Source organism: Peromyscus eremicus, chromosome 17 (genome assembly GCF_949786415.1).
Source record: "Peromyscus eremicus chromosome 17, PerEre_H2_v1, whole genome shotgun sequence".
NCBI lineage: Eukaryota > Metazoa > Chordata > Mammalia > Rodentia > Cricetidae > Peromyscus > Peromyscus eremicus.
The window spans coordinates 40,671,212-40,815,390 of NC_081433.1; the positions used below are offsets into that span (position 1 = coordinate 40,671,212).

Below are 144,179 nucleotides of genomic sequence, written 5' to 3' on the forward strand. Positions count from 1 at the left end.
TTTAAGCATTGTATTAGTTATTTAAATATCTTATATATGTTTTACTGAACTGCATTAAAGCTTAAGAGATTTTTTTTGTGAAAGCACATACCATATGCAGCTAACATAGTATTTTGGGAACAAAATTCTTTCGATCAGTATTGTAGTTAGTGCCTACCAAAGGCAAGGAGATAACTTCCTGGGGCCAGAAGGTAACAGTGGTTGTGGAACTTCTTTTAATTGTGCTTTATTTCGTACAGCATGTGAATTGTTATCTCAGAAGGGGGAAATTATGAACTGCAATTCCCCCAGGAACACTACTTGTTTGTATAAACAAAATTATACACAGGCATGATTTTCCACTATGTTCATCACTGTTGCTGGCATAGATGCTCACCTAGTTTGAATTTGTTAATATATATGTTTATATATATTACATATATAAATATATATATATATGTGTATACATATATTTGTGTGTGTATACATGTATACATTTGTTTTATCTTGAGTATAAGTAAGATCCAAACCCTCAGAAGAGGGAAGTCTTTTAGATACTAATTTGTAAACAGGGGAAGTTCTGGTGGGAAACTCATCTGAGTTCACTTGAGTGTTAAATTGTGAGGACAGCAAAATTGCTTCTCAATCTCACCTTAGATTGACTGGCTAATAAGATTGAGAAAAGGAGGGGCGCTCCGGTGAGCTGGCAAGGCCACCTGGCAGGTCTACTCCCCATGGACTCTGCTGCTGGACAGAGCTTTCCCTGCAAGGGCCCCTGAGCAGGCTCATTAGTTTTTCCTGTGTTACTCTCAGTCTTTGCTGTCCCAGAAGCATTTAAGGATAGCATTGGTTAAGACTCAATATAACAATTAATGCAAATGTTTGCCTGTCTGTAGAGATGACTTCTATACACTTCTGCTTTGATATGAATATACATAATTAGAGCAACACAGAATGACTCTTCCGGGTTTAACATTGATAATTCCTCGGAAAAAAATGAATTTGCTTAACAAACCTAAACAATAACTTAGCTGCATCTGTTTATCCTGTCGTTGTGAATTTTCCATAATATCTAATTATGATGTCACTTTAGCAGGATAAGAGGTTTCCTCAGATTTCTTCCTCTTCATGTGGCTACCCCAGCTCTAATCTCTCTGTAGACATCAGCATATAGTTTTCTCTTGGTAAGAAGCACACATAAGTAGCCCCAATCCTATCTCTGTGTTCATCATGATGTGGATGTGTAAAGGCTTGATATCATCCCATCCTTTGCTGTTTAGCATTCACAGCCATGACAATTCTCCAGTTTAGCTGCACTCCTTATAGTGTGGAGACACTGGCCTTTCTTTTCTGCCTAAATGTAGCTTCCCTCTTTTCAGTGTCCAGCCTAGGAGAGCATTAAATAAATATGAAGTATAAATGTAAAAGCTCCTTTTTTTCTATTAAACTCATTTTCTCATTTGCATTCATTCCTTACAAAAGTGATGGGTTTCACATTGCTATTTTCATACACGTTCATCATGCACTTGGGTTATATGGCTCCCCTGCTTCCCAGATAGGTTCCCTTATTGTTTTACATATTTTCTGCACATAGGAGGAAAACATGTGGTCTTCTCTCTCTCTCTCTCTCTCTCTCTCTCTCTCTCTCTCTCTCTCTCTCTCTCTCTCCCTCTCTCTCTCTCCATCTCCCTCCCTCCCTCCCTCCCTCTCTCTCTCCCTCCCTCCCTCCCTCTCTCTTTCTTTCCCTCTCTCTCTCTTTCTCTCCTTCCATCCTCCATCACTTTCCTCTCTCTTCCTCTATCCCTTCACAAAAATCAATTCAAAATGGGTCAAAAGCCTGAATATAAAACCTGAAACAAACTTTTGAACCACTATCAGGATTTCAAATGTCCCTCCCCTTAAATCCTCAGCTGGGCCCTTCTACAATGTAGTCATAATCATTTGCTCAATTTTCTTTCTCTAGCACTGGGGGGGATGTTGTGGTCCCATATTAGTTTCACAGTTGACAGGGAAAGCATGAAATTTCCTCTCCATAGCAAGAAAGCTTTGAGATGTAAAGAAGCAAGTAGGCAGACAGGATATCAACAATTAAATCGATCAAGAACTGGTCTGAGGAAACTAGTTCATTACTTAACCACACTTTGGAGATACATTATCTTTTACGTTTAAGAACAACATAGTCACAGCTGAGGAGATTTCTCTAAACACATCCAAATAAAATTAGAGCAACACACAATACACTTAAGAAGGTGTAAACAGGTAGACTGTAGTGTAAACCAATGGCACCAAGCAAATGACACCTTAGTTCTTTTTTTTCTGGGCAAGCCTGTGTTGATATTTCTCAGCTTCTTGTCAACAACTCTGTCATCAGCAATACTTCCACCTTTATGAGCTGCTTCTAAGCTAAATTTTGCAGTAGCTAACATTTAACAGCGTAGCAACATGCACTGCGGATGATGCAGACCTGAGGACAGAAGACAAGGCACAGATGAGGACTGGATGTCAGAATACAACAGAAGGAGACGTTCAGAAACTAAAATTCCTTTACCTCCTTGGCAATGAGACCAACAAAAAGTCCCGGAGGAAAATTTTAATGTCAGGCATGAACAGCAAGGGTGAACAATCACAGGCTGTTTTTCAAATGTTCAGTCTCCAAATGAACAAGCTGCAGATGGGTCGTGAAGCAAGAGCTCTGTATGGACCCCAGAGCCCTTAATTTATACACCATTCCTTTTCCATGTTTGATGCTCTGCTTGGATTCCTTTCTCTTTGTAATGTGTGTCAGTGTGCATGACACACGTGTTATTGTTTGTGTAAGGTAAATCACCCTTTTTATTGTTTGTGGGTGAAAAAAAAAAACATAGTTGACAATAAGTAGGAATAGGCCAAAGACACAGAGAAATCTGACTGTCTAGACTTTTGCCAAGTAGATATTTTTGAGCGTATTGCTAGAAGCCCTTGAAGAAAGACAGGAAGTCAAAGTTGCAGGTCCAGATAATTAATGTTTCAAAATGTTGTAAATATTTGAGACTGAAAGGAAATAGAGGATCATTTTAGTGGAAGAACAAATTCATGATTTTCAAAGTCGTGTGAGAAATATATAGCATGGAAACAGTAGACAAATCAGGTCTATGAAGGCATATGAGCACAAGTCAGTAACATAAATGGTGAGATTTTTAACTGCCACTATACAAATGAGATATGGAAAAAGGAGAGTTCTAAGGGAGTAAGGGGTATAATTGACATATTTATCTAAGAACAGAGGTTTATAGAATATATTTCTGAATATAAGTCTGACTTCTGGCCTAAATGACTAATGCACCATTTACCAAATGAAGGATTATAATAGAAATAAGTAGGGTAAAAGCAAAGCTTGAAAAATAAGTTTGTGCTCAGATTTCTAAAGTATTAGAATCTTAATTTTCAACACATATCTCAATAGCTGCATCAACACACTGATATATATTGCAATATGTGTTGAAATATATATATATATATATATATATATATATATATATGAAAGAGAGAGAGGTAGATAGATGTACAAATGATAGGTGATACACAGATGGTGATGACATATTTCCCTTAATTTCTAATACTAATAGAGGGAATTAATGTAAAGAAATCATGCTTGTTTGAAGATACAATAATGACTATGTGATAGAGGAAGAATTTACTCCATTTCCTTCCCTCTGCGTGCCATTCCTCACAGAACAGACTCCATAACTTAGAATACTTGTAGCTACATACCTCAGTTTCTTATTCTGAGACCATCTATTGTTCCGATTACCTAAAATAGCTATGCATATTAGTAAAGACGACAGAAAAACCCACCAATGAACATTTTAGTTCCCCTTGGTGGAAAACTTCTGAAAATTAATCATGAGTTGGTAAATAACTCATTACAAAGCAAAATGTAAATGGTTACGTAGCCCTGCCCTCCAAGTCCATACTGATTTACTTAATTAGGGAACTGAAAACCATGTCCATGTCTATTTAGATAGAGGACAGTGACATGAAGCATGAAAAAGAGCCAGGTGGCTCTTATAGTCAATTTGGATACCTAGAAAGACATTTATTTTCAAATTTGTATTTTCAGTTCTCTTTCTTTCTGTTTGGTTTCTGATGTGCTTTTAATGTAGATTTTTATTTGTGCAGCTAATGGCTGTTATGTGAATCCGTTGTAGCAGAATCTGGGGAATCTTAAGACTTTTGTGAAAATGACCATGGTTCTTTGAGTTTATAAACAGCAAGTGTACTCCCTGTGATAGAAAGGACAATTAAAAGGCCTTTGTGATCTTTTTAGTCTCAAATGTTGTTTATATGGGTCTAGTTGGATGTAAATCATCACCAAACTTAAAAGATTATCTGAAATCAGAGCATGTCATGTGATGTCTATTATGCTTGCTGCTGGAAATGGACCATTACACCGCCAAAACTCATTCTTCGAGTAATTGACTTTCCTGGTTTTCATCCTTCCCAACTCTAATATGCAGAGATATGTTAGTGTATTCATCTAAAGTCTTGCATTCTCATAAAGGATAAAAAGAGGGTTCATCATGCGTAGCCCAAAGCAGAAATATTACTTATCACTGAAGTTAGTGAAGGGTTCAGACATGGTTAATTGTGTAAAGTACATGGCAGTGAGACAGTCTGTAGAATTCTAACACATTGCACAAGATTTCAATGGTTTGTCCTTTGAAAAAATGCAAATTTATTTAAAAAAATCAACTGTGTTATGTGTATCTAAAGTGATTGTATTACAAATGCCGACCTGAGAACTACATTGTTTGAACCTACAGCCCATCTTAATACTTATTCCACTTTCATTTGTTAAGCTACTTTTCTCTGTGGGTTTAGATGTGTTTAAGCTTTACAAAGAGAAAATCATACTCACTCTGTTATAAAGCTGTTATAAAGAAGCCATGAGTAGGTATTGGTGAAGTTCTTAGAATACTGACATATAAGACATATAATCAGCCTCCCATGTGCGTCAGCTTCTATAATATTTAGAGCCGGTCTCCTTGTCTTTTTTAGCTATAGAAATTATCAAACAATTATTATAATGCAACCTCAGAATTTTCTAAATAAGAAGTGGCCACAAGAACTCAATTTTATATAAAGAAGCAGAAAATCAGATAGGATGTAAAATATGAAGAGCAGATCATTATCCCAAATTCTATGCAAAAGAACAGAGACACACTGTCTAGAAAGAGCATTCTAGGGTCACTTAGATAAAAACATAAAACATTGTTCCTTTGCATAGAAAATTACTTTGGCTTATCTTTCTTTCTCTTCCTTCCTTCCTTCCTTTCTTCCTTCCCTCTCTCCCTCCCTCCTTCTCTCCTTCCTTCCTTCCTCTCTCCCTCCCTCCCTCACTCCCTTCTTTCTTTCTGCCTTTATTTTATTTTATTTTATTTTTTTTTGAGACAGGGCTGTCCTGGAACTTGCTCTGTAGACCAGACTGTCCTCCATTCACAGAGATCTGCCTGCCTCTGCCTCCAGTGCTGTGATTAAAGGTGTGTGCTACCACTGCTGAGCCAGTGGCCCTTTTAAAGGGTCATGATGACATTTTCATTCAGTGTGGATTTCCCAAAACAAAATGAGCTGCCTGTGGTAACACTGTTCGTTAAAAAAAAAGTGTGTGGTCAAATGTATTTGGAAAATTATTTTGTTGCAGAAGGCTTTTACAAATATTTCATATGTTTAGTACAGCCCAAGATGAGGAAATACATTTGTAATTCTTTGCAAATGAATGAACTTTTGTATTTCCCTTAGCACTACCATCACCCCACTGCAAGTCCCTCAGTGATAGAAGCAGTCTTCTATTCTATTACAAATTCCTGCACAGACTCATAGAATCAATAAAAGGTCTGAGCTGAGATGGCACAAGCCAGAAGTACTTAGAAGTAGTGAGGTTAAAAGACCCTAAGTGTGAGGTTGTGGATACTTGTGTATTTCCATGAAGATTATAAAAAGGAGTCACTCTCTCCACTCAAGACTATATGAAATGACAAGTGCAGAGAGATAAGAACTTAATATGTTCTGACAAGCCATTAGTAAGTATAACTAAAGCAGACTACATTGTAAAATTTTGTTAGTAAGACCATTGCCTAGTTATTGTGGACTTTAACCTTCCTTTGAACTTCTAAACAAAGTCTTTATTTGTATTAATTTATGTGTCTTAACATTTTAGGATATATTCTCAGTTTCTATTTTTAAATACTCTCAAATCAATTTTGTATCTCTGCCCATCTGTATTTATACATAAGCACGTATGAAGAAGTAAAATTATAAGGGACCCAATGTGGTTGAGAGAATTATCCTAAATCACCTATATTGACATATTTGCCCATTGTCCCACTTAATTAGCAGTTACTATTGATACAATCTAAGTGAAAGATGGATAATTACTCCCTTCTGTGTTCCTAGCTGTCCATTTTACCCATGGTTTTCAGTAATTACTGGTCCTTCTCTGTTCAGTATGTAGGAACATCCCTTCTAAAGAACAGGATTGTGCATTGCCTATTAAAGTTATTGCCAGCCTCTCAAAACTGAAGTAAATGCTTTCACAGATAGCGTTTCCAATGAATAATGCTGAAATCAGACTTTTTTTTTTCATTGCAAGTGCCTCAAGTAGTTGGCTCCCTTCCCATCAGCTGCTTTGTAACTGTGAATATGACAACATGACGGTGATTCACAGATGCCAAACTATGACGAGCAGAGAAAAATCTGTGTTCCAGATGTGATAAGGTGAGGACAGCAGAACTCGCAGCCCCAGGTGATTTCCATGAAGGCACCTACATACAGCGGGTTCACTATCTATACCATGCAGCCGCCAACTCTAATAACCTGGTTGGGCGAGCAGCTCAGGAAGAAATGCAAATGGATGAAAAAAAAAAAAAAACTAGGTTGCGCAGTAACATCTTAAGCTGATGTGAGAGATGTATGCTTGAAAAGCGTACGCCGCAGCATTGGAGAATGCCTTTTGTTGCATTCAACGCACCGTGGGCTAGAACTAAGAAAAATACATAGAAATTATGAATGCCTTTGCAAATTTCCTTCACCAATCCTGCAACCCTATAAGCTGTGCAAGAGCAAGTAAAATAACAGCTTGTTTCTTGTTTTTATCGTAACATTTAGAAACTTATTTCAGATGTACATATGTTTCATAGATTAGGGGTTATAGTTACACATCTATGGAACAGGAAATAATAGACTGTGAACATGTATCATAGAAACAGCTGCCATACATTCATATAAAACACTTCTCAAGCTTTGCATTGCCGTCCTCCGAAATAATAGAATCACAAATCATACAAGGTTGTCATTACTGGTTCTACACATGTATCCATGTGCATTTGACTCATAAATTCTGACTTTCGTCAAGCTTGATAGTCAGTTTAATTCAGGGGAACCCATTTATGGCCCCAATTTATACTTAAAAGTCAGCCTTTCTATGTTAAATCTAGGAAAATGTGTTATAAGACATAAAATAATAAAGATGAATATTAGAACAATATTAAGGGTATTTTCATGTCAAACTATGACTCTAAACACAGTAATTAAAATCAATTTTGTAAATAAAAGCAGAAGTACCAATGTTTCCTCTAATTTAAAATGTAATGTGCTTACTTGGATGTACCTACACACTTTGACCACACTGACACATTTTTTGAGAGTGAATGTTTTTTATTTTTAAAATCTGTTTCACAAAAACATGGAAATATCTGTGGGGATTTGGAAAATATATTTTTACAAACTATTTAGTGCAGATATAAAATGAATGTTAATATAAATCATTTCCTACTTATTTTTAAATATATCCTTGTCTTTTTGATGGCAAGTCATAAATAAATACCACAGTTGTTTGCAGATGGGAAGCGGTCTGTGGAAAGGAGCCTTGCCTTTTATGATTATTTTTCAAGAATCAAGGGCAATAATAATCACTTAGATTTTTCAGAAGTTTTGGAGAATCAATTAGTGAATCCTAAATGATTTGATGAGAATTGAAAATTTGAGAATGATTCAATACATTTTACAAGTTAAGCTACGCAGACGTAGTAACTCATGAAATATAAACTACCAGAGGTTGAGGAAATGACTAAATGATTAAGGGTTTGTCCAGCAACAAGTAGGTCTATGAGGAGTGAGTTCAGCAGTCAACCCACAGGAATGCCTGGTACGTGCAGCGTCTTGTCTGTAATTTCAGATTCAGAAATCAAAGACCGGATATCTCCAGAACAAGCTCTCTAACTAGATTATACTGGTGAGCTCTAGGTTTGGTAGAGAGATTCCAACTCAATGAATAAAGTAGTAGAACCATGAAAGAGTATGATTCTTTTCATTAACACTAGACCTCTGTTTGCATGTGCACACATGTTCAAATGTACCATTACCTAAGTTCTCACATAGACACAAAAACTTGCATACACACAGACACACACACACACACACACACACACACACACACACACACACACCCCAAAACAGAAAAAACAGAATTATAAAATACAGAAAAAAAATCTATAAATTATTACATATGCTTCATTACATAAGTTAAACAAAATGAGTTCACTTTGAGTATTTTTGTATAGCGTCGATTTACAGGTAAGGCACAAACCATTTGGTGAGAGTTACAGCGTGATGGCAATATTTTCAGTCTCTGTATTACTGAAGACAAGATATGGAAAATAAAAATTGTGAAAGGAAAGGGGAAGGGTATACTGTCATTTTACAAAGTGGTATTACTAGAATCAGACTATGCTCTTCCCAAAGAAGCAGGAAAGGAAGAAAACTGCAGTCTGCTACTCTAGTTTACACAGTAATTGCTGAGCACAGAAACACACTGGGAGGAGTAAGGTCATCTTTTCCTGACCTCATCACGTGAATAACTGCCAACACTTGGACAAACAAAGACAAAGTGAGGAGAGAAAATCATAATGGATTAAATTAATGAAAGTTGTATGTGACATGGGACTCTTCAGCAAAGAAGACTCCAAAAACTCAGGGAGAGCTTTCTGTTTCCATGCTCACATTGATTGAAGTAACAGACTGTCATGCAGACATGTAAGTACATAAGAGCTTTGGACCAAATGGTGACGGAGCACCTGGGAAAACCTAGCACAGATTACTCAGACTCCTTTTGACTTGTGCATAGCATTCCTCTCTCTGTGTCAGGTGACAATGCTTCTCTGGAATGGGGGTTTTCAGAGGAAATTTGAAAAGTTACTTTCTGCATGGAATTTCGCACACAATTAAAAGACTTGACAACTTGGCACTACTCAATGGTAATTCACTGAGTTGTTTTGGGGTAATAAGGCTGATTACTTGACTTATTGCAGTGTAAATTTTTCTATGTTATTTGGATATGAACTACTAGCTATTTGACTTTTAACTCATCCTTTAGCATATTACTATATTATTTTATATTGAAAATACAGACAAAGAAGATGTAAATGAAACTTAAAATGAAAGCCATTATGTATATATATATATATATATATATATATATATGTATATCTGTGTATATATATATTTAAAACAGGGTCTCACTTTGTACATTGTACCTCTGACTAACCTAGGACTTAATGTGTAGACCAGGCTAGCCTCAAATTCATAGAGACATACCCTGCCTCTACTTCCAAAGTGCTAGAATTAAAGGTGTGCACCACCATGCTAGGCTCATGTATTTTCTATGATCCTTCCCGTGCCTGTCTCTTTAAGTCTCTTTTTGCTGCTTTTTCTGGTTTCCTGGAATCTGCCCACATACTTTCTCTCATAACTACACACACATATGCATTAGAAGTTCATATCCACATAAGAGGAAGGGAAGGAGGAAGATACACACACACACACACACACACACACACACACACACACACACACACCATGTGGCACTTTGTCTTTTGATACAGGGTTACTTCACATAATGTAGTATTTTCAGTTCCATCCAATTTCATGTTTCATAATTTCATTCCTTCTATACAGATGAATAAAAATTCCACTGTGTTATAATGTACCACATTTTCATTATCCATTCATCTATTGATGTGCTTCTAGGCTGAATCCATTTCCTTGCTTTGTGAATACAGCAGCAGTAAACATGAACATACAAGTAGCTCTGTGGTAGGAAATAGTCTTTTGGGTCTATGCTTAGGAGTGGAACTGCTGGGTCATGGGATAAACGTAATATGAAAGTAGAGGTGGGAATCATGGGGTAGACAGGTACAAGTATGGATGAATGGATATGCAGATGGTTGGGAGAGGTATTGGGGGAAGGTCAATTCCAACTAAGAATGTATGAAAATGCCATAAGGAAATCTACTACTTCATAAGCTAATTGACAGTAAAATAAAGTGAAGAGTATTGTAAAAAAAAAAAAAGATTACTTAAAATATCTACTTATCATCTTATGTCATTTACCTCAATGAAGGAGTAAATAATCCATTATTGTGTTCAAACCACACACTTGAGAATAATTTCAAAAATGGTCGAACTGTATAATTTTAGTTATTCGTAGCAATTCTATTAAAAAAAAACTATCACACAAATATGTTTTCCATACCGTGGTGTCGTTAGCCAAGATGAATTTTGTGAGACATATATCTGTGTGATACCTTTAGCATATTGTTCACTAATACATCGATCCATATACTCATTTCTAAGGAACATGCTATTATTCTTACTAAATATTTTCTACATGTTAAACACAATAAGTTCTGTTTATGTACAATCTCACTTAAACAGGATCATGTTACACCTATTTTAAAGGAAAGAACCTGTGTTCAAATAAGTAATTACTTTGCCTAAATTAATATATCAATGAGATGGGAGAAAGTAACTTTTTTTAAGCAGCTAGAGAAAAAAGCCTGATGCTTCTGATCTGAACAATAGAAGAATCATGAACAATAGTTGTACTAGAAGACAAACAAGAAGCTAAGTTTAGAAATATACCATGCTGATATGAACTTGATAATGTTTATTTTTTTCTTCTGAATTAGGAATAAAAATTCAAAAAAATATTTGAAGACAGTACTCTTTCCCTTGACCTTCCCCCAACTTGATCCTTCCTGTTCCCATCCCTCCCCCCCATGAGGCCCCTTCCCCTGTTCACTGATAATGTCCATTCTATGTCCTCACCACAGTGAGATTCATGCATCCCTAAGGGCATCTCTGGGATGAGCTAAAAGCACAGTGCAATGGAAACTCACAGGAATCCAAGAGGATGACCCTAGCTAAGAATCCTAGCAATAGGAGATAAGGAGCCCGAAGCAGCCATCCCCTGTAACTAGGCAAGACTTCCTGTGGAGGGAATGGGACTCTAACCCAACACACAACATTCAACCTACAATGTGTTTTTACTGCAAGATGTGCTGGGTGGGGTAAAGATGGTGTAGAAATCATGACTTTGGTAGGATCAACACTTTGGTCTATTGAGACACCCCTATCTCTGGTATTGGACACTGACAAAAGCACTAACATTGTATTTTTTTATATCCCAGTGGTAATGTTTTTGAGAGATTGTCCTAGGGATTTCAAAATCTATCAGCAGGACAGGTGAATTCTTCTTTAATCATCATGATCTCCATGTTCTCAGACCATATTTGAGAAAGACCTAAGCCAGTGGGTGGGTAGGAAAGGCTTTCATAAATGAGAATCAGAGTTTAATACTGAAGTTGGATTTTAATACTTCAATAAACATGCACACAGATCTCAGGGCATGCTTATATATATTCACATAGCCCTTAATTTACAGGAACTGAATGTGCCTTAGGTTGAAAATGCATTTGAGAAAATTAGTCTGCTAAATATTGTAAAACTTAAAAAGTCAGAATAGGGCAGTGAATGAGGTATGTACCTCATGGTCACATGGATGAATTGGCTTTCCTTGCCACTGCCTGCCATAGTTGAAAAGTATGGCATGGCACCTCAATAATCTAGGAAAGGAGCACAACTGAAAAGCATATTGTTTCTACTGAATGTGTATAATTTGGTGTCAACACTTGAAAACTCAGTATGGAATATTTTAATGAATATCTATACGCATACAGATTATTGGCTTTATAAACATTGGTCCCTTAGAAAACATTATAAATTATTTGAGACCATAATCTTTACATAATGAGAAGGTTGGAAAAAATAATCATGGCAAATGTTTCTTCAGTTTGATTGACTGTAGACATTGGTATATAACATGCTTTGTTTTTCAAATTTTAAAATTTGAGATCTATTACTTATCATATACCATATGTTGTCATTATATTTTTGCAGTGCTGAACATTGAATCCTGTGCCTCTGTTCATGCCAAGCAAGCGCTCTTTCTCTAAATTATTGTTTTTGATTGCCATAAATGTTAAGACAAGTGAAATCTACATATATTAGAGTCTATGTTTAACCATATAGGTAAACACTAATATATTTATTTCTTATGACATGTTTGAGATAGTTTATATGATTATTGCTATGATACAGATAAGTAAGCTAAAGCAAAGTATGCTAATAACTTGCCTGCTGGACCAACTAAAGAACTGAGCAACACAAATATTACAGATAACACTAAAATTACTTAGTCACAAAAGCACAAGTATAATGGAAAACAATTAAATATTTTACCACACTTCTTGTAAGGAAATGTAACACAGACGTTTGTGAATAAATGAAATAAGTCTTATTAAATATCCAAATACAAGAAATAGTTGCAAAAAGTCTTAGGCCCAATTCTGAACACAAACTCATGAAAAGTCTGTGTTAATCTCTCTAGCTCGCATCGAAAGAAGAATCATATTAAAGGCGACAGTGGAATGGCAGTGTGGATTCTGCTGGGCCTGAGGCTGAATTTGCTTTTATTTTATTTTGTTTTTCTTCTTGTAAGGCATTGGTGGATAGTATGATATACATCACCTCATAATATACAGATTTCAGGCATTAATATAACAGATTTAGTAACATATCCAAAGTATATCACTGATATGTGAAATTATTAATATTTAATACCCCAATAGACTGTTATTCTAAAGTGCCACAATGGAAAAGAACAATGTACAATTATGAATTAAACTTATGGCACTGAAAGCCTCCTTACAGAATTTGATTTTCAGCATAATTATGCAAGTAAAAAGAGATAAATTTCTCTCTCTCTTTCTCTTTCTTCTCTTTCATCCTCCCTCTAAGCCCCTCTCTCCTTCTTTCTTTGTTTCTGTCTTTCTTTCTTCCTACCTCTTACTCTCTTTTTAGAGCCATGTACACCTTAGTGAAGCAAGAAAAAAAATCCCGATCTAAGCAGAAAAGCTTGAACCTTAAAAACATTATATGCTCTGTAAAGTTTCAAGCTGCTCTTGGGGAAAACGTGTGTTTCACCCAAGTTTACTGTGCTCTGAACATCAAATATTAAGGTCATCACAATAACCAATAATTGTCCAGAGAAGGAAGCTAGCGTATTAGGTAAAGAGAATATTTAGCAACTGTATACTGGGATGGAGCAAGCATATCCTTGAATTGCAGCCTAGGAAACTTCTACTTTATTCAAAAGGCAGTAGAAATCCATTGCAGTTTGTGAGCTGGCTGACATGGCCAATGTCAGTGTTTGAATGAAAACCTGACAGCAGCACTTGGATCCTTTAGAGAGGAGGAAAAGCAGAAGCTGAGAGATTATTTAGGATCCCATTAAGTTGTGCAGAAAATAGTATGTGGAGTCTATCGTTGCTGATTAAAATTAAATTTGCTGTTTTTGTATTGTTTCGAAAGTCAATTATTATAGAATTATGAAAAAGAATTATTTCTTTATCATAGTTACTACATGACTATGTGAACTAAGAAAAGTATCTTAAGAAATAATGGAGTTGAAGCATGCTTAGAACAAAAAAAATGTGCCTCAGATGTTGAGAGAGAGTGTGTGTGTGTGTGTCAGAATCCTGTGAAAACTTGCCTACTGCCCTGAAAAATTGTCCTCCAGTGAACTGCCTTCAGGCTGCATTTTCAGGAATTATATTCTTGTAGTGATCAATTTTTCAACCCAAAGGGTGATATTTCTCTCCATAAATTTAATCCCCAGTCAATATTTCTTACCCGTGATACGAACGAGGTTTTTCACAGTTAAAAATAACCAAGGTTAAAAGGCCTCGTAAATATGTAGCATCATTAAACGTCGGACACATGAGGTGAGGGCTGGTGTTCTGATGTGCTGAAGCCAAGGATATTATAGGTCTACGTGTCACTCTTTTTTCTTAGACAACCATGATCAATAAATAGCAAAGCCCCTTATTTACAGCACTACCGCTAGAACCTGCCATTCATTTCCCTATCCTAAAAAGTGATTTTGGTTATTATTTCAGTAAGACGTGGCTACATCTTATATCTCTAAACCTACACTAATGACCATGAAGTTGATTTAATACTTCAGATGCTAAAGAAATGGATGATTAAATTTTGCTTCATTTCAAATACATGCCTGTTGCTGGAGAGCAAGGCTGTGAGTATTCAACAAATCAGTACACACTTTATTCCCCATATATGACAGGTGAAATCTTCTCAGTCTAGATTGCAGCACAGAGTTCTGCAGCTCAGGGATGCATTGCAATTGCACGGCAAAGTGATAGCAGCTAATTGACAGAAAATGGGTAGCTGGTAGCAGTCCACTCACATCTTTCTAATTCACTCATTCATCTCAGGGCAGTCACTCATACAAATGAATTTAATCTTTGCCACTCTATACAGGAGACTGCATTTAGGGCTTAACACATGGTCCTCATTTACATCAACTGAAAAAAACTTTTTTATTAAGAATTTTTTTATTCATTTTACATACCAACCACAGATCCCCCTCTCTTCCCTCCTCCCACTGAAAAACTTTTAATTTCCTGATATTGCTTTGAACTGAGACCTTTACTCATCCTCTCCTGGCCCACAAGGCTCACTAATGCTCCTTTCTCACAGCTTACCAACCAGTAGACTCATTGGTACTTTCTAGTGCTTTTGAATTATATTCACATCACTATGATTGGCATTGCACAAACAGAGTAACAGTAATTTTTATTAATGTTATTTTTGAGATTACAATAAAATTGCATTCTATCTCCTTTTCCTTCCTACTCCCAAACCTCCCATTCACTCTTTGTTTTCTTTCAATTCATGTCCTCTGATTTCATTAATTGTCGTTACATGCATATATGCATATGCATATCCATACATATTTCTAAATATAACCTACTCCATCTGGCAACTAAGGAATGCTGAGAGGGGAAGAATTTTGGTTTTATCTTTTTTTTTTTTTTTGCAGATTCCCTTTCAATTTCTTCTCCCTCCTTAAAATTAAAATTTTGTCATATACCTTGACCTAATCAACTCAGTGGCCTTTCATCTGTCTCCCTCATCTCTACTCTCCCTGTTTGTGTACACACTTGCTGAGTTTTTATAAGATCCTAGGTTTTATTTTGACTTCTTCAGTATAGATTAATAGAAATGGGCTAAATATAAGAGTAAGAGCTAGACAATGATAGGCCTGAGCTAATGGCCAAGTAGTTTAAATAATGTAAGAGTCTGTGTGTTTATTTTATAAGTGGACTCTGGGACTGGCGGGACTTGGCGGGAGCTGGAGAGAAATTCTCCAGCTACAATCTTCTTTCTCATTGCCTTATAGATGTCAATTTTCAAAGAAAGGCTTATTCTTCTTAATATGTAGTTTCTGCACCTCTGCCTAACAGTTATCTGGTAACCAGTCAATACATCCTGTTGAAATGATGAAAAAATTTTCTTTGGTACATAATACTTTCTTTTAATAAGGATACAATGTCCCATTTGCACAATACTATTGGTTAAATGAATATTAATGGCTTATGAAAGTTGAATTCAGATGTGATTATCACATATTAAAAATAGCACTTTGGTAAGAGCTGAGCATCACTTGTGGTCAGAGAGGCAGAAGGTGAAGGACAGTCTCTAAGGTTCAGCTGCTTTTACTAGCTGGGTGATCTTGCAATAATAATGACAATTATTTCATGGCTCATTTTCTTCATGGTAAGAATAAAATGTTTCCACTGATTTCAGAAGAGAATGTATCAATTAAAATATACTTATTCAGGGTCAGACTTTACATTCAACAAATATTAAGTGGCATTATTACTTACAGATAACATATATACTTTCATAGACATTTGGGTCTCTTGGGTTTTATTATGATATTCACCTTCTTGGAGTTGCTGACACCTACAATGAATTCTTATTTTTGTCCATTTTTGTCTGTTTTATCTACTGAATTAGTAAAGTAAAATGATATCATTTAAACATTTGTAAACAGTATTACCATTCCTTTATTCATTGTCATAAATGTTTAGGAGAATATATATTTCAAACAAAAAATAGTGAGGAGAGTAGAATTAGTTTATAATTTTTCAAGTCATAGTCTACATTGTGGGGTCTGATTGTAGATTCTGGCAAACTCATCATGCATTGGTGCACTGTCTGTGGATTTAGTCTTGAACTTCTAGTCCAGACCCTTGAGGTAGGAAGACCTTTAATCTGGGCCACACCTTCTTCTGAAAGCCTATACAAGGACTTAGAAGAAGTAAATGGTTGCTCTTTGCCTGCTGGCTAGTATGTCTATTCATTCAACGGTATTATAGCCTTTTTCTTTAAAATTCTAGCCTCTCCTGAAGGCCAGCTGAGACATCCAGGCTTATGGATGGAGCAACGTATGTATTTTTGGGCATCCCCTTCATAGCCTGCCATTGTTGGATTAGATTGATGATAACCTGTAAGTGATTCTAATAAGTCCCCTTTATATGTGTGTGTGTGTGTGTGTGTGTGTGTGTGTGTGTGTAGACAAATTTCTAAATGGTCTTCATAAATAAAAAACATGGAGCTAGAAATTTGGGTTAAAACTCAGGATAAAGATCAGAGGAATAGGACAAACCACGAGCTAACCTCACCTCACCAACTACACAGCTTCCCAAGAGAAGTTCTTCCTGTATACTCATGTTTATATGCCTTTTCTGTTCTGTTCTCTCATTGGCTCTCTTAGCCCAGACACATCACTTCCTCTTCTTACACAGCTCTGTCACTTTCTGTCTGTCTGTACAGACCACCAGACCTCTATGGTTGGTACTGGGATTAAAGGCGTGTGTTACCACACTTGGCTCTATTCCCTAGCGTGGCCTTGAACACACTGAGATCCTTCCTGCTAAGTGATAGGATTAAGGGCGTGTGCTACCACTGCCTGACTTCTTTGTTTACTTAAAATGGCTTGTTATTCCCTCTGATCTCCAGGCAAACTTTATGTATTAAAGCACAAATAAAATATCACCACGTACAAATGTATATACACACACGTGTGTGTGTGTGTGTGTGTGTGTGTGTTTGTGTGTGTGTGTGTGTGTGTGTGTGTGTGAAGAGATTCATTCTATAACTTCTGCTAGTCTATAAAACCTAACTAATACAACAATCTTACACATATGTGAATGCTAGGAACGAAGATATAAGACTAACATGTTTACAAGACTTATAAACTAGTACCCTAACTGTTGCATAGGTAACCAACCAGTAAACTAGTGCCATAACTGTTATGGAGGTAACAAGCTAGTCTACAATTTAATTTGTGACCTATTTCATTGGAAAGAATCTGTAATAAATGCTGTAAGTCTGGTCAACAGTTCACAGTGGAGAATGTCATAGGCCCTTGGATGGGTATTTCCAATGTCAGCTAAATCGACACAGTATCAAACCACCTTACAAATATGTATATTTATACCCATATACTTTTCTCTTTATAGAGAAATGTGATAAAAGCAAAGACTTATTGCACCTGTTTCTGACACTTGAATGCTTAACCTTAAAGAAGACATTGATAGCATCCGCTCCAACGCTCGAGGCATGCTGTTTTTGAGGGACATGAGCTGAAACTGACATCTGATGGGAAATACACAGCTGTCGAAATCACAAAATCTCAACAGCTGTGGATGGCTGTACTGGTTCTGCATCAGAGCGGGTGCATCAAAAGCTGGCCAAGGATAGAGGAGAGAATCAGATGGCTCCGCTACTCTCTCTTAAACTGTTTCCCACATTAGATTCCTGGACATGGAAACCACAGCGGGCATCAGTGTACTCACGAATGACCACACTGGCTTCAGCGGATAGGGCCAACCTGATGGTCACAAAGACAGGCCTAGTTAAACACCATGTGTCACACAACAAAGCCAAAAATGATGACTCTGGAAAAGGAATATGTAGGGAAGGGAGTTGATGGGAGTTGGGGAGAGATAAGAGAAAGTGGGGGAAAGGTAGGAAGTGGAGTGGATAGTTGTGGGGAGGAGATGAGGAAGGGGGTGGCAGGGTAAACAGAATTCCTTATGAACACAAATGAAACCATGAAAGATTTAACTCAGTAAAAGAATGATGTTGCAATGCCAACTAGACCGAGTATTTTTTAAAGAGCAAATAGATTGCTTCAGGGAATTATTCAAAATTTTTATTTAAAAAATGACAACTAATCTCCAGAACTTAGGATCAATTTGTTCACTTTCCAATTCTTTTCCATTAAATTTTGGTTTTCAATGGATTTTTTAATTTTGAAAATTTGCATATGAATAATTATTAATTTTCTTTCAGTTTATAAAGAAGAGTGGAGACATGAACTCTCTTAAATCTGAACACATTTGACTAGTGCATCAAAATAAGAGCAGTCGTTTTCAAATGCGTCTCCATAGTAATTGTGCTCAAAGTTCCAAAAACATGATTTGGTGCCATAATGTAGCAATAGAAATGGCAATGATGTCTATGTAGTATTTACTGTGATCTTCTCAAAATACTGCTCTATGTACCTTAAACACACTTATCAGCATGTAAATTTATCTTTTGTGCTTGTTGCTGTTAGCTTCATTTCATAAATGCATTGATTAAATCTTAGAGATTTAAATAAATCATTAAAGGTCACAGAAATTTTACATTGAGAGTAAAGATCGTGTCTCAGTCATCCTACAGTTTGTAACTTAGTCACTTTCCACCATCATGAAATACTTCAATATCCAACAAATATTTACTGCAAGAGTGACTATACAAAGACTGGATTAAACCATGCAATTCTTCGTAAAATTTTGAGTTAAACTCATTATGTTTTGAACTTCATCAATAAAATGTTTAGTTTATCAGCAGAAAAATAACTAGACCAAAAATAAAACAAAAATGAAATCCTAATGACAGCTAAAGGACAGCTAATTGCACACACACAAAAAAACAAAACACAGGAAATAGTGCTCCCTTCTGTTTCAGACCTTTAAATTGATTATATACTTGGAACACTTTTACATACAATTTCATTGTAAAATCTCTCAGATTTTCTCCTCATTTCCTCATATTATTCAATGCATGGGCTAAATGCAAAAGCTAGTCTAGTTGAGTTTATCAGTAGCTTAATAAGACTTTCTATTCCTTACAACCATTTAGGCAGTTTTGAATTCAGATCTCAGGAGCAAAGAGTGTTTTTAATGGCCACTAAATAATTGCACTTGAATTTTTTGCTGGAAGCTTGCTTCTTCAACACCCCCATAGCCAAAGTAATCATTATGATCACCACTTTGCTTCTCCTACTTTATGCCAGTCTTCAAAGGAACACTGTGAACTTCAAAAGACATGGTCCTGCCAGTTACTTGAGAGTTTTCTGAGACATGTGTCTACCTCTTCACTTTCCCAACCAGTTAGCTGCCAAGACTTCAGTTCTACTTGCTACATGCACATCATCCCTGCTCTGTTCTCACTGCCTTGATCTTGGCTCTAGCACCCATCATTTCCTTGTGTTCCATATGCAGCCCTTAGCTTGTGTCTGTTTCTTAGGCTGGCTTCCCTCCAACATTTCTCCAAGCTGCGGCTGTCTATCAAGAGAGATTGTCTTTCCAAATTAGAAATCAGATCATGTCCTGCCCTGTTTAAAATCTTCAGTGACTTTCCATTTTCACAAGATAAAATTAAAGCTGCTTAACATCATGTATACTGCCATATACAATCTGTCACAGGATACCTGTTTTGACCATCTCCCCCTCCTCTCTAAAACTTTTAGTCTTATGAAAGTACTCTGCAGACTGTGGATAGCACAGTGGCAGCACTGTGAGTCTCTTTGCATGCTGGAAATTTTGTCACTCATTTCCTCCACCCAACTGCCACTTAATTTTTGTGGAAAACATCCCTTCTAAAAGTTTCTCTAAACTTGCTACCCCATGAACTTTTTTCTTCCTCTATGTTGCCATTGGCTACTATTAACATAACAGAAGACTGTGTTTACTGTAATGCAAGAATTGCTCCATTCATTTATTTTTCCCTTTAGTTGGGGTGAGTTTGTAAACTCATCCTTTTGACCTCAGTGCCTAGGAGATGCTAGGCAGGTATTGAGTTCATGTTTAATGAGAGCCAACACTATGAAACAAATTAAAATAGCATTGATTTTCTTTCCCCTTGATATACATTATGAAAGAAAAATGAACATCAACGTGGACATCCAATAATATATTTACAAATCCTAATAGTTTTACTCTTTCAAATTCTTAAGTGAATTGGAATCATGGTTGTCTTAATACAAATCAATTTATGTTTATTCAATTATATGATAAAGTAAAAAAATAATAATATTTGGTTTCTTATGGTTCCTAGTAAACAGCTACTAAAATCTTGGAATATTGAGAGTGATGGATGAATACTCTTTATTTTATTAAAGAATAAGTGCTGGTTGTAGGCTTCTGGACAGAGTCAAATTGCACACTAGTCAAATGTTGACCAGGAAAACCTCAACACGATTAAGATTGGAAGATTCAGCCTTCCTGCCCTTTTTTCCTCATGGACTGGTGAACAGGGTGGAGAAAATGGCATAATCATTATTGACAAATAATTTGATCCTGCCTAAGTAAGAAACACACACACACACACACACACACACACACACACACACACACACACACTCTATGAGTGATAAATAAGATTTAGAGAAATTTTCAGTTAGTGAGCTGTGTGCTAAAAGAGAGGTGTAGCTAAATAGGACTAGAGTGACCCAGGCATCCTATTCTGAAAAAAAAAAGGAAAAAAAAAAAACCCTTTCATCCCCGCTCTTTCATTCTATAAGTTGCACACTTTACACTATGCAAAGCACGTTCCTAGGCTCTTTAAGTCAGTCTTTTAACTTAATGACCTGAGTTAGAGATTATGGGAGTCCTTCTCCCTGGAAAAAGAGAATCATAGCTGATCTTTCAGAAATATTGGTGACTTGAATTTGCAGGTGACATCTAAAATAGAGGCAGTGTTGTAGAACCCTTAATCCCTGAAGTCTGTATTAATGTCAGAAAGTGTCAAATTTGAATTAAATTGTAGGAAATGTAGCTAGTATTCAGAGACAGGAAATTGTTTGGTAGGGAAAGAAAATATGCACACATATTTAGAGTCATAATTATGAGTAAATTAGTACAGTTTAGTATTGTATAAACTAAAGTATGACTCAGAGAGAGTAGATCAGCTGAAATATTTTGAAAAAAATAATGATGTAGGAACTGATTTCTGAGTTCAAAGGGAGTCATTGGAATTGCTGATTTTATTTTAATATAGTACCCCCTTCTCCCTTAAGAGAATTTTCAAAGGATCCATTCCTCAATTAATCTTGAAAGAAAAGTCTTTGGAATGCTTTAAAAAGGTTTGACATGGCATTTATCCACATACTTTAAATCTGGCTTCAGTGACTAGAGGGTTCACAGCAATGTGACACAGGTTTAGATCCTTGAGTTCTGGAATTAGCCTTGTCTGGATCTAAATTTTAGTCCTGTCACTTCCTCACTGTGCAATTTGTGGAAAATCACTTAACCTCATGGAGCCTGGGTTTCTTCAGCTGGAAAATAAGGTCAACATTCGTCTCAGCCTCACAGATTTTCATGAGACTAAAATAGGATAAAGCAGTAATATATCTAAATGCTATGTAAGATATAGTAAGATCCTGTAAGTTGTTATCTTTTTATAAGTTCAATATTTTATTGGAAATCAACACTCCTTCAGTGCACACCTCATTGAGTTCTGCTTTATTCATAACCCACATGTGGCTGGCAACCCTCCTGAGCTGCGGCATTATCAGCCATGCCTTGAGAGGCAGGGAAGTATTTTTGAGCATCTGGCTCTTCAAAACCAGCTGGCCTGCATCATAAACCCTACCTCCCGTTGTCCAAATTTCCAAAGTCAGCATGACACTGATAGGGAATTCAAGGAGAAGACAGTGCTGGCATCGAATAAGCAATAGCTCATGATTCTACAGGGTCACAAGTCATTGTCTTTCTCAAGATGCAAGACTCTGACTTAGCCACTGCTTTTGCCTAAATTACTCTACCAAGACTTCTACAGATGAGTTCCTTACTTAACGTGTATCTTAGAGCATATGGTTATTGATGCCCACACAAGGGATGACTTGCCTTATTTTAAGGATGAGGGCATACACATAGTCTGGCTGAAGGCCAGAATGGAATAATAATGAGCACACTCAGCCAGACATATTGTAACATGGTCACATGTGAGATTTTAGAATCCTTAGTATTAGAGCCAAAGACAAAACCCGAAAGAGCATTGAGTAAAGAGAAAATACATTATATTTTTTTAATACTTTGCACTTCACATGTGGTCCATATCAGGTTGTAGTTTTTATATTAAACTATTTGTGAGAATTGTGTTATCCTAGACACTTAACTGTGAACTCTGTAGAGCAGGCTTTCTGTTTAATGATGCTGTATAAATGAGGAATGAAAAACATGCAGCCAAGTTAATCAATTCCAAATATTAATCAATTATAATAACTTCATTTACATATAGTTTTAAAATAGAGTTTTTTAGAGATAAAAAATAATTATCATTGTTGTATACAATAATGGGCACTAAATCAAATATACAATAAATTCAACTGGGCAGTCACAATAGGTAAAGCTATCTCAACAATAAGAGAAGTTGCCATGATTTATCTTTTCATATTTAAGTAAAATAAAGAAAAGATAAAAATGATATTATAGGGTAATAGATTCTAATATTCAGTATTTTTAAATAGTGGGGACAAATTGTCTTCTGTGAATGTGCTTCTAAGAGTGTAATAAAGACAATGGAGTGAATTGTGCAGTATTGGGACAAAGTGAAGATGGTATTATAAGTGGAGTAAAATAGGGAAGGTACAAACTCATTTGCAGGTAACATTATAGAAAGAAGAGCATGTGTGAATAGCCAAGTGGATAAAATAGTCAGAGTCCATTGTCTTAAAGCATTGATGAATTAGGTGTATCTAGGGAAGAAGGAGAAGATGACTAAAATGTGTGAAAGAATATAATGAAGTCTATAAAATCCCTGAAGACCAACCAGGTTTATATACTAAATTAGATTAGAAAAGTCTATGCTCGATAGAGGATTCAATTAGGTAAGATCAATTATAACAACTGTACATGTTCACCAAGTTAAAATAGAAGCACAGGTATATTCCAGCCAAGTAAAATTAATTTATTTTTCATTACAAAGTTCTTGAAGACAGTATAAATTTGACAGTAGAAAAGAATTAATTTGGGATTCCATTCGCTGTTTTTTATTTGTAATGACATCTATCCACACAGAAATATACTGGTAAATTATAAGTAATTTGTTCGGCTCAGGACAGTTAGATAAGGGAGATGCCTGATTGTTTTGGTTGGTTAATCATTTTTATATACTTTACTGAACGGTATTAATGGAAATTACATTATTTTTATAGGCATAAAATTGCCTTTCAGTTTTTTTCTTATTCTCTCTAAGAGTGGTATTATTTAAAAAAAATACTTGATGTCTTTGGTTCTTTTTAAAATTCATAGAATGCATACTCAATCACATTCATAATTTTATTTAAATGTATTCTCCAGTGAGTAAGATTTGAATGAGCTGTTCAATAATTACCACAGTTTGTCAATTTGTTAAAAAGCAATCCATTGAAGGTAGAGAAAAAGAGAAAAGGAGACAGAGAGAGAGAGAGACAGAGAGAGAGAGTAATCAATCAAGGAAGAGAAGAAAGGAAGAGGTGAGGGAAAAGAAAGCAAGGAGTGAAGGAAATGAAAAGGAAAAGAAACTACAATAGATGATGTTTTAAAATCAAATCTAGTCAATTAATATATACTTTAGATAGAAAGTAAAGGATATTATTGTATTAGCTAAAACATTGGAAATGTATAGAAATATAGATTTTTGTTTGTTTTGTGTCTCTATTTTAATAAACAGGTATAACACTGGCCTGTAAATAGAGGCCGTTTGTCCACCGAATTTAAGCCATGGGGTACCCTGAAATCAATAAACTCAAGGAATATTACAAAGAATATCCAACTCATGTCTCTGTAAAGCCTCAGAATTCTAGACATTGTACAGGCTATGAATACAGAAAGGAAACATTATAGATTTAACATTGATGCTTATAGGTGGTTCGCTGACCCAGATGTATGACGTTAACCTCATTGCTGAGTGAATAGAGCTCTGACAACATCAGTTGACATAGTTGTTATCATCTACTAATTTCAGAGGTTGGAGTAGTTAATGGGGCAGAGGAAGTTTGAGTGTAAAGCATTACACTGTAATCTGTTCTAAGTTATCTCCTGTTGATTTCATTTGGACTAACTTGTATTGAGGGGTTATGACAAAATATGTTCCAAGAGCCCAGTAATAAATTGGTATATAGAGAAACAATCATCCATAGTATCCAATGATACATTTGTTTTACTAATTTTATTGTAAGCATTGCTGTTGGCTTTGCTTCTATGCCCCAAAGCAAGACTGTAGTGGAGCTAATGTCTAGGTAAAGGTTAAGTTGCCCTGGAATTAACATTTAGGGTTGACTGTCAGTAGAACTGGCTACAGTGTTTATACTTTGCCGTGGTTAACTTAAACTTCTCAGTTGAAGAGATATTTAAAGGTGTAGCTAGAGTTTTCCTGCCTGGTCCACAGTCAGGACAATTCTCTCTCACCCGCCACTCCCACAGCTGCTCAGACCCGACCAAGTAAACACAGAGACTTATATTGCTTACAAACTGTATGGCCGTGCCAGGCTTCTTGCTAACTGTTCTTATATTTTAAATTAATCCATTAATCTATACCTTGCCACGTGGCTCGTGGCTTACCGGGATCTTCACATGCTGTTTGTCATCATGGCGGCTGGCAGTGTCTCTCTGACTCAGCCTTCCACTTCCCAGAATTCTTCTCCTCCTTGTCCTGCCTATACTTCCTCCTGCCTGACTACTGGCCAATCAGTATGTTATTTACTAACCAATCAGAGCAAAACATTTGCCATACAGAACATCCCACAGCATAAAGGATTGTTTCATATCATGTGTTTGGTTCCTTCTGCATATAAGAATTTTATTAAATATTTTTGGCAATGAATGATGGCACATATCATCTGATTTACACTGCTCAAGTAGATAGGAAAGGAAAAAAGCCTGATTTATTCAGTTAATAATATTGTTAATAGCATTTTCTTTTCTTACTTAAAAATAGATTAATACTCTCAGTCATATATTCCCAAAGACAGAAAAATTTGGCATTGATGTTTCCAAGGATGATAGCTCCAGTTATACTTATTTCATTTTGAATTCTTGCCTAATTTATAGTCTTCAAAACTTTGATGAGTATGGAAGAAGTGGTACCTTTAACTTAGATGCATGGGGTAAAACATAACAGACTTTTAAACCAAATTTTTTATTTCATTTATTTAATACTGAACCAAAGATTTGACCAAGAAAATTGCCCACATCTCTCTAAGCAGAAAAATAATAGAAATTAATCATCATGAAAAATGATCAATAACCTTGAAAATATAATTAAATATTCTTTAGATAATCATCATGAAATTGAATATAAATGATGTTCTGTGAACAGATTTGCAACAGATATATTAACAGGATTTTAACACCAACCATTCATAAAACCTTAGAGATTAACCAGAAAATTCCTAAGGCTTGGAACAAAAAATAAAAAGGACAAATAAAAGAAATAAACAGTTAATGTGCAAATTAAGCTGTAAGAAAATGAGTTTGACTCAACATATTCAATTAAATTATCAGTAAAAACACAAAACACCATTTGTAACCAACATGGTTTTTACTTTCTTTAACACAAATTATGAAAAATTTCTGAAATGTTGGAATGAGTATTTAAAAGACAAATGCATATCTTATTTCAATTATTGCTGCTACCACTTTTTCCCTGGTGTATTTTCTAAAATCTTTGGAAATTATTTCATGTAAATAATACACAGATTAATTATATTTATCCAAAGATAGGAGAAATGCTTCAAAATGAAGGTTTAGGGTTCAGGCAAGAACTTCTTACCAGATCTCCAATAATAGGACTAATTCTCAAGAATCAACAGGTGGGAGTAAAAGAAATTTTAAATTTTTCACACTACAAAAGATACTATCAATCAACAAAGATAACAGCCTGCAGAACAGGAAAATAGACCTACAGAGGTCTAATTTACAAAATTTCCAATGTCTTGAAAAAAAAGATAGACACTAGAAACATACAAGTATATAAGGAAGACAAAAATCCCAGTCAACCAATGGGCTAATGGAGTGCACAGAAATTCTCAAAAGAATAAACATAAAAAATGATCAATAAGTAGTTTTTAGTTTTTCCCCTAAATATTACATGCTAACTGGAATTTCCTCTCCCTCTCCTTGTCCTAGTCTCTCCCCCATCTCCCCTCCTCACTACATCCACCCCCTCCTCCATCTCCCCTTAAAAAGGAGCAGTCCTCCGAGGGACATCATCCAAACATGGCATAATAATCTACAATAAGATCAGACATATAAAATCACATCAAGGCTGGACCAGGCAACCCCGTAGGAGGAAAAGTGTCCCACAATCATGCAAAAGAGTCAGAAACAGCCCCCGGCTCCCATTGTTAGGAATCCCACAAGAACTACAAACTACTTAGCCATAACATATGTGCAGAGGATGAAGATCAGGCCGCTACAGGCTCCCTGACCTCTGTGAATGCCCATGAATCTTGGTCAGTTGGTTGTTTGGGCTGTGGTCTCATGGTGTCTTTGACCCCTCTGGATCCTTTCTCTTCCTCCTCCCCAGGACTCCATGAGCTCCTCCTAATGTTTGGCTATGGGAATTGTCATCAAAGAGACAAAGGAGACTTCATCAAGCAACTGATGGGAGCAGATGCCGAGTTAAGATTTTTAAAGTGTTGAACAGTCTCAATCATGGGAAAATGCAAATTAAAAGTATGTTGAGAAACCACTTCACTCCTGTTAAAATGGCTCTCCTCAGTAAACCTGACAACAAATGCTGGTGAATTTGTGGAGAAATGGGAGTATTTCCTCATCGATGATAGGAGTGTAAACTACAACAGCCGTTATGGAAATTAGTATAAAGGCTTCCTCCCAAGATAAGAAGTAGACTGTCATATGATCCAATTTTACTACTTCTGGGCATACAATCAAAGGACTCTGTCCCTAACATAGAAATAGTTACATGTCATGTTTATTGTAGCTCCATTTATGAAAGCAATACACACAGACAAGCTAGAACCTCATCAACCAAAGAATAGTGAAATTTTGGTGCATGTATAAAATATAACTTTATTTAACTGTAAAGCAAAATGAAATAATAAAATTAGCAGGACAATGGATGGATTTGGAAATTATAATATTCAGTGAGGTGACACAAACACATAAAGACAAAATTTATGTATTCATTCTCAATTGTGGTCTCTAGCTCCTAATGCAATATGTGTAAGTGGGTGTAAATGTTGATGCTTAAAAAAACCAGAAACGATGAAGAGGAAGTAAAAATGGGTAATAAGAAAAGATGAGAAGTAAACACAGGATAAATGTGATAGATCAGATAGAGACTGACCTCAGTCGAGAGAATTGGGAGAATTAGTGGTAGGAGAGACATGGAGGAGATGAGGGACAATAGAGTGTACTAAAACATACATTATTAGAAAAGGGCATCATGACATTTAATACCTTGTGTTCTAATTTTAAAAATTAAGTAAATCCTAAACCAGAGTGTTCATCTAGTATGAGAGTAGGTATTATACAATGGCATACTACTGTATTCAAGTGCACAGTGCATTGGAGACATTCTAGTTCCACACAGACATACCTTTACTAGAAGGCCTTCATGCCATAGTATAACCACGCTGAACAACAACTTACTTCATATATCAAAATTAGAAGAAGAACTGGAATTTTTACAACGCATAAAAGTGTTTAAATTGGTGGAATGGCCGATTACTATGAGCTTGTTGTCACATGTTATATAAACGTGATGAATTATCACTATATCTAGTGAAAGCATGCAAACATTATATACCAATGAAAAATGTAAGATGTGTGTATTTTTTTCTTTTGTTTGACCCTATATATTGACATAATTATTTAATTAATTGTACGACTTTTTTGTACTGAATAATTTAAGTATTTTTTTTTATTTTTATGTGATTTATCAGTTGATTTTGGAATGTCTTAACAATAAAAGCTTAACTCAATCTCACAGCATATGATTGAGACTCATAAGATTTTCAAATTTTTATGTAGGTATCAGCATTGCAACAGAGTCTGGCTACAGTCAATTTTATGTTTTTATTTGTTCTCATTTATATATGATATTCTTTCCTCACCATCGATTTAATTTGTGCTACATTGAATAATTCAGATTATTGCATGGTCTCCATTAAAGGCTATTATAACAAAGTACCATTAATTTACAACCATGTATTATTTAAAAGCCTTACCAAATCGGGGCAGTGGTGGTGCACGCCTTTAATCCCAGCACTTGGGAGGCAGAACCAGGTGGATCTCTGTGAGTTCAAGGCCAGCCTGGTCTACAAAGTGAGATCCAGGCAGACACCAAAACCCTGTCTCAAAAAAAAAAAATAGCCTTACCAAATGCATATTTTCACCTTTTTGTTATATTCAACAATCCTGTCATATTTTTGTGTTTCTCAGTTTGATGCAGATGAAAGAGCCAACAGGATATTTCTCCAATATTCTTCCAAAGCCCTTCCTAAACGTCATGGTATTCAGTGAAAGTTCATAGTCCTGGATTACACTATTACTCACTAGCCCTAACTTAGCAGCTAGTATATGTACTCTATCTGCTTAATTATTGTTTCAAATATAACAAATGCCTTAACAATTCTATTTCACTGCTATTTTTTTTTAACATTTTTACCATAACGCACGAACAATCTCAGATCTGGGTGTCTGTCTGACAATGTTTATGATGATAGCATTGTTTAATAGAGTGTTAATGGTAAATTATATTTCAGGAGTATTTCATATTAGACAATGTCATGGTATAAGCATGTAACTTGGTTAAAAGTAAAATGCAATGATTTTTAGAATTCTGCTTTAGGAAATATACATCTGAATATGGTTGACAGAAGTCTATCCTGTTTATTTTTCCCAGTGCTTATGGTTACTTGTTTGTGAGAAGTAGGAAGCAACTGGTTTGAAAAGAAAAGAAAAAAAAACCACTGAAGGGATTGTTGATGATTTTAATAATGAAGTCATTAAAAGATAAACACAAGTTAATTATACTTCTCAGTTAAAGGCATATGTCACTGACTCCTGTCTCCATACTTCTTGTATTGGCAATGTTTTCTACTATGTGTGGAGAAGCTACTAGTTTATTCAGTACAAAAGAATGACATGTCTCACACATGTGCACCGATTCCACACATATGGTCATAAATTCAAGGTTTTCATAGGTTTCATGTCCCAGTACAAACTGTAGCTCCCCCTAAGGTGTTTGAGAGGTTGTTTTGCTTTATCTAAGGCATCTAGGGTGATGGCTAGGAAGGCTGCTTGTATGGATTGAAAGGAATCTTTCGTAGTCTCAGGAAATCTTGTAGGTAATCTATTATCCTTAGTTAGAAGGTATAACTGATTTTGACCTAAGTAATGGCATCACATCATTATTCCGAGTAACAAAGGTCTTGGTTGTTCTTTTTTGGTGGGTGTCTTTTTATTATTTACTCATAGGTAAGTCTTGGTGAGACAACTAATGTCATAATTTTCTACAATATGTAATATTTGTTTTCCTTTTTATTAATGCTGTCTTCTTTATATTCAATTTATTTTAATTAGCATATAGTTTGTTAGATGCCATTATGACATTTTTGAACAAACTGGATTTTTTCGTTCCCCTTGCTCATTTCCCCCCACCCCTGTTACTTTTTCCCCCTCTTGAAGCCTTCTTCACACAATTCTTCCCTCTTTCTCTTCCCATGTTGTTTAGGAGTGCTTTTCTTTTCTTTTTTCTTGTTTTTTTGAGATAGGGTTTCTCTACGTATTTGGTGCCTGTCCTGGATCTCGCTCTGTAGACCAGGCTGGCCTGGAACTCACAGAGATCCGCCTAGCTCTGCCTCCCAAATGCTCAAATGCTGGGATTAAAGGCATGCACCACCACTGCCCGACTTAGGAGTGCTTTTCATATATATATATATATATATATATATATATATATATATATATATATACTTTTATTTTATAATTAACTAAATTTCACATATCAGCCACGATTCCCCCATCCTCCCTCCTCCCACCCTCATCCCTCCCACCCAATACACACCCCATTCCCTTCTAATGGAACTTTCTGATATGGTATTTTACTCATTAGAAAGTGAATTTAGGAAAAACACATAATAAAAATATCACAAAAAAACCCCACAATTAATAAAATAAACCTAGCTTCTACCCAGGTGCATCAGTGGCAACATGGAGCTGAGACTCAGATCAGTCTCTCTCTCTCAGCCATCATGAAAGAAGCTTCCTCCAGCAGTAGATGGGAACTAACACAGAGATCCACAATTGGACAATGTGAAGAGAGACAATATTTTTTGGAACATTCAATTCTAACTGAGATGTCTTCATCAAACCTCTCCCCTCAGGGATCAGGGAGCAATGCAGAAGAGAAGGGGGAAGGATGTAAGGGTCAGAGGAGATGGATGACACCAAAGAAACCGTATTCCAGACACAAAGGACATGATTGACATGTTGAACTCACAGAGACTGTCAGCACGCATGTGCAGAGCCTGCACAGGTTCAACTAGACAGGACCTCAGAACGAGAGGGGTAATGGACCCTTGATAAAGTCTCTAATCAAGAATCTATCTGCAATGGACTTCCATTTGCAAAGGAATAATTAGTTTTCTCCAATGGAGTTTCGCTGGATTTATTAACCACACTTAAGTGCAGGAGGCCTCATGCCCAGCACTAGATGCCAACAGAAAATGAACTCAATGGTATTTTTATTTTGTAGACTTTTTGTCTCGTATTCATTTGTTTGGGCATTTTTTTTCATTTTACTGTTCTTTTGCTTGTATTTTATGGTTTTCTGATTTTTTTGCTTTTATGTTATATGTTTGTGTGTGTGCACATGTTTGTTTCTTTTAATTTCTTTTTAAGAATTTTTTTATTCATTTTACATACCAACCATAGATCCCTCTCTCTCCCTTCCTCCAGCTCCCTCCCCAACTAACCTTACCTCCCTCAACCCAACCCTTATCCCCTCCTCTGAAAAGGTAAAGCCTCCCATAGGGAGTCAACAAAGCCTGGTATATTCAGTTGAGGCAGGTCGAAACCCCTCCCCATTGCATCCAAACTCTGCAAGGTGTCCCACCATTGAAAATAGGCTCCAAAAAGTCAGCTCATGCACCAGGCATAAATCCTGCTCCCACTGCCAGGGGCCCCTGAAACAGACTAAGCTACACAACTGTCATGCTTATACAGAGGGCCTAGGCCAGTCTCTTGCAGGCTCTACAGCTGTTAGTCTAAAATTTGTGAGTTTCCACTAGCTTGGTTCAGTTGTCTCTGTAGGTTTCCCCATCATGGTCTTGACACCCCTTGCTCATAGAACCCCTCTTCCCTCTCTTCGACTGGACTCCTAGAGCTCTGCCTGATGCTTAGCTGTGGATCTCTGCATCTGCTACCATCAGTTACTGGATGAAGGCTCTAGGATGACAGTCAGGGTATTCACCAATCTTATTACCAGGGTAGGCAATTTCAGCCACCTTCTCCACTATTTCTAGTAGTCTAAGCTGGGGTCATCCTTGTGGATTCCTGGGAATTTCCCTAGCACCACATTTCTCCCTATCCCCATGATGTCTCCCTCTATCAAGGTATCTCTTTCATTGCTCTTCCACTCTGTCTCTGTTCCAGCTTGACCATCCAATGCCCTTATGTTCTTATTCCCTATCCCCGCCCATCTATCCCCCCTCCCCCCAGCCTTCAGTTTACTCAGTAGATCTCATCTAATTTTCCTTCCCAGAGGGATCCATGTTTCTCTCTTAGGGTCTTCCTTGTTAGCTAGCATTTCTGGAGCTGTGGGTTGTAGTCTGGTTATCCTTTGCTTTACATGTTTCCTTTTTTAAAATTCTAATTTGTTTGTTTGCTGGTTTGGTTTCTAAAGAGAAAGAAAGGGAGTAGATTAGAGTGGGTGGGGATGTGAGAGGGCTTTGGGAGGAGTTGGGATAGGAAATCTTTATTAGAATGCATTATATGAAAAAATATTTTTGATAAAAGGAAATTAACCTTCATGCTGCAAACTTGTACACTTAGAAAAACTTATTTGTTTATTGATATGATTTCTTCATTTTATACTGAAATTCCCCCATTTCAGAAAAATTGTTCTATTTCAGGAAAATCAGAACTACTAATATCTGGATAATTGAACCATAAAAACATTGGGCACATCTGCCAATATTGAAAATGATGAGATATCGGTAAGAAGAAATCAACTTTTCCGGATGGCAAATGCTAGTGGGTTTTCAAAGGGCAAATGAAAAATCTCCATTCCTGAGATTCATGCATTGGATGTTCTGGATTAATGATCCTCATAGCAATCCAATAAGTTCCTATGGCTGTAGTATGGGCCACCACCACTCATATCCATCCAGAAAGCACAAAATACCAGACAATATAAGCTGGAACATGTCATTTTCTCTACAGTATAACTTCTATCGAGCGCTCTTATCCCCAAAGCATCATTGCACTTTGCATATTGTTCTGGAATCTCTCTCTGGGGTTATTTACTTTTAGATTATTTATTTAGTAATGTATTCAGACAGGTCTCTGCAGTAAGACTTAACTTTTACATATAATAACACCCAGCAGATGGTTGTAGGAAAAGTAGTGCGCAATGAGACTTTTGACTACAAATGTTTGTATGATATTCTGTGAACAACTATGAAAATATCCCTTCAAGTGCTGGAATAAATGATGACAAAATATGCAGTCTTTTAGGCAGTTATTTGAAGAAAGGAGCTGGGAATTTCATAGCTGCTCTAATCAAATGAACTGCATGTTACATATTTACTATCTATTTGAATTATTTGTGATTACTCAAAATTTTTCCTGGTTCATACACTAACACCCACCTGAAGTGAGTCTGTAGATTCTACTTAAATCGATAGTTTATGCAAATAAATTATGAGTCAGATAAATGTACAATCTGAAACTGTCAAAGGCTTGAAATGATGACAGATTACTATATCAATTAAAGTAAGCCTGGATAAATCTGACAGAATGAATATCAAATGGGAAACCATACTCTTGTCAAAACTGCAAAATATTCTATTGATACTCTAGATATTTTAGTAACATTCATATGCTCAAATGAACAGATGTTTAGATTCACTGTGTAGACAAAACATCATACCTGTTGGCTGGGTTGATCAACTTTATTCATCTCTTTCCAGTTGACTCACACTATTGGGCATTATAAATATTCCATAGTTCATCTCATGGTGTCATTATAAAACTTTAGTCTTAGAAGTGTTTCTTTAAAAACTAACACTTTCTGCCCTGAGAATCATCAAGTGTCTGACTATCTTTTCCTTGTCTCTCTTTTTACCTCCTATTCTCGTGTTTCATCTTTTCCATTTTTTCTTGTGGATTGATATAAATGGTTGGGAGCCTGCTACAGAATCATCAGTTATTCCAAGTTGTCTATATGAGATACGAGTGTATTATACCCTGCTTAAGTTTGAGGCAGGTAGTATAAAACCACGATCATAAGATCTGCACATGCTTTTAAATACTTAAATGCAATTTCCTCTTTCAAACTGTTTGAATGCTGTAAAAGGCAATCTTCTTATGTTCCTTACTAATTTTAACAATTATGGTCATAGTAAAACTCCTTCAAGTAAGTGCTATTCCAAGCCAGAATTTCAATTTGTTCTAGTCAGCAGGACCCTCAGTCACATGTGCTGCCATTCAGTCAATCCTCAGTATAGGGCATCATGGGAAGCAATTCCAGTAGTAACTAAAATAAGAATTTCAAGAACCAATATTTTGCAAGAGTTTTAAAATGCTCAATAGTGATGTATTAAATGCAAATGCAAAATAATTATATAAATATTCTCTATTATATATTATAAATACTATACTCTTGATTTTTTAAGTATAAAATGTAGTTTTACTTTAAAGGAAAAAACATGAGTACATGAACATATCTGAAATCTCCAGATCATTTGGTGGTAACCATATTATATAAGCTATGATTTTTATTTTGTAAAAGGAATATCTTTCTACCACAACTATATTAAGTTGTTAATCATCAAGTAATTTTTTATATATAAGATATTACAAACTTTGTTTGAAGGACACTGACAAGTCTATTTCAAAATGGCCATGATATGCTCACTTCAAGCTAGCTTTCATGGTGCTAGCCGGTGCTATGCTGACTCCTCAGGGCAGAAAATGCTTCATTGGTTTTACTCAGCACTGGAACTTGGACCCTACCTGCTACAATCCTGACCTTTAAGGTAAGATACATGTGTTGGTTCAATAGTGGTATGACTGAGGTTGCCTGCCTGTTCTCTTGATTGGAATTAAGACTTACTGTATAGGAGCCAATGTACACCTAGTATTTTAAACGTGGCCGAAAGATGTGGTGGGTGATGTCAGAGGACTTAGAGGAAAATCTGTTGATGTTTGTTTTCCTAATTGGTCACATAACCAAGTTGTCTTCATGATATTTATACTATTTATATTTATATCAGTAGACTAGTGCTGCCTCAACTTTGGTCAGAGTTTCTACTACAGTGGTTAATGGTTCACGAAAAAGTAAGTTACTGTTCTATGTTCTAAGACTAAACAACTGTGAGAACAGAGTTGCATATATGATATTTATATCAACACTCCCAACAAGGCTCAGAGGACACCATAGAAGAGGAGTTATAAACAGTATAAGTATTGGAAAATGTGGAGGAGGGCTGTGAAATGCTCTCATTGTCACATGACATGGTTGTTACATACATAAACACAAAACAGGCTTCCTTGCACAACACCCGCGTACAATCAAGCCAGTCAAAAACAGTCCAGCAAGGAGAAAGGAAAATCTCCTGAGGTTCCACTAATAGCTGAGAAGTTATTGGTAATCGACAACTGTGAGATGCAGTTTGTTCTACGAATATCATACTGCCAGTCTGTGCATAGCACAATGGATGACTCAATGCTCATGAGTGCATATTGAACTCAGTGCATTAAAATATAGGTAAATTAATGAATGAACAAATTTAAAAAGAAAGATATGACACAATGAGTGGTATGTGATGTGAGTTCCTCAGGGGAGGGTGGAAATTGGGGGTCATGGGTGGATATTTTCAAGTAAATTAAAGAAAACTATTATATCATTCTATATATACCAGAACATTATGTTTTCTTCATGTCATTCTTTGGAAATATCCACGTACCAATCTTTGTCTTCCGATGGGCTCAGCAACTCATATTTCCATAGTTATTCATATATATGTAAAAGTAATAGAAAAAAAGAGGCCATGGATTTGAGAAGGAATTGATGGAGGGATGTAGGAGGAGTAGGAGGGGGAAGGGGGAATGGTGAAACAAGTAAATATAGTAAATATACACAAATTTTAATAATTTAAATAGAAATATTTTAATGAATGTGTTTCAATATTCTTAAAATTTATTTTGATTACAAATATGTCCATTGTCAATACTGTTTACATTACTTTCACAAATTCAGTCATGTCACATGCTGTGTGTCCTGGCTAGTTTTATGTCAACTTGATATTATGCTAAGTTATCTGAAAGGAGAGAACCTTAACTGAGAAAATGACTCCATATGATCTGGCTCTAGGGTATTTTCGTAATTAGTGACTGATCAGGGAGAGCCCAACATATTCGGGGTGATGCCATCCTTAGGCTGTTAGCCCTAGGTTCCTCAATAAAGCAGGCTGAACCAGTAATGAAATCAGCACCCCCTATGGCCTCTGCATCAGTTCCTGTCTACAGATTCTAGTCGTGTTTGACTTCCTGTCCTGACTTCCTTCAGTGATAGACTACGGATGTGGAAACATAAGCCAAATTGACCCTTTCCTCCCCACTTTGGTCATGGTGTTTCATCACAGCAATAGAAATCCTAATGCAGACACCAGTAAATGAACTCAACTTTGTAATTGTTGCATCACTACTTGTCTTGCAGAATAAAATAGAAAATGGCACTGTCAGTAACAGATGTCCAAGGACACAATGACCATTGAGACTTGCCTAAAACCCAAATTATAAAACTGCTGCCTCTAACTTAAATACTGTTTTCTGCTTTATGAAATCAACATCAGCTTTTTGAATGTACATTTTTTTTCAAAATTTCAAAATGTAGTGGAAATCATGTTACTACTATCAGTATAAAATAATGATTATTATAATTAATTAAATGAAAGAGAGGAAAACGACAACAAGAAAGAAAAAAAAGATAAATGAAAAGAAAGTTATTTATCCAGGTGGAAAGTTCACTGCTAATCAATATATTATTAATATTATATGAATAAGTTTATGACAATGTGAGACAAAATAAAAGCAAACTAGTTATATAGTTAAATTTTCTTAAAAATCAAACTAAATGAGACTCTTGTACAGGGATTTTTGTTATCTACCAACTTTGAGCTCAGTGATGTTTTTATTTGTAGAAAAGCTTAGGCTTTTGAATTATAGTAAATAATAAACAATTTCACATAGGTAAAAAAATAAGATTAACTATATTTGTGTAACACTACAGAAAAAGACCCAAAATATTGTTTCTGTAGTGCTAACACATTTACATGCACAGATTAAAAGATTAAAAAAATACTGGATATTGTTTGCATAGAAAAAGCATTTAGTACAGTATTAGAATTTCTGTCTTAGTGTATAGCATTTAGTTAACCAGTTTTCCTCAAATGGAACCAGCTTATATTTTGTATGACCCATTGGAAAGCTAGGGAAGGCACGAATGTTGGTAAGCACCTTAGATATGAAGTCAGTAAATAAAGAAAAAACAGACTTGCAGAGCCAGATGGCTTCTGACCTGTCTCTAAAAAAATGGGCTCATAATGGAATAAAGTCACATCCTTATACCTTACTTTGGTTAATTAAATAAATATTAATTATAGTCATTAAATGGCATCTTGTTGAAGGTTTAGTATAAATGAAGAGACGACGGTATCATTCATTTCTCATTATCACCAGCATCAACATCACCACTAAATTCACCATCACCTTCATCATCATCTCTGTTATTTATACTATTATATGCATGTAAAAATTATGACTCAAGGAAGGTAGTGTCAGGAACAAAACAACTTCATCTGAAGCGTGGAGGAGAAGCATCCTGTGAAACACGCTTTGAGGAAGACAGCATATGGTATTTACTGCTGGGTAATGACAGCATCGTGGAGCAAGCAGTAATGTAAGAGGCCATCATTCAGTGACAACAAAGACAAAGTACAGCAACTACGGCAAGGAGACAGAAATATGAACATCACTTGCCCTGCAAACAACAGCCACAGCTGCTTACCCGAAAGACATACTACAAGTGTCTTCTCCATGAGAACTGTTGGGTGTTAAATCATGGAGCTAGTAACCAAGCCTTCTTCATGTTAGGAATCCCACTAAAATCAACCCTGTACTTGGGATTGTAAATGATAATTTCATCATGAAACATATTTTCTACAAGCTCAACGTCTTATTATATCCTATTCCTCATTTTACTGGAACTATTTTATGTTGTAATTATTAGTAAAAGAACAAACTTCCCATCTGAATAGTCTTATAATGGTTGCAAATATTCCATATATAACTTTACAGAGGATGCTAGCCTTGCTATAATATATAAAAGCCAACAACAAGATGTAATAATGATAATTCAAAATGAAGAGGTCATGAATTTGGGATGTGGTGAGGGGTTATGGGATTATCTGTGCCAGTGTACGGATGGTAGTTATACAGATATAGTACTCATGTAATAAAAACTCCCAACAAGAACAGAAAAGGAAAAACATGCAAGAGGTCAGAAAAGTAGAAAAAATTAAAACAAGCAAATATTTTATAAATTACATGAAGAATAAGTCAAACAAATGAAAAATGTGGGTCTGGACATATCACACGATCAATTAGAGAATGGGGAATCCTTATTCACCATTGGTGGGATTGCACACTGGTATAGTTACTAAAGAAATCCATATTTTGAATTATCAACAGACTAAAAACATCTACCATATGAGTCAGATATCCCATTCCTTGGCATATGCCTAAAGGACACGAAATCCAATTCCACAGCCACTTGCTCAGTCATATTCCTTGCCACTCCACTCATAATTGCTAGAAAATGGAAACAAGATAAATGCCCTTCACTTTATGTATTGATAAGGAGAATGTTGTACATATTCACTATGGGACAGTATTCATTTTTAAAAAAATAAAGATGACTTTTCAGGGAAATATGTGGACTAGAAAAATAATATACTGAGCGAGCAAAGGCAGAAACAAAAAGACAAATATCCTTTTTTCTTTCTCATTTGTGGATTCTAGACTCAAATCTTCACATATAAGTATATGACTTGGAGAAACCATAGAAACTAGAAAAATCAAAGGGGACCATGGAAATGAGGCAGAACTCTAGAGAGAGGAATGGAAGGATATAGGAGTTGGGAGTGGGGAAATCATGAAGGTAAGCCTTTACCTATTGAGGAGGGGGGGACAATATAGAAGAACAGGGAGGAAAGGTGGATAAACAATACTAAGGATGTTTGAAATAGCCATAGGGAATCATTATTTTACTATTATCTAAAAATACATATAACACTTACAAGTAGGTGTACATACATACATATTTTAAATGAAGTTATATCACTTGGGATGATACTGCCTTCTTTGGGAGCCATAGATTATATAACAACAATAACAACAAAACAGTACCAGACATGAGAAACTCCGTTTTGAGTTGGGGTCAGAAGAGTCTGAGAGAATTCCAAAACACAATAGGCTGCTGTTGTTTTCCAGAAGCTGAAGGTAAATCTCTATTGCTGAAGACATCATACTTTTGGACACAGGACTCAGAGAATTCTAGCTAGATTTGACCCTAGAGCTTCTTCCCAGAGGACTAGTTTTCATGGTACTGGAAGGTGCTGTGCAAGCTGCTAAGGGAGTAAAGAAATTACTAGTTCTCCCTGGCTTGTGAGGACTATGAACCACAACAATGACCATCAAAGCAAAATATCCCTAAAGGTTCAGTAATGACACATATCTTGGTAGGAAACATCATATGTTATTTGTATTAAAGGGACATCATATTTGGTACAATAAATCTTGTCAATAATCCATCACTAGTGAAGTCATGAATCATAGAGGAGAATGCACTAACATTAATTTTCTAAAGAATGGTGATCATTAAATGCCTTCTAAATAGGTGAATATGTACCTACAGATAAATGTAATTCCCAATGCTCATCAAAGAACTTTAGCAGCAGATGGAGACCATTAGAGAAATCCAGAAAATGAAGATAATATCTGACCATAGGTTGTCCATCCACACTTGATACATTTATAGCATGACCCCTTTACCACAGATGCAGGAAACATGGAGAAATATAAAGCAAAAATCAATCAGATTACAACCAACAGAACCAGGAAGGCTATACAGCAGGGGGACCCTAGAATGACTGTGGCTTATAATAAGTTTTGGTTTTATTCAATTACTGGGCAAGCCTCAATGAAACATTTCACAATTAGGATAAGAATTTATACTGTATCAAACTGATAATAGAAAAAATAAATAAATAAATAAAAATGAAAAAAAAAAGTGAAATATAAACCAGAATTGTTGTAAGAACCAGAGACAGAGGACTAGGAAATACATGATACTGTGGTTTCTAGGCAGGGAAAATACACCAACGGAACCTCAATAATATGATTGCTTAAGCAAGGACTAAACAATGAAAGCCTTCAACATGTCAACATGTGTGGAGGAAGTTTCCTGGGGCCCCAACTATAGATGAAAAGCTACAGGTAATTAAAGGCTACAGAGAGAGGAAAAATTAGTCTTTCCTGAGGATGAGACACTAAAAGGTTATCCAATCCCAAGTAGTCAACCTTAAAACCATCTATACGTAAACAACACCACACAAATGCATCAGGTTGTTTATATATATTTATATATATAATAAACATGATATTTTATTATGTATGAGATATATTGTATATATTATATAAAATATACATTTATCTGCATGTATATGCATACAATATTCATTAACAACAATAATTAGAGAAAAAGGGACCATGAATTTGAGAGGGAGTGAGGGGAAGAATGGGAGAGGTTGTGGGAATTGGATGGAGGTTGGGAAATAAGGTAATTATCTCTTCATTAAGTAACAAATAAAAAGATTTAAGAGCAGTTCTGGCTTTTCCAGAGTACCTGAGTCCCAGGCCCATCACTCATGCCAAATAACTCACAACCACCTGCAACTCCAGCTCCTGGGTATGTGGCACACACTTCTTGCCTCTACAAGTATCTACACACATATACCACATTCTTACACACATTAATATATTTGCATAAATAAAGATAAAATAATAATAATAACAAAAATAAATATGTAAAACCAAAAAATGTGATATAGTCTGCATATAATATTTCCAAATATATGATATTCATGAAATATGTCAAAAATATTGAAAGGAAGTAAGTCACACCCAGTCATTATAGACATACAATAGAAAATTTAAAAGCCTAGATAGAAATGGCCCTTATTTGTATATCCTAGGAAGTACTCATAGGTCCATGTAGCTGAATCATAGGGAGAAGAAAAGATGGGTACAAAACAAGGCTAGTCTAGCTAGGGGACAGGAAAATTGGCAGTGTGTCATGTTAGACTCAGCAGAGAGCTAGCAGAGTGATGTAGGCAGAGGGAAAGTATGATCTGACTTACTTGTTTATAAAGGTAATTCTAAAATATTAAGTGTTTAAAAGATAGTTTATTGTGGATGATAGGCACTTGAAGTATAATAGATTGACTTCTCTTTTATCCTTTTTATATAAAAACTGTAATGAACTATATTTTGATCATGTTTTCCCCTGACCCATCCCCTCCAAGATACTCTTCATACTCCTATGTATGCAACTTGTGACTTGATGGTTTCTCTCTAAAAGTAAACAAACAAAAAATACAACAAATAAAAACAATTTTTTTCACCAGAAAATAAAACTCAAATTAAGTCAGGGAAGAAAAATAATTATTGAAATATGAAGATTAGCTAGGAGAGCATGGTGTAGAGCACACATAAAATGATGACATGGGCATAGCCTGAGATGATAGAAAAGACACAGGGAAGTAGCTTGCTGTGAAGTGATGTGGAGGTAGAAATTATATACTTGAATTTGACTGGATATAAGTAGAATCAAAATATTATGTTGGTTGCTGATTTGTATTACTGTTAGAATGTGTGATTCAGTTTACTACAATGGAGGATAAACCATTTTGGGGACTAGAACTACTCAGATCATGAAATAATGTATTTGAAGTATCTTAGAATTTCAGAAGTATTTGTGAACATGTACAAAACAAAAAGGTAAACTGGTTGGTGATGTATGAAACCTCAGGTTAATGGTTTTAATTGCTGGCACCAAAGTAGAGAACCAAACAAATAAACAACCCCCAAACCAGTTTTTGATAGAGAGAAAACACCAGAAACAGCATAATTTAGCTTGATGAAGGGTAAATGGTACAAAGTCATATATACAATGAAAGATTATACATAATGGAACATGAATAAAAAGGTTGAATATAAATAATGCAAGCAGCCAGCAAAGCTGAAATTTGGTAAAGATCTATGCTAAGATTCCAGGAAGAAAGATGCAAATGTCTATGTTGAAACTTGTGGGGAAACCTAAGAAAAAACTATCAAGAGAAATAGGAGAACATAGAACCATTTTCAATCTTGATGAAAGACACTGATGAAAAATGTTCCAGTGCCTTGCTGGGGATATAACTCTATTTTCAATTGATAAAATTGATGATGAAATAATCCAGGATTATATCATGGAAAAAGACAGCATCTTCAATAAATGGTACTGGTCAAGCTTGAAGGCTGAATGAAGAAGAATGCAAATAGATCCACACTTATTACCCTGCACAAAACTCAACTTCAAATGGATCAAAGACCTCAGCAGAAGACCAGATACACTGAATGTGTTAGAAAAGAAAATGGGGAATAGCCTTGAACTCATTGAAACAGGGAAAGTCTTTCTGAATAGAACAATGTTAGCACAGTCACTAAGATCAATAAATAATAAGTGAGATGTCATGAAACTAAAAAAACCTTCTGTGCAGGTAATGACACTGTCTTTCAGACACAGTGGAAGGCTACAGAATAGGCAAAGATTTTTGCCACCTGCACATGTGATAGAGTGCTACTATTTAAAGTGTACAAAGAACTTGAAGAACTGTTTGTCAAGAAAACAAATAATACAACCTAAGGAACATGAGGCACAGATTTAAACAAAGAAACCTCAAAAGAGGATCCACAAATGGTTGAGAAAACTTAAAGAAATGTTCAACACTCTTAGCCATCTAGTAAGTGCAATTCAAAACTACTTCAAGCTTTTAGTTTTATATAAGTCAGAATGGCCAATATCAATTAAATGAGTGATTTCTCATGCTGTTGATGATGCAAAGTAAGGGGACCATCCACTGCTGTTTTGAGAATGAATTTGCACTTGGAAATCAGTGTGATGATTCCTCAAGAAGCTATGACTAGATTTACCTCAAGATCCAGCCCTTTCAGTCTTGGGTACAAATCCAAAAGATGCTTTATCTTGCTTCAGAAACACTTGTTCAACCATGTTTCTTGCTGCTCTATTCATAATAGCCAGAAATTTCCCAGTGAATCAGTAGTCAAAGAAAATGGCTAGGTGTGGTGGCACATGTGTTTAAAACCAGCACCCAGGATGTAAAGGCCATCCTGGTAAACAGAGTGAGTTTCATGATATCCAGGGCTACACAGGGAAACCCTGTCTCAAAAAAAAATTAAAGGAGGAAGGGAAGAAAGGAATGAATGAAAGAAGGAAGGAAGAAGAAAAGAAAATGTACCTTAATACAATGGAATATTACTCATCCATTAAAATGGAACAAATAAACTTGTAGATAAATGGATGTAGCCAAGAAAAAAATCATCCTGAGTGAGATAACTCAGACCAAGTAAGATAAATATCATCTGTATTTGGTTTTATGTGAGTGTTAGATGCTAAGTCTTCCATAATATGGCTATAATCCTTATAAGGAATTAAGTATAAAGTAAGCTGCTGGGGAAGGAGAGCTCTCCCTAGGAAGGAGAAATAGAATGTCAAGGTGGGGGAGCAGGAATAATAGGATCAAAGGGGGAATTAAGGGAAGAGAGGGGTAAGACTGAGAATATGGGGGAGAGAAGCTAAAACGAAGGGTCATTTGAGGGGCCCTATAGAAAACTAGGACAGTTGAAGCTTTTTGAAATATATACATGTATGAAGACGATCTAAATGGAATTTCCAAATACTGGGGAGATTGAGTCCCAATCTCTTATTAGCAAATGAAGCTTGCCATGGTGGGAAAGGGTCACATGTAACTGAGTTATCGGCCAAGGAGGCCCTTCAGAAGACCCCAAACCACCCAGGCTATAGCCAAATCTCCAAATCTTTTGGTAGCTCTCCATAAACTGACAGCAAGGCACTATTGCTGATGACAATTCCTACACAACTCATTGAACATGGAGATGTTAAGATGGTGCCTTCCTATAGCCTTCGCCATGGAAGACTAGTGTTCGCTGGTATTGGTAGGTATTCTGCGTACTACCTGCCTCAAAGCCTCTAATCCCCAATGATGACCTGACTACAAGATAGGCTGGTGCAGTAGTAACAAAACACGTGTGGAAGTAGGGAACCACTATCTGATTGGATTTAAAGCCCTCCCTATGAGATGAAGCCCATCTCAGCTATTGCCCAGGTGGCCAAAAACCTAAGACCAGTGGGAGATGTGGCCATAAAATGACTCCTAATGACACTCCACCTTTCTCCGTCATCATCAGAGAAGCTTTGGCTTTTAGTATATGAGAACAAATGCAGTGACCCACAGCTGATATGCAGAGACTGAGAGACCTTAGAACATCTTGTTCTAAATGGGACATGTCCATCACATACCTCCACTCAAGGCTGAACCCTGAACAAGTGTAGACAAAAAGACTGTAAGAGCCAGAGTGGATGAAGGGCACTAAGGAAACAAAGCCTTAAAACAGTGGGGCTGGCACATACATGAACTCAGAGAAACTGAGGCAGCATCACAGGGCCTGCATGGGTCAGCACCAGATAGGGTCCTAGCTCTGAGAAGTGGCCAGAAGCCAATATCCCTACGTCAGAAGCTCCCTCCAATTGACAGCTACTGACAAATGAAAAATTAATTTCTCCACAGGAATCTCACTGGGCATACCAACCACTCTTAAGGCCAGGCCCGATTCCCAGCAGAAGATAGTCAACACAAAACAAGCTGGACAGCATCTTGGGAATTCATCGTCTCTTAATGTTTTGTAATGGCATTTTCTTTTTAACCTTGCAGGCCCTTTGCTTATATAGTGTGGCTTCTGGTTTTGTGTTTTGAAGGGATTCCTATTTGTATGGATGTGTGTGCCTCTGTGTCTATATGTGTATATAGTGCTTCTTCTTTGATCTCTTTTTCCTCCTCCTTTTACATATTGTTTTGTTTCTGTTTTTATTGTATCTTCTTATTTTATTTTATTATTATTCTTTAGATTGCTGTTTGTTTTCAAAGAAGAGACATAAAGGGTGTTGATTTAGACAGAAGGGGATGTGGGGGCATCTCAGAGGAGTTAGGGGAAGGGAAACTGTAATTAGAATATATTGTATGAAAAGAGTTTTGCATTTACCACAAGCAAGAGGCAGATAACCAGGGAGAGGAATACTAGCGTTGAAGAATTCAGTCCTCTAGGCAGGACATGTCTTTTGCCTGCTAGAACTCTTAGAAGCTTTGACGACCTGCACTAGACCACACAAGAGTGAACAGGTTGAAGTCCATTATGAAAATAAGTTTAGAGCCTCGGCCACCCCCAAGGATGTAAACATAGTTAGCAGGTGCTGTGGGAAAGGTTTCTTCAGTGATGGAGCTGCTCTAAGTTGATAGTCCTGCCATAGGTAGTCTCTAGTATATGGCACTATAAGTAGCTACAATTAAATTTATTGGTTCATCAATTTAGGTTTAGGTGGGATGGTTTCTGTGGTCTGTCACTGAAGCCTTATCTGGGGTAGAGAAATGTGTTCTTATGTCTGTATTGAAAGTTAAATGTACTCTAGATACCTGAACAGGGATATTACAGAACCAAAATAAGTTTGGGAGGACCATCCCTATTGTATATTCATTGAGTGTTGAGATTTAGTGTAAGGGCAGGGTAACTGCAGAGAAAATACTGATGAGACCATTCTTCCTGATATGACATTGAACGACACGACATCAAGATCAGTACCAGTTACATTGTTCCTGTGATAGGTGAAAAGGTACACAACCACATGTATTCAATCTAAAGATGGGATATCCATGTGTATGTGAGACTGAAGTTACACAGTGGCCATCAGTTTCCTCTATGTGATATGAAGTGCCTCATCTTCTGGAAGAATATGACCCACCTTTTAGCAGAGTTCAAAATGGATAGGCAAGAGAGTGGAGAATATATTGCAATCCCTAAAAGTAGGGCATTTAGGATAGGATCATAAAGAAGATGTGCCACTGGTCACATGTCCCCCTCTCTGGGATGTAGACATAGAACGGAGGCTGAACTGTTTGCCCAGAAAGAACTTGCTATATTAAGAGATGCATTAAAAAGTAAAAAAAAAAAAAAAAAAATGTGAAAATGTTTCTCTCTACCCTAACCCTTAAATTCAAAGGTACATTTGAAGTTTGGTGAGATTGAGATGCTGATTTATCACTTCTTATGACTAGGTGATCATAAGGGAAATCAATTATACAAAACAGTGGTAATCAGGGACCACTCTGCCTTTTAATTACTGGAATTGGGAAAGATTTTAAAGCAAGGTTGGAAAAAAAACCCTCTCACAGGCTACTTTGTGAGGCTATGAGGCATGGTGGCTGCTGGGATCAACGTGCATGATTGCAACTGGTCTGAAAGCAGAGGAAAATCTATGATAAATGGTGGACATTCAGAAAAATATCTAATTTCACAGGTGATGTAATGTTAACCTTTGAATGTATTAGAGACTGAAAAAAGCCTCAGGAAAATGTGAAAGGACAATGAAGAATTGAGTATGGGAAAGCAGGTCCCCTGGCATACAGAGGTCGGGCATAACCCTGAAATTATTAGGATCTTACAGGTTGGGTACAGCATACATGACACTTGTTAACAAATAAAAAAAATGAAAATAAAAATCTTAAAAGTAGGATTAAAGGTCTGAGTGAGATCTATTGGTTACTAGCAAGTTATGCGTGCCCCTACTACAGTCTTTGAGTTGTCAGATCCTCCTCATCAATGTTGTGGCTCATAGGAATCATTGATAGGTAAGACTGTTGGTTGTTTTTCTGCTTTCCAAGCTTACATGGTACCTTACAGTACCATGAAAGCCACGCCTCAAGGAAGAGATTTTTTCAGGTCAGTTCCAATTCAAGAATTTCAGGTCCCTGCAACTCAAGTGCATGGTGTTTTCAGCAATAGCTCAACTGATGCATATGTACAATAAAAGTCTCACACATAAGACTCAAAGAACACTGTAGAGGAGGGGGAGGAGAGATTATAGGAGCTAGAGAATCAAGGAATTTGCTGTGACATCGTGTCTCCTAGTAATGTCAGAAGCTACAGCCTTATAATCTCACCAACCTGACTTCATACACACGAGTTGAGCAAGGGCAAAAACAACACATATGCTAAAGTGGACATGGGAAAGCCCTGATGCCTCAGCACCACACAAAGACCTACAGGCAACTGTGGAATGGGCAAAGTGAGAGAAATAAGGCTCCAGGGAAGAGAATACCACGTTGTTATCTAATACCAAATGGTCACCCCGGAAAGCAGAAACACAAGTACCATTATGCAGAATGAGAAGACTGAATTTATACATTTAGGAATATATACATATATGCATGGATGCATGTAACAACAATTATTAAAACAAGAGGCCATGAATCTGAAAGAATGCTAGGAAGGTTATATGGGAGGGTTTGAGGAAAGGAAATGGAAAGAGGAATGTAGTAATTATATTATAATATAAATTAATAAAAGAAATATTTTAATAAATATTAATTAAGTTAGCCAGGCAGTGCTGGCCCATGCCTTTAATCCCAGCACTCAGGAGGCAAAGGCAGTTGGATCTCGGTGAGTTTGAGGCCAGCCTGGTCTACAAAGCAAGTTCTAGGATAGCCAGAGTTTTAACACAAAGAAACCCTGTCTTGAAAAACCAAAAGAAAGAAAATTAAGTAAATTTTGAATCAATGTATTACCACACAGTATGTTTTAAGATAAGAACAAGTAACTTATTTTCATTTATCTATTTTGAGTCTTTTAGTTAATGAAATCACTTCACTAAAATAACTCATATAATTTACAAAACGTCTAGTGATTCAAGAAATATAAGCCATTAAGAAATTTGAAGGTTTTAGAATATATGTGATGGGGGAATATCTTTCTGTATGCTGTGAATATGTATTGCTCTGATTGGTTGATAAATAAAGTTGTTTGGCCTATGGCAAAGCAGCTTAGAGGCAGGCAGGAAATTCAAGAGAGGAAGAAGGTGGGGGGAGGGGGAGATGAGACAACCAGCCAGCCGTCCAAGAGCAACATGTAATGGGACACAGGTAAAGCCACGGAACATGTGGCAATACATAGATTAATAGTTACGGGCTAACTGAAGATATAAGAGCTATCTAGCCAAAAGTTTGAGCCAAGGCCATGCAGTTATAATTAATATAAGCCTCTGTGTGTTTACTTGGGGGATACGGGTGGGAGAAATTTGTCTCAACCGCTGGCAGACCGGGACACAGGGAATCTTCTGACTAGAGATATGAACAAGGAGAAAATGTAAGAAAAAAAAATACAAAGGGAGAACAAAAAGAAATATTTTTTAAAGAAAAAGTAGTTTGGATGAAGGTACTTTTATGGGTGGGGAAATCTCTCCTCAAAATCAAAAAATTCTACCACCAAGATAAGGTAATATCCATATCAGCCCTAAAACAATACAGGCTTCATTTACTGTTTTATATTTCCCACCTGAACTAGATGGTACAAGACTATCATTAAAGACACTGCAAGCTTTTATACCAGGACATGGAAAAATCAAAGTATCACCCCACTAGAAACTTACTGGTTTTTTGACTGCCTTTAATAGTGATAGAATGAGCAATTCAGGACCCAGGGAGTGGGAATGTTCACCAATGGTCCTACCTGATTGCACACCCAATGTACTATATTACCAACATTCAGGGAATCTATGCTTGCTCATGCAGTTGGGGACAACTGTTATTGCTGCAACCACCACTCTGTTTGAACTGCAGGGAATTCATGTTTGGAATTGTAAGCCTAGGCAAAATCCAATGGAAGTCCAAGGCCACAGTGGGTAATCTGCTGCTGTTGTTTCCCTCAGTGGTTATAATACTCATGCCAATTCCTTTCTAAATATTCTTGTTTGTATATGAAGTTTTCGTTGCTATTGGCCTTCTTATTGGAAGTTTATTTTTACAATAATGATTCGTGGTTACTCATTACTAGTCTAAGTGATAAAAATTAAGCAACTCCACTTGGGAGGCAGAGACAGGTGGATCTCTGTGAGTTCAAGGCCAGCCTGTTCTCCAGAGCTAGTCCAGGATAGGCTCCAAAGCTGCAGAGAAACCCTGTCTCGAAAAACCAAAAAAAAAAAAAAAAAAAAAAAGCAACTTTTAAATGCTCAGCCCTGAACAGAAAATTAATACTGTCTTCTCTAAGACATAGTGACTATCTCAGAAGAGCAAAGAAAAAGAAAGAGGAGTTGGAGGCATTTAACAGCAGAGTTTTGCAGAGTTTTATGTACTCTGTTCCAGTTGGGAACGACCATTGCCTTCTTGAATTCTCAGCAATTGTGATCATGTACACAGGACCTACATAGGATTCTGTCTCGATTGACGTGATGGTTCCTTGTGATGCTTCAATTCTTTTATCTGAAATATTTGCTTTGTGCTACAATATGTTGAAAACACATACTGTTTAATTTTATGGGAGCCCACAGTTAAGAGAATTTGGACTTTTAAAGTAGGGTTGTGTTTTATATTATGGAAATGGAATTATATTGGAGCCAAGGGGTTGAAGGATGATATAAAATAGATGTTTGTTTGTTTAGTTAAGAAAGGGTAAAATGTAATAGCTTTTTTGATTTGATACAATCTAGCATCATTAGGGAGACTCTCAAAAGGAACTGTCTACACTGATTTTACCACTGAAGTGAAATTAGACATATACTTAAACAATTTGTGTTTAGGCAGACAATAACTATTTTAGGATGATATATATAAATATGTATACAATATCTGCCATCTTCATGTTTCTAGTGACTTTTACAATTACATTTTTCCTAGTGTATGCTTATCTGCTCTACTCTAGATTTTTCATCTTCAACTCATTCTGTGCCTTGGTCTGTGAACTTTTATTTTTATTTTTTTGACAATTTTAAAGTTACACCAGTAAATTCAGAGCTCTGGTTAAAGTATAATATATATATATATATATATATATATATATATATATATATACACAAATACATAAAATGATTTGCAAATGATTCACAAATATATATTTTATACTAAGAAACAGTCATTAGACTTATCTCTCAAAATTTACAAGTATGTATTCTTATATATGTATGTGATATTACTCCTATTATATTATTGTTTATCTTTACACACTTTCTGTTTGCCCTCAGTAGGTTATACACTCAAACACTATTAATATAAACAAAAGGTGATAACTTTCTATACATTGTTCTGTTTCATTTTTTACATGATATTTACAATAACAAGAGTAGTAGTATTACTTTTAATCTAATCATCTTTATTAATTACTTCAAAATTATTTTTATTTCAAATGATTTTGTAATATACTGAAATATCTAAAATTCTATGTTTTCATTGAGACCTCAGCTATGTATTTTTTTAATATGACTGGACACTCTTAATACTTTCTTTAATGTCTGTTTGTACTTAACATCCATAAAATGATAATTATAAGATAACATAGCAAATTAGGTTCATAGATGTTGCTTCAAACCATTTGCATCTCTAATTGGTGTTGTTACAGATGTGCTTCAATACATTTAATTAACCTCTGAATATTTCTTAGGGATTGAATACGGTGGTTAAATGATAGGGATCTGGAACATACTAACTACCATTTAAGATATTATGCTAAACATCACTCCCTTCAGAAGTGTACAAGACAGTTCCCCACATTACAGAATTTCCATATCTTGTTAATATTATTTTTTAAACTTTGAAAAGAATAACTCATCTTAAATGTTATTCTAAGCTAAATGAGTTGTATACTGCTTATATATCTATGACAACATTTACCTGTTTCCTGGTTATAGAGCATCTGTTATTTTTTTTCTTTAGTGTTTGATTCTGTATACTTTGATTAAATTATTCAATAATTGTTTAATAATTACCCCAGTTAATGAACAAGTTTTTTCAGGATTTCAGTCCTATCTGTCAGTTCTTCCTCATAACATCACTTCCTGAGCCCATAGAAATCTCAAACTGCAGGTTTGGGATTTGTACATTACTATTTCATCATTCCGCACGCACACACATACCCAGGCTTACATTTTTCCAATATTCACTAGTTGATTCTCTTTCTTCCATATCTCTTACTGCAATTTAAATACAAATGTTACAATAATTGAATTATACCATATATTCTCTTCCCCATTTATTTGCCTAAAGGTCTCCCTCCTCTCAGTTATGTGAAAATGTCTCCAAGTTCCTTGGTTTTCATCTCACTTGCCCTTATTTCTGTGATTTTTTCTGACCCCCTACATGCTTTGATAGCTATCTTTGTAGCCCTTTATAGTTTATTATTATAGAATATTTATGTTGTGGCTACCCAGTTTCTGAAGAACCATTTTCCATTGGCCTTTATATGCTCAATTGGGGGCATAGCAATTAATAATATAAGTCTATTTATAGAAAGATTGCTTTAGGCATACCCACATCCTTATCCTATAACAAAACAACAACAGAAAGAATGGCCTTAATCTAAATGTTTTTAATGTAATGTATGATTATCAGTAATTTCTAACAGTAGCTACCATATCTCTGACTTTCTCCCTACGAAGCCTAGATAATCAAACATTAAGTTGAATTTTAGTTTTCATTAAGTACATACAAATTGAGTGCTTAGCTAGCTTACATCTGTCTATTTAACTGCAAGAGACAATTTAAGAGGAAAGGAAATGGATATAGTGCTAGAAGCTCTGAAATGTATTCCTCTCCTCTATCTACAAGGAGTAGAGAAAGATAATGGTGAAGCGCCTCTGCAGCATATTAATGTGTTTCCGTGAAAGGCAAAGGAGATTGTTAGGAGCAGTGGGCCGGGGGAACATATATTAACTATGGTTTCGTGGGAAAAGCCACCAGCCATTATTTGAGTTTGTTCAGGGGTCAACATTGTAACACAGGTGAGGTCATCCTTGAAGGATTTTTCTCACTTTCCATTATCTATTAGTGTACACATTTTAAAGCAGTAGTTTAAGATACTCAATAAATATTAATAATTCATTAAATTGCCTACATTAGAGAGGTGAGAATGCTGTTATTTTCATTTGATCAATAGAAGGATACAGAAAGATATTAATGACTTGATCATAAGAGTAAAATCAAAAGGAGGATTTATGCTAGATTAGACAACATTTAACAATAAGCTATTCTCTGGAATTTGTTATTGGCATTGAAACAATCTTCAGGGAAGTTGAAAACAGCAGACATTTTACATGCTTTGCAGCAGTATGATAAAATTGTAATAAATACAAAAATTTTGGTGGCAGGCATCTTGTAGATTGCCAATAACTCCCTCACACAGAACTCCCTATGTGGAAAATTCTCAGCGTACATCAGAATACTGTCAGAACAATGTGTCACTCACAACTTGCTCTTATAATTTCTTAGGTAACAAAAAATGCACAACTATATTTCACTATTTAAAATAATTCAGATATAGAAGCTTCAATGTTCTATTCTATAGAAAGGAAAAGGGTATGTATTAGGAGTTATGTCTGAGTTTACAATGGTTTGGCTCCTAATTATCTGTGGCACACTGGATAATAGTTTAAAGACATCATTACTACTATGCATGTCTGACCGTCTTGTTTTCCAAGTTAGGTGTTAAAAATCACAAGTTCTATAAAAACAGAAAGAAAGAGCCTCATGGAAATAAAAGAACATATACATCATTTTAATGCAACACCTACAGAAAAAATGTAGCTATTAAAATTTTTTCTGCCTATAACCTGAAGTCGTGATATTTTAGATGGGATATAATGTTCCTCAGACTAAGAAAGGGTGAATTGAACTAGATGATTGAAAAACTCAAATATGGCATAAAATATGTTTTTTTTTTCAGAATGTGTATTCATTGCCTTCCAGTGTCAGAAAATATAAAAACCAGAAGTGCGGAAAATTTGACATGTATAACTATGAAAGAACCAAGAAGCTTCTTAATTCTGAAAAAGAAATATTTGGAATTGCTTACAGGTAATGAAAAAATGTAAATGATGGAAATAGAAATGATGACATCATTCAGAGGTTAATAGTGAGAGTGGAATACTAATAGAAGCCAGCTTCTATGTGCCAAGTCAGGTCCCATTCACGATAACTGTAAATGTTAGTTCACAAATGGAACTTGAACAGAGTGGCACCATGACAATGTACTAGGCAAAGGGGAGTGCATTTAAATAAAATTACATTATATATATATATATATATATATATATATATATCCATTTGCATTGTAATTGAAATGCTAATCTCAGGGCTTAAATTATCCTACAGATAGAATATGTACTGAACAATTTATAGTCCCAGTTGTAATTTGACAGGATTGTATAAATGGTTTGTATAAATAGATGGATGTTTGAATTGTGAAAAAAAATATATACGGCATATAATTACATTTAGATCTAAAGTTAGTTTTGTAATTATTTTACCTCAAATATTAAGAATGATTAAAATTCCATTTCCACTTTAGAATATCATCTAAGTAAGATAAAGCCATTTTTAACTTTTAAATTGACCATGTATGTTTTTTCTTATATTCTAGAAATAACATTAAGCATATTTTAGCAATACAATTAAAATGAAGATTCTAGAATACACCAAAATAACTGACTGTCTTAGCAATGAAACTTCCTAGTACCTGGAGATGGGGGCACAGTAAACAAGATTTAAATATCAAGAGGAATATTCTTAGTTAACAAATTTCCTCATTAATTTCTTTCATCTGTTGACGGGTTATCAATAATAGTTGATGGTAAATATTTAATCATGGGATTTCAAGAGTAATGTATATGATGACTCAAGAAACCCATGACTTCTTTCTAAAAGTATAGCATTTAGGACTATGCAGTTGCAGGGGGAAATTGGATGTTTTCCTCCAGTGAATTGTAGTCAAATTTGGGTGCTGTGTTTTAGCATTACAAGCAGATAGAATAATTTGTATTACATTCATTTATTGACATTAAACAAAAGGATTATTTCTGATCTTTCTGCTAATAGCACAAGCATTTTGAACAAAAAGCTACATTATATTAAATATCTATTCTATCAGGCATTTTTATATATTATATTATGTATTATACAATCGAGTTGATGAGGCTGAGTGAGGTTCCTTGTGGTTTGTTAGAATCAGGTCACAATTTGTTCAATTCAGTATTGGCAGTAGAGCTCAAAGGGCATAGACCTCTGGTTCAGAAGCCTGCCTTTTCATAGCATCAATGCTTTCGAGTTAGTTCTTTTCAAATTCTGCTACTTAATGAAGATTCAGTAGTTTATGAGCAACAAAGTACTTGACACCATGCATCTTTATTCTCAGTGATTAAAGGGTGGAAACTTTTCTAAATTTCAATGTAACTGAAGGAATACATCATCATCAATCAAAGAGTCCAAATGAAATGCTAGCTAGTCATTGGAGTTTGAATCTGAGCATTTGGATAACAGATTTATTGTTTAGAATTTTCAGAAATTTCTTAAATGTCCCAAACATATTTTAACCACTATAATATTTATGAATTAATATTAGGTATGAATTATAAAATTACAAAATAAGCTCTTAGTTCTCAATATTGCTCACTCTTGAATTTTTTTTGTAGTAATGCAAAGCAATCATATCTTGTGATGCTTTATATCATGTTTTTATTCAACAATGATTACTTCACCAAGGAATACAGTCCTACTTTCAAATTTCTCTGCCTCCTGAATGATCAATAATAAATTCATTGCCCTTACAAATTATCCAATATCAGGTATTTACTTATAGAAACAGAAAACAGATTAATCTATTTAACATTTCTTGAATTCTTTGACTCTCTCCCCTTGTAGCCACAAGATACATGCATCTGTATTTCGCTGGCAGGTATTTCTTTCAACAACATCCAACAGAAAAGCTTTACCTGGATGAGGTTAATTTAGATGATATGCCCACTCAAGGTTTGATCACTTTTCATTACTTGGATTCATTCTGTAGTCCTACAGCTGGAGCCAGGAATAATCAACTTCTATTAAATGCAGAGTATATTGCTGAGCGAGACAAAGCGGAAAGTACAGCTACCAAAATAAAATGCCATATGTTTTCTATAATGACCGATCATGAATCTATGACCAAACTTCCATCATGTTGTCTACACTGCCTAGATAAGAAAGTCCAAATTTTACATATGCACACTTAGCACATGAGTTAAGTTTTAATAATTGTTAAGCTAAAATTAAAAGTGGAAACCAGACCAGAAAAGTTCTTGGTTAAAAAGAAACAAGCTAGCCATAGAAACAACCTTAATCCCGTTTAAACTTTAAATAGGTGGGAAACACAATGTTGGTTGGTCATTTCCAGTAAATGTGTGAAAGAAAGGCAGAACGTAACCTTTGTCCATCAAACCTGTCAATTAACCTTCAGCCACAAGAAAACAAGATAGATCAAAAAGGCAACTGTGTAACTAAACAACCAAGTTTGTTTCACTTCTACATTTCCTTTGTAACATTTGCTTTTAAAGCCATCCCAGCAATCAACTATTCTCGTTTGATGTTTCTCAGTTCACAAAAAAGTTTCATGCAGATAAACTACCTAGAGTTTTATCTTATCTGGTTTTTATTTTTGGTCTCTATCTTAAATAATTATTTTTATTCAAAGTTAACAAAATTTAAAAATTTTAAAATTTTATAACTGTTTAATTGTGTGCTTTAACTGACGTACACATTCACACATTATCTTCTAGTTTGTCTAAGTTGCAATGGGGTAAATTCATTTTATTACAATATATTTGTATTTTAGAGTAATAACTTTCATTTGTAATTAAAGCTAATTTTAGGGTTTGCAATATGGCTCAACACATTTGCTGCAAGTCTGACATCCTTAGTTCAATCAACAGATATCACCTACTGACAGAAAATATGCACTCCTAAATATTGTCCTTTGGCCTCTCCATGCATCAGTTGGCATAAATGCTGTCCACACACCAGTGAACACATCGCCCACTTAGTAAGCAAAATTAAAGAAATATGTAAAAATCTAGTTCCATTGGAAACAAAAAGGTCACCATACATTGTCTTCTGTCTCCTAGGTGGAATGGGATTTGCCTTCAGTGGTGAGTACTCATCAGAATCAACGCAAACATTTATTAAAAATTCTATGCATAACAAGGCAACAGCTTTTTTCCATGTGTCAGGATGGTGAAATTCATCACCTTCAATCCCATACTCAAAAGCCATTGAGCAATTCGTCAAGATATGGTGAATACAATAGACGACAACAAAGCAAACAATTCTGAGCCTAATTGTCTTCCTTACACAATTTGATTTTTCTGCAAAGCCTATTTCATCATCGAGCATGCGACAGATTCATTTATTTCTCACTGGAATATGAGGTTTGTTATCACAGAGACTTAGTTGTTTATTTCTAAACATTGATATATGACCATGAATATGTTTCAATCTGGTACTTGGTTGACTTTCCACTTATTCATGCATCCTACACACATATCTATTTATAAAGTTCCCTGTATTTTATTACTGCATAGTGATGTTATGATTGACCATTTGCAAATGCTAATTACCAAAGTTCAATCTCATTGAGGAATTATTAGACCTTTATAAGAATACTAAAACAGGCTACATGTGAGTTACTTTAACACACTTCTTCAAAGTTAGATTGTAATGTCACTTATTAAGTACAAGGGGTTTTGTAAATATGTAGTGTTCTAGAATCAAGGTATTGATATTTCTTCAACATGGTTTCAGCTTATATATAAAAGCCTTGTATGGTAGGAAAAAATGTTTACATTTTTTTTTTGCAATACAACTAAAAAACAAGACAGAAAAAAATAAAGGAGAATAACCTAAAAAGAAAATACCCCCGATGCATACAATCTAAAAATGAGAACCATAGAGGAAATAGGTTTATTTATATATTGATCAATAGTTTTCCATTGAAGACAAATTTCCATGCCACTTGGAGACAGAGGGAAATACTTTTCCATAACTGAAGTAAGTTGCACTGGGTTTCGAATATCTGGTAGGTATGTTTCAAGGATTTAATAATGCTCAGAACAGTCCAACCCATAGCAAAGAATCACACAATCAAAATCTTAATGGTGTCACAGTCTAAAAATCTAGATCCTATGTACTTGATAAACTCAAGCTAAACCATATATATATATATATGGTTTTTCAAGACAGGCTTTCTCTGTGCATCCCTGGTTGTCTTACAACATACTCTGTAGACTAGGTTTTCCTTGAACTCACAGTGATCCTCCTGGTTCTTCCCTCTAGCATTGAGTGATATGAAAGGTGTGCGTCACCAGTGCCTGGCTCTCTTATATCTTAAGTACTGAAATTACACTGTTAACACTGATCAAAACTTTTCAATATTTATTTTCAGAAACCTGTTTTATACTTATAATTTTGAGTGAAAGAAATATTGGTCAGAATATTAGCGTAGCTGATATGAAATAACTATTTTATAACTCTCAATATTTGATCTCACAAAAATACAACAGCAAAAATACTTCAAAGGTATTATCTTCTAGAAATAAAAGGAAAAATTAAAATTCACATGAAAAATCAGGTCTATTGATTATATATGTATGTGTTTGTTGTTTGTATATGTGTTTATGTGTATAGTTTATTCATTTGCTTATTATATGTAGAGGGATGTGTGTATATATATATCCCATGGCACAATATATGGGGTTTACAGTTAGAGTACAATAGTTGAACTACATTCTCTTCTTTCATCCTGTGTATCCCAGGGATTACATTTAGGTCATGAGTTTGGGCTCCGAGTGCCTTTAACCACTGAGCAATCTTCTCACTGCCATCAATTATATATTACCACAATTTGTTTCAAAATTAAAAATAGCATTTCTTGACATTTAAGATTATGCTTGGTTTTATTGTATACACTTGGTTTTGAAAACCTAGAGCACATACAAGTAAAGTAAAATACTACTTTACATGAAGCTTACAATGAACAGACTGACCACTGACTAGCTAAGTCTTAGAAGTCAACAGACTTTGTTTATGTTCTCCACACAAAAGTAAATTAATTGTCTAAGAGAGAAGTTCATGGTTGTGCATATCTACATTAACTATAAGATTGATTAACAGAAATATACTAATCATTCACTTAATGGAAAACTAGAAATGCAAAATAAGGATCAAGTTAGATATACTTAAAGACTAAGCAGAGAATACAAGGAGAGGCACAACAAAGTTGATCCTGGACCAAATCAGATGGCTTGGCAGTAACACTATCTGAGGCCCAGTCTAATTATATGCCTTTGATCCCCAGGACACACATAAGAGAGAGCCTCCTCCAGCAAGATGTACATGAAGATGTACAGGACAGTTTTGGAATATATTTGCTGCCCCCCTCACCTTAAAAACCAGTTAATAAATATACAAATAACTAAAAAACCACATAGTTGATAGTATATATATATATATATATATATATATATATATATATATATATATATATATAATTGATAAATTAATTCTGATACAAACTAAAAGAAAAAGAGAAAATATCCAAATTAATAAAACATGAGATAAAACCAGACCTTTGGGGAATCGTGACCACAGATGATGGAGAGATGGCTCAGCTCTATAGGAACACTGGCTGCTTTTCCACAGAACACCCAAGCTGTGTTCCCAGCTCCCACATGGAGGCTCATAGTCATCTGTAATACCAGGTCCATGATAATCGGATGCCCTCTTCTGACCTCTGCAGGCCCCAGGCCTGTGTAGGGTATGTAGCCATACATGCAAACACCCATACACTTCAAAACAAAAAAGGAAAAGAATGAATACAAATTATCCGCAAACTTTCTATTAAGTAGAAAGAGAAGTACTGATGGTAGTTGTTGAATTTAGGACTGTAGTAGACAGGCAACGACTTTCTGAGATAAGTACAATTTCTTAAAGACAAAAAAAATTACCAACACTGAAGGAATGAGAAAAAATCGTGCATAATTACATTTAGGAATCGCATTCTTATATATTAGCTCAATTTTGTAGTAGCCACAATAGGTTAAAATAATGTATGGATAGGAAAAATGACAGTTACGAATTACATAGTATCATAGGCAGCTTAAGAAACCATTGCTGACGAATCAATATAAATGATCACACAAGAAATACAAAACAAATATTTATACAACAAAACGTTCAGACAACACATTTTGATGAACATATACATGTTTATTAAACCATACAAAATTAAACTCATAGTTATTACAAACTTTAATGCTTCTTAGATGAGAGACTTAGAAGAGTGAGTTCTTCCAGAACAGAGCAGTCACACACACACACATACACACACACACATACACACACACACAAATGAAATGTACTGTAAATCAGTCATCATATGTCATACATGTTCCTTCTCCTTTGACATTTAATCTTATAAAAGGATGCCTAACATGAATTTTTTAGCATAGATTTCTGTGAGAGAATTCCAAACTAAGAAGCCCAGGGATAATGTCAGACAGGTAAGAAAAAAAAATTAGATAACATTGTGGCATACTTATTTTAGTAAACTATTCTACATCCCTCTAAAATATATTTCTCCACACTTGATGTGCAGGCTATACTGCAGAAGTTTACAATGTGGTCCTCCTACATTAGTGTAGTCTATTATTTAAAAGATGCAACTATCATAGTCCATAGCAACATAGATCTAAATTGCCAAGGATGAAAATGTAAGTGTGTCTTGGAAAAAAATCAGTGCTGTATATTACAGTAGTGTGGCTGTAACTCCTGCTTTCACAGTGCTTCTGTAAATGATTCTTCAGCAGGTGCATGCTGAGAGAAGCAATGTGCAGAAATGACTTGCAAAGAGCATTCCGTTTTTCTCCCACTAATTCACCATCAAATTCTTGCAAGCCCTGGCCCTGAAATAAAACAAATTCTAAAGGAAGCAGTCTCCTTGCTCCATTAGCATAATTTCAAAAAGTCAATTAAATTGCTTTACATGCAGATTTCTCAAACCAGCACAACAATGTTAGAGTAAGATGAGTAAACAGCTTTTTATTTTTAACTGAAAAAGTAAAGATAGAAGAGTCACAGGTTTCCGTGAGTATCTGTCCTCACCCCCCTAATGTATTCACATTGCTCTAGATCTCTTTGCGGACACCTGGGGTAGAAATATCACTGTCTCTTGACACCTTTATACCTGTGTGAGTTGCTAATAAAGACACACAAAACAGGCAGATAGGATAATAGAAAAATGCTGGAAATACACAGCTAAATCAATATCAATTTGACATCTTACCTAACGATGATATGATTCTACTGAGTTATTGGGGTCATAGGTAAACTGTGACTTTTTAAATTTAATTTTGAAAAGCAATTTTTGGTTTGCTTGTTATTATTTGTGTGGGTGTTGAACAACTCTCTGAGGAATGATGGCCCCGAGCAGTATCAAGATAGCAGCTTCCCCTGCAGGCCTGGCTTTGAAAAAAGTCACTATGATCCCAAGAGCTTTGAGGGTTCTCTCTGAGGAATTTTCTCCTGAAGCAGTAGAGGAAGCTGATTCTTTGCTTCAGTAATACACATTGTGTGCTCAGAGGAGCATAAATGTAAAACAAGTGGGATGTGTATTCCTACAAACTGAAAACTATCCTGAATACTTAATAACCATACAAATGGATCTGCGAAGTAGCCTCTAGATGTGAAAAGCAAAGGAGAAAAGGGAGTGAAAAGGTAAATGTCATTTTGCAGGGAGGATTTTAAACTCAAAGTAATTGTGAAGATAGTCCCTCCCACACCCATGCTTCCTATTTCTTGAAAGGGATAGGGTGGTGGTCAAAAATTAAAATGCATTGAAAGATAACCACTGGAATGCATCAGAGTTTAAAATTTCACTTTAAAACAGTTAAATTTCTCTTCATAATTAGCATAGAAAAAATCCTAGAGTTGTAGCTGAGTGATGCAGCAATCCAGATATAGGCAAATCCAGGCTTCAGTCAAAGCACTTTTAAAAGACACAATAACCAATAAACCAATATAGGAATAACCAAATATAAGAATAAACCAAAACATAGGAAATCTTACTTCACATCTCCCAAAAACGAGTCTCCACTACAGAAATTTAGCCTGAGAATCTTAGAGATTATTTTATTGTTCTGACTATAAAATGATGCATTAAGAATTCCATTTTTTTTAAAAAAATTCCATTTTTATGTACCAGTGTATATGTTCTTTTACTTGAGAAAATGTATTCTATAGAGATAGGGTGCTGTTTACAGGACTGTTTGATGTATTCTATCACCTTTATAGCCAATGTGCAAACTATACATTTTCACATGATGAAAATTGCATTGTGGTTCAGTATGGAGCAAAGTGACTCTTCCTATCTGACAGTTAAGTTCTGTTTCAGAAAGGTTAACAGGCTCTATCCTTCTCATCTGCTTATAGTAGTTACAATTCCTACTTCTATAAGTTGTGAATTACAACTCTATTTCTGTGGTTTCCGAAACTCAACTTCTTTGGAAATCACCATAGGAAAGTGGTGATCACAAACTAAACTGGGCGTTTATTCTTACTATTTCTAGTGTGATCCATCTTCTGGCTTTTTTTTTTTTTTAGTAATTTAATTCTCTGTGTATTAAGCTACCACACATTCTTTGCTAAATCCATAGGTTGCCCATTCCTATGAAACTGTTTCTAATAACAGTCTCAGTGTCAAAGAAAAACTAGATATACTATTTTCCTCCATGCTGTCTAATATTCAAAGTGCCAGAAAGCGCTAGTCAGGCTACTTGTGGAGGAAAAACATTAGTCGTTACCCAGTACTGTGTCCTATATACTATAATATTGATGTGCCAGACAAAATATCAGTGCAGTAGTGGCACACTTCTATGATAAAGTAGTTTCCTTTGGAGGCGTGCTTCACAGGAAGCAATCCATGTCTGGGATCATAAACCTGATTAAAATCCCATGAAAGAAGAGGTCATAAGCCCTAGAGTAGGATTTAACTATTTTTATTTTACTAAAAAGCTAAGTTGTCGTATTGCCTCCTAAATATATTTATGCTCATAGTCTTGGCCTGCTTACCTCCTTGGATTTTATTTCTTCATTTTGATTCTTTTAACTGCTTTTGGTGGTGAATATGGGTAGAGACACATATCTACTCCTAATTTAGAAAAACAAAATCACTGCAAGTGTTCAACCCTAAATAGGACATCTTTAGCAGCTTGCTTAGATAAGGTAATAGAATATGCTAAAGAGGAAAGAATGTAAAAGAAGCAGAAGATAGAAAGGAGAGCTGTGAAAACCTGTCTTCTGGGTGTGACTTGGCCCTTCATCTCATAAATTCACAGCAGCTGCAGGTACCTGAACAAACTATGCCCCAAATCCAGCCAGTGAAAATCCAGATTGAATGGGTTGAGACCTATCACCCCTGAGTTGGTGTAGCAGTTGGTTGCTAATTAGACAGGGAGAATAATTCCTTGAGGTTATGGCCATTGGTGTGTTGCCTGTGTTCTAATGGATGACCCCACACTACATCCAGACATTTATGGAAAGCATTATTACAGTCACTGGATTATAACAAAAATATGGTCACATAATTTGGAGAGAGGCATTTTGGGGGGACTTGGAGAGGGTTAGAATGGGGACAAGAAATGGGGTGATATGAACACTTTTCATGGCAAGTATTGCAAATAAAAAAGGCATCAAAGAAAATAGTCTCTTCTGTGGTGTTCCCCAAAATATTGTGCACCCTACCCTAATAAACTTTTATTGGGTCAGAGAACAGAACAGCCACTAGATACAGAGGCCAGAAAATGGTGGCACACACACCTTTAATCCTAGCATTCTGAAGGCAGAGATTCATCCGGATCTCTGTGAGTTCAAAGCCACACTGGAAATAGCCAGGCATGGTGACTCGTGCCTTTATCCTTGGAAGTGAGCCCTAGGAAGTGATGGAAGAAGGCAGAAAGGTATATAAGGGGTGAGGACCAGGAACTAGAGCTGGTTAAGCTTTTAGGCTTTTAGCAGCAGTTCAGCTGAGATTCATTCTGGATGAGGACTCAGAAGCTTCCAGTCTGAGAAAACAGGATCAGCTGAGGAATTGGCAATGTGAGGTGGCTGTGGCTTGTTCTGCTTCTCTGATCTGCCAGTATTCACCCCAGTACCTGGCTCCATGTTTGTTTTTATTAATAAGAACTTTTAAGATCCGTGCTACACTCTTCTCTTATTTATGTTGATACTGATTTTCTTACCTGAGCGTTGACTAAAACTTAACACAGGGAGTGACATGAAACCCAGTTTACTTTGAATTCTAATGCACCACTCTGATTATCTTTTTAATAGTTTCTTTACCATAATGCAAACACTTCTCTCTCTCTCTCTCTCTCTCTCTCTCTCTCTCTCTCTCTCTCTCTCTCTCTCTCTCTCTCCTTCTCTCTCTGTCTCTGTCTCTCTCTGTTTCTCTCTCTCTCTCTCTCTGTCTCTCTCTCTCTCTCTCTCTCTCTCTCTCTCTATATATATATATATATATATATATATATATGTGTGTGTGTGTGTGTGTGTGTGTGTGTGTGTGTGTGTGTGTGTGTGTTTGTGTATAAAGGTTTATACAATGACTGTCCTAGAATCCACAGATGATATTACATCTATCTCAATCACTCCTCATTCAGTGTTATACAGCAACCATGGGCAGATAAAATGTGAACAAAAGAAAGTGTGTCTGCTCCAAGTAAAATGTAGAGGTCCAGGATTTGAGTTGTGTTTCATTCTTACTAGTCATAAAATATATTTATTAACCACTCACATAGGTAGAATCCTTTGCTAACTTCAGAGTCATATAGAAGCAAGCAGTGGCCACAGTTCCTAGTGCAACATTTGTTTTTTTAGTGTACCCCTGTTTTTATATAGGATCAGAAACTTTCTCCAAAATGACAAAAGTGTACAGGTATTGGTAGCCTTCATATCTCATTAAAAATAAGAAAAAACAAGAAACACCTAGTAGTTACAATATAGACATACTTTTTACCTTAAATATTTATGAACTATTTGGAAGAATTTTATTTTTCATTTTATATGTGTTGCAGCACTTTGCTGAAACTCCTTTATATTCAGAAAACTCTTACAACCTTGCTTCTACTTTTGGAGTATCTGTTCCTTAGCTAATGAGAATCATTTCTCTACTGTGATCAACGTAAGAAATCACTGTCTGTATGTGGCTATCCAGCTGATTTCAAAGCATCCTTGAATTAAACTCATGGGATGCAAAATCACAAGAGAATCAACCACTAAGCTAATGTAACTAAGTAAAAAGAGTCAAGATTTAGAAAATAAATTAGAAATTAAACTTTCTGCTTCTCATGCATTATGGCAGTATTTTTCTTTGCAAGCAGGAAAATTGCACAATTGCCTTGTCTCAGGGTATCTATTTTCCTCTCTAAATCACTGACAGGATTATTATTTGTATCTTTGTCGACGCTAAGTAAATTGCACCTTTATAAATTAGTGCTTACCTCAATGAACTCTGCGACAAGAGAACCTATGAATAAATTAAACATCTGAAAATCACTTACAAAGGCAGAGTGAAGATATTACTCTTTTTGCTAATATTTAATTATACTTGTAAAGCTTCCACTCCCTAAATTACTTTTATGATGTTTTTATTAATATGTCTGATATCACTGAGGATAAGTTAATATTCAATCAATCAAGGATGAAAATTTTACAAGAAGAACCTAAGGCCTATGGCAAGTTAGACCTACTAGTAGGAACCATCAATGGTGTCAAACTATGAGCAGGTTATGTGTGCTCACTTGAATCCAAGCAATATCAGTCTGGTTGTTAGTAGGCTTTATACCTTGGGAGGAATTAAGAATAAAGGCTTTCTGAAATGACATGCTTAAAAGAATAAAAAAGAAGAAAGGAAATAAAATAAAAAAACCCATTTCCTTAGTCACTGACTACTTTCGTTATTTTCCCTCATCATGCCTTATTTGACATTAAACACTACTGTCTCCCCTAAAAATAGATGGTTCCCTCCATTCCAAAGCTGAGCTTCTCTTGTGTGCTTTAGAGGTTTGGAGGCTCATGTTTTGGAGCACTTTTGAGGAAGAAACAGAAGAATCGGGAACTCAAGGCCAGCCTCAGCTATATAGCAAGTTTGAGAGCAGCATAGAATACCTGAGACCATTTCAAAAAACCAATTATCAACCAGTCAAAGAGTTGAGCCCCCAAGATGATAAAATACTTCTTCTGGATCCTTCCAGGGCTGTGTACACAGTGGCTATGGAAGTAGATTTATAATGTTGTAATGAATGTTTTACATATGAGACATACAACTTATTAAGGAAAATAAAATTTCTCATCCACTCTCCAAAAGTCTGTCAATAAATATGTAGTAAATACAATAAATAAAACCTTGTAAGCAATGAGGCAAGTGACATGGATCTGGCAGAGTTCAACCTATATCTAGTCTTGAATAGTTTCTAATTTTCATAGCTAAGAAAAACTTGAAATACAAGCAGGTCAGAGGCAGAGGTTTGGTGGAGGCATGAACCCAGAAGTTTGAAGCCAGACCAGAGCAACATAGCCATATGCTAAACCTTGAAAACTGTTCCAAACAAATAATCAAAAGCAACAGCAAAACTCACAGAATAAAAGCAACCAAGCAGGCCAAAGTTTGATAACACTAGCATTAAGGATGGTCGGGCAGGAAGGCAGAGGGTTCTAAAGTTGGCCTGGGCCACATAATGACAACCTGATTCAAAATCAGAGAAGTGGAGGGAGTGTGAATATTTCTCTGTTTTTATTTAAGAGTTGTTATTACATATATGTGTGTAGTATGTATGTGTGTGTCTACACATGTGATTAGATGCCAGAGGTCGACATGGATGTTCACCTTAGATTTTGTCACATTATCTCTTGCTGAACACAGAGCTCACTGATTGATGATGCTGGCTGGACAGTAAACACCAGGGATCTGTCTGTCTCCAACACCCCTCAACACTGAGGTTATAGAAATATGCTGCCAAACCTAGCCTACCCATTTGTGTGCTACGGATCCTCAGAAATGCACAGCAAGTCCTTTGTTCACAAGTTACTTCTACAGTACCACCTTGTGCATACCTTGACCTAATTTGCCCTCCCTATTACCTTTGATGTGAATGAGGGCTCTGAGCTGAATGTTTATGTGGGAGTACACCATATCAGAGACTTTATTCTTCTCTTCACTTCTGAAAATTCCTCCCAGTCTGATAGTAGCAAAAGGGGCTCACCCAAACCTTCACATCCATTCTCAAAAAAAAAATTCTAGTTTTATGTAGCTCTTTTTATTATTATTAATATTCATTTTCTCAGTCAAGTTCGTAGAATTATGCAGCGGTATGTCTAATTGCTGGGACAAAATTTGTTTTAAATTATACACTCTTCAGCTGCAAGTATATTAAATAGAAAACAGAAAGCATCATAGGGAGAGAAAAGACAGCTACCCCTGATTGTACATTTCCAGGTGATACTGCTATTCAGTCTATCTTAGGAGGTTTTGTAAACTACATTTTGAAAGCAAAAAAAAAAAAAAAATCATACTACTTATTAGTTAAGTCATATAGGCATTTTATATACATTATTTAGAATGACATAATAGGGACAATCAGTCTTCCTGGAAGAAAGTAGTTATAAATAAGTCAGCCAATCTAATATTTTCAATAGATGATGCTATAATTTAAAAATAAGGTTCAAAGTTTGGTTATTTGGAACAATGTCATGAAGAATCTAGTATTCTAGATTCTTCAATTCATCAATTACTCTATTAGCATAAATTGCAGAATAACCTTGGATTATACACGGGATGAAGATTAATTGTACTATGATGTCAGAGATACATTTTAATGTCCTTCTCAAATTCCTTAATAATGACCCATTAATTATGTATTACAAAAACTTAAACAACAAAATAACTGGCTTTATGGATGTAAAACTTGAAAAGACACATGCTCAAATTTGAGAATATATGAAATGTTTAGAGCACGTTTTGTTCTCCAAACCTACCAGAGCTCCAAACCTACCAGAGCTCCAAACCTACCAGAGCTCCAAATCTACCATAGCTTTCAAACTTTGTTTAAAAAATATATTTTAGGTTAGATTATTAAAAAAAATTGATTTGAATTCATCAAATAAATCATTATATATAGTGTGAAAATAATTTCAAATAAATTTGGAAATTATGTAGTAATTATTTCAACATATCATATATACTATTTTAATTCACTTATTTCAAAATTTTAGCTACTACATCTAGTTCATCTTCATTAAAAATATTCTAAGAAAAATCCTACTGTGTCTCCAGATGTTAGTGTTTTAGAATACAATGCATTTGGTATGCATTTATAGCCCTACTAAGAAGTGATGGTGTTTTTCTGGGTGCTAGTGGCAAACACCTTTAATCCAAGCACTTAGGAGTTGGAGGCCTTCCTGGTCTACAGAGTACATTCCTGGATAACCAACATTACACAAAAAAACCCTGCCCTCCCCCCAAAAAAAACCCTCCCTCCCAAAAAGATAGTGTTAGTATTAACACTTCAAGTGTTTTAAAGTATTATGTTTAGTCTGTTGTCTTGTGCACTGGACACTTTACAAAGTGCTGTGTTCCAGCTTAGAGTGGTTATTTACAGATCTTGATAGTTAGTCTGCAAATTATAAATTGTAATGACATTTTATTATCATGTTAACTCATTTCTGATGCAACTCAATTATAATTATTGATGGAAAATTTTCCATAAATTCTGTAATAGAATTGTACCTTGTGAAATGAGAAGTGACATAGTATTCTAATAATCACAGAGGCAAAATATCTTTGACTATATTTTCAAAGTTGTCTATACCTTATAAAGTACTTGACACATGAGAAATTTGAAATGAGCATGTTTTATTTATACAATATTAAAGATTTAATGGCTTACAGAAAATACTGTAAAGATACTACTAAAAAATATTAATTGATAAAGCTTATTGTGCACTTACTAATTCTATTAAGTTCCTTATTATCTCTAACAAGTATTTTATTCCAGAAGGAGATGCATTATCTCAAGAATTGTTTCAAAGTTCGGAACCCCATCATCACTAAGTTACTCTGAAATGGTTATGTTAGACTTAGAGTATGTGAAAAGGAACACGTAATATTCAAAACTGCTAATTTTGAATTCTTTGAAAATGCATTAACTTATCTCCTCTAATGCATGAGGTATATTCATAGGTGCTGAATGGTTAATGAGACCTGAGGAGTTTCTCCCATTTGCATTTGGGAAGAAATGAAGGCTAAGCAGATTCATATGGAAATCAAAGACACACTGATACAATGCACTAGAAATTTTAAAAACATGATACAAGAGGAATAAAAGAGTCCTAGAAAAATGGTTGTTATATCATTAATAACTCATAAATTACACTAATGTAAGTTTGATATCTCCTCATACTATATGGTCAGGAACCTTTGAGAACTAGTTATATGTTTAAAAACTATGTAGAGGCAAACAAATTGGAAAAGGATGCTATTTATTCTGTTTGAGAACATTTGGGTATTTTCTGAAAAAAATAGGGGTATTAACATATTTTTGTTTTAGATAAAATGAATAAAAATGCTAAAACTTGCACTTGAGGTGGGTCAAGCAGGTGAAAGACACCCATGGGGCAGCCTGGTTCCTCACTGTCCATCCTGCACAAAACACCCATATGTTGACCAGAGTGGCAAGACAGCAGAGGATTGAGTGTCAATATGATAAGCAAGCATATGGTGGTGAAATGGGAGGGAAGGAGATGTGGAGTGATTTGTGTGCTGTGGTAAGAGTCAGTTCTGAAGAAGCAAGGGTTGTGAGGAATGGGCTGATGCCGGCAGACTGCTTGCCATCTGGGGACAAGAGTGACATCTGAGCCTGGGCTAATGCCTATAGCTATATCTGGGTCTATGACAGCCAGGGTCTATGTTGGCATTCATGACCCATGTTGATACCAAGGCCAAGGGGATACCTGGGGTATGTGCCTCCACCTGTGGCCATTGTGTTCATGGGTTGTGCCACCACTAGGGTCATGCCTGGGGCCGTGTTTGGGTCCATGCCCCTGGAGCAGCTAGGATCTGTGTTGATGCTCAAGGCTTCAGTGACCACTGAAGGGTGTGATAATGATTGGGTTCTAGCCAAACACCTGAGTCCGTGTTGGTCTGGTCTCTAATGGCCATACTGGAGCCATGCTAATCTAGATGGCCTGTACTGCCTACCACCAAGGGCCATGGTGACATCTGAGCTTGAGCTGAAGTGAGGGGACAGATGTGTGTCTGCGGTTCTACAGCAGCCATAGTGGGTTGAGTCGATGTCCATAGCTCCTGATACTATCAAAGACCATGCTGATGCCAAGTGTCTGTGCTGCAACTTGGGGCCATATTGGTGTCCAAAAGCCACACTGCCATGGGGTCCATGCCAATCAGAGTGGCCTATGCTGTCACTTGAGGCCATGGTGACATGCAAGCCTGGGCTTCTGCCTGGGACCATGTTTGGGTCCATGGTCCTATCACAGTTGGAGTCTATGATGTTTATGGATTATGGTGCCACCAAAGGCCACACGGAAGCCAGGGTCTAGGGCATACCTGTGGCTATGTTAGTGTCCGAGGGCTATACTACCACTGGGACACAGTGTCATCCAGGCCAGGGCTGCTGTCGATGGCCATGTCTGGTTCTATGGCTCTACAGAAGCCAAAGTCTGTGTTGATATCCGTGGTTCCTGATGCCATCAAAGGCAATGCTGATGCCAGGAGTCTGGGCCGCCACCTGTGGCCATGTTGGTGTCTGAGGACCTCACTACTGTGGGGGTTAGGCCTATCCAAATAGTCTACACAGCCTCATGGGCCTGGGCCCAGGTTGCTGCCATGGTCCATGTCTGGGTCCCTGGCCCAATAGCAGTCAGGTTGTGAGCTGATGTCCATGGCTTTGTTGCCACAAGGGGTCAAAGGAAGTATGCATTTTGAAATCCAAGGACAGTGCTGAGCCGTCCCTGTTCCTCATTGACCCTGGGATAGCTTGCCCTTCCCTTCGATGAACACAGGAGGGCTGGTGCTGACCTACCCCCCATGGAAGAGCTGACCACAGCACTTGGGAGAGATGGGCCCACCTCATACCAAAGGAGTGAGAGAGCTGGCCCTGATGGCATGGACCTAGGATAGCTGTCTCTGCCCCTCACCTGAAGGGATGATCATAATTGCCTGGACTGACCAGCTCAACTACCACCCAGACCCACATCCTGGGCCTTAGGTTGGCCCACCCTAACAGCTGGCCCACCTTTGACCTGCTGGAGTGCACAAAGGGACTGGTCCTGCAGAACAATAAACTCATAATTTCCATGACTTGGGGCAACAACAGCATATCCAAGAGGAGTTTCGATGTGGGCCCAGCCCAGTGATGACGGTGTACCAGAAACCAGGGGCCTTGAACCAGACCTATGACTCTTACAATAAACATTTTGCCAGTGGGGCTGATTGGACAGAAGTGTATACTTCATGACACACCACAGATCCTGAGGCCACTGGGATGAATAAAAAGGTGTTGGGAAGATGGAGTATGGATTTTTTTTGTTTGTTTTTTGGTTTTCTTTCTTTTTTTGCTTGTTTTGTTTGGTTTTTAATTAACTTGGGGGGGAGTTATTCTATAGGGATGAGGGGCAGATATGGAGGGACTAGGAGGTATAGCCTGAAGCCTTTCTCTACCCTGCCTAGTCCCATGTTCCAGCAGCCACTATAAAATAATCACTCAGAGGCTTAATATTAATTACAAACTGTTTGGTCTATGGCTCAGGCTTCTTGCTAGCTAGCTCTTTCATCTTAAATTAACCAATTTATATTCGTCTATGTATTGCCACATGGCTGTGGCATTACTGGTCTGCTGGCGTGTTGCCCCTTTGGCAGCCAAATGGTGTCTCCCTCACTCTACCTTTCTTCTCTCCATCTTCAACCTGAATGTACCACCTAACCTTGTTCTGCCTCACCATTAGCCAAACAGCTTTATTTATCAACCAATGAGAGCAACACATATTTATAGCATAAGAAAGACATCCCACAGCATTTCCCCTTCTCTGTCTAATCAAAAAGTTTTTAGCTTTAACATAGTAAAATTATATATAACAGAACAGTTATCAAACAAGAATTACAGTTATAATATCTAGTCTATTTGTATTTGGCAAAATCAAAGAAAATTGTCTATTATCTATCCTACTTTTGTGAGTCTAAAGTTTTATATGTAATTTATCTGTTATCATGACTAAGGAAAATTGTAATTATAACTATCTATACTAATTCTTGACTCTTTGGAACCTTCCCTTAGATATAATGCTATCCTAAAATTTAAACTTTTCATTTTGATATTAATCATGTTTAAGTTTTCCACAGTGAACAATAAGTTGTCCTAACACAGTGATCTCTTTAGTCTCCAGAAAGAAGATGAGGCACCACAGCAATGATCCTATCCGGTTCATAATGATGCCATTGAGCTGATAAACACCATTCAAAGTTCAAGTCCGGACTACAAACTGTTCAGTACAGTTCCAAGATGGCTAACTAAGATAATCCGTCATCTTACACCTCTAGCCAGAACTTCAGATAAGTTTACCCATTACTCTGAGACTGGCTACAAATGTTACAGCTAGTTCTTAGGAGACTTAACCATTGTTTTAGTTTTCTTACAGGATCCCACACAGATACCATCACTCCCTAGACAGCAGGAAGCAATTTTAAGAAAATGACATCCCCTCTCCCAGAGATTTTGTTTTCTTAGTATTATGGATAATTGTCATCTGTTAGAGGTTGGTTATAAGTTGTAATACAGTTGGGACTGGAACAATAAAGTTTAGACATAGGATTCTCTTTTAGAAAAGAAAAAAGGGGAATAGATAGGATATGATAATAAGGTAGATTATTGTATCTACTTGTAAACTAAATCAGTAACTATCGGCTTTAGATAATTATGAATTCTTGTACACTGATACAAACATAAAATTATTTTTCTAGTCCTGTTTAAGAAATTTGTATTTTATTGATACAAATACAAAACTGTATTTGTCATATTATACACATGTTCCTACTCCTGTCTGAAATATTTTGTATATTGATACAAATGTAAAATTATACTTGTCATACTGTATGTACGTTCTACCTCTGTTTAGGCTATTTTGTATATTGATACATATTAAGGATATTGTCATATTGCTCTATACATTTCTACCTCTGATTAAGATATCTTATATATTTTCACAGTTTCAAGGTCATTGTTCTTATATTGTACATTTGTTTGTTTTGTTTTGTTTTTTTTTGTTTTTTCGAGACAGGGTTTCTCTGTGTAGCTTTGCGCCTTTCCTGGGACTCACTTGGTAGCCCAGGCTGGCCTCGAACTCACAAAGATCCACCTGGCTCTGCCTCCCGAGTGCTAGGATTAAAGGCGTGCGCCACCACGATTGATTACTTTTAATGTGTAGCCTTAGTCCTTAGGTTATTTAGGTAGACTTACAGATTAATAGCCACCCAAGCTTGTCATATTTATAGTTATGTCAGTTAGGTTTTCCAGATTTACAGAAATATGTCAGATAGATAGGTAGTCTTCAAACATTTTATAGACCAAGAGAATATGGCTTTTAAATATTTTGATAACTTAGAATTCTGTTGATATGAGACGCAATGGCAGCACCAATATACTACTGAAAGAATGTTGGGCATTGAAGCCATTCTATATGAAAGTTCATCTTCTTGGCAAAAAAAAAAAAAAAAAAAAATAAAATAAAATAAAATAAAATAAAATAAAATAAAATAAAATAAAATAAAATAAATGGCCTACTGGGCAAAGAACTGTCCTTGACTTGGCTGCTGACATTAAGCACACTGTCCATTCTGGACAAGCAGGACACAAGGAAAAGCAACTGATGAAACTTGCCATTCCATTCTGGACAAGCAGGACACAAGGAAAAGCAACTGCTGAAACTTGCCAATACAGGGTAAGATGGTCTTTCAAATATCCTGCTCCTGAAAACTGTCTGTCAGATATTCTAGTCTTATAGCCAAAAGTGGATGCCCTCACATTGCAGAGAGAACACTGGGTGACTGTCCAAGCAGCCAGCTATTTCTGTCTTTTCTTGCATTTTTTCAGAAGGTATTTTTTTGCAATTCCTGTTTACTCAGGTAATATTATTTTCCTGCTCAGGTCTTTGATGGGGTTGAAAACTAGGTAGTTACAGTTACAACCCTCCAGCAATTTAGTTAAGAGCGTATCAGGTACTAGATTTAGATTCTTCAGGATGAGACAGCTATTGGAGTAATCTCTGTAATTTATCATTTACCTATTGTCTGGACATTTAGTATGTGTTCCTTGCTTGATGTTACTGTTGGTTGTAGTTCCATTTTTCTTTATGTTTTTACCCTTTCTTTCTCCTGGACAATGCTTGATAATTGTTCTTATTGAATATCATTCTATATTAGGTTTAGAACCTTCTTATTTAGACAAAAAGGGGACCTATAGTGGGAATTTGCTCCACCTATCACCTTGGGCTATCTGGACTGATAGAGCCAGTACTTCTTATCTGACTACATGACCACTTAAAAGGGAGGAGAAAGAGGGTAACGCTCTCTTGGGTGGTGAAGATTGGATCAGGTGGCATGAAGCATGTGATCAGTCCCCAGCTTGCCAAGGACTCTGCAACTGGATTTACCGTATCCTGTATCAGTGAGTCTATTTTTTCCATAGAACCCCTTAATTATATATGTGTGTGTGTGTGTATATATATATATATATATATATATATATATATATTTATATATATATGGTGAGGAGGATTGGTGTGCATGATGTGAAATTTCCAAAGAATTAATAAAGAATTGTGTTTAAAAATAAAAAAAAACCCTTTCACTAGAATTTTATTATATTTACTAATATCTGAGTCTTCAGACTTCTTGTGTACATTTTTTTACAAGTTTTGGCATAAACTAATGAAAAATAATATACATCATTTAAGAAGGTATCGTGTCCCTGCAGCATTAAGTCTTCCCTCATCATAAATTCTTGTAATATTGTTACTGTGTCTCTAGTGCAAAAAGAAGAAAATTAAACTTACCAAGCAGGTACCTCACATTCTTAACCTCTTACAGCTGCTTGTATGTGACAGACTTGAGATTTAATCTCCTCCTTGCCAGATTTCAAATACTACACCAGATCATCAATCTCACCTTATTTTTATTAGTCTTATGTCTTCAACTAATGGATTGGTGAATATTTGATAAGTTAATTTGAGATTTTAGCTGGCCCTGTACCTTACTAGCGGAGTCCTTGCTTATGATAAGAGAGGCCCTGGATTTGATCATTAGCTCTGGGATGGACAAGGTAGTAAGGTTTTATGTCAGTGATAGGAAAGTATAACATTGAAGTCTAAGAGTAAAGCTCAAACATATGAAATTGAAACACAGAACTAAGAAATACTGTAAAAGTAAAAGAAAAAATGAAATTGGAGATTTTTAAAGAAACGGTGAAAAGAAATGGATGAAAATTAATTTTTAAAATGATAAAAGCATACAGATCTTGACATGGTCATAATTCTAAGAGAGAAAAAAATAATCACTGGAAAAAACTATGAAGAGCTGGGCGGTGGTGGCGCATGCCTTTAATCCCAGCACTCGGGAGGCAGAGCCAGGCGGATCTCTGTGAGTTCGAGGCCAGCCTGGACTACCAAGTGAGTTCCAGGAGAGGCGCAAAGCTACACAGAGAAACCCTGTCTCAAAAAAAAAAAAAAACAACAACAACAACAACAAAAAAAAACCAAAAAAAACTATGAAGAAAAGACATGGAAATAGAACTGTGCTTAAGATGATGTGTTTTCATCATTACAGCCATCATATGCACATCATCTAATAATGATTTTGTAAGAACATTTAATTTAAAATCATGTTCTTCTCTACTCACACTACAGGAAATGTATGCTTCCAGAGTGTCAAAAAGTGGCAAGCCACAGTGATAATTTAAACAGTAGCTTTTTGAATATCCACTTTTATACATAAGGATTTAAAACATGGGTAGGGATGTAGATGTAGCTCAATGGTAGAGCACTGGCTTTTGTACCAGGCTCTGAGTTTTATTCTCAGCACTACAAATGAACAAAGACAAGAAAATCCAGTCCAAGATGAACTGTTCTTTCAAGCTAAGATAATGTAACTCACTGTATACTGTGTCAAAAGATTGCTAAATTTAGCTAGACATAAAGAGATAATAATTCTCACACTAGACTGGGTTCTACATGATATAGAATATATCACTAACTAGCTGGGGCAATACATCTTATGAGAAGGTTGGAACAGAAACCCATGGGAAAAATTCATGATGAAAGAACCCAGTCACATCTTTGTCAATTTGGATCTGTGTCCACTATGTACACAAAAATAGCAAAAAAATGAAATCATCGTGTTATATTTATCAGTACTTATGTATATGCATATATCAAAAATATAATTAAAAAAGAGAGGATCTCCACATCAGAGTGGGGGTTGTGTGAGGGATTTGATGGAGGATAGATCTTTAGGGGCTGACAGAGGAAAGGGAGGGGAGAAGTGTTGTAATTTTTATTTCAACTGAAACATGTAATGTTCTAAAAATGGGAAGAGAAGCCAAGGCATCACACACAGAGTGATTTCTTTTCCACTATGGAGGAATTACACTCACTGAACCCTTGCGTCTCTGCTTCCTTTGCACCTTGTAAAAGGATTTCATTGAAATTATGATGAAAGCTTTTGAGGGATGTTGAAGACATTAAATGAATATAGACAAGGAAATCCTTCAAAAGCTTATTAAGAGGCTGGGATGCTAAAGGAAATAGGGATATAATTGAAGAGCTCTTGATGTACATTTTATGAGCACATTTGTTCCTACAGAGGCTCATAAAGCAAAAAAAAGTAGCCAACACAATTTCTTTATTTCTCCGAAATGGAAAGGATCCAGATACATATTGGGCTATTATTATCTCATTTAATGACCAATGTGGCAAATGTCACAGAAACTATTTAAAAGGGTCAACTGGAATATGTTACATCTTGATTAAGGCAAAAACAAGGTGTTTCAAAAACTCATCTATTCACCTTGAAGATGCTGCTCTTACATTTCTGGCAGAATATTTTCAATTGAAAAGTATGTAAAATTGGATGAAATGGTTGTGTGTTCAATGACAATGGCCATTAAATTAAACATGTACTTTCAATAGATGCAGTGTTAAGTTGACCTAAGTTTAGAAAAGAGATGAGGATTTAGTCTTGAAAAGTTATCATTGTGTATCAGTCAGAACTAACTCTGAGAGAGCTTGATTATCATAGTTGGTAAACATCTGTGGCAATGAAATTTATACAATGTATATTTTGAGATATGAGAATAATACTTGTATAGCTAACTACCAGAAAGTTAACAATTTTCTACGGTTATCTATAACACCAAAGAGAATAAGTCCTATAGGTAAGCTGTGAATAAAAGTTATTTAATGATTAAAATAACAAGTGCTTATTAAATATCCTTGTGCATATCACTACAGAGTTTCAAATGGCACTTTCAAATTTCAAATTATGAAAACAGCTGTGAGCTATATGTTGATGATACTTTCTGATTATTCATTTGTTGTATTCAAGAAATCAATAAGAAAAAATAATAAAAAATAAAAACAAGTATGTTTGCCTGGGAATGTTTTATAAATAAAAACAGGGAAAAGTTTTATTTTAAATAGAACATAAAATATGCAAATGGTTAGATTTATTAAGACTATAGGCTCAGTTAACGCCTTAGTTACATTGAGGAGGAGACAAAACTGGCAAACATAAATTGTGTTATACAGAAGATAACTTGTGAAAGCATCTACGTTACACACATACACACACACACACACACACACACACACACACACCTCAATCAATATTGGATGCATGTTGTTATGTTAGACTTTGTACTAGACTCAAAGATGAGAAAATATGTGACAGTAGAGATAGCCACTGGATGTAAGTTAAATCTATTACCAGCTGTGGAATCATTCCAAGGACTGTTTTGCAGCAGTCACAAGCAAACATCACAGAAGCAATTATCACTAGAAATCAGTGTCTGCAGCCACAACACTCTTCTTGCACTTTCTCTGACTTTGTAGCAGAAAAGACCTCTTTTGCTTCAGAAGCTCTGTATACATTGACTGGAGTGAGTCTTGGACTACATGCGTGGATGCTTAGATTTGCCCTCTTCCAGATTGTGAATTTTTAAAGAGCAGACCATTTGTCTGATGACTCTTAGCCAGAAAGTTAAGAAACTGGGCATTCATTTAGCATTGTGTTTCATCTGTGTAAATCTACTCATGTCTATTTTTTTCAGCTCACGCATATTTAGCACTATAAACTATAAATGCATTTAGTACTTATAAAAGTAAATAATACTTGTGAAAGATTACATTTGAACTATTACATTAAAGCTCTAACAAGGAAAGATTATGTTGAACTTAGTTAATTTCCCTTTGAAACCCCTAGAATCCATTGAGAATTTTCTTTATTTTTATACACATTAGGTAGATAAGTGATCATGCAAAATTGCAGAAAAATAAATTATCAAAAAGTAGAGTTATGTACATTAAAATTTTAATCATTAGGCCATATATATATATATATATATATATATATATATATATATATATATATAACAGTATTATATATCTAAATATATTTCATGAAAATTCTCCTATACATTTTACTTATCTTTTTGTTTGTTTGTTTGTTTTTGGTTTTGGTTTTCGAGACAGGGTTTCTCTGTGTAGCTTTGCGCCTTTCCTGGGACTCACTTGGTAGCCCAGGCTGGCCTTGAACTCACAGAGATCTGCCTGGCTCTGCCTCCCGAGTGCTGGGATTAAAGGCGTGTGCCACCACCGCCTGGCTTATTTATCTTTTAAGGTAATTGAAACATTAATTCCATTAGTAGAATAACTTCTTATAAAGGTATGAATGTATTCATTTCATGTCATTTAAACAAGTACATAGATATGATTTTACCATCAAAATGAATTATACTTTTAAGGTATATTATAGAACATTTAAACAAGAACAAAGTAAACAAAACAAATAAACATAAACTAATAACATTATAATAGCTCTGTGTTACTAAGTCCCACATCTATTTACTGCGGTTTAACAGAATTTGTTCTGTTTTCAGACACAGTCAGAAAATGTCAAGTTTTCAATTCAACCGACCATACATACTTATCAGTACACACACACACACACACACACACACACACACACACACACACACACCATTCCTAGAGTCAATTAGAGGAGTTTTTTCCTCTAGATGAACCCTAGAAAACACAGTCTTAGAATGATTGATTTCTGATGCTAATTGCCATTCTGCAGGTATCACATTCTTGTTGGTCCAGACAGTTATGACAGAAAAAGTGCTACTTCTATAATCAATTTTGGCATGAGGGATGCTGTGCTAGTAGATGATGTGGAAAAATATGGACCAGACATTTCATCCATAATTGATTACATATCTAATGTATTATTCCAAAAAACCCAATTCTAGTCACAGCCTATTCTTGTTAAGCTATTTTTTTCCTGTTGCTGTTTTGCTTTTTATGGAGCATTTCTATGAATTTCTAAAACTAGAATATTAAACTAAGATGAAGTTCGCTCAGAGCAGTTAGAAAAACTGAATGTACTAAAGTCTTCACAAATTCTTGAAATAATACATTCTGCAAAATGCACAAATATTCCACTCAGCATCTGAGTATTTTGAGCATTAAATATAGGACCGAGATTCATTCTAATTCTTTTATCTTTCATAAATGCAAATACTTTAACCTTTCAAGAACAGAGAGTCAAAGCAAAAATACTCCAGATGGTGTGAGAAAATGATGGTAAATTGGAATTTTAATGTTTATATACATAATTATATAAATAATGCCATATAATGTAAGATTTATCAGTATGTGTTGTTTATAATATACTCTACACATATATTATGTTAATTGATATTACAAAGAAAATATAATTTCCTTAATACATCTAATCAATCTAAAATCTCTGAGGTATATATTGGTACAGACCTCTCTCTCTCTTTCTACTGTAAATTGTAATTGGTATATGTAAATGATAGATGACATTTTCATCAGTGTTTATATTATATTTTATCATGTTGTTATATTCACCCCCTTTTCCTTCTCTTGTCTTCGTGCTCCCATTAATCCCATTCCCTACTCACCTTCTGTTATATGTTCATGTCTATATTGTTTTGATACCCAATGAATTTCATTAGCATTGTTTATAAGTGTGGGGTCAGAGTTCAAACCCTTATTAATGATTACTATGGGGCAAAATTTTATTAGAATAATTTTATTCAAAGAATAATTGCCAAATAATTAAATGAATAATACTTTGAAAAGAAGCATACAATTACACTTCTATATTTTTCAGTGATTTTTTATCCCATACAATCAAGTATTACTGCTAAGTGTTTATTATGGTCAGGATGATCTGTTAAGGAAAGGAAGTGAAAACAAGTTATTGATTTGGAGGCTGGTAGATACTTCAGACCAACATATCATTATTCTATCATTATAAAGTTACAAGGTGAGTGACTGAGATTATTCTACATAATGAGGTTTTCTAATGCAATGGAAGACCTGATTGAGCTAAGTGATAAGAAGTTTAGAGTGAGCTGAAGAATACAAAATATACTTGTGAAATTGAAAATGATGCCAGTTAGAGAAAAGTCTATACAAATGACTGGATGCAAAGGATAAAAAGTATGATGCATTTGATGAGTGAAAATCAAAGTTTGAGGACAGCCTGGTATGCAGAGCAAGATCCAGGACAGGCACCAAAACTACACAGGAAACTAGACAGGAAACCCTGTCTCGAACCCCCCCCCCCCAAAACAACAACAACAACACATCAACACATCTTTTTATCATTAAAAATGTGTTCCACAGTATAGATGAATGTAACACATCTTCAACAAATATTTCACAACACTACCTAATCAGAATGGATCCAGATTTCAAATTCAACCATGTCATCACACATCAAGGAAGATAATATAGTTATTTTACTAAATTAAGTCTAAAAGTGAAAAAGGAATGGAAAAAATATGCATTTTCCTTAACTAAAATGATTCCATCTGCTCACAACAGCTAATTGATAATGAGGATGGTAAAGAAGAGCTACTCAAAGTTTTTCAACAGTCATTTTGATAATCAATTGATAAATATGATATTTTCCCTCTAGAGAACAAAAGATATATATTTTTAAGCTCAATGTTTTTCCTGGAACCTGTCCAGAGTTTCCTTAAAATTCTCTTCAGCATATCAATAAATACTATTTCTTTTATGTTTGTTTGTTTTGTTTTTCAAGAAAGGGTTTTTGCGTACCCTTGGCTGTCCTGAAACTAGCTCTGTAGACCAGGGTAGCCTTGAACTCATAGAGATCTGCCTGGCTCTTCCACTTGAGTGCTAAGTTTAAAGGCATGTGCCACCACTGTCAGGTAGTACTATAGTACTACTTTTTAAGTAAGTTTTTAATTAACTGTGTTCTTTGACATTTACACACACACACACACACACACACACACACACACACACACACAGAGGAATGCACAGTGTTATTCTTTCCCTAACAACTTTTCTTATCTTTCTTCCTCCTCCTGCCAGCCCAAATTCTTTCCTACAAATCTCTTTACAACATACATGACTTTTTATTTTATTTGTGATCCACGGAATTTAAGCAGGGTATTGTGTGTGGCCTTGAGTTTGTAAATATCCATTTCAAAGTCAAGTTTCCAATAAAGAGTCATTGTGAGTTGGGCAATCTCACTGGAGAAATAAATGACATATGAACATTCAGGTGATTTTTTAAAGACTATTCTACTAATAGCAGATAAGCACTATGACTTGCCCTTGAACTTGAGTAGAAACTCTGGCAAAACATCAGATGTACTTCTTTGTACAAATTTTTGAAAATATACACAGAATTATGTTATTTGAATGAATTTCAATTTTGCATATTCTCTGAATTTTCCATCTTTGAAAAAAGAAGCATTTCCCTTAGTGGTAGAGCCCTATTGTACCTTGTGCAAGGCTCTATGTTCAATCCCTAGCTCCACAGGCAGACAAAAATCTAGACTATAAATCTGACCTCATTTTGAACAGTGTAGATGAAAACAAAATTTTTAAAAATTAAAACAAAATACAATACATACCTTTCTGTGTTTATAAAGCACCAAAAAGAAAATGAAGCAAGGATTCTATGTAGAACTGTCTTTGTTCACAACAGTCTGATGAGCTCAAAAGTGCAGGTATTTCTACCGTGACTCTCAGACTTTCTACCACGACTTTCAGTCTGTGTCAGCTCTCGGTGCCTCTTAGTGCAACCCCAGCCCCTTGTGGCACATTTTCAGCCACCAGAATGTGCCACTGAAAGTAAAGCCGTATGCAATTGCATCTAATGATTAATAGCAAATAAGTAACTGAAAATATCTTATTTTGCTTAAGTTTTTTTTTTTTTTCATCAGGGAAACAACTGAATATTTATGGATAGTTTATATTATCAATTTTCATTAGATATGTAAGATTTTTGTTGTTGCTGAAATTTGTCTGTTTTGCACATAATTGTAGAATTTTATTCAAAGCATTTTTACTAGGTCCCTATTGTTTTCTTTCCTTTTCTATTCCTTCTTACATTTTAGGGAGGATGTTTTAAACAAGTCCTCAAACTGGGAAATTAAAATCAAGAATCAAGTCCAAATGAGGGTGACTTTCAGTTCCTTCTACTACCATCTTGTCAGTTGCTTCTCTGTGCATTTTTTTAGGGTTTTCCTCCACAGGGATAAAATTGGCAATGACATCAAGGGAGGTTTTCAAAAATAGGTTTCAGTTACATTGACTCTTTCATGAGTGGAATCTTTGAAATACTTTTTTGTTTGTTTGTTTTTCAAGACAGGGTTTCACTAAATAGCCCTGGCTGTCCTGTAACTCACTTTGTAGACCAGGCTGGCCTCAAAGACACAGAGATCCACATTCCTTGGCCTCCCAAGTGCAGGATTAAAGGTGTGCACCACCACCACCTGGCATGAAATACTAACTTAAATTAGTACATAAAAATAAAAATGGTGTGAGCAGTTTGAACTTCTAGAAGATGGGGTGTGATCAGAGATTAAATTAACCCACTCACATCAAGTGTATGAGGCAACAGTGCATATTTTGTGATAATGTCACAGTACATCTGGAGGTAGGGGTAGGGTCAGTATGCCCAGAGAGGACCTGTAGAGCTGTAAGTACTAGATTATAAATTAATTGGAAATACTGCAAATTAGATCAGAAATAAATTTGGATGCTGCTCAGTTTAGGTAAATGTTGACAGTGAAAAAGATTACTATGTGATTCTCGAGGATGAATAAATAAAGTGATATCTGGCATATCTGAAACCCTGAGAGTAAATTCAGTTTGTTTGGGATTTCAAGCTTTCTCAATTTGCCTTGGCTCTGCCCTGGGTTACTGTGAACTAAAAATGTGATACAAATCTTTATGTATCTTCATCATTTGTGACAGAGTGACAAAGAAAAGTATCTAGCATCATCAGTATGAAAGTGCCATTTACTTTATAAGACTTAACTATGTTTACTTATACATCTTAAAAAATGGCTAAGAATAAGAACCATAACAGGAAGTACTTAGTCTTTTAAAACCCTTTGTTTACTTTAGAAAACAGGTTTCATTCATCTTAAATCTCTACTTTGGAAGAAAAAAAAAACAAAGAATTTCAATCAAGGAGGTTGAAATAACCATTTCTTATATTCATAATGACTTTCTCGCTCTTTGTTTATTGCTAGTATTTTGACTAATTTGCCAGTTTAAAAGTAAAACTCCTTTGCCCTCCCAAAACCAATATTGTGCTTAACATCCTCCATCAGCAAGTGGCAACCTTAACTGGAAGCTATGCTAAAGACTTATGTTTGAAAAGAGTGAGAAACATTTTCTTCTGTTGCCACTCCGTGTTCTCTCGATGTGTTCTCAGGAGGGTGAGACCCAGGGACACAATGGCTTGTCAAACACTGAAAACAATTTTCAGCTTGCTGCTATAGGATGAAATTACCTCTCATCGAATATCAAAAATTGTTAACAAATATAATTACGTTAATGCAGTAAAGTATTATGGTGATATTTTATTTGTACTAAAATGCGGTTTTATTTGTATGTTAATAAATAAAGTTGCCCAGGGGTCAGAGTTATTAGAGCCATAGCAAAAGCTGGGTGGTGGTGGTGCACGCCTTTAATCCCAGAACTTGGTAGGCAGAGCTAGGTAGATCTCTGTGTGTTCAAGGATACAGCCAGCATTGGAGACACATGCCTTTAATCTCAATACCAACTGTAGAAGACCTGGAGGTCTGTACAGGCAGTCACGTGGTTGGGTTTACAACCAATGAGAAGGCAGAACAGAAAGTCTATATAAAGACAAACACACAGGAAGTAGGTCTCTCTTGGCTGAAGAGGCTAGCTGCAGCAGACGGGTAAGGCTCTTAGCTCTGATCTCTTGGCTTTCTTCTTTGCATTGGTTCTGTGTTTCTTATTTAATAAGATGGTTGGTTATATCTACAAAGTATTTAAAACTTGCACATGATAAAGAGTGATGAGGGTGAAGCAGAACAACTCACGAAGAATATGATTTTCTAGGAGTTATCGAGACAGCTCCATCAGTGACATGCCTGGGAAACAAGTGGAAAGATACAAGTTTGGTACCCAGAACCCACATGACAAAGTTGAGAATGGTGGAGTATTTGTAATCCCAGCCAGTGCTAGGGAGGTAGAGAAAGGTGATTTCCTGTAGTTCCCTGGTCAGCCTTCTTAGCCTAAGAGGTGATACACAGGTCCCTTGAGAGACTGTCTCAAATACCAACATTGATGGCCCTTGAAGAAAGAGTATAAGCTGACTTCTGCTCTCTTCATAAATGTACCCAGAGATGCACTGCATTCTGATGTGCAGGAAAAGGAATAGGTATATACTTGTGCACACACACAATAAATAATAAAAAATTTAATTTTAAACACATAAAAGCATGACAATGATTTCTACCACAATCAGCTAGATGTGGAGATGCTGGACCTGAGTGGACAGTGCTAAGATCATTCAGAGGGTTAAATTTAAAATAGACAAATAGCTACATCAGAAAACCTGAATGTGGATAACATGGAATTTTGATTGATCTAAAGTAAAGCTTTGCAAATAGTAACTTCTCTTGGAATTCACCTTGAAGATATAGCCGTTCAGGTTATACTATACTCAGACAATGAAATGCAATGCCTTTCTAGGGTTGTCTCTATGAGTTACTTTTGCGTCGCTGTGATCAATATCTCTGAAACAACTTCAGAAGTGCAAACTACACTCGGAACCAAACATTCACTCTCTCACTCTGTCACAAGAGGAGAGGCATTAGGATATTGTGCTGAGAAGGTGTGGTGAATATTTCTCACACAGTAGCACACCTAGAAGAGATACACTGTGCCAGGGTTGGGTATCACCTTTATGTCCACCTCCTTGGTCACTTATATCCACTGGTCAGGTCACACCTCCTAAAGTATTCAGAACATTTGAATAGGGCCAGAAGCTGTGGAGACTGTTTCACATTTGACCTATTACATACTACACACTTGTGATTCATTGTGGGGCATACATGAGCTACAAAGATGGTGTCGAGAGGAAGTTAGCCCAAGTTGTTTATGCTGAATTAAGATACAAAGATCAGGATATGATGTCAGTGCATAAACAGCTTGTAAACAAGGAAATGAGTACAGGGTGACCTTTAAAATGATTGGTTGGTTCCTTCTACCCCCTCCTAGGGTTCTGAGGTTTTCTGCTATAAAAGAGGCTTACTGCCTAATAATAAACCAGTTCTCGCTTGACTTGACTCCCCGCTGTGTCTGATTGTCTCCAGGTAAGAGAAAGGCTGGGAAATGGGCTAGTGGCACACTTACCTTTCCTTGGTTCCAGGCCACCTCTTCAGAGGTGACCTAAGTTCCCGATGAGGCAAGACCCCACAATTCATTTCAATCCAGGTACACAGGACCTCAGTATTCAGCTACATTATTTGCCTGTGCTGTCTGTGGCCATTAAAATAGAAGGGGCTGAAAGAAAACACAATTCCTGGCTAACAGAGGTGTGGCGTTGCCCAATGAGAGAGAGTGCTGTGGGATGGTCTTTCTGTATGCTGTGAATATGTGTTGTACCATTGGTTAATAAAGAAGCTTCTATGGCCTATGACAAGGTAGAATAGAACCAGGATGGGACTCCAAGCAGAGAGAGAAGGAGAAGAAGGCAGGGTCAGAGGATATGCTGAGCTCTGCCAGGGGAGCAACTTGTAAAGAAACACAGGAAATGCCATGAAACCACATGGCAAAACATAGATTAATAAAAATTGGTTGAACCAAGTTGTAAGAGCTAGTTAATGATAAGCTTGAGCCATAGGTCAAACAGTTTGTAATTAATATAAGCCTCTGTGTGTTTACTTGGAACTGAGCAGCTGTGGGACACAAGAAAACTTCAGACTACAAGGGAGGGCATCTGCCTGTGCACAAATTACATAAAGATGCAAAATTTGTCCTAAATTACAGGTTCAGTAACAAAGAAATAACTAATCTGAGGAAGAAATGGTTATATTGACGAGAAACTATCATAATAATAGGTTTGTAAAGAACCTATTTGACTCTTCTGGAAGAAGATAATCAGAATGTAGATGAATAGGATTTAAAGGTTATAATTTACCTGCATATCTTGGAGTCATTAGGTTCTCTGCTGATATGACTGTAATAAATGCAAATGTTAAAGGCAATTATGAGACCTGTTTCATCATAAGTGAGAACGATTAAAGGTAATGAAGAAGGAGAAAGCTCTGTAGCTTTTTTTTTTTTTTTTTTTGGTCTAAGACATAAGGAATAAACACCATTGATATAAAAGCTATCAGGATAATTACTTATGAGTGTAATGTAAACATTTTTACTCTTTAGGGTAAATATGCCATTATTCAATGGAAATTCAGTCTGAATAGCAGTTTATGAGCTAATGAGTCCTAGTGATCCTTACCAAGGTCTATCCCTTCTCAAACAATCCACTGCAAGCAGTTAATTAGGCCTCTCTGCCATCATATTATTGAACAAGGGAAAGCAACATTTTATTGCCCTTTCTAATGAACATTTCATTTCCCAATTCTAATACATTTTAATACATTTGACGTAAGTATATTTAAGCAATAAATGCATTTGTCCCGAGTACTGAATAGGAAGAAAATTGTCTCATTTTTGTCATTTTCATTTCATTTCATGATGTAATTAAATAGCCTCATTGGAAGACCTCAGGAGATATGATCATGGGGCTTTCTTATGCAAAGAATAACAGTGGAAGAACTCTTAATTTGTGTAGGCTTCCTGTGCAAACAAATCTATGTTTTTCAAAACGGTGAGGCTAGGAGGATCCTGAGCTTCTCTTCATTAAGGTGCAAAACCTGTTTCAGTGTTTCCTAAACTCAGAAGACATGCATAAAACATGTCCTGTGACTTCAGCCTGTAATTAGTTTGGAACCAGGGCTGTCAGTCTTAATAATTACATAAATAAGTACATTTATATTAGTATTTTATGGCTATTGCCAAGAAGGGAATTAAATACAATTTCTCCTTTATGTGGATTTTCTTGTTTTACCTCATGTTATATGATTATCTTGATTGTAATAATAAATATTTTTAATATACAGTACTCACCAACAGTTAAGGTGACCTCTTGCATTGCAGTGCCTTCTTGTGTCATATCTGTATAAGTGTGTCAAATATATATTGTGTAGTACCTGGTAATTCTCACACTAAAATTTCATGGCTCGTCTAAAACTTAATATTAAGAATGTTCCTTTCCAAAAACTGTTGAAAATACTGGAAAACTGAAAACAACTCCTGAGTTTAAGAAAACTGTTTAAATGATGATGATATTATATATTATAAGCCAGTATCATTCATATGTTAAAATGGATAGAGTTTAAATCCAAAGAGCAGAGTAACAAGCTATATCTACAGAGTAACTCAAGATCAGCTGAAAACATAAATCAGATGAAAATATTTATTCACATAAAGCGATGGAAAGCAAGTGCCTTAAAATGGGAGGCATGTTTTTCTGTGGGTGCTATGGTAGAGTATTACTTGCTTGTGATTTCATTTTCTTCCTAAATTATGTTTTCTTGTTTTAAAATTAAAATTATCATGCTCTGGTAATGAAATAAAGCAGTAATATTATTTTAACTTGGAGAACAAATGAGACTAGATAGATACACATAACTCTAGTGTTCTATCTTACTGATACATAGATCACAAAATACGCTAAATGACTGTCCCACTGCCCAGCTGAATCTTTTTCTGAGGAAAATCAGCTGTGACCACATTACTACATAGGAAATTGAGAACTCAGATGTAGATGGGATAGTCATCAATCTGACTTAAGAAAACAATAACACCACGAAAATAGACCATTTCTAGTCTACTTCAGACAACAAAGGCTGATGGGCTAAAGCAAAATATAGCTCCTAGGAGGCAAGTCTGAGTTGTAAATCTACAGAGAATACTGCCATGTAATTTACAAGGAGAGAGAGAGAGAGAGAGAGAGAGAGAGAGAGAGAGAGAGAGAGAGAGAGAGAGAAAGAGAGAGGGCTGAAAGAGAACAGTGCCTAAGTGAAGGATCCAGAGCACCAGCTCACTGCATAACAGGAAATGTTTAACATAAAAATAGAAACAACTTTGAAAATTGTCCCCCTGACAACAGATTTATGACGAACACAAAATGAAAAAGAAGTGCTATAGCCTCAAGCGTTTCAAAGGATAATGTATGCTGTCAGTTGCCACATTTGGTTTTTATCTGGTCATTGAAAATGTCTTTATGTACTATTTCCCTAACAAAGACATGTTGAAAGCATGGTTCGGAAATGTTTGGAAAATCTATCATTCTTTCTTTTTTATTCACCCTTGTACTTTGGCCATGATACAGAACTGAATTCAAACAGTCACAGCATGGATGGTTTAGGATTTTGTCTCTTTAATGATCAATTTAGAGTGTTCCATGCTCAATTTACCCGTAATAAACCAATCCATCAAACCCTACCTATCCTGTTGGTATGTTCAGACAGGTGATTTAAGTAAAAGTAAGTCGGATCCTAACAGCAGCTGCCTTCCAATATTTAAATAACGTTGTAGTAATTTTAGTTCTAAGCAGGTTACCTACTTGGCAAAATTTAAACCACATTAAAATATTTTTCTGCCTTCTAATACATTTGTAGCTTTCCAATGATTCTTACATAGTTTGGAGACCCAGGATTGTTGGTTTAATAACCAAACTGAAGTTCATGATTTTTTTTTTTACTGTTACATTCCATTCAGTACATTGAAGCAAACTTACCCTTAACTTTTACTACAGAGAAGCTACTGGAGAAGGCTGGAGAAACAGAAATACATAGCTAGAAGACCCCCTAGTCATCTGAGGGCACTGGAAACTGAAAATTGAACCAAATAGTCCATCAATTAAACAGAATGAGTATTACACAGGAAAGATTTAGCTGGAGTGTTCACTTAGTGTTCTGGGGAGAAAATGCACCATAGAATAAAAATCTATCTTCCAGAAACATTTGTAACACAATTAAAAAAAAAAAGAGCATACAATAAAGCCTGGAGTGGTGGTGTCCAACTGTAACCCCAGAAGTTTAGCAAGAAAGGTTAAAAAAAATCTGGAGTCTTGGCTACCTAAAGAATTCCAAGCTATCCCAAGCTACATGGCAATGGTCTCTTTTAAATACTAAAAAGAAAATGTATAAACATAATAAATATTGAGTAAAAGATAGACAAATAAAGAACATATATATGGGAAGGCCATTGGTATGGGATGAGTTTCTATGTTAGCCAACCTTGCATGGATTCTACATGGATTCTCTGTGTATTCATCATCCATGATGAATATGGCAATGGTAACTAACTCTTACCACTGGTTAACTGTTAAGCATGGTACCTATCTGTTACCATTGCCAATTACTGGTCACAGTTGACCTTCTAAAAAAGTAGGTATGTACGAACAACTAAATATGTAAAGAAGCAGTTTTCTCAAAAAGAAACAAAATAGTACAGGAGACTCATAGCAATGAGTCAGAAGAGGAGGGCTCTGTCTGTGCCAGTGTGATATAGAGCAGTGATCTAATTCAAGACGCTGTATGGACTTCTAGTCTCTGCTCAGGATGACCCATAGAAACTCACTGTTCTGTTGTGAGGGACACAACACTAGCCTTTTTTTCCCCCAAACTGGAAATCTATCAGGTGCCTGAATCACTAACAAAAGCCAATTAGATCTTTAAACTACAATTTTTAAATTTTGATCCTTTCTACCAAAGTGAGAGCTGATAGTGCAAGATAAGCATGTCTAGACATCAAGAGGGATTCTCTGAGGATTTCTTCTGTGACGGTTTGAAAGAAAATGACCTCCAAAGGGAGGGGCACCATTAGGAGGTGTGGTCTTGTTGGATTAGGTATGGTCCTGTTGGAGGAAGTGTGTCACTGTGGAGGCGGGCTTTGCTGTGTCATTCATGCTCAAGCTACACCCAGTGTCTCAAGTCAAATCCTGTTGCCTGAGTCAAGATATGAGAACTCTCAGCTCTTTCTGTAGCACCATGTCTGCCTGCAGGCTGCCTTGCTTGCCTCCATGACTTAATGGATTAAACCTCTGAACTGTAAGAGAGCCACCACAATGCAGTATTTTCCTTTATAAGAGTTGCAGTGGTTATGGCGTATCTTCACAATAGAAACTCTAAGACATCCTCCTTGTGCACACCCAAGGAAAATTCTAAACCTCTGTCTGTTGGTTTGCTTCCATTGGCTGTCCACCTTGTTCTTCAATTTGCTAGATGATATATAAACCATTTTCCTAAGAAAAATAAGTCATGGAAAGTATCTCCAGGATATCAAAATACCTGAAGTATTCCTACAGAGTTTTTTCTTTTTTTCTTTTTCAAATTATTTTTAATTGAAAATAGATTCTTCCCTCATATAATACAACCAAACCAGTTTTTCACAATGATAAAAGTTATCACATATCTGCAGGTGATCACAGTAATACAAGATTTGTGTGTCATATACACAGAAGTACTAAAATAATTCATAAAGAAATGACATACATATCCATGGCCTTTCCACTATTTTTAAGTTACTAAAAGAAAACATATAATGGATCACATATATAAATCTTACTGACAAAAGACTTTTACTCGAGGCTGGAGAGATGTCTAAGTGGTTAACTCTGCTTCTGGATCTTCCAGAGAACAGATTCCTTACCAGAACCTATACATGGTAGCACACAAACCACCTGTTACTACATGTCTAGGGGAATCCATACCATTTTCTGGCCTTTGCAGGCATTGTATAAACATCTGTCACAGATCCACAAACATATACACATGATTAAAAATAAAAAAATAAGAAACATCTTGCTCATGTATATTCATTACAAATGATATTAACTCAGGAACTGAACTCTAAAATTTTAACCCTAGCTAGTATACTTAAATTGAATATTGCCACAGTCTTAAGCATGCAAGACAGTTTTATTATTTTACAACTTTAATTTTTATTCTCTGTCCTCTGCTATAAAACAAAGCCATAAAAATATAACCAGAATAATAAATGATAAAATCACTAAAATGATGATTACAAAAAATAACTGTAATTTAGGGTGCATTTTAAGGTTCTGAAAAGCTAGATATTTATAAAAACATCAAATTTTGCTTCAAATGATCTGGAATAAGTATTGAATGTTTAGAAGTGATCTAAATTCTAACATTAGCATGTAATTTTGTGTGAACAAAATGCAAAAGTGGAATGGAGAGTGAGATCTTCATTTGCTTAATATTTTAAAAGAGAAAACTTCTTTTAGAGTCACAAGGGCCTGCCACAGTCTTAACTGTGGAGAACAGGGAAGTGGAGGGATTTGTACTCCATTTGTGACAAGCAATTTTTCCAGTTTAAAACTCTAGAGTAGAAATAGAAGAGACAAAAGTATTTCCCACCACATGCCATCACCAAGACTTGCTGTAGGAAAGATGTTCTACCCCTGCTCCAGCCAAGCTACTGCTGTACCCAGGTCCTAAAAATGAATCTCACTTCCACCTCTTCTGCCAATGTGTACATGTATAAAGCATGGAAATTCCTGAAGTATTTTCCAAAAGTAAGACTCTTGTCACACATCACTTCCGGTAACCTTCACTGTGACATCCGGGATGCACACAACCTACAATTTGAGAGCTTTTCTTAGTCTACTGATTCTCCTCTAACTTTGTATTTCCAATGCTTCCAACACCTTTGCATAAAGTCTTGGCATGGTCTCACCTTTCTTCATAACTGTGACTGTGCTGTTGGTTATATTAACTGGACACAACTAGAGTTATCTACAAGGAGGGAACCTCAACTGAGAAAAAAAAAATGCCTTCGTAAGACCTGCCTGCATTTTCCTAATTAGTGATTGATGAGAGAGGGCCTGGGCCATTGTGGATGGGGCCAACCCTGGGCTCCTGGTCCTAGGTTATCTAGGAAAACAGGCAGAAAAAGCCAAGGAGAGCAATTCAGTAAGCAGCATCCCTCCATGGCCTCCGCATCAGCTCCTGTCTCCAGGATCCTGTCCTGTTCCAGTTCCTTTCCTTTGAAATGCTCTTTGAGCGTCACCCTTAAGAAAGGTGTCCTCTTGCCAGACAATGTCACTGAAAAGCACGATGTTTTACCTCTATGGAAATTCTAATCATGTCTTGGAATCAAGCTCAGAGAAAAGTTTTGTTTCTCTAGAACATCCCTTGCCCTCTTTTACTGAAGTCCAAACTAACTACCCAACATCAGTTACCATAGAAATTTCTTTTTGTGTGTGTGTGTCTTGTGACATTTGGTATACTTATTCTTCCTTTTGTTCTGTTGTTCTGGTCATACTTCCCAATAGTTAAGAGTTGCAGGCATGAGAACAATAAGTCAAAAACACAGACTTGATATTTGCACATAGTTTTCTAAACATATTATATAACAAACTATGATGTCTGGGGAGTGACAATATTTTCCTGTCTCCTTGCCCATCCATTTATGCAAAATTAAAATGTTATTCACCAAATCTGTGGTTCTGTAAGAGTCAGAGTAAATAAAATTTATATTAAAGTATAGTGCTTAGAACAGAGTAGCTCTAAACAAACCTTTATTAATGGCTACATTGTGAATATAGACTCATTGTATGAATCTTTGAAAAGTCTAACATAACACTTGCATATTGCAGATACTAAGATGGTGAAATAAGCTGATATCTTCAGTTATGTTCTCTACACTCTGAAAATATCAAATTTCCCTCATCAGTAAAATAATCAGGGAGTCATGAGGTTCAATATCCATCTCTAGGACTGATTCACTTTTATCAGTTACCTGCGTGAAATTTTCAGCTTCGGTTGCATAATCCACAGTCTCTGTGTGACATTGCCTTTCAGAGATAATTAAGTGAAACCAGGATAAAAACCCAAGAAGCTAATACAAGCAAGGCTTAGGCAGAAATAGCACATACGACTTCAATTCCACTGATCTTCCATTATCGCAAAGACCTAAGAATGTCTCTTTTCTTTATATTACCTTTTATTAATTTAGTTACATGTGTTCATTCACATAGAGGTCAGAGAACAACTTTCAGGAATTTGTTACTTCCTTTCAGAATGTGAGTCCCAGGGATGGAACTCAGGTCAACAGGGTTGGTGGCAAGCACCTTTACCCACTGAGTCCTTCACTGTCCTTGAGCAATACAGGCACGATTTTCTAGAAAACTTGAACACCTCACTACACAGGCAAAAAGTTGCACCTTCTGAAAGTAAAGGTTTTATTTCATACTCTCTTGGTTGCTAAAACCCAGTTGTACTTTAGATTAGTAGGTAATGTCACTATTCCTGAGTTGGCAGAGAAGCTCTGTACACCTCTTTAGAGGACATAGAAGATGCCAGTCTCTGGTTTATGTCTCCCTTGTGATGTTAAATTCTCATATTAGAGGACAATCAGTCTTACTTTGCAATGACATAGAACAATCTTATATGCATACATTAAATACTAAAATTATCCACTAGGAGAAAGCATGCCATAATAGGAAGAAACTTCTCTGTAGTTTACAATCTTATATTATCTAATAGCAGCAAAATATTCAATATTTCCCCTAGGCACATGCAGGCAAGCTCCTACCCTTCTCTTGTTTCTCTTTTTCTAAAATTAATGATGCTAAAGAACAATCCATTATTGGATGACTAATCCTTATTTCCTCTGTGGCAATGTAAATAACTTCTTTAGAATTTTTAAATAGACTGTATTTAATATTTGTGTGTGCATATAATATTAGGATCAAATCCACACATCATTTCCTCCAGTTTCTTGTTTCCCATTACCATATTTTTTTCTCACAAAATTTCATGTGTGCTCTCTTTCAATTAAATGCCCATTGAGTCATTTAATGTTTCCTTTATGTGCATGGTTGTGAAACCATGCAGGGAACATGGGTAGGTCCTCACGGCTTTCGTCGTTGAAGAAAACTGACTCCCCCTCCCTTGGTTGTCCACAATTGTCAATAGATAGGGTTGAGACTTGAAGACCCCCCTCCCTGTGTATGCTAGGATTTGGTCTGGCTTGATCTTGTACAACTTGTACTAGTGCATATAGTCAAAGACACTCTGAATTCATTCGTGCATTTGCTCTGTCATGTCTAGTAACCATTGTTTCATTACAAATACCTACTCCTTCTTGCTTTTGCAAAACCTGTACAAAGCAGTACTAACTGTAAGACAGCTTAATGGAGGGGGATCTATAAGTTCAAATGTTGCTCCCGAGAAGGTGAAGAAAGCAGACATTCCTTAAGTTTTTCAGACCCCTTTTCTTCAATAATTTCCTGTCAGACAAGGGGAAGTGGTACTCTCTGATAGTCTGTGGGCTAAGGAGTGATTAAAACTGTGCTTCAAGTGGTTATTTACCAAAAAAAAAATTGAGTATGGTAAAATATAAATGTATTTGAAGAGACTAGTGTGGAGAAATTTACTGTCCTAACTTATTATAAGCAACTGTGATATAGCATGCAATCACCAAATAGTGCACATTCCTCTTAGGACTTGTAAAAAATTATATGGGCTTACCACTATCACCACCACCACCACCACTACCACCACCACCACCACCACCATCATCATCCCCAGCTGCCACAGTTTTCCCTGCACTAGACCAAATTAGCAAGAAGTCACTTGAACTAAGTGCTATAACATTCACTGAGTTTTGAAACAGGGCAGTTTTCTTTAAAACCAAAAGTTTCCCTTGTACTAGAATCAGCATAAGGAACTATATTCTATTGACTCCATGAAGACAGTAGCTTTGGAATTGCCAATCTGCCTTTGATTCTCCTTATCTATATGATGAGCCCGTTGTGCCTAAAAGTAAGACCACTACACAGGTCCTCCACCCTTGCTTCAATCGGCTTCATCCAAGAAGCCACTGCCCACTGACAATAAAAAGTAAATAAATAAATACCAATTAGAAATTAAGCTAAATTTGTTGTAATTTTTACTTTTGATATGTCTTAATCATTTAATGTTCCAGTATAAGAAACTACTAGTTTTGAAATACATAATTTCTTTTTAAATTAATTAATTAATTAATTTTATCTGTTGAAAATAGATTCTTCTCTCATATAATACAACCCAATTGCACTTTCCCTTCCCTCCATCACTCCTGGCTCCCCCCAACTCCCCTCTCCTTAGGATCCATGTCCCTTCCATTTGCTAATTAGAAAAGAGCAGGCCTCTGTAAGAAGACAGTTGGTCAGGACAAAACAAGATACAATAAAACAAGGCAAAATCCCTCATATCGAGGTTTCAGTAGGCAACCCAATAGGAAAAAAAGAGTCCCAAGAGCAGGCAAAGAGTCAGAGATATGCCAGCTCCCACTATTAGTAGTCCCACAAAAACACAAAGCTAACAGCCCTAACATATATGCAGAGGACTTGGTACAGACCCACACAGGCTCCATTCTTGATATTTCAGTCTCTGTGAGCTCATGAGAACTCTGCTTAGCTAACTCAGAGAGCCATGTCCTCATGGTGTGCTCCATCCCCTCTGACTTCTATAGTTTTTGCTTCCCCTCTTCCACAGGGTTCCCTGGTCTCCAAGAGGAGGGACCCCATGGAGAGCTCCAATTTAGACCCTCTGTACATAGTATCTGGCTGTGGGTCTCAGTACCTGCTAACATCTGTTGTCTGAGGATGTCTCTCTGGTAGAAATTTCAAGAACTGATGATATGACATGATGCCAGGATTCATCATCACTAATGAAGTAGGCAGTTACGGTTTTCATTAGATTGCAGATAGCTAAAATGTTGTAGATGATCTGAGAAGTATTAAGCTGATGTCAGTTGATATTTAGGTATGTGAGCAGATTTAGAGTGTTATTTCTCTTCTATTTGACTACATTTTCAAAATTTTAATAATAGCAATAAGGGCTTTGTAATGAGAAAGGGCCATTGAATGAACATGACTGAATGTGTGCACGTAAAATACACAATGCCTGGCAGACAGTTTCAATTCAAATTTTTTCTTATGTGTTTTATCTTTAACTTAGTCACAAATGCCCCATTTTTTTAATATAAATCTGTTCTATTGATAATTATTGCTGGCATTTTAAAACTGAAAAAAATCATTTTCTTTTTTCTTTAAGAGTAAGAGCGATTAACCAAGGCCCATTAGTAGTGATAGCCTGAAGAGAAAACACAAAAGAGGTTTAAATTCTGGAATTTCTTTTTCTTTCTTTCTTTCTTTCTTTCTTTCTTTCTTTCTTTCTTTCTTTCTTTCTTTTTTCTTTCTTTCTTTCTTTCTTTTCTTTCTTTCTCTTCTTTCTTTCTTTGGTTTTTCAAGACATGGTTTCTCTGTATGGCTTTGGAGCCTGTCCTGTAACTCACTCTGTAGCCCAGGCTGGCCTTGAACTCACAGAGATCCACCTGCATCTGCCTCCCAAGTGCTGGGATTAAAGGCGTGCGCCACCACCGCCTAGCCCACTCTGGAATTTCTCAAAAAGCTGAATGTCTTAAGAATTTTCTCAAGCTGCTATCAGGATTTAAACTCTGCATGGAGTCTGACAGACTCTGGGTGACGGTGATGTCACACATGTCCACTGTGTTTCTTAGAAGACCTCCAGCTAAACATGGGGGGACTTGTCAGGTCAAGATAAAAGGAGCTAGGAAACAGTCTATTTTTCTGCTAGAAGCTAATGAATGAGCTTCCACCTTTAACCACATGCAAACACCAGTCAATCAAGGGAGAGGGTGACTTTTCCATACCACTGACTAGTGCAACTTGAGTATGTCTGCAGATCTCATTTTCATAACATAACATGACCCTGGTTGGAGGAAAGATCTTCATATGCACCATAGCTCCCAGCTCTACTCTGTGAGAAAGATTTCTTTTTGTAAGAAGGTATGTCTTTCTAGCTCCTCTCTCTCTCTCTCTCTCTCTCTCTCTCTCTCTCTCTCTCTCTCTCTCTCTCTCTCTTTCTCTCTCTTTCTGTCTCTCTCCCCCTCATCTTCTCTCCATCTGTTTTTTGCCTCCTCCTTCCCTCTGCCTCTCCTTCTTTGCTCATCTCCTTTTTTTAACCTCTTAGCTAAAAATTCTCTTCATCTTAAATCTTTAAACATGGTGAATGTTTATTGATATACAGGTTAAAAATAAATATCCATTCCACCAAAAACAAACAAAAAGTATATGTTTACATGCATTTAAATTAGAAAAGTGGAAACTCTGGAGTGTCACATAAAATATGTAAAAATCTCAATGGATGTTTAAATGCCCATTCAAAAGTTCTTATAATCCCATCTCACTCTGAAAAAAAAGTAAACAATGTGCCTGAGTATGATCTGTGACCATATGATCCTGAATGCATTTTATCTAATCTAAATTACTAATCATGACTTTATATTTGAAAGCAAAATACACAATGCCTCTTACTCCATTCCATCTCTCTAAATGACTAAATCATGAGTCTCTAATTCATAAGAGCTTAAGCCGGTACATCCTGACAGAAACATCTATAAAGGGGGTTTTATTTGTTGCTGAAACTTCTCCTCCATATCATTCCTGTATGGTTCTTCTGCTTTGAGGTTGTAAATTCTACAATTTATTGAGTTTTTGCTTGCTTATATTTCTTTTCAATAAATAAAGTACCTTAAACTGTAAATCTGAAATCTGGTTATGAAAATATTTTCTACTTGAGTAAAGATGACATCAGACAAGAAACCAACCTCTAGTGCCCAGGATTCACAGATGCCAGCTTCTCATTCAATGTCTTTACACATTAATCCAGTAACACACTCAAGTATATGCTCACTTAGTATTAAAAAACAATGGAAGGGGAGACATTTAAATATGGAAGAGTCTTTCCCAGCAATATGGCAGTTTGGCAAATTTTCCATGTTAAAATATTGTAGTTATGTTCTTCTCTAAAGAGAGTAAAATTGAAACTGAAAACTGATTTCTTAATTCAGAGGCATAATGCAGCCCTATCTCAAGAAATATGCCTATGTCTCATTACAGGAATATATGTGCTTGAGAAAACAGAGTGATTACCTTCATGTTGCCATAGCTACACATGTGTACCTTAAAAATGCTGCAAAAATGAATTCCATTATATTGGAAAACAAAATGCCAGAGACATTTGACTTGACAGAAATTATACATCTATCATCTCACCAAACACACAGACTTTTAGTCACTTTGCAGGTGAGTAACCTATCATTGTAGAGACACTAGTCATTGCATGCATTCATTCTTAAGTCATCTGTTATCTGAAAAGGATAAAAGAAATATCTGCATGCTGGTGTAATAAGACTCAATCATAAGGAAAAGCTCCATAGTGTGTGAGCACTCTGTTTTAATGGACATGGTTTGTAGATTCCAGAACAAACTAATTCTTTTAAGTTCCTGTAAGGTAGAAAGAGTACCCCTGTTTCTCTCAGGTCTTTGCATTGTCTAAAACACTGTTGATTGTGATGATAAAAGAGACATGACACAATTGTAGGAAAATGAGGATTTCCTTTTTCATAAATAGCAAGGTATATGAGAACAGTATTCACTCTTTGTGAACTAAAACACAATTACAAGTCAGGTATAAAAAGCAATGCATGCATACTGCTATCTTACTGCTAATTAGATTTCAAGGCATTGGCTTATGATGTATAGGGTTCTTATGTTTCCCAGAATTTTAATTAATTCCTATAATCAAATTTCTTTTTGTACAATTAAGACACTATACTTAATGACGAGAACATTTTACTTATATTTATGAGCTTGATTTCAAGTGCAGTTGTGTACTTCATTGGTGTCACCTTATAACTTCTTCTTAGAACCTCCTTTAGAGTGTCCATGACTTAAAACTAGAGTTGGTAAAAGATTCCACCTCTGAACCTAGCAAGCACAGGAAATTTTTAGCTTGAATTCATTAGTATTGTTTGTATTTTAACAGAAATAAAAGCAATAATAATGACGGTTATAACTTAGGATGTAATGTGCGACTTGGTAGATGAAAATACTAAATAAATTTTATCTTTTTTCTGAGATTTGAGCTATTAATAACTATATTCTAGAAATAATATTTGTTTTATATTTCAAGTTAACAGTAAGCTTAGACACTAAATCAAGTAAAAACAAATTATAAAAAGAAATTCAAATAGTGTATATTGTTTTTAGCTAGCATTCTTTCATGTAAGTTTGACCCTAAGAATAACACTAGATTATAAAAACATTACATTCAGAAAGCATGCTCATCCCAGACACTTCTGAAAACCCTGTGTGTGTGTGTGAAATAACACGGTCTGTCAAGTCTTCAACGATATCTAAATTTATACCTAATATTCATATCTTTATCTACTAAACAATCACAACTTCAAAAGAAGTGTAATAAATCCTGTACTTTGGCTAATTTGCTGTGTAAAACAAAATTTGGCCAATTTCGAGCACCGTCTCAGATGCCACACACCTGAGCTCTTTCCCAGTTCTGTTTACCAAATAAACAACTAATTTCCATTGTGATTCCCTTCCTGTCTAGGACATATGCCCTACTTGTGCATGTTTCTGCACCTTTCCGCTTAGAGTTCTAGCTCTTCCTTCACGATCACCTGCCTGTCTCTTCCTGCTACTCCCAAACAACCATAAAATAACCACTCTAAGTAACTGCTCAGTGATGGGTTTCCTCTTTTTCATTTCCTCTCCATTTGAGCCATGAGATGACCAATTTCCTGAATACATTTATTAAATTTTTAAAGTGTAGCTAGCGATAAGTATGAAACAGTGCTATTCACTGTGATCAATGAAATGTACCACGGGAAAAACATATTTGTGAACCAATGTCTGGGCATGTATATAAGAAATCTACTGTTTTCTACAACATAAGGACTAAAAATGTATAAACCTTCTAAATCATAGCCTTTGTAAGTGCAATAATCTCTTTCAGAGCAACCCCAACACTTTTCTAAACATATCTTATACCATGTGTCCATATATGCATAGAACCTAGATATTTTATTTAATTTGTTATTTACTATTCATAAGAATCACCCTACCAACATTAAAATTTGATCTCACAATGGGCATACAATGCCATTCTACAATAATATTAGAAGAAGGTTGGTAAAAGTATACCAAAGAGCTTTTAGTCAAATAATTCCCTTAACTTTTAATCCTTCTGAAGTGCTGGGTAGGTAAAACAATAGTTTCGAGTCTTTCCACTCTATTTGGTGGGCACAATCCCAATGGTATCTCAATGAATTAATGAGAAATAAGTCACAGACAGTAAAATCTAGTGTGTAGGTGGGTAAGGAATATAGAGCTAGTGATATAATGACTCGTGACAGTATTTCCTATTCTTCAAAGCAGAAGAGCGAATGGGGCAAAGTTGTCACTGAATCTGAGATCTTCTGTCAACCAACCTGAGGGATTTGTATGGACTTAGGAAAATTCTTGGCACTCAATGCTTACTTTCTTCGTGTTGTAAAAAAAATACACATCATTATCTCTATTTTTCAGTGAAATTAAATATGGGATAAACATACTGTTTAGTCTTAGAAACTATGATGCACAATGTTCAAGTGAAAACCATTTTGAAAAAATATATATTGACCAGTGCTTGAGAAAGTTCTAAATATTTATGCTTGTAATTTTAATATAATATTAGAAAGTACAAATCAAAAGAGTATTGGAATTCCTGAAAAAAATGAAATTTAGTGGATTTAGATTCTTTGTTATGATTTTGCAAATTTTTCATATGAGTTCAGGGCCTTCCTTAAAATGTCCTATTAAACCTTCTCCAATATAATAATTTTCAATTCAAGTTAAAAGCAATATTACGGTACATTTTTTTATGTCATAGCATATATGTATATATATATATATATATATATATGCATGTATTTATATGATAGTTAAGCAAACTAACATAAAGTTAGTTGTGTATTGGCATAGAATTTGTAGATTGAGGCTATCTATTTCAGATTTGAGAGATAAGACTTGTTATTCCACTAGAGAATTCAAGTATGCAAATGAATTATTAAAGATATGCACTCATAATTTTATTTTCAAAAGTACAATGATGAAATGTACAAATATGACTTTCTAATCTGTAAGGATGCATAATGTAAAATTATGAATAATTTGATCCGTAGTGAATATGTTTGAAAAAAAATTAATTCAGCAGATCCTTTCTATATGCCATTATAAGATATAAAAATATTCTTCCTCCACGTACAGGTATTTTAAATAACAAATACTCTTTTTTATTATAATTTATAACATAATTAAGAATATGCATTAATTATAACACTAAATTGAGTTGTATTTCCTTTTTCTAGTAATGCTGATCCTTGTGCATTTCTGTCCTGGCAGCCTGTGGAAGTCTGGAATATCGGCTAACATTTGATATGAGAACACACAAAAAAACCTAGTAAGAAGCATTTCGCTCTGAACTGAGGAGAATGCATCTCATTAAATCTAAACTGCAAAGACATAACATTATCTAGCAGTGTGAACATAAAGGAGCTGCTGTTACACATCCACATTTACCTCACAGATATCACAGAAGTTAAGTGGTGTTACTAAAATTTGATGCTTAGGCCATTTGTATAGGAGGCAAGTGTACGCAAGTGTTCTATGCAATTTGCCTCAAGATGTCTTTTTCAGTAATGATCATTTATAAGGCTTATGAAACAGAGAAGAGGAGAGAGGGAAATATAGAGTGGGAGGTATGTGGGTATACAGGAGTAAATTTAAATCCTGGGAGACTTCAAACCAATTATTTAGTAAGGGCTTCTATTACTATAACCCAAATCGTCTAGTTGCAAGTTAAATAAAGGCAAAAGCTAGTGTTTTATATTATTGCCAAGGTGCTAATGATTTTTAGTGATATGAAGCCATTTCCGATGATCTCATTTAAAACACTTGATTGACTGGCTGAGGTGAGTCTGGACATTGGGACTTCTGAGATAATCATGACATCTCTCACATGCCTATGAACCTCATTCCAGTACAGCATGTTTTTCTTCATTGAGCTTGTCAATAAGAATGGACAGAAGGGATAACAGAGATGCTAACCAGGAATGAGCAAAATGGAGGACCGCTCCACTCAGAACAGAGTCTAAAACTAGAAATATCACTATATTTGGACTCTGGCCTCTCTCATAAGTTAATTTTTTTAAACATTTCATGAAAATTTTTGTATTAAATTCTCTATGCACATGCCTTTTATTCTTCTTTGAAATGATCTGGAAAAGAAGGTAACAAGAATGCATTTTCGCTACCACGTGAAACATATGCAAGAATTTCACAAATAAAATACTGAGTGAAACAAGCAAGATTCAGCTACTACTACCTTTGTTATTAAAGCCATATCAGACTTGAACTCAATAAACGAACCTGCTTGTTTTGACTGCAGAATAGTTCTTATACTCATTGAAATAACTTGGAAGACAGGGACAAATATCAAATATACGGGGATTTCTCCACTTTAGGTACAGAATGTTTACTATGTAAGTACATTTTGCTTGCAAAAATTATTCAAATACCACACTTTTTTGCATGTAACATACATCAAATAAAATTACTTAAAATGATTTGGGGAAATCAGCTAAGAAGGATAAAATATGCCTATATGGTTTGTGGTGGAGTTAACAATTTGCGTGTTCCTTTAAGTAGTGTCAATCTATTTATTGTGATCAGGTTAATTCGTATACAGTTCATAAACTCAGTGAACAGTGCTTTGAATTTTCAAAACAATATGTAATCAAAACCTACTTTCAGTACTGAAATTATTCACAAATTCTGATAATGATAGACTTCACTTTTTTTAAACAAAACATATAGTAAAGTTTTGACATTTGAACCCTTTGTAGGCAATTGCATCAGCTTTCCTTTCATATCATTTAAATTCACACACACACTGTGTGTGTGTGTGTGTGTGTGTGTATGTATGTGTGTATGTATGTATATATTTGTTGTGCATTGTATTACATGGGTTGAAAACTCCAAAATTTAATATGAGAAAAATTACACTTAAGGTGTTTCTCTCTGAAACTAAGTAGTAAATCAGACTAAGAAATGTTATTTCTCTTCACTTGGATGACCAGGAAGAGGATTGTCTAGATCAGTCTATGATTTCAGTCCTTAAGCCAGTGGTTCTTACTTTCATTTGTGTGACAACATTACACTAGAACATAATGGGGGTCTTGTTCAGCACAGAGTCACCTAGGGTGTACTCCCAAGCATGACAATGTAACAGGTAGGGAACAGTGATAGGGATACATAGTTTAAGTAAGTTCCCCGATGATGTGCTGCTGATGACACATGCTGATGATACGTGTGCTACATTCAAGAAACTCTGTGCCACAGCATGCCATATGGAGCTTCTCTTTCGCACCTTCCTGTAGCTTTCTTAAGGGCTGGAACCTGGACTCCTTAATTAGGCATCTTAATTAAACATTGCATTATCTCGTTTATAAAATATTAGGAGCCTAGAACAGTGCATGGGTTTGGGAAGGCATGTAATAAATACACTGGTATAAGTTGGAGATTGAAAAAAATTCTTGATACTAGCAATGACTCAGTTCTTCCTTTAAATCTAATTATGCAGAAATGACTGAGAATCCCAGAAGGTGAGTTAAACATCTTCATTTTACAGACGAGGAAACAGAGTTCCAGAGAATTTAACTGAAATGACTAAAGATCAGAAAGTCAGGAGAACAGCCAACTGTTATTTCCCTTATTTAAAAGAACACAGCATATTAAGTGCTCCAGGGAATCTATGGGAAAAATCAGACCGTGGACCATTTCTCTTAATGTTTTATCTTTTGTTTCAAACTGAAAAAATTGGAAAACATACGAATTTGGATGTGTGTGCTTAGCTTGGGTATTCTGTTCTGATGTGGTATACACAGTGGAGGCTGCAACAGATTTCAAAAACAGGATCCCTTCCATCAAAATTGTACCTTCTAGTTAGGGAGACATAATTCACACATAAATCAAACGCAACGATACCAGAGAGCATAAATTGGAAGTAACGTGGTACTTGTTATATATCAACTAGCAGGCAGAATAAAAATGGACTTAGGAAACATCTTTATCAACGAGGTAGAGTCTGAACAGACCGGAAAAGACATTTGGTATGGCAAAGGCAAGGAGAGAGGGTTAAATAGCTCAATTTAGGTATAAAACATATCATATATCAGAGATATTAAAAAGTGCATTTCAAATGGGAAAGGTAGAAGTCATTGTAAAGAATTGGTGAGATCATATGTCGGCACAGTCTTGGAAACTATTTGATGCTACTTAGCATTGCCATGCTTACTTAGATGAGATGCAGCACAGAGAAGACTGATAGATTTTAGAGTTTCTTTGATCGTCCCTTATTTCATCCATTATTCTATACCACCCTAGGATCCACTTGAGTAAACGCATTCCATCAAAAAAAGTCCATCACCCTGAGACCTATCCACAGTGTTCATCTCAAGTTCTTGACCTGGTTTTAAATAGAACTTATTAGGCTGACCCAAATTTATTTGTCTGCATATAATGAATTTTTACAATGTATTTCAAAGTTACTTCCTGTATCTCTTCAATCTTAGGAGATAGACTCTAAGATTCTTCTTTTGGTTGTGAACCCACACCATTTAATAAGGTCCTTAGTCTATTATCCATTCATTACCCTAATTTTTCATTTGAAATCGCTCCAGTGTGACAGACACACACACACAGCCCCCCATACACTCTCTTTTACACACACACACACACACACACATACACACACACACACACACACACACACACACACACATACACACACACACACACACACACACACACACACACAGACACTATCATCCCCCACATACACACACAGAAGCCACACTTAACTTCCCCTGAATCGAGCTGCACTCAAACATTCCACTCAAACACAAACCTCAAATATACATGTACATTAACTTTTGACCTGTTATTGAATTGTAGGTAAATCTTCTACCCTGAAGTGACACCGGTGGGAACAAAGGCCTTGCCTGAGACTGTTTCAAGAAATTCCTCAGGCTGGGCGGTGGTGGCGCACGCCTTTAATCCCAGCACTCGGGAGGCAGAACCAGGTGGATCTCTGTGAGTTCGAGGCCAGCCTGGGCTACCAAGCAAGTCCCAGGAAAGGCGCAAAGCTACACAGAGAAACCCTGTCTCGAAAAACCAAAAAAAAAAAAAAGAAAAAGAAAAAGAAATTCCTCATATTGCCTGCCCCTCTGTCCATGTTCAGCCATCCGTCTCACTAATCCAACTAGCACATCTGCTCCTATTTTTAATGATTTTCTATTACATTAATTATTTCCGCAGACCCATTGGTTTTGATAGGCCATTGTCAGTCAGTTGCTTATTCTCAGCCTTCCATTAAAAAAAAAAAAAAGTCTGTTTTGTTTTGGAAGATTTTGTTTTCACCTCAGAACATCAATAACTTGCTGCACTTCTCTCACAGTAAGCACTGTAGGTAAGAATCTTTGGTATCAACTTTGATCTAATGAAAAAATAGGCATTTTATCTGGTAGAATCAATTCTATTATATATAGATTTATATATATATATATATATAAATAAATAAATCTATATATAATTCTAATATAATCAGTATAAGTATCACTGATAGCCTATATACTGTTAGGTGACTCTACAATATTCATAATTATCTATATACATTTCAGGAATATTTAAGTTCTTTGCAGATGTTGATTTTGTAACATTCAGGTACTAATGTACACTGTACCCAGGAGTAAGAGTCACACAAGATCTCTTAAAGAGATTATTTCTGAAATTGTCAATCCATTTTTTTACAACAAAATTTTCAGTTACAGAATTTGTTAGTCTAATGAAAAAATGTTTCCTGCAATAAATTTCCACAAGATTCTATTAACATGATTTTAGTATGTAGAAGACCCACACCATATGCACTTAGCTGTCCATCTTCATGTAACTGCATAGGAGTTGAAAATTGTGTATTTATATAAGAAAACTCACATAATTAATTCAGAGAATTTACCAGAGAGAAAAGAAACCACTAATAAGTGGAAAAAATTCAGCTCCTAAATTGTAAATCACAAGTGAAATATATTAAATGTTCACAGTGTTTATCATGTTAATTAAAAACTTGAAATCATTAATTCTACACTATTAAGTCAGTTCATCAAGTTGTAACAGAAAACCAAGTACGAAACTGACCAAGCATTAAGTGATGCCCTGAAGGCATTACTTATATTGCCCAACTCTGAATTTGTGAAGTTTATTCATTAATTCTATTAATTTCTGATTATGGTTTGTTAAAACAGGGACGAATGTATTCTACAATAAATGCTTAATGTTGGTAACCAATAATTATTCTCTAAGACTTTTCTTTTAATTAACCAGTAGTTTTATAAGCCCCAAGCAAATCAGATACCTTTGTAGTAAAGAAAATGCTAGACTTATATTTTAAGAAGTAAATTACTAAAAACACTAAACTTTTCAATGTTAAAACAGTGACCAATTCAATGACAGAATGGAATACTTTCAGTATTTTAACAGTTTTATAGATGTATTTATAGTGTTGAGTCATGACCAGATTTCTGAATTGCTCATAGGAGGTTGAGTCAGGTTTAGTACCGAGAATTCAAAGACAGCTTGGACTACACAAGAGTGAGTTCCAGGCCACCTTGTCTCAAACAGAACAGTAAAATCTGAACATCAACTAAAATGTTATTTTGCTCTGCTGAATATCCACCTGAGAATTTTCTTACCACAGGCTAGCAGTGTGTGTCTCCCTCCTTCACTCTGATGTAACTGTGTATACATCTACACTCTATCAATACCTTCAGGGAAGTTTTATTTCAGCAAAATAAACGTTTGAAAATAAATCCCAATGTCACATCGTTTTATTCTAGCTTTGGGCAACTATATTGGGAAGATATTTTAACTGGTTAAAATACAAACTATTTCAGATTCTCTATTGTCACACACGTTACATTAAAGGCACGAAAAATGTCACTTAAAGTATGCTCAGGGGTAAATGGCACATTCACTTTCTCCTGACGTGATCGACAATTCCTTCTCTGTCTGTGTACTTGTTTGTGTGTGTGTTTATGTATGCTATCACACAGTTTCCTTCCCCAAAGGAGACTATTAAAAAGGGGTGAGAGCCTCTAAAATCACTTACAATATGGATGTACCAACATAGTTTCCGTTTATATCTTCCCCAAGGCAATGAGCCTGTGCAGATGTTGTGGGAACTAACTTCCCACAGTGTTTGGAACACAAATCATTAACTTGTTACCAGTCTTCATTGGAAGTCAGAACACAAAACAGTTTAAACACCTTAGCTGGGATGCAGTCCAGCTTCTTCTACATTCATTTGAACTATTGGGAAATAGGTACAACATCCGTAACCCTGCTATGTCTTGGGAGGGATGCATTGTTCTTTTAGGACCATGCTGCTAAAGGATTTTAGGAGCCAGAGGGGTTGAGAACACAGCCCACAAAATCACCTAAACAGGGCTCATGGGAGCTCAGCGACTAAAGCAACAACCACAGACCCTGTACGCGTCTGAGCTAGGTTCTCTGCTTATACGTTATGGTTGTGCAGCTTGGAGGTTTTGTGGAACTCTTAAAAGTGAAAGTGGGCGGGCTGTCTATGAATTTCACTTCATCTTGGGACCCTTTTTGTCCTACTGGTTTGCCTCAAGCAGCCTTGGTGTGAGTGGTTTTGCCTATTTTGTTTTGTTTTGTTTTTTTGGGTTTTTTTGTATCTTGTTATGCCATGTTCAGTTCATATCCTTGGGAATCCTGCTGTTCATTTGAAGGGAAATGGAGGAAAAGTGGTTGGGGGTAGAGGAAAGGTAAGGGAGGATCAGGAGGACTGAATGGAGGGGAAGCTGAGGTTGGAATGTAATGTATGGAAAAGAAGCAGCAGGAGCAGAGGCAGAAGTAGAAGAAGAAGAAGAAGAAGAAGAAGAAGAAGAAGAAGAAGAAGAAGAAGAAGAAGAAGAAGAAGAAGAAGAAGAAGAAGGAGAAGAAGAAATGTCTTAACACATCTTTCAGATAGGTATACAATTAAACAAATTGGCACATGCATTCACAGTAAGATAAACAGACAGACAGATAAATATATTGATAGATGATAGATAGATTTAGTAAGATAGACAGATAGACAGACAGATAGATGATAGACAGTCAAGTAGATTTTAGACAGAAATTTAAAGTAAACAACAAAAATATATGGACTCATTGGATATAACTTGACTGCATAGGACAGTACTTAACTACCCATTGAATGAATGTGTTTGCAAAAGTGAGCCGAACACTTCTAATGCTTCTTAACATTCATTACCAGTTTTTGACATGATTTGTTGTAGTTAGATTAAACTCATTCTTGTGACTATTATTTGTTAAATGTCTAATATCGTAAAATTTGTTAAAGGACTCTGAGTTTTCATCAGAGGAAAAGAAAAAGCCCTGGCCCCCACTTAGTCTAGTTTCAAGAGAGTAAGAGTTGATGGTAGTAAAATCATTAAAGTCTATACATTCTTAAATAGCAATAAGCACAAGGGATATGAATAATACACAAAAGAGAGATAGAAATGTGAAAGGAGGTTACCATTTACAAGGAGTATTGGGTAGGCTAGGTGTGATGAAACACACTTTAACCCAGCCCTCTGAAGGCAAAGGCGGGCAGATCTCTTTGAATTCAAGCCCAGCCTGGTCTACACAGCACGTTCTAGGATAGCCATTGCTAAATAGAGAGACCCTGTTTCAAAACAATAAAATAATAAATAAAACGGAATATTGAAGTAAATCTCATTGAGTGGGAGTACTGGAGAAGATATTTCAATGAGATGTAAGCCCATGGACTATATAAGGGAAATTTTACTAGGAGAGAAAAAGAGTTTGGGCAAATTCCTGTGACTGCACAATAGCAATTTTTTAATTGATGTATAGTTCATTAATTACTGACCATCAATTAGAGTTCCTGTGACTAGGGATACCATATGGAGGCTACAGTAAATGAATGGGAAATGCCTGTAAAGAACTTTGATTACAACTCCCAGAACACTGACAGCTCTTCCATTGCACAATTAATTATAATCTGGAGTTATGCCATTCTAACCTTTCTATTTTAAGTAAAGATATTGTAACTATGAATGGTCACTTATCAGGTAACAGTACATGCTATAGATACACTTCATGAGGCACATGTTATAAATTCTAGGATTCCTATCTCATGTAAATGGCAAGAAATGGACTTGTAGTCAATATACATAGAATTGAGAGATAAAAACAGAATATTTGGCTTTAGTGTTTTCTTTGACTGATGAATCTATTGCTTCTACCGTATCTTCAACACCAGAGATCCTCTCTTCCATCTCTTGCATTCTGTTGGTTATACTTGCATCTGAAGTTCTTGTTCATTTACTCAGATTTTCTATTTCCAGCATTCCCTCTGTTTGTGTCTTCTTCATTTTTTCTATTTTCCTTTTCAGGTCTTGGACTGTTTCCCTCATCTGTTTCATTGCTTTTTCATGGTTTTCTTTCAGGGATTTATTGTTTTCTTCTGCTTTATTTGTCCTTTCCTCTAGTTTTTTAGAGCATTCTTCCCATTTTTTGTTTGTCTTTTCCTCAATTTCAGTTTTGATTTCTTCTTTATAAGCCTCTAGCCTCTTCATGATGTTATTCATAAGGTTGCTTTCTTCTGCTTCTTCCATTTTGTGATCTTCAGGTCTAGCTGTTGGAGGAGGGCTAGGTTTGGTGATGCTGTATTGCTCTTCATTTTGTTGTATGTACTTCTGCCTTGACATCTGCCCATCTCCTTGTGGATTCATCCTTGGTCTTATCAGTGCTATTGGTCCAGACAGAGCTGACAGATTCAGGAAGCCTCTCTCTGGTCCAAGTGGAAGCTCTGGGCCAGATGGGAGCTGGGGGCTGGTCTCTAGGTCTCAGGAAGTGGCTGGGGTCTCGGTTGGATGGGTGTGGGGTCAGGGCATGGAGATTGCAGGGTCTGCCGGGGGACTTGGAGAAGGGGAACCTTCCCGGTGGGGGGAGGGTCCTGCAAAGATCCACGACCAGGCCCCAGGTGGAGGTCCAGGAGTCCAATTGGCGAGAAAGAGGAGGGTTTGTATGAGCGAGAATCGTTGAGACCAAGATTGGAAAAAGCACAGGGACAAATAGCCAAACTAATGGAAACACATGAACTATGAACCAATAGCTGAGGAGCCCCCACCTGGATCAGGCCCTCTGCATAAGTAAGACAGTTGATTAGCTTGAACTATTTGGGAGGCACCCAGGCAGTGGGACCAGGTGTAGTGGGTAGCCATTCCAGCTTTGATCTGGAAGTTCCAACCCCCATTGAGGCTTCGGCAACTGTCACACCTACAAGGCAGGGCCAAGGGAGGTGCCGAGAGACCCGAGATCTGGATGGGCCAGCACTCTCTCTGTTCCAGGACCCTGGACGGTGGAGGTTGACCAAGCAGAGCTCCAGAGAACACCGCTGGACTGCGATACACCTTCCCCAGACCCTGCGACCTACCTATCCCTTCATTTGTAAGTTACACCATTAAATAAATCTCCTTTTAACTATGTGGAATGGCCTTAATAATTTCACCAATATCTGGCACCCAACGTGGGGCACAAACCCATGACCCTGAGATTAAGAGTCTCATGTTCTACCAACTGAGCAAGCTGGGCCAATAACCAGGACCTGTCCTTACTGTATGAGCTGGCTGTTTGAAACCTGGGGCCTATACAGGGACACTTTGCTCAGTCTGGGAGGAGGGGACTGGACCTGCCTGGACTGAATGTACCAGGTTGAGCTTCCCTGGGGATTATTGGCCCAGCTTGCTCAGTTGGTAGAACATGATACAGTGAGGTATGTGACACATGAAAAACTTGAACTGCATTTATGTCTTTGACCTTTGTGTCATCATGCCAATTTAGAGTCTATATAGTCTAGTTACTAGGCATAGCTTTGAAATTTTACCAGATAATTTCCTTCCTGTTCCCAGAAAATTTTCATTGCCTCTATTTTTTCTTATCATGCAATGATAACTGAAGACACATTGATTCTTCATTTTAGACTAATAAGGAGGATACCTAAAATCAATAATTATATTATCAATTGGAGGTTGGTGGTCAAATATAGATCCATATTCTTTGCAGATATTGCTTCATCTGTGAAGAAACAAAAAATAAAGGTATTCAAGTACAGTACCAACCCATTATTTCAGGTTATTGAGTTACTATTGATTTGGGAGGGTCTGATTACTATTGAAAGAAAACTGAGCAATTTCTTCACTTCAAATCTAGTACCTAAAATTATGTGCTTGGGTTACAGCTAACTACCAATATGTACTTCATTGCATTGAATGTGAACCATATCAACCTTCAAAGGAGGAACAGACATACAAAGTTGTTCCAAGTATTTAAAAGGAAAAGACAGACCACAGAAAAGTTCTACAAGTTTGGCTTGATTTGTTTGTGGGACCCCTGGCAGTGGGACCAGGATCTTATCCCTGGTGCGTGAGCTGGCTTTTTGACACCCATTTCATATGGTGGGATGCCTTACTCAGCCTTGATGTGAAGGGGAGGGGCTTGGTCCTGTCTCCACTGAATATGTCAGGCCCTACTCTTTCTGAGAAGTGGATGGGGCTGGGTTGGGCAAAGTAGAGGTGTCGGGAAGAGGGAAAGGGAGGGAGAACTGTGGTTGGTATGTAAAGTGAATAAAAAATAAATTACTAAAAATGTCAGAATAATGCAGTATTAATTGGCTATGTGTCAGGCACAATTAATTAACATTAGTGAACACAGAAATGTATTTATAAAACACTATGAAATTCTTTCTCTTAAATGTTAGGTGGCAGGTGCCTAGTTTCGCAGGTAGAATTTTTTTGTCATCTAGCATTTTCTTCTATTTAGGTCTTAAAAGATGATGGCCTTCCTTATTAATATTGGAACCGTGTCTCTGATAATACCATAGCTACAATATCATTCTATCACAAGGCCTAGGGTTGTAGCTAAGCTCTACACCTTGCCTGAATTGTGTGAGGCTCTTTAAATCCTCAAAACCACCTGAAAAAAAAATAGAAAAAAGAAAAAAGAAGAATTAATTGATGGGTTGGTCCACTTTCTTTCCCATAGTAGATCCGTGGTGAAGATGAAAATAATAGTTTCTCCCTGCTTCTCAATGGAAATTCTTTTCATTAACAAGTATATTCATGAACGTAAGGCTGCTGTCTATCATCTGCCTCACAATTCTATAAGAGAGGAGGAAGAAGAATCGTCAGACTAATGGGTTTGGGAAGTATTCACTATTGTGATCTTCTAAGCTCCATATTTCTCACTCTTCTGGATAGGTCATCTACAGGGAAAATATTTCAGTGGTCCATTAGGACAGATTCTTTCTTACAAGTCAATAAGGATTGTGTTTCCATCTCCATCTGACATACTTTCATCTTCCATATTGTTTGGAAGTAGTATAGGAAAGATAAGGGCTATCATAGTATTGTTTCCGTAGCTTCCGATATCTTTATCTTACATGGAGAGCTAGCTATGGACAATAGCCCTACAAGAACAAATCTCATTAAGACAAACATTGACAGGAATAGAGGAGGGATATGTTAATGCTAAGTGACCCAGTGCGTTGCCATAGGAACAACAATGATCTAATATTTATTAAGAGCTACCTTTGTGAGAAGAATTGCTTAAAATACTGTAACTTTAGAAATCTATTTGTTTCCATGATAACCATGTTATAGAGATGAAACTGAAACACGGGAAAAGTGAATGACTTACAAAAATTCTGCTAGAATTGTGGTACAAGGAAATGGATCCAGAAATTCTTGCTGTAGTATGTTATGTACAATCACTGTGCTATAAAACTAGAAGCCATTAAGAGTAAAAGAAAGAGCCTGAATACAAGGAACAGACGCAGGATAAACCACCCCAAGTTTCTGTGGTAAACTTCCAAGGTTGTCCTACTCAGATGGACTGTCTAAAATCTCCGTAAAATAACCAGGTGATTACCATTGATGTGAGCTGATTCACTGGGAGACTGGAAAATGATAGGGAACGTGATAATGAGTTTAAAAATCTCTCTCCACTCATCCTTGTTTTACATATTTATAATATGCACAGCACAGGTCTCAGGATGCCTAAGATGACTGATTTTTTCATAAAGAGAACTTGTCAGGCTGATTAGCTGAGAAAGGCTCTCTTGACTGTTCAGCTGAGAAAAATTGAAGAAATTTTCTTTGATCCTGGAGGATATCGTAATGGCCTGCTATGATATGAATGTGCCTCCCCACTGCCCCATAATTCAGACATGACCAGCATAATAATTTAAAAAGAAATGGCTTTTTTTTAAAGGTGATTGGACCATGAGTCCATTCGATACATCAAGGAGATTAGACATCCTCACCCTTAATGTTTTCATCAAGAAAGAAATTCCATATTTTGCCTTCTGTCTTCTACCATTTAAAGAGGACATAGCAATAATACCCTCATTAGATATTAGTATCTTGATTTTTGACATTTTAGTTATAATTAGTGTATGAAATAAGTCTGCATGCTTGATACATGACTGAGTTGGTGGTCTATTGTTTTAGTGTCAGAGACAAGAAGGAAATTGCCACGAGAGAACTGGAGTGTTTATGTAACACATCCTGAGGATGTGCATGTGATTGCAGAGTGAAGTATTGGGTAGAGGCTAAGGGAAGTCCTTTGTTTTCGGGTAGATTACTGAGAATGAGTACTTATAAAACAAAAAGGTATAAAGAATGCCCTTCTTTATTAGATTACTTGAGTGCCAATAAACAGCATGTTAGTGGAAATATGACCAATAAAAGCAATTTCCGATGAGCTTCCAGATAAAAGTGGGAAACAGGATTGTGGAAGCCATAGAAAGGTCATCTATTCCATAATTCCTAAAACTCAGCTGAGTTGTGTTTATTTCCTAGGGCTTTTCAGAAAGAAACAGAAGCTATGAATTAAGATGCTTGGTGGAAGAAATCTAAGCAGAAAAATGTTCAGGGTACTGTGTAGGGCTTCTCTTACTTGGCTGTAGTAAAATAGAAGATGAGAATAAAAGATTTTAAGATAGAGGTTATAATCAACAGAGAAGGAGACAGTAAAGAGTTGGAAAATTGGCAGACTGGTTGTATGAGAAAAGGTATATTCAGTATAGGTAACCCATGGTGGGGCTAAGGAACTCACTATTTAGGAGCTTAATAAGGAAGAAAGAAACTAGGTACCATTCCTTAAAACAGTAGGAGAATGATCTTAAAATATTTTGGAGATTTTCTTGATGCACTAGAAAGTGGGAGGTAGAAGCTTGTGGTCTTTAGATGACTGATCCCTGAGGTTCCACAAATATCTTAGACGCTTTTTTTAAGCAATTCCTTTGCCCTCTGGACATGAGATAAGTGTGGAAACATATGTGGTGTGTGTGTGTGTGTGTGTGTGTGTGTGTGTGTGTGTGTGTGTGTGTATGTGTGTGTATGATCTACTGAGTCAAAAATTAGTGCTATCCAAATGTGTATGGGTAGTAAGCCTTTCAATGGAGCATGATCAACCCACTAGAGGTAATATACCTGAAGAAAACTGATTCTGACAACTTCTAGTCAACATCTCCTTTACTAGAGATGGATCTCTCAACCCATCCATGCTGACAACCAGAACTGAGTTCCACATTGCAGTAGCGTTGTTATGTCTAGGAGATACCATTTGCTTGCTTTACAGCAGCGTTTGCCAACCTCTAGATCTTAAAATCTTTTAGACTTTATCGCAGCACCCAAATCCTCAGTATCAATTTTCTGTGTCAGTCAGACTTCCTTCTGACAAACACCCGAGAGGAACAATGTTTAAACGTGGATATATTTTGCCTCCTAATTTGAGACATTTTAGTTCTAGTGCAGCTGGATCTATTTGCAGTGATCTTGAGGAAAGCCAGAGAGTCTGACAATGGTGTAAACATGTGGCTGACCCTGCTCATTTCCTGGAAGCCAAGAAGTAGAGCGAGAAAGAAAAGCAAGACCAGGTACTGCTAACCTTCACAGACACAATGCCTGTGACTTACTTTTTCCAGGTAGGAATCACAAAGGAGTTTTTAGCTTCATCTAAAGAGTAGTGTTTAAATGGTTTTCAAGCATTCGGCATGTGAGCCTGTGGGGAACATTTCATAGTCAAACCACAGTGTGCATCTTCCACATACTGTTTGGTAAGATGAAGAATGATCCTAAAGCAATATCTGTGGCTCCATTAACCTGTAGATAGAATTCTCTCAAAAACTCTTCAAGGAGTTGAGAGGTTCTACACTTTTCTTGACATATGAAAGTAGCCACTCTTCCATGTTATAAATTTTAGGTTTGCCATAGTAGCACCATGAATATTTGAAATCTCACCATTTGTGGCTCCTCTAACAGTGGCCATAGTTGACCTAGGCACATTTGAGCCATGTGTGGTAGAGTTTAAAGGAGATATAATCTTTAGTAAGAAATTTCAAGTCTGCTCGATGTTCAGACTATTAGATAGTTATTGCTAGCTGCTCATGCACAGTGTGAATTAGGAATAAAAGTAGAACAATGGGAAAGATGCCTTGAGCACATTTTAAGAACTGGACAGGTCCTACTCAATACATGCCGAGTATTTTCAAAGATTTTGTTTGTAGATGAGAGCTCACAAATGTGTTTCTAAATGAGGCCATCTAGGGAAGTATTTCTTCATCTTCAATAACATAAATACTCAGAAGTTTCTAGGACTATGGCAAAAAAAGATGAGGTTGGATTGGAACGTTTACTTAGTGATTAAGAGCACATTTTCTTGCACAGGACCTGGGTTTACTTTCCAGCACCTACCTGGCAGCTCACAATAGCTTGGTACTCCAGTTCCAGGGGATGTAATTCCCTCTTCTGACCTCTGAAAGTATCAGACAAACATGTGGCACACACATGCATGCAGGTAAAACACATGAGTCTAAGATAATAAAATAAATGAATCTTTAAAAATTAAAAAAAATAATAGAATGGGCAACTGCTTGAGCTGCTGGTAGAAACTGCAGTCATCCACATGGGGCTGGCTTTGTAGAATTAAGAAATGAAAGATTATAGGGGGATGGGAGCTTCCAAACAGATTTTTCAAATATATGTGGGAAACCAGGATATACATAGTAGTGTCAGAAATGCTATGGGAAGTCCATAAGAAGGCAATGCTTCAAGCTATGAGTGTGGGGCCAAAGGTGCAGTTTAGACTCTTGGCTGTTAGAGATGATGAGATCCTCAAATGTCTGCCAGGGAGGGCCATAGGCACTGAACACAGCCAGCTTAAGATAGAGAGAATATAGGGTACAGCTAGCAGAGCTCAGGAGTTGGAATGTCACATCATTTTCCTATGTGTTGTAGAACCTGGGTATTGATATACTCTTTGGGGTGCTTCTGTCCATTGCTTTATTATCATGCCAGCATTCCTATATCATCGTATATTAGAAGTATGTGATTTTCTTTTTGAATCACAGGGTCTTACGCTAAAACTGCACTTGAGGTAATTTTGGACTTTCCTTTTCAAGCCTGATTGCAACTGTTAAGACACAACGTTATTGGAAAGGGGCTATATGTACTTTACACTATCACAGAGAGTTTTTCGGGGTAACTATTAAATGTCCTCATAGGCTTACATGTTGAAGACTTAATTTTCTCTCCAGTGGCACTATTTTTCTATATTCTGGAAGCTTTACGATGTACCTGCCAGAGTAAGAAGATCACTAGCAGCACTGCAGCGTGCATTTGAGGGATGTATTATTTCTACCCTTCTGTCTTATTCCAGCTTCCTGGCTATCATAAGGTGAGTAGCCTTTGCAACACACTGTTGCTGCCACAGTATTCTATCTTTCTGCAAGTCTAAAACAATGGATCCAGCTGACCTTGGACTAAATCCACTGAAACCTTAAGGAAAATCAACCCTTCATTCTTTTAATTGTTCCCCTCCGGTATTGGTCTTAGCGATGACAAGCCCCATAATTTGTACTTTTAGGCTAGAAATGCTGCAAGTTCCAAATGCATGGAAGCTGAAACGTGCTCTGTGTTCAGAAAAGACACAGAAATTAGGCAACCTGAAACACTGGGACCTCAATGCTGGCACTAGAGCATTTGGAGAAGGGGAATAGACTCAAAGAGGAGCATTCTCAAAGCTCAGATTTTACTGTTTCTCTTGTTGGGATATGGAATTACTTTAGAACTAATATTTCTTCCCTTTTTTGTAGTGCTCACTTTGAAGTTGGAATGGCTATGCTATATTTTCCACCATTGCATTTTGAAGATACATAACTTACTCGATTTTACAAGCTCCAAGCTCGAGAGAATTTTCATCAGGATGATTCATACCGGAAATCGCATTCATACAGACAGTATTTGAGATATATGCTACAAATATGATGGTAGAATTAGTTCAGTTTTTCCAGGGATATTTACATTTAAAAAATATATATATTTTGTATGTGAAGAGCACATGCTTTTACGTGGTACAAGCACAGCATTCTATGCTTTGAAGAAACGCCCTCTAAAACTCCTGTGCTGTGCTCAGAGTATGACCTTTCAGTGATGAGCAGACATAAAGTTTTCTCCCTGTTGTATGATATGGTATCATGTGTCATAAAAAGGAGTGAGGGGGATGATGGGGATGTTTGGTGTTGTCTCCCTATGTCCAAATACCTTCCATCATGGAAAGGAACCGTTAAAAGGTCTTTTTCATGCACTAGTGGCTTGGTTCTTGATTTTCCATTCTAAAAGAAGGAGAAGCTACATTTCTATTCTATACATCTCCCTAGCTTGTGATAAAGACCTTGACCAAAAGCAACTTGGACAAGGAAGTGTTCATTGGCTTCCAAATCAGAGTTCTCCACTGAGTACAGTCAAACCAATAATTCAAGACGGGAACCAAGATATGGACCTGAAGGCGGGACCTTGACGGAGTGCTGCTCATTGGCTTGCTCCTCATGGCTAACTTTATTTTCATACAATGCATGACTACCTGTCCAAATGAGGCACTGCTTACGGTAAGCCGTGTCCTCCCACATTGATAATTAATCAAGAAAACGCTTTTCACCACACACATGCACACATACAGATTTGCTTCCATGCCAATATGATGTAGTAGTTTTTCATTTGGGGTTCCCTCTTCCCACATGACCCTAGTTTATGTTAAGCTAGAAAAAAAAAATCCAAAAACTATCCGCCAGGGTGCTATTTGATGATAGATACAAAATATAGACTAAAAAAAAAAAAGGATCCTGTTCATTGTAAAACTCAGACTTACATGTTAAGCAATTATTGTAAGCTTTAACATTTTTCCAGTAAACACATGATTTTATAAGGAAAAGTTCAGCTGTAATGGAGGGATGCTGAAGGATAAAACATTCTAATGCAATAAGGTATAATGCACAAAAGAGCCTAGCTAATTTTCAATGTAATCTATATAAAAATTCAATGTGATGTTTTGTTTTCTGTTGTTTCTATAAAATAATATCTACATGTGCATTATATATATGTATGTGTACATATGTATGTGCATATATTTTTAAGTCTGCAAAACATTTGTAGTTAAAGTATAGCGGAGAAATTAAAATATTATTAAATATATTCAGAATAATTGAAAATTGTACATTTATTTTATGAGTGTGAGTGTAACAATTTTTAGAAATATATAGAATCCAGGTACAATTATGCCCTGTCTACATGAGGACTCACTTAGGGTCACCAAGTAGTAGATATTTATGAGTTCTAATATGCTGAACTGCACGGTCAGAACACTTTTTTTATGAAGAACATGGAGGGATTGAAGTGATACAACTTGATTTTAAGACAAAACAAAAAACAATAGACAAATTATATCTATGGTAAGCAACCTCAATGTACACATAGTAGAGAGCTCAGTAACTCTCTCACATACCTCCAAAGAGAACAAACTGACTGAAAGTTAAAGAACAGTCCTTATGAGATATCTCAAGGAGAAAGCAAAAGAACCCAGATATTTTAGACTTCCTATTAACGTTCTTTTCTCTTCTTTCACTTTTAAAAAGTTGAAATCAAAATGAAAAATAGTCCTTGCTTGATGAGCCGTGTAATCCTTCTAGTTCAATGTTAGATATCAGGTGACTGATATACAAAGCAACCATGCTATTGTCTTAGTCTTCAATTGTACACAGAGGTAATTGTTAACAGGAGAAAAATGTTGTAACCACATTTATTTGGTCAGTTTGTATGTCTGTGTGATTAAAGATGAGACAATTTAATAGTGAGATGGATTGACAGGTACAGGCAATTGTCACCAAGCCAGAATTTGATTCCGGAAGACCATGTGGTTGATAGAGGGAACTGAGGCCTTCAAGTTGTCCTATGACTACCACATGTGTGCCTTAGTGTCTCCACTTTCCCCCAACACACAATAAATAAATGTAAGTTAAAATAAATTGAAATAAAATTTAAAATCAATTTAGAGAGATAAGTCCAGGTTAATGGTCAATAATCAAATCTCAGATAACAAAGTACATAGGAATAATTATGAGACTCAAAAACCATAATTCTTATAAATTTCTAGAATAAAGATGCTTTATGATGAAACAGACATAAAACTGAGAGAATAGAAGTTAAAGTGATATTTTTCATCCTTTGATTTAAATCACTTATAAAATTACATTTCACATATTTTCTTTATTCTTTATTCTTTTTTCTTTTCATTCTTCCTTTGGTTTTACAAGAATCTTGCAAATTAACATGACTAACTGGCTTTATCTGTTCACCAAAGGCATTTTATTTGTCTCTACATATATTTAATATACTTTATTAGAAGCCCATATTGTTGAATAAGAATAAATAAACTTGTCCTTTTTAAATTCTATTTCACATCAGCTTAAGTGATGCCAATCATTTGATTAAGTGGACCCTTTATCTTCAGAGTTCTAAAAAAATATGAATTAGTTCTAGTAAAAATTGAGTGTGTTTCAGAACTTATTCATAATGTATCATTTAGGAAGCAGTATAATGTGTCAAAACATTAAAAATCACCTAGATCATAATATAACATGTCAGCTTGAAATACCAAATTCTGGCTCCATTTGAGATGAAAATAAATGTACATAAGAAAGTTAATAAAGCCGTTATTCTTCAGAGTGTCCTTTCAGTTTCATACCTCTTTCTCTGAAGGAGAAACCTTTAGAAACCAAATTAGAAACATTGAGTTACACCATCTCAAAATATAATTCTAATTCAACTACATTTTCAACTCAACCCTATCAAAATATACAGATCCTAACATTGTTAATGGAGTCTGGCTCAGTTAGAATTCCTAACTTCCAATGACCCTAAGAACAATATTCTGGAGCTACTTCTTATTGGACCAGTAAATTCACATAGTATATACAGCCCTTATACATTATCTTTATTGAAAGTGAACTGAGGTTGTTGTATTTGATAAACTTTAAAAATTTAGTTTTTGATAAAACAAAAAATAATTAATTCTCATAGCTTTTTCCCAATCGCTTTTCTCTAAACTGCAATCTTATATTTAGTGTACTTCAGTCTCTTTAATGTTTTCCAAGGAAGGCCGTGTACTGGAGAAAAAAAATAGCTCTTACATGTGGAGTATTACAAAAATTAACATTTTCAAATATCCTTTTTTTTTGAAAACTTATTTCAGTGAAAGTCAGTTCTAATTCCTAGTTCTACTTTAAAAGTATTACCAAAGTCACAGAAATATAGGTGCAAACCCAAAATAGAAGCCTAAAAGTGAAGCAAGTGAATTAACACACAATAGTGAAAAACATCATATACCCAGAACACACACACACACACACACACACACACACACACACACACACACACACACGAGAGAGAGAGAGAGAGAGAGAGAGAGAGAGAGAGAGAGAGAGAGAGAGAGAGAGAGACAGAGAGAGGGAGAGGGAGAGAGAGAGAGAGAGACAGAGAGACAGAGAGACAGACAGAGAGATCAGAGAAATTATTACAAGGTATAATGTCTTGGTTTCCTAGACATTGCATGCCAATAGAGATTGCCATTGAATAGAGTTTTGAATTATTGGTCTCTAAAATCTATTCCTGTTTGTAATGAGGTTGAAGTAGCATTTTCTACAACTACATCCAAAGATGTAAATAGAGAGAATTTTCTTTGATGAAAATCTTGCTAATGCATTTATTTTATAATGACTTTTTTGCTCAAAATAAATTAATCATATTCTATTTACCGTAGTCAATGCTTTTAGAGTTTTTGTTCATGCTAGGATCTGATTGCTACAGTTTGCAACTACTAAATTGGTTAATTTTCACCACAGTTTTGCAAAGAATCACTTCATTGATGAATACCCAATTAAATGCTAAAAGTAGAGATTTACAAAACAGCATTCTTAGTATCAGTCTCCAAGAAGTGGTACAGCTTGGTGAAATCTAATTGTCTGATATCAGAGTTCATATTCTTAGGTCCTGGGAGATCCATTCTTCAAGGATTATCCATAGTGTCCTCAATTTAGTTTCCAAGGCACGCAATAATTGTCTCTACAAATTATCACTGTAACCTTATCTTGTATCTCTCTTTGCCATCACTTACACTGGTGATCTCTAGAGATGTTATCTGCTCCTCAAAAAAAAAATATTGACTAACAGAAAAGTGTGGGAATGTTCTTTATATAAAGCTAAGAAAAGCCCTGCAGTTTCATGTTCATTTGTCCTAAACAGACTTTCAGCTTATAGTGTTATCAGAAACTTTTCCCAATCTTTTCAGAGAAAACTTATGGGAATTGATTATTTAATGGAACAGTTTAGAAAACATTGTCTGTAAAAACATTGTGTTCCAACATGATAAATATCCTGGAGTATCACTGACTAATTAAGATATTATATCTTTAGTCCTTTCTGTTTCATAACTTACTATTCTTCATATTCTTTATTTTTCTTCTTAATTACAACATAGCCTACTGACCTGTTAGCATAAATCACACCAGATCCCTGATATTTTCTATGATGAAATCTCATATCCAAAGTCTAGTGGTATTTCCTTGTTGCAGCTGTTCACCACATAATTATAGTAACAGCTGTATTAGTACTTAATGCTGGAATTTCTAACTTTTAAAAAATATTTATTTATTTATTTATTTATTTATTTATTTATTTATTTATTTATGTGTTTGTTTGTTTAATTATTTATTACATATACAGTGTTCTGCTTGCATGTATGCCTGAAGGCCAGAAGAGGGCACCAGATCTCATTATAGATGGTTGTGAGCCACCATATGGTTGCTGAGAATTGAACTCAGGACCTTCGGAAGAGCAGGCAGTGCTCTTAACCTCTGAGCCATCTCTCCAGCCCTAACTTTCTTAATTACACATAATTTCTTTTCTAACCTTATGGCAAACTCACAGAAGTGCTAATGCATTAAATAAATTTGGAGTCTTAGAGACCATTCACTCACTTTGATTTTCCAAATCATTCTCAGAGAGAATATATGCTACAGTGTGTGAAATGTAATAACAATAACACTCAAAATAATCATGCTTTAAACTAGAGTCCCAGGTGTTCAGAAATGAAAGATACCTGAGGTTATAGCCATTACAAATATTTTGAAAACTGAGTTCTAAGTATGTTATTCTTATTTGCTCTGAATATACTTCAAATATTTCAACAGGAAGCAGAAAACTGAGATAATAGGTGAGTAAATTAAAAAGAACTCAAGCTCTAATAAGAGAGATTAATATAACATCAATAGTAATCAATAAAATTTAAGAGATATGAAGCAAAATTGTACTTCCTGACAATTAGGCTAAAAGTCAAATGTAGTAGACTGAAAGGCTCTCTGCCTTACTAATGAGGCATCAAATTCTTGCAAATGAATAAATAAAATAATGTTACAAAATGAGCCATGTGACACTTTTAGATCAGAAAGTGGAAATCAATTTGGATATCTTTACTTCAATTTTATGAGTCTTATGAAATAAGCATCATTTCTTCTGCCTCTCTCTCTCTCTATCTCTGGATCAAGACTCTTTGTTTTTCTCTGTAAGGTTAAAGAAGAAGAAAAAAATGATTTTACTCATACATGAAAGCCAGGTCCTCGATCTACTCATACCTACTTTGAAAACAGTATAGAGTTTGTGTCTATTGAAACTCAGTGTTGCAGTTGTGAGCCTAATTCTGAGGAAAGGAAGGAGGACTATGAAAGTGGGGGCATAGAAAAGGGCTGGGAAGAGGAAGGAAAAAGAAGAAAGGAGAAGAAAATGGAAGAAAAGACATGCTTTTCTATGAAATATTCGAGCTTGAGTTGCCAGTCGTCTGCTCTAAACATTAGAGAACTCAATATGACTGTTGTGAAAAATAAAATGATGAGCAGACTGCTTCCCAGTGGGTTTGCCAGGATAAATCATCTGCAAAATGTACCCCTAGACAAATAAATTAGTTAACTTGTTGAATAGAGTAGCTTACTGTTATCCATCTGGATGATAAATAGAGCCAACATTATGTTGGGGATAATATAAATTTAGACCTTTGTTTTTTAAAAAGAAACAAGCGAGGAATTTCAGTTAATCTTTAAGTCAGCAGTGCAAAGGGCACTGGTATGAGACTAAGGATGAAGGCTGTCTATTTGCAGTGATAGAAGGATAATAACGCACCTAATTCGGAAATTGTATGCAGTATGGGTGATGCCACATCCTCTGAAATGTATTTTATTAAAGCATAAATTCTCCATTTCTCTACTTTGGTTGATATTTGTTGGCTCATGTACTTAGCAGTAGTACTGTGGTAAGAATGTGAAATGCCCCCAGAGACTCATCAGTTGAAACACGTGACCCCATTATTATTTGCCTCTTGGGAGGGAGACGGAACCTCACTGGCAGAAGGGGATTACTGGCCACCAAGCCTGAGGTTGCGTAGCCTGGTCCTACTTGATGTCCTTACTCTGTTTCCTGAGTATGATGTAAATGTGACCAGTCAGCTTCTTGCTCCTGCTGCTATGCCTATACTGTACTGCTATGGTTCTCTACCGTACCACGATGGGCAATGGCAGGTCGAAATAAACCTTTGTTCTCTAAATTGCATTTAGCCTGCTATCTTATCATTTCATTGAGAAAATAATGACCCCTCCCCACCCTGTGATTCTGCGTGAATCAATATAATGGGTGTTACATGCTATGAGATAAAAGTCTTCCGAAGAGATGCTTCACCAATCCATAGATAGGTTACTCTGTAAGCATAGTAAGATAAGAAAAAAGAAACGTTTCTTTCCCTGGGAACCTATGAAGCTATACTCATGATCTATATATAAGACTCCTCCAACCACAATGAATTATAAATATATTTAAGGTAGGAAACCTATTTTATTCCCATTTGTTTTTCCTATTTATAAATCAATAGATTTGTAAATACATGACAGGTACAGACACATACATGAAATCTGGTGAAGAAATACCCAAATAGTTGTTGCAAAATACTGGTTACTTCTAATAGAATACCCATGAAACAAAGACCTAGCAATCCCATGCGATTCATAGATGATATGAGATAAAAGTCTTTTGTCTGCAGTACACACACACACACACACACACACACACACACACACACACACACACACACACACACAGCTAAAGTGTTGCAAGAGTCCCAGCCCATTGCTGGATACATAATTCAGGGAAGACATAGGATTATTTGCTTTTCATATAGAGAAGACATAATTGAAGAGGGAGTGAGAAGAGCTAGTGACTGTAGTTACATCAAAGATATTTTAGGAATTCACATTTTCCATAAACTATTACTTCCCAAAAGGGAATAAAGAACATAAGTATAATTTCATTCATTAATACATGGAATTTTGCAAGAGAAAACCAAAAGGCTTTCGCTTAATATGACTAATTTTCATAAATCACAAGAGAATAGTACCAGTGATCAATAGTACCAGAAACTCTCCCCCCAAACAACCATTCATCCTGACTGCATTTTCATCCATACCTCCTGATTTCAACAGCCACTCACAGTATCAAATTAGAAAACACTAAGTGTGAAATCCGAAGGAAACCATTACTAAGATAATGTTTCCTAACTGCTACACATTCCACTGTCGTTGTCAATAGAATCAAGAGGCTGACAAGCAGTGAGCAATGAATCCAGGATCAATACAATACCATATGCTTCAGGGAGAGGTTGCAATTACTGCCTTGGAAAGCACTCTAGCAAAATTTCAATATTAAGTCAATGGGCTAAAGGCCTCTATTTTGATGCATGTTATACCAGCTAAAACGAGGGAAGATATTTTAAGTTGATTCTTATGACAGGTTAATGTGTATGTATGGGGCTGGCTACTGTAAAAGATGTAAAGTCTGAGGAAGTAAACCAGCCAACTCTCAAACCACTTCTCAGGAACCAGTATTTATAGCATGCAAATGAAGTAAAATAAGCCATCCTATCCAAACAAAGTAATATTTTGTATTTGTTTGTCCACCCATCTTATGGTGTATAAAGGGACTATAATTATACCCTTTAAAATTCTACTTATTGAATAATGCAAGAGAAAACATAGGCTATAGTTCTGGTTGGAGAAAATAGTCTATCTTTATAACAAGTGTTGGGAGTCTTTATATCGATGAAGTCTGTTCCTTCTGCTAAGTTGCCCCCTTCTATTTTTTACTAGCCTAGAGGACCAGTTAATCCTGTTAAAATAGTCATCTGGTGTGCCTGTCTTGATTATGGCATCCCAAGAGTCATGAGTGGCATAATCCTATTCATTTCAAACTAACAATAAAAATGCTTCAAGTTTTTATATGTGTGTTTATCATAAAATCATTGAGATACATTTTTGGGGAGTCTTATTTTCAGCAGGACTGTCAACTTCACTCTAAGGGATGTCTCACTCAATAATGTGTGCTCCCTAGAGGAAAGTCATTCTCATATTTAGAAGAAAACAGATGCAGGCTAAGTTAACATTGATGCTGCTGATGACACAGTCCACAGCGATTTCTTTTCAACCCTCTGCGATAGGAAATTAACAATTTCATATTTCAGCTGAGGAAAGTACAGTAATTGGCAAAGCAGGATGAAGTTTCTAAAAATGAAATGCTTTGACCTACATAGTAAGGTGTAGGGAGAAAAGGGAAGAAACTTCAAGAAAATAACCTTGACATTCTGTAATACCCAGATGGTTACTAATTAATAATTATTTGTATACAGTCAAGTGATCATCTTTAATTAACTTAAGGTACACATTATGGAATAAGAAGAATAAGAAAAGACGTCTGCCTTAGATAAAGCAGAATATACCACTATTTTTGCAACTTTTCAGTTGCATTCTTATCACTAAAGGAGGAAGAGAGTTAGAGGAATGGATGAAAGGGACATGAGCTTTATCTTGCTGGGGTATGATTATAGTTTTTCTTCTATCTTATTATGTTAAAAATATTCTAGCAATATCAAAATACATTATTTTGTTCATGTGCAGGTGGGCATATATAGATATTCCTAACACCTGTTATTAATCACTGTTTCTGGTAATGTCCTCAATGAGCAATGCCAGTGTATTAACTGTTACTTTTCTTTTTCATACAGATGTTGCCCAGAAACTCCAAAGCAGCTTATGTTGTCAGAGTCTTTGCCAGGCTGCTGAGCTAAAGCAAGTTTGAAGAGGGGACATGAATACAAAAATAGATAGGAGAGCACGTTTAATGAATACTTATCATACTTGGGGGTGTGCCAAAGCAAGGGATGTTTTTGGGGAAATGTGAAAGGCTATGCAACTCCTGATGTAAATGTTTGGTTATAGAAACAGATCTGACTGATTCCACAGTGTATATACATAATGAACAGCCTACTTGCCCACCATTTGTATCTGGACAATTAGAACATTGGCAAATAAACCAAGTGATGGTATGGATAATAAGAAGAAAACTTTAGTCATTGAAAATAATCACCACTTATTCTGCTGGTTAAATGAGAATGACCACCATAGGCTTATATGTTTGCATGTTTGGTTTCCAGTTGTTTAGGAAGGATCAGAAGGTGTGGCTTTGTTAGCCGATGTGTGTCACCGGAGGGTGGGCTTTGACAGATTTGGTCTTGCTCTCTCTGCCTACTGCCTGTGGATCTGGATGCAAACTCTCAGCGACTTCTACAACTCTATGCTTGCCTGCTTGCCGCCATGCTTCCAACCATGGTGGTTATAAATTAGCCTTTAAAGCTGCATTCAAGACACAATTAAATGTTTTTTTAAAAACGTTGCTTTGGCCTTGATCCAAGCAAGAGAACAGTAGCTAAAACTCTTAGCCAATAGACACAGTAGAGAAAGCTGGATCTGGTAACACTACAGGTGGGAAGAAGGGAACTCTGGCCTGGATGAACAGCCACTTCTTTTAACATGTTGGTTTCACTATATGGCTTGCTACTATGAGACATATGTGTCGAACCCGGTGGTGGTGGCGCACGCCTTTAATCCCAGCACTTGGGAGGCAGAGCCAGGTGGATCTCTGTGAGTTCGAGGCCAGCCTGGTCTACAGAGCGAGATCCAGGACAGGCACCAAAACTACACAGAGAAACCCTGTCTCGAAAAAAGAAAAAACAAACAAACAAACAAAAAAGTCATATGTGTCAAGACTTTTGAGTTTAAATAAAAGAAAATTAACATTACATGACACACAACATAAAATCCTTGGCATTTGATCATTTAAATTATCTACAAATTTAACAAAACTGAAAAATATGTGGAAAAGTGGAGAAAACTGGATGATTGAAAAGCAAATCACAAATGAAATATATTTAATTATTGTGACACAATGTTAGGCATATAATGAATGTTATAAAATATCACTAGTTTACAAATAAGTTAATACAAAATGTTAGCTAAAAATGTCTAATCTGAATTTGAAAAGCCATTCTACTAAGAAGTGTTACAAATGAAGGAAAAGTTATCTTTTCTTTAAAAATGGTTTTAGCTTTTCTTATCTGAGTTATAATCCTTCTTGGCTCAAATATCAATTTTTGGATTAGCCAACTAACTCACTTTGACTTATAGTTTTTCCACTGTTTTCCTTCTTCTAATTTATTGGTTTTGTTAAGTGAGTATATAGTGCAAGCAGACAAGGGAATTTAAAAAATGGTATGTGGTGAAAATAAATAAAAGAATGAATACTCTGTGTAATTTGGAGCTAATCCATTTTCACAGTGTTTAAAACTTGAAATGTTAATTTTCTCTGTTGTTAAATATTTACTATGTAGCTGAAAATGAAATTACTGAACAAAAAATAATTAGATGAGTAAAATAAACCAAATATGTACAAAGCTTATCATTAGTCATTTGGAATGAATTAAATAAAGTTCTAGATCATGAGACTCTTTACATAACATGAAAAAATATAATAGGCCACTCCACTTTTACTCACATTATTGGAATATATATGTGATGCTCTTACATTAACTACATAGGGGCAAACATTCAGTTCATGCTGAAGTTAATAATCTATCAGTCTTTCAGTAATATTGACCTTTCAAGTTTATATAGCATCTCACAATTACTTAAGCTCACATTTGAAGTTCTATAATGAAATCCAAACTTTTACACAATACTAAATTAAAGATATTGAAATTAACTTCTTATTTTTATGTGCCTAACACTGCCACCACACACACACACACACACACACACACACACACACATACATACACACACACACACACACACACACACACACATACACACACACACACAAACTACTGGACCAAAATATATATTTAATGCATTAAGAATAATATGTTATTTTTAATACATATCATGAAATGTCATAATTTGTATCTGAAATTTTCATATATAAGAGATTTCATATGATCAAATTCAGGTATATTATTGCCCTTTTATCATTTGATTGTTACAGGATCCTTAAAAATTATTAATGATTATTTTATTAATTAAACATGTTATTATTTTCATCACATACCATTTAATTTATATGACTTGATCTATGTTATACTTTACTGGCAAAAGTAAGCATTTGTATTCCTTTAATGAGGCACATCAAAAACATTATTACAATGTCAGGAAACCTCCTGGAGACTTGCTTTGTCTTTTCTCTAAAGCAAATAAGTCATTATGCTTCCTTTGAAAATCTCTAAAGCAGATTCAGAAATGAAAAAGCTAACTAATGGCCTTATAGAAGTATATATAGATTCCGATTTCATCTCATTTTACGAAATAAGTTCAAAAGGAGGATCTGAATTTCACTAAACTTGAATGATTTATATGATCAAATACTATTTAACCCCTGGAAATTTAACCTGAGAATGCTAATATTCCTTGAGTCTTCATTTATCTCTGTCATTTTGCAGACTATAATATTAAAGCAGTCAAACATTGCTTGCTCCTAACAACCAAAAAATTGAAAAGAAAAACTAAAATCCTGACAGTATTACGGAAGATAGAAAAATTAGTCATGTTAAAATTTAGACTAGGGTGCAATTGAGAATGACTATGGTGTCTGAAAAGGGTTTTAATTCTTAAGCACAGGAACAAAGTAATGATTAGTAATGAAGATCTAGAAGGCGAATACATGCAATCACAGTTATACTTTCTAATTAAACATCACATGACACCTATGCACATATGCCCTAATAGTAAAGAAGGAATTCATTCTAATTGTGCCTGGCCTGCTGTGGGATGTTCTGTATGCTGTGAATGTGTTGCTCTGATTGGATGATAAATAAAACCCTGATTGGCCAGTAGCCAGGCAGGTAGTATAGGAGGAATAAGCAGACAAGGAGAATTCTGGGAAGGAAAAACAGAACTGAGGAGAAGATGCCAGCCTGTTATCCAGGAGCAGCATATAATGGCACACAGTTAAAACCATGGAAAACATGATGACATATAGATTAACAGAAACAGTCTGAGTTTAAGTGTAAGAGCTAGTCGGTAGTAGGCCTGAGCTAATGGCTGAGCAGTTTTAATTAATATTAAGCCTTTGTGTGTTTATTTGGGTCAGAGTGGCTGTGGGACTGTGGGACTGTGGAACTGTGGGACTGTGGGATTGTGGGACCATGGGACCTGGGTGGGACCAGGAAAACTTCAGCTACACTGGCCATTCCCTGGTATGAAGTTACAAATACACAACACCAAGTAGAAAGCAGAAAGAATGAGTTAATATTCACAGATAGGTAAACCTCTCTGGTTTTATACATATATACATTCTAAGGTAGTATTTTTGCTCAATATTAAAAAGGAAAGTAGCTAGGGACTTTTAAAACAAACTCGTATCATTGTAAAATCATTATGTAGACAAGGTGGAGACTCTTGGATTTCTCTTTTCAAATTCAACCTAAAATTTGTCATATAGCAATCAGGTAGGAATTACTGGTGAGGTGCTGAGGATTAGTCTCTGCATGTATCCAATTGTCATGAAACCCAGCCCCTAACAATGACTGTAAGTAGTCTTCCCTACTTTTGGCATAGGGAAAGCATAGGTTGTTTGGTCAGTAGTATCTATTGCCTCATGGTCTTCTATGTTATGTTTTCAACTAGAGGTATCCTAATTACATATGGTTCCTAAATGTCTTCCTTTACAAGGGTTGCCATGGTCATACTGTCTCTTCACAGCAATAGAACATTGAGAAACACGGAATTGCTCTCATATTATAAGGAAAGCAAAGGGTCTGGGTAGAAGCAAGCTTTCAGGTACACGTATTGAGGAGAACAAAAAAAAAAAACAAAAAAAAACAACCAACCAAAAACAAACCAGACAAACAAAAAGGCTTGAATTATAATGGGGACCAGACATTAAATTACCTTTTTCCAAAAAAAAACTTCAGTGCCTGTGATTAGATTTTTTTTCTCTCTCACTATTACCTGCTCACCCTGTTAGAACAATCACAGTGTAAATAAGCATGAATTATGTTTTGTCACCTTTTAGAACATCTGAAATATATATATATATGTATATATATACATATATATATATACATATGTATATACATATATATTAGCCAATTTGCCTTGGCTCCAAAGGTTCTGTATCTTCTGACCCTCCTCTAAATTTCTGACTTCATTTCCTGCCAAACTCCCTCTCTCCCTAATTGACCACAGCTACAACTGACAGTTCCTTACAGCAAAGCCACTCTACTAGTAACTCAAGGCCCTTGCTTCTCTCCTTTCTACCAGGGAAGCTCTCTTCCACCCTCAGCATATTCAGGCATTTGTTTTTTTCCTTTTTGCTCTCAGTTTTGAGCTTAAATGTGAGTTCCTTGAGATGTCCTTCTTCGGAAATGTCATGTATAAGGAAGCCATTTTGGTTTGCTTACATTTGACTTTCTCTGTTTCTTTGTCTTTGTCTCTCTGTCTGCCTCTGTCTCTCTATCTCTGTCTCTCTGCCCCTCTGTATGTCTCTTCCCACCCCCTTAATTGATTTTCTATATAGCCTAGGCTGTTTTTGAACTTAAGAGCCTCCAGCCTTAGCCTCTGGAGTGCTGGGATTACAGTTATGTACCACCATAATCTGGTATATCTTCATTTGCCAGGTTGAGGATTGAACACTGGGATTGGCATATGCTAAGCAAGCTTGCTACCATTGATTTATATCCCCAATTATTTGAGTTTTGTGAATTTCTAGGTTCTGACTAGTCCATGTAATCAGTAGGACAGAGTCAATGCTGTGCTTCCTCACTGTCTATTGAAAATAGTACCATGATAAAACATGCCCTAAAGTGGACATGTTTACCCAGTAGATATCTTCTCTTAATTAGTTGGATATGTAATTTTAATCGGTGCCCTTAGCATTACAGAATTTATCTGTTACAAAGACACTTTTAAAAAATTAAACTTTGCCGGGCGGTGGTGGCACACGTCTTTAATCCCATCACTCAGGAGGCAGAGGCAGGCAGATCTTTGTGAGTTCGAGGCCAGCCTGGTCTACAGAGCAAGATCCAAGAAAGGCACAAAGCTACACAGAAAAACCCTGTCTCGAAAACCAAAAAAAAAAAAAAAAATTAAACTTTACTTGAGATAAAAGAGTATTTGTTCTTAAATATATCCTGACAGTATATAATTTTTATAATTTTTATAAATTTTATAAGTTTTATAATTTTCAGATAAATTTGTAAAGGAATAGGGTCTCTTAGTGATGATATAACTACATACTTTGAAAACATTAATACACTTCAGATCTCCCTGGAGTGATTAAATGCACAGGATTCCTCAGGCCATCTTCGCAGTTTTTGAATCATGTGATCAGGTCCAATTCTAACCTCAGATGGAGCTGCTTTTGCTCCTGCAGGAAATGCCATTTAAAATCCATGGACATGAAAACAAAACTGAAGCCATGCATTTGGAAATGAGTCTCATACTGTAGAGTATAACTTTCTGTTAATGCCTGTAGATTACTACTAGTTTCTACACTATCCTGCTCTTTATGATAGAATATCAACTTGAGACCTGTTAGACATTTGGATTACTCAACATGTCAGGTATATTTCTTCTCTTTAGGAATTTCCAAAACTCTGTGGCTAAGTGTATAAAGTATCTGACTTGACTTCTTAAAAAATAGAGATCAAATTGTAATTAAAATAACATTGTGATTTACTTTCTTTTTGCTATTAATATTTTATTTCTGGTGACTTGATAACTTCTATTCCTAGCAATTAACATCAGCAGGTTAAAGTGTATTTAGAGTGAGGAATTATTAGTTTAAATACTTATTCAGCATCATTTATTGATCAGAAGTTATGCATAACTTTAAAAAGGTACGTGACTGTTTTCACATCCACTCTGTTAGCCTGTGTCTTTTTATAGACGAATTGAATCCACTGATATTAAGGACATTAACGACCAGTGAGGTCCTGGGCAGTAGGCTATGGATCCGTCCTTGATGCATGAGCTGGCTTTTTGGAGCCCATTACCTATGGTGGGACACCTTGCACAGCCTTGATGCAGGGCAAGGGGCTTGGTCCTGCCTCACCTGAGTGTACTAGGTTTTCCTGACTCCACATAGGAGGCCTTACCTTTTTGGAGGAAGAAGTGGGGTGGGGTGGGGTGGGGGGGAAGGCTGGGGGTGGGGGTGGGAGGAAGGAAGAGAGGGGGATCTATGTTTGGTATGAAAAATGAATAAAAAAATTCTTAATAAAGAAAGAAAAGGTACATGACAATTTTAATATGCTCATCTGCACAGAAGGGATATTGTCAAGTATTCATTCCAACTGAAAGTATTTTATATACGTACTATGAGTGGCATAGACTGGTGTGAGAAGAAAGACATATAAAGCAAATTTGCTTTATTAAGAAAATAAGGACATTTTAGCTATTCTGTTTTTTAAGTGATAGAATAGATTATAGGGAATAGGTACCAATAGCTTTGACATTTTTAATTGAGAGTGGGGCCAAGAAAAAGGAAACATAGGTGAGCAAATGTAAAGGAAGATGGAGCAAAGAAGGTTAGATAAACAGATTAAAGTAGGCATGAGGAAGATGAGTCCGGGAAATAAAATAATTGATTTCTAGAAAACGTTAAGTGTCAGCAAAAAAAAAGAAAGAAAGCTAAAAAGCAATACAGTAGGAAACCAAGGTGAAAATATGTAAAATTGGTGTTTTAGGAAGAAGCAAAAAGTAAGCAAATGGAACAACAAATACAGGGGCAGGAACTCCATGAAAGAAGATATAGATGAATACAATAGAAATTGGAATGAAGAAAGTGAATAGATTTGTGTGTGTGTGTGTGTGTGTGTGTGTGTGTGTGTGTGTGTGTGTATTGCGTGCATGTGTGATAAACAGTGAAGTCAACCATTTTAATCATGAAACTTGATCTTGATGGAAGGATCAGAACAGGAGCTGTGGTTGTGGGACCTGTGCTGTATCCACATGTATACCTGAGCTGTATAAAGATATTTAACTTGAAATGGCACAGGGATTTTAAAGGCCGAGCTCCACCTCCAAAGACCAAAAGAAATGATACAGGAAGGTATCCTAGAAGCATGATCAATAGGTCAATGTTCTCCATCCTATCCCAGTATTATCATTTCCAAACTGCTACGTTCATCAGGTTTCAATGAATATGGATTAAAATTTGTTAAATGGCCATTGATAAAATACAAAGATACTGAGAATAGTTACATTCAGGGGGCATTAAGATGGGAGAGAAATGGGATGTTTGACTGGAACACTGGGAATCTGACTTTAGGGTATTGGAAGCTGAGTCCCATGAAGTCAGTAAGCTCTAGGGAGAAGATGTGAGAGTTATCGGTAGGTAACAAGCCTGTGATACAGGTTCCAGGAAATACTGATAAAAGGAACAGAAAGCTAGATCAGTGTTTACTGAGTTCTCTATTTAGATCTATAATGGTATAATAAATTTAGATCATAAAGTCCAAAGCATAAAACAGAAGTTCTTAAAAGCAAAGGAAGGGGATTTTGAAAGGGAGCCAAATACAAAGTTGGAAATAAAAATGTCAAGTTTTGAAAGTAGAACTCTGTTAGACAATTTCAAGTGAACTATGACATGGAACACTCAAGGATAGGTCATGCCAAAGAGCGAGACCATCCTTCTGGTCTTGATCTCTGATATCTTTTTTAATTTTTTTGAGACAGGGTTTCTCTGTGTAGCTTTGGAGTCTTTCCTGGAACTCACTCTGTAGCTCAGACTGTCATCAAACTCACAGAGATCTGCCTACCTCCTGAATGCTGGGATTAAAGGCTTGTACCACCACCACCTGGCGATCTCTGATATCTTAAAAGCATATGAAAAAGCATTATGATACCTGGAGAGAGATAAGTTAAAACAGAGTTTTATGGAATGATCTATCAGTCTTAGGAAGATTTCCCATAATAGAAGGGAGGTGCCATGGTAGCCAATGACTGTCACCAAGCATCATAACTGTTGACTTTGTCTACTGTGGGGAAATAAATAATGGAGATTTACAATATATAAAAACAGACTTATTCTGGTTCTCAAATTCAGGGTTGCATTCCTCTTTACAAACGTTCTCCTAATATTGAAATTGCTAAAGTCTCAAGGAAGATTCCTACGAAACAACCATTCTTACTCAAGCCTCTGTTTGCAAACACTACCTACATCATCTAATGCTGTATTGGACAAAGCATACATAAGTTTAATGATTTCTCTTTCATGCTCCATGATAATAAGTAATAGAAGAAATAATAAAAATAAATAATGAATAATAAATAATAAAAAGACATTGGCAACACTGAGAAAGTTGATTTTTAACTACCCTAGTAGATACAATTGGTCAGCAAACACAAAATCCAATCTTACTAGCCATATCACATCTCTGTCTCTCAGTGGAGAAAAGGAAAGGAAGAAAGGAAGGAAAGAAGGAAGGAAGGAAGGAAAGGAGGAAGGGAGGAAGGGAGGGAGGGAGGGAAAGAGGGAGGGAAGGAGAGAGAAAGGAGATGGTGTTTCAGCCTTCTGTATAATTTAGTCCATATGAGCATCTTTGTTCCATTGGACATAGGTGAAAATGCAAAGAGAGGTTTCTAAAAGATTATTCTCCTTTAGCCTGTCCTGTAACTGCCTTTTCCTCCAATATCACCTTCTCCAACTAAGGATGATACAAATGTCAAGGGATGCAGCATCCACGTTGTCCTTGTAAGACAGTGAACACAAGAGCACAAAGGTAGCAGTAAATGATGACTAATGGAGAGAAGTAACACCCACTAACATACTGTCCCAGGAAACTGAACGATTGTTAACCTCCTTCATGAAAAAAATCCATGAAAATACAAAGTCCTGGGTACTGAGGACTCGCTTTTCCATTACTTTAATTATACAAATATTTACTGATGAAGATGGCATAGAGAAGCACTAAACCTAGAGTGACACCTTTAATATGCTTGAGGACTCCAGGCAGTGGTCATAACGCAAAAAGAACACTAACCACTCAGGCTCCTGCTTACTGAGAGAGTGATGAGACTCCAGTGAATGCATGGAACACAGGCATGATGGATTGTGACTCATCTCTGCTTGTGTTAGTTAAATTTCAACTCTGTGTTTTCATTAAGAAATTAGTCATTTCAGTGCTCATGTGAAGATATTTATCACTTTACTATTTGGGGATTTTCAATATACTTTTCTCTAAAAATATCCTGGGAAAAAAAGGTGATGTTGTCATCAAGTGAATTACAACTGGACAGAGACATGTTGTGGTAATGTTCCAATGATTTCCTCTCAATCCTAAAGGGACACTTTCTTATTAGAACTCAAAGATACTTTTAAATAACTCATACTGCCTTTTTGTGATTATGGAAAATATATTTCCTGCTTATTCTTCATTAAGATAAAATGTTAGAGTACATCAAAGAAATGAACATCAAATAATAAATGTCATTTATTAACTAGTCTTATATCAACTTTCCTAACTCATTATGACACACAGCAAGAAAAGTGATATCAATTACAATGATGATTAAAAGATACCATTTCTTACATATGCGAAATAAATTTAAATATCTCTTATTTTTATGTGCAAATACAATTATAGTCTTTGTGTTCATGTGCATGTTAAATATAATATATGATATTGCATGTTAAAGGACCTGTAATAACACAGCAGTAATTTAGTTGGTCTTCGTAGTTGACTATATATATTTATATCTTAGAGAAGGAGATACATACCTTAACTTTATAAATACAAATTAAATATTTCCAGAAATACTCTAAGTACTGTGGTATAATCAGATTTTTGAGCTTTCCAGATTTAAAGAAGCAAAAGTTACAGTCATGACTGTAAGGCTAGCAGCCTGATGGCCTGAGTGTTATCAAACTAACATCCTGGAGGGGATGTGGAGACAAACAAAATGCTTCCTTCCAATAATTTTGAATCTTTCAAATACATTATGAATACATTCTGAATTGGCCATAGGCGAATTTCAACACTATGTTGTAGAGTTAAAATTGAATTATAATCAACTTATAAGTGTTTCTCCCCCATAATGAAGCAAATGATAGAAATGATGAGCAACTGAGAATGTAGTGACTGGAGAGAGAAGAAAATGTAGCAACAGTTTACATTTTGCATAAATCAGAGAAACAAATTGGTTGATTAAGCCTCAATATTTCAGCTGGAGAAAAAAAACTTTATTTGGGAAATCGCCTTCAATAATTGTGCTATAAGTTTCTTTAATGTTGGTATTTACTTACATGCCTGTCTGAGTTTTTCTACAAAGTGAGGCAGACAGCCTCTGCCCCTTCATGGTGCATATGAGGGCTCTTTGGCAAAAGTTAGAGACGGAATTATTATAAGATTTGGTCAATATGAGCAAAAGTATAGTGATAGTAATTTTACATGGGAATGGGGAGCTTCACAAGAAGTTGGAATTTTAAGAAATTACCATAGTATGATGCTTTTGTATGTTTTACACAAAAGTGTGATAAATTTGTGAATAACTTAGAAAGAAAATGGATATCTTCATTAGAACTATAAACAGTAGATACTATGTTTCTACATGATGTAAGAGGATGAGATGTATAGAATCCGCTAGTGGAGCATCAGGACCTGCAGAATTCTGTTTATTTAGCTTCCTCTGGCCTCAGTTAACAGTGTCTGATGTTCTACTCTGTCTTCCCGCCTTGATAGCAAAGATATCTCTCTCCAAAGAATCTTCCCAGCTTGCTGTGCATAGAAAAATACAGGCACAATGGTTTTTTGAAGTCGCAGGTCCTCAGGCAATTTTAACTTGATGTAATCAATACACCAGTTCGGCATATTTGAGATAACCTATTTTTTAACCTGTTCAGTGATTTCTCATTTGTTGTCTCATTTCAAAGTATAGTGGTACCTAATCATTTTCTTTTAGACATGAATATCAAATAAGTAAAATGAATTATCTTTTGCAACATGATGATCTTTCCCATGTTTCTTGTCATCATCAGTGTGAGTAATACCACGGAACACATCTTACATAGTGCCACAAACAAACATTTATGGACATAGATGCTATTTACATTTATTTTTACATGCATATATATACATATATATGTATATATATATATATATATATATATATATATATATATATATATATATATATATATAATTTTTGCTTCGGATGCCAGTTAAAATGTTTTGGTTGTCTGTTTTAAAATGATTTTGAGAAGAAGTAAAGTTTTTAAGTGTTAAGATTGACACTTGGGGGCTTAAAACTTTTCAAGGAAAATAAACATGGCCGTCCAGGTCCTTCAGTCATCCCGTCTCACCAGGGTACTGAAGCATGGATTGTAAAAGGAAGATCTCCCACTGTTTTGAGATCTCAGCGGCACAAAGTTGCAATATATTAAGAAATGACAGCCTCAGCTTCCAAGTTAAACTCCCTAGAACTTTCTTTGGAGTTCTCTGGTTTTATTTCCCCTTTTTAATTGAGATCCTCAAATTTTACAGCTATGACAGAGAAATACAAGTGTTGTTTCTTCTGCATAAGTTATACACTTTTCTCTTAAATAGACTTAAGTGTATTTACTCATAAAGCCTTAATAAAAAGGGAAAAAGCAAAGAGCTAGAAAATTGGGAAATAGGAGAAAAAGAATGTTATTCTAGCAGCTGTTTGTAGAAAGCTCAATCATCAATTAATACCATAAAAAGGAAGGTAATATGGAAAGTATAAATTCAGAATCTACATTGCAAATTGAGAGACATTTAAATTACAAAGTCTTTAACTCACTTGTTTTTAATTTTCATTTAACTTACATGGAAATTATCAAACAAAAAACTTTTTGGTTTAAGCATAATAATCAATAGAAGTATAACTTTGTTCAACCTTGATCCAATTTATTTCATTTCATACAAATAATTGCATATACTTTTCTAACAGTTTCAGAGAGCAATTTTTTAATAGCTTATATATGTACACGGCTTGGATTTTTAATATTCTGAGCCATTTAAAAAAATGAGACCAGAAAGGGGAAGAGAGAAAAACTACCCAAGGTGAAGGGTCAGGAGGGAAGAGCTCTGAAACCATGCAATAGCACCGAAAGAGATGATGTGACCGCTGAGGTCACAGGAATGGAACCCACACTGAAGAATCAATTCCAGATTTATTATCTTGCTGGCTGCATGCTGAATCTTTAATTAAAGTCGTAATTTTCAAAGTTTAAAGTGATGTCTGAATACACCGTGCCAAATTTGGGTTTGCATTATGGCTTGAAGTCAAAAATACTGCTTGTATTCGTAGTAATAAATATCCCGCAATAACTTAGTAAGAACAAGCCACAGGAGAGGCAAAAATTGTGGCCTAGAGGGGGCTGTAAAGATTGTGAACTGTCTCCTTATTTACCTGAAAAACAACTCCCAAGTCTTGTCATCATAAAATCGTACTTTGTTAATATTGTCTTTATTTCTCAGATTTCCCTTCGCATTTAAATACATATGATCTTGTGTTTATCCAAATTTTTTAATATGACAATCTTGACATGATTTCCCATAGTTTCTAAAGGATATCAGAGAAAAGATATCTTATTATAATGTAGAGAATTATTAAGAAAAGGGAAAAAATGACAATATGGTACAAGAATAGATGTTAATATAACTGAAAGTAAAAATATACACTGAAAATTTTATACTTTATTACCACACGCACACACATACACACCATTATAAGAGAGGTAGACCTTGCAATAACAAAATATTTACAATATTTACTATGAAAATATGTTTTATAACTTTAAACGTATTCATTTTTAAATTATATTTTGAATGAGTAGTTTGACTATAAAACTTGAAGTGTTCTCATCCAGCAAACCAGTTAATTCCACCATATTTTACAAAGAACAACCAAACTTAGTGTCACACGTGGCTACAAACTTGAGCAAGTACTGTATGCTATGACCTTCAGTTTTCCCATCCATATTGCAAAGACTAATGTTATAGATAGTTATTAATCATAACTATTAATTCAACAAATTTACCCTAAACTTTGTATTACTCTAAATTACTATACTACTCAAAGACTGACCAGCCATGACTGATTAAAATAGCAAGTCTGTTTCTATTAAAAGTGAAGAAAACCATAGATTGTCTTTGAAGATTCTTTTTAGCTTACAACTACAAACATAAGATACTCTAAATATGATATGTTCAATCTTACATTCTGACTTATGTATGTCAAGACTTAAAAATCTATTATTCTTAGTCACCACAAATATATTTAAAATAAAATTCCACTCTGTTTAATTTTATACTTTGAATATTATCAATCTTATCTGATTTTAGAGAGACATACCTGTAAAAGGGAGACATTGCTTTAGATCAAAGTTTGAAGCAAAATTCTTTTTAATTATTTTTCACTTTCTTCTTTTGAGATTCATGACATCAACTTTTCTGAAGTCCCATTACAGAGGCCTCTTAAGGACAATGAGCTCTGAACTGTAAGTCAGACCTTCATACACCTAGAAATAGCTCTGACTTAGTCTTGTAAACTGGGGTAATTTGTTCAACCTGTCTCTAGTTCCTCATCTATGAAATTAAGTACAGGACAGGTGGGGCTGAAAATCTTCATACCTAATAGGCAATCCTCTGTTACATTAATGTGCACGTAATTTTTAGAAGAGATTCAAATTTTATGTGAACTTTCAATTTGACTACAGAGAGAAGGAGTAATAGCTTGAGGATTCTTAATGCGGTCTTAACATTTTCCTGTCACTTTAAATTATTAAAACAAACCCAGTGTAAAGATTAAGCTTGAACTCAATATCAAGTTTGGTCCCTTCTGTGATTAACAAAAGTTCATGACCTCTAGTACCAGAAGGGACATCAGTATGCACTTTAACTCCTCTGTCTACCTTTGTGCTTGGAGTCTGAGAAAGACAGGATTTGCTCTAGGATTATTATCATACCACTTCTCTTTCTCCTCTGAATTCAGACTATATAGTGTGGGAGACTTTTGGAAATGGAGTGAGGGCTGTGTTGAATAGGACTTGTGGAAGGAAGGCCTGGAAGTAGGTCTGCATTCATCTCTGTTCCTTGTGTACTTGACACAGAACAGCGTACAGGAGCTAGACTTTCTTGTCATAAGAGTTACTATGTTTTCAAGGTTTATCATGAAAAGTGTTAAGACATTAATAATTGTGATGGAGAAAATCTGCAACTATTTTCATTATTAAAAGAAAAAAGGATGAAAGAATAGAAATCTACAGCATCGTCTGTCGTTATTTCTGGAACAAGACCATCTAGCCTAGGAACATATGAGCCAACTGAACAGAAAGAAAAAGGTGTGATTTTTGATTCGACATTTGCACTACTCTTAGCTCGTAACTAATTTCACAGCACAAGCATCTTTTATCTCCTTTCTTTGAAGACATATCAGAGAATTTCATTTTGAAGGAACACTGGCCTGCAAAAGAAGGTCACATGGATTGAGACAGCGATTTGCATATGGGATTTAAATTATTCCTAAAGTCTGAATATTGCCAAATAAGCATCAGATATTAATTGATTTGACAGTTGTATTTGAATCTCTGTTTTCCTAAGGTACGCCTTTTTCTCATTGAGACACACTATTGCAGATAGTGCTTTGCAAATACTTTTCTTAAAAGCTGTAAGTTTTGACTTTAATCTGGGCCAGGACAGCATGATTTTCATGGTTAATGTGGAAAATTAAGAACTCACAAGTTCAAAAATGGACTAATGTTTCTGAGCAATAATACTTTGTTTTAGTTGCTTTGTTTTTAAGCCTAAAAATTAAAAGAACAATTCTTTGGCTTTGATTATTAGACTATATCACAGTCAACTTTTTGTTGTTGCTGCTACTGTTTTATATTGTTTTTTTTTTTCTGGGCCTCACTTGAAGAAACATTAAAACTTACTTATAGCCATGTCTAGCCATTGATTCTATTTAGCTATGCTGTTCCACACAGTTAAATGGCCAAGGCTGTTGATACCAAGCAAATATGACTTAAGAGATTTTACTCCACAAAATTGTCTTTCTCTGTTCTCTCTCTATAATAAAACAACTTAAACTGGGTAAATAGTAAACAAGAATATATATTTCTCATCACCACCCTAATTGGGAAATCCAGGATAGGGGACAGGCGGACACTGTCTGGGAAGGGAACATTATTCAAATGGCAAGTGAGTGGCAGATAATCATGTGCTTTGAAATGGTAGAAAGGGCAAGCTAGCTCTCCGCGATCTACTTTGTAACTACTGTCATCCCAACAGTGAAGATACTACCCTCAAGACTCAGTCTCCTACATAGGTACCATCTCCTAACCATGTAACTTCAGAGGTTAAGAAAGATGAGATAACCCAGGGACTCATGGTAAAACCAAATACTACTGTTCTAAAAAGAAAGAAAGAAAAGAAACATAGCAATAAAATAACTCATGTGACATTCTACTTTTCCCATACATCATTGCCTTGCTCAGCCATCATCAGAAAAACTTCTGCATGTACCAGATGGGGAAAAGAGGCAGAGACCCAGAGATAGTCATTATATTGAAAGTGAGAAACCTTGAAAGACTCATCCATAAAAGGGATGTCTCCCCCAAATCCCTCTTCTCATGGTTCAGGCAACCCCACATGGAAAGGGAGAGAAAGAGTGTAAGAGTCCAAGAGGATAGAGGACACCAAGCAAACAAAGACCTCTAAATCAAAATGATTGACACACATGAACTCACAGACTGAAGCAGCATGCACAAGCCTCCATGTGTCTGCACAGGTGGAGTCCTAGAGCTGAAAGGAGAAATGTAAAAATGCCCCTGTTCCTAACCCATGTTCTGAATGCAGTCTCCAACTGATAACCATGTGCATACGAAAGTTTAGTTTCCTCCAAGCAAGTCTCACTGGGGAAACAAACTACTCTACTCTTAAGAGTAGGCTATATGTCCAGCAATATATAGCCAACAGAAAATGAACTCAATGATATTATTGGAGGTTCCTTGTCTTATAATGTCCTTCAAGGGATCATCCTTTTTTTTAATTTTTAAAAATTATCCTATTATATTTTTATGTTTACTTTTTCTTCTCTTTTTTTTTGCCCTACATGTTCTTCACATCTCTATTATGGCTTCCAGCTTAGTGGTTTTTTTTTTGGGGGGGGGATTCCTGAGTGTGTGAACGAATGTGTCTCTATTTCTTATGCCTTTTCTTGGGCTCTTTTATGTCATTTTCTTCCAATTCTGATGTTAGTTTTTGTTTTATTTCTATTTTTATTTGTTTTATTTCTATTTTGCTTTATTCCTTTATGATCCCATAAAATCCTGTTTGTTTTCTGATAGACAGAAAGGAAATGAACCTAAATGGGAGGAGAGGCAGAGAGGAACTGGAAGGAATAGAAGGAGGAGAAAACTTAATTAGGATGTATTATATGAGAAAAAAAGTTTATTTTCAAGAAAAGAAATTCACTATATGAACTTGGGTTCTTTACACACGGTTAGACCATAGAAAATATTATCACAATCTAATTATTTTAATTTCTACATGTGGAAAAGTTGTAAGAGTAACTATTGGAATAGATATTTTGTCTTAATTGCCCCAATATATCTTCCAAGTATTCAGTTTTGCTGTAATCTTCAAAGCACACTGAGTATTCCGTAAGTCCATATGAAAGAGGACAATATTGCTGCTTTCATTTCCATCACCCAGTATTGATTCAGTGTTAATACAAATGGAAGCAAAACAATGATATAGTAAAGTCAGTCTTGTGAGATTTAAAAATATCACATTTAAATTTGCATTTGTTTTCAAATCCGTAAATAGTTATCAACTACGTATAAGAATTGAGAAGTCTTACTGCTGTTTACAGTCATAAAGCCAATTTCAGAGATGTTTCTAGGAATTGTGGCCTCTGTTTCCAGCTGAGTTGACAATATTATCTCATAGAGACATTTAGTGGGCAAAACATCTCGAACCTTAACAAGTCCCTAATGCACACATAAAGAAGACCGATGCCTCAGCAACAACAATAGCACACCATTATGCTCTTTTTTAACACATTTACAGCATATGATATTGACAGATAAGAGCTTTATGGCTTAGAGTGCACTACTTGGGGTTCGTATTATTCAAACTACCTGTCTCTTGGGACCCCACCACTTATAAAAGGAAATATTAGACATTGTGGTAATAAGAATAGACACTAGTTTACCAGCTTGGTATCAAAAAGCTTTCAAAAAAAGTATGTAATCTGACCCTCGGTATTATGTCAGTATATACTGGATAGTTCAGTATTTCCACATGAGCAGGAGGTATCTGCTAACAACATACAAAAACTGCTATAAATTATGTCCTGTACTGTCGTGTATATAAACTCCACAGAACTGACTATACACAGCATATCACACATGCTCCTTTTCTCTATACTAATTTTTTTTTAGTGTTTGAGATGAACTTTGCCATGGGGAAGTATCATAACCTTTCATATCTATGAGTGGGACTGCTTCTCTCAATGAGTCTTACCAAAAGTAACCATTAGTTAGATGTGGCTTTTATTCCTACATATATAACCACTAACAAACC

General features: G+C 35.9%; 2 long non-coding RNA genes across 3 annotated transcripts; both read left to right on the forward strand.

Annotated features, from left to right (window-relative positions):
- The first annotated feature begins 38,879 nt into the window (after positions 1-38,879).
- Positions 38,880-101,536, forward strand: LOC131894344 (uncharacterized). 2 transcript variants are annotated; one of them, XR_009374891.1, is made up of 5 exons: positions 38,880-38,949; positions 52,908-53,038; positions 56,116-56,418; positions 97,722-97,907; positions 101,030-101,536. It is a non-coding gene; the product is annotated as an uncharacterized LOC131894344 (long non-coding RNA). The 2 variants fall into 2 exon arrangements; XR_009374892.1 differs by having other exon boundaries at positions 101,064-101,536.
- A 10,423-nt stretch (positions 101,537-111,959) lies between these two features.
- On the forward strand, positions 111,960-118,313 carry LOC131894154 (uncharacterized). The gene is made up of 4 exons (XR_009374855.1): positions 111,960-114,750; positions 115,541-115,670; positions 116,410-116,549; positions 116,968-118,313. It is a non-coding gene; the product is annotated as an uncharacterized LOC131894154 (long non-coding RNA).
- The last annotated feature ends 25,866 nt before the right edge of the window (positions 118,314-144,179 follow it).